Raw genomic sequence first — 130,959 nt, 5'->3', positions numbered from 1 at the left:
CCCCTCAGTTTCAGCCCCTCTGAATTTGCCCCTCTGATTCAGCCCCTCTGTTTCAGCTCCTCTGAATCAGCCCCTCTGATTCAGCCCCTCTGTTTCAGCCCCTTTGTTTCAGCCCCTCTGTTTCTCGCCCTCTGTTTCAGCCCCTCTGATTCAGCCCCACTGTTTCTCGCCCTCTGTTTCAGCCCCTCTGTTTCTCGCCCTCTGTTTCAGCACCTCTGTTTCAGCCCCTCTGTTTCAGCCCCTCTGTTTCTCGCCCTCTGTTTCAGCCCTTCTGTTTCTCGCACTCTGTTTCAGCCCATCTATTTCTCGCCCTCTGTTTCAGCCCCTCTGTTTCAGCCCCTCTGTTTCAGCCCCTCTGTTTCAGCACCTCTGTTTCTAGCCCTCTGTTTCAGCCCCTCTGTTTCAGCCCCTCTATTTCAGCCCCTCTGATTCTGCCCCTCTGATTCAGCCCCTCTGTTTCTCGCCCTCTGTTTCAGCCCCACTTTTTCAGCCCTTCTGTTTCAGCCCCTCTGTTTCAGCCCCTCTGTTTCTCGCCCTCTGTTTCAGCCCCTCTGTTTCTCGCCCTCTGTTTCTGCCCCTCTGTTTCTCGCCCTCTGTTTCAGCCCCTTTGTTTCAGCCCCTCTGTTTCAGCCCCTCTGTTTCTCGCCCTCTGTTTCAGCCCCTCTGATTCAGCCCCACTGTTTCTCGCCCTCTGTTTCAGCCCCTCTGTTTCTCACCCTCTGTTTCAGTCCTATGTTTCAGCCCCTCTGTTTCAGCCCCTCTGTTTCTCGCCCTCTGTTTCTGCCCTTCTGTTTCTCGCCCTCTGTTTCAGCCCATCTATTTCTCGCCCTCTGTTTCAGCCCCTCTGTTTCATCCCCTCTGTTTCAGCCCCTCTGTTTCAGCCCCTCTGTTTCTCGCCCTCTGTTTCAGCCCCTCTGTTTCAGCCCCTCTGTTTAAGCCCCTCTGTTTCAGTCCCTCTGTTTCTCGCCCTCTGTTTCTCCCCCTCTGTTTCAGCCCCTCTGTTTCTCGCCCTCTGTTTCATCCCCTCAGTTTCTCGCCCTCTGTTTCAGCCCCTCTGATTCAGCCCCTCAGTTTCAGCCCCTCTGAATTTGCCCCTCTGATTCAGCCCCTCTGTTTCAGCTCCTCTGAATCAGCCCCTCTGATTCAGCCCCTCTGTTTCAGCCCCTTTGTTTCAGCCCCTCTGTTTCTCGCCCTCTGTTTCAGCCCCTCTGATTCAGCCCCACTGTTTCTCGCCCTCTGTTTCAGCCCCTCTGTTTCTCGCCCTCTGTTTCAGCACCTCTGTTTCAGCCCCTCTGTTTCAGCCCCTCTGTTTCTCGCCCTCTGTTTCAGCCCTTCTGTTTCTCGCACTCTGTTTCAGCCCATCTATTTCTCGCCCTCTGTTTCAGCCCCTCTGTTTCAGCCCCTCTGTTTCAGCCCCTCTGTTTCAGCACCTCTGTTTCTAGCCCTCTGTTTCAGCCCCTCTGTTTCAGCCCCTCTATTTCAGCCCCTCTGATTCTGCCCCTCTGATTCAGCCCCTCTGTTTCTCGCCCTCTGTTTCAGCCCCACTTTTTCAGCCCTTCTGTTTCAGCCCCTCTGTTTCAGCCCCTCTGTTTCTCGCCCTCTGTTTCAGCCCCTCTGTTTCTCGCCCTCTGTTTCTGCCCCTCTGTTTCTCGCCCTCTGTTTCAGCCCCTTTGTTTCAGCCCCTCTGTTTCAGCCCCTCTGTTTCTCGCCTCTGTTCCAGCCCCTCTGTTTCACGCCCTCTGTTTCTGCCACTCTGATTTAGCCCCTCTGTTTCAGCCCCTCTGTTTCGCGCTCTCTGTTTCAGCCCCTCTGTTTCAGCCACTCTGTTTCTCGCCCTCTGTTTCTGCCCCTCTGTTTCTCACCCTCTGTTTCAGCCCCTCTGATTCAGCCCCTCAGTTTCAGCCCCTCTGAATCTGCCCCTCTGATTCAGCCGCTCTGTTTCAGCTCCTCTGAATCAGCCCCTCTGATTCAGCCCCTCTGTTTCAGCCCCTCTGTTTCAGCCCCTCTGTTTCTCGCCCTCTGTTTCATCCCCTCAGTTTCTCACCCTCTGTTTCAGCCCCTCTGATTCAGCCCCTCAGTTTCAGCCCCTCTGAATTTACCCCTCTGATTCAGCCCCTCTGTTTCAGCTCCTCTGAATCAGCCCCTCTGATTCAGCCCCTCTGTTTCAGCCCCTTTGTTTCAGCCCCTCTGTTTCTCGCCCTCTGTTTCAGCCCCTCTGATTCAGCCCCACTGTTTCTCGCCCTCTGTTTCAGCCCCTCTGTTTCTCGCCCTCTGTTTCAGCACCTCTGTTTCAGCCCCTCTGTTTCAGCCCCTCTGTTTCTCGCCCTCTGTTTCAGCCCTTCTGTTTCTCGCACTCTGTTTCAGCCCATCTATTTCTCGCCCTCTGTTTCAGCCCCTCTGTTTCAGCCCCTCTGTTTCAGCCCCTCTGTTTCAGCACCTCTGTTTCTAGCCCTCTGTTTCAGCCCCTCTGTTTCAGCCCCTCTATTTCAGCCCCTCTGATTCTGCCCCTCTGATTCAGCCCCTCTGTTTCTCGCCCTCTGTTTCAGCCCCACTTTTTCAGCCCTTCTGTTTCAGCCCCTCTGTTTCAGCACCTCTGTTTCTCGCCCTCTGTTTCAGCCCCTCTGTTTCTCGCCCTCTGTTTCAGCCCCTCTGTTTCTCGCCCTCTGTTTCTGCCACTCTGATTTAGCCCCTCTCTTTCAGCCCCTCTGTTTCAGCCCCTCTGTTTCGCGCTCTCTGTTTCAGCCCCTCTGTTTCAGCCACTCTGTTTCTCGCCCTCTGTTTCTGCCCCTCTGTTTCTCACCCTCTGTTTCAGCCCCTCTGATTCAGCCCCTCAGTTTCAGCCCCTCTGAATCTGCCCCTCTGATTCAGCCGCTCTGTTTCAGCTCCTCTGAATCAGCCCCTCTGATTCAGCCCCTCTGTTTCAGCCCCTCTGTTTCAGCCCCTCTGTTTCTCGCCCTCTGTTTCAGCCCCTCTGATCAGCCCCTCTGTTTCTCGCCCTCTGTTTCAGCCCCTCTGTTTCTCACCCTCTGTTTCAGTCCTCTGTTTCAGCCCCTCTGTTTCAGCCCCTCTGTTTCTCGCCCTCTGTTTCTGCCCTTCTGTTTCTCGCCCTCTGTTTCTGCCCATCTATTTCTCGCCCTCTGTTTCAGCCCCTCTGTTTCATCCCCTCTGTTTCAGCCCCTCTGTTTCAGCCCCTGTTTCTCGCCCTCTGTTTCAGCCCCTCTGTTTCAGCCCCTCTGTTTAAGCCCCTCTGTTTCAGTCCCTCTGTTTCTCGCCCTCTTTTTCTCCCCCTCTGTTTCAGCCCCTCTGTTTCTCGCCCTCTGTTTCATCCCCTCAGTTTCTCGCCCTCTGTTTCAGCCCCTCTGTTTCAGCCCCTCTGTTTCAGCCCCTCTGTTTCTCGCCCTCTGTTTCAGCCCCTCTGATTCAGCCCCACTGTTTCTCGCCCTCTGTTTCAGCCCCTCTGTTTCTCACCCTCTGTTTCAGTCCTATGTTTCAGCCCCTCTGTTTCAGCCCCTCTGTTTCTCGCCCTCTGTTTCTGCCCTTCTGTTTCTCGCCCTCTGTTTCAGCCCATCTATTTCTCGCCCTCTGTTTCAGCCCCTCTGTTTCATCCCCTCTGTTTCAGCCCCTCTGTTTCAGCCCCTCTGTTTCTCGCCCTCTGTTTCAGCCCCTCTGTTTCAGCCCCTCTGTTTAAGCCCCTCTGTTTCAGTCCCTCTGTTTCTCGCCCTCTGTTTCTCCCCCTCTGTTTCAGCCCCTCTGTTTCTCGCCCTCTGTTTCATCCCCTCAGTTTCTCGCCCTCTGTTTCAGCCCCTCTGATTCAGCCCCTCAGTTTCAGCCCCTCTGAATTTGCCCCTCTGATTCAGCCCCTCTGTTTCAGCTCCTCTGAATCAGCCCCTCTGATTCAGCCCCTCTGTTTCAGCCCCTTTGTTTCAGCCCCTCTGTTTCTCGCCCTCTGTTTCAGCCCCTCTGATTCAGCCCCACTGTTTCTCGCCCTCTGTTTCAGCCCCTCTGTTTCTCGCCCTCTGTTTCAGCACCTCTGTTTCAGCCCCTCTGTTTCAGCCCCTCTGTTTCTCGCCCTCTGTTTCAGCCCTTCTGTTTCTCGCACTCTGTTTCAGCCCATCTATTTCTCGCCCTCTGTTTCAGCCCCTCTGTTTCAGCCCCTCTGTTTCAGCCCCTCTGTTTCAGCACCTCTGTTTCTAGCCCTCTGTTTCAGCCCCTCTGTTTCAGCCCCTCTATTTCAGCCCCTCTGATTCTGCCCCTCTGATTCAGCCCCTCTGTTTCTCGCCCTCTGTTTCAGCCCCACTTTTTCAGCCCTTCTGTTTCAGCCCCTCTGTTTCAGCCCCTCTGTTTCTCGCCCTCTGTTTCAGCCCCTCTGTTTCTCGCCCTCTGTTTCTGCCCCTCTGTTTCTCGCCCTCTGTTTCAGCCCCTTTGTTTCAGCCCCTCTGTTTCAGCCCCTCTGTTTCTCGCCTCTGTTCCAGCCCCTCTGTTTCACGCCCTCTGTTTCTGCCACTCTGATTTAGCCCCTCTGTTTCAGCCCCTCTGTTTCGCGCTCTCTGTTTCAGCCCCTCTGTTTCAGCCACTCTGTTTCTCGCCCTCTGTTTCTGCCCCTCTGTTTCTCACCCTCTGTTTCAGCCCCTCTGATTCAGCCCCTCAGTTTCAGCCCCTCTGAATCTGCCCCTCTGATTCAGCCGCTCTGTTTCAGCTCCTCTGAATCAGCCCCTCTGATTCAGCCCCTCTGTTTCAGCCCCTCTGTTTCAGCCCCTCTGTTTCTCGCCCTCTGTTTCAGCCCCTCTGATCAGCCCCTCTGTTTCTCGCCCTCTGTTTCAGCCCCTCTGTTTCTCACCCTCTGTTTCAGTCCTCTGTTTCAGCCCCTCTGTTTCAGCCCCTCTGTTTCTCGCCCTCTGTTTCTGCCCTTCTGTTTCTCGCCCTCTGTTTCTGCCCATCTATTTCTCGCCCTCTGTTTCAGCCCCTCTGTTTCATCCCCTCTGTTTCAGCCCCTCTGTTTCAGCCCCTCTGTTTCTCGCCCTCTGTTTCAGCCCCTCTGTTTCAGCCCCTCTGTTTAAGCCCCTCTGTTTCAGTCCCTCTGTTTCTCGCCCTCTGTTTCTCCCCCTCTGTTTCAGCCCCTCTGTTTCTCGCCCTCTGTTTCATCCCCTCAGTTTCTCGCCCTCTGTTTCAGCCCCTCTGTTTCAGCCCCTCTGTTTCAGCCCCTCAGTTTCTCGCACTCTGTTTCAGCTCCTCTGTTTCTCGCCCTCTGTTTCTGCCCCTCTGATTTAGCCCCTCTGTTTCAGCTCCTCTGTTTCAGCCCCTCTGCTTCTCGCCCTCTGTTTCTGCCCCTCTGTTTCTCGCCCTCTGTTTCAGCCCCTCTGATTCAGCACCTCTGTTTCACCCCTCTGAATCAGCCCCTCTGATTCAGCCCCTCTGTTTCTCGCCCTCTGTTTCAGCCCCTCTGTTTCTCGCCCTCTGTTTCAACCCCTCTGTTTCTCACCGTCTGTTTCAGCCCCTCTGTTTCTCACCCTCTGTTTCTCGCCCTCTGTTTCAGCCCCTCTGTTTCTCGCCCTCTGTTTCAGCCCCTCTGTTTCAGTACCTCTGTTTCTCGCCCTCTGTTTCAGCTCCTCTGTTTCTCGCCCTCTGTTTCAGCCACTCTGTTTCAGCTCCTCTGTTTCTCGCCCTCTGTTTCAGGCCCTCTGTTTCTCGCCCACTGTTTCAGCCCCTCTGATTCAGCCCCTCTGTTTCTCGCCCTCTGTTTCAGAGCCTCTGTTTCTCGCCCTCTGTTTCAGCCCCTCTGTTTCAGCCCCTCTGTTTCAGCCCTTCTGTTTCAGCCCCTCTGTTTCAGCCCCTCTGTTTCTCGCTCTCTCTTTCATCCCCTCTGTTTCTCGCCCTCTGATTCTGCCCCTCTGTTTCTCGCCCTCTGTTTCAGCCCCTCTGTTTCAGCCCCTCTGTTTCAGCCCCTCTGTTTCTCGCCCTCTGTTTCAGCCCCTCTGTTTCTCGCCCACTGTTTCAGCCCCTCTGATTCAGCCCCTCTGTTTCTCGCCCTCTGTTTCAGCCCCTCTGTTTCTCGCCCTCTGTTTCAGCCCCTCTGTTTCAGCCCCTCTGTTTCTCGCCCTCTGTTTCAGCCCCTCTGTTTCTCACCCTCTGTTTCAGCGCCTCTGCTTCTCGCCCTCTGTTAGAGCCCATCTATTTCGCGCCCTCTGTTTCAGCCCCTCTGTTTCAGCCCCTCTTTTTCAGCCCCTCTGTTTCTCGCCCTCTGTTTCAGCCCCTCTGTTTCTCGCCCTCTGTTTCAGCCCCTCTGTTTCTCGCCCTCTGTTTCAGCCCCTCTGTTTCAGCCCCTCTGTTTCAGTCCCTCTGTTTCTCGCCCTCTGTTTCTCGCCCTCTGTTTCTGCCCCTCTGATTTAGCCCCTCTGTTTCAGCCCCTCTGTTTCAGCCCCACTGTTTCTCGCCCTCTGTTTCAGCCCCTCTGTTTCGCGCTCTCTATTTCAGCCCCTCTGTTTCAGCCACTCTGTTTCTCGCCCTCTGTTTCTGCCCCTCTGTTTCTCGCCCTCTGTTTCAGCCCCTCTGTTTCTCGCCCTCTGTTTCAGCCCCTCTGATTCAGCCCCTCTGTTTCAGCCCCTGTGAATCAGCCCCTCAGTTTCAGCCCCTCTGTTTCTCGCCCTCTGTTTCTGCCCCTCTGATTTAGCCCCTCTGTTTCAGCCCCTCTGTTTCAGCCCCTCTGTTTCTCGCCCTCTGTTTCAGCCCCTCTGTTTCTCGACCTGTGTTTCAGCCCCTCTGTTTCTCGCCCACTGTTTTAGCCCCTCTGATTCAGCCCCTCTGTTTCTCGCCCTCTGTTTCAGCCCCTCTGTTTCTCGCCCTATGTTTCAGCCCCTCTGTTTCAGCCCCTCTGTTTCAGACCCTCTGTTTCTCGCCCTCTGTTTCAGCCCCTCTGTTTCTCGCCCTCTGTTTCAGCGCCTCTGTTTCTCGCTCTCTGTTTCAGCCCAACTATTTCTCGCCCTCTGTTTCAGCCCCTCTGTTTCAGCCCCTCAGTTTCAGCCCCTCTGTTTCAGCCCCTCTGTTTCATCCCTTCTGTTTCAGCCCCTCTGTTTCTCGCCCTCTGTTTCAGCCCCTCTGTTTCTCGCCCTCTGTTTCAGCCCCTCTGTTTCAGCCCCTCTGTTTCTCGCCCTCTGTTTCTGCTCTTCTGTTTCTCGCCCTCTGTTTCAGCCCATCTATTTCTCGCCCTCTGTTTCAGCCCCTCTGTTTCATCCCCTCTGTTTCAGCCCCTCTGTTTCAGCCCCTCTGTTTCTCGCCCTCTGTTTCAGCCCCTCTGTTTCAGCCCCTCTGTTTAAGCCCCTCTGTTTCAGTCCCTCTGTTTCTCGCCCTCTGTTTCTCCCCCTCTGTTTCAGCCCCTCTGTTTCTCGCCCTCTGTTTCATCCCCTCAGTTTCTCACCCTCTGTTTCAGCCCCTCTGATTCAGCCCCTCAGTTTCAGCCCCTCTGAATTTGCCCCTCTGATTCAGCCCCTCTGTTTCAGCTCCTCTGAATCAGCCCCTCTGATTCAGCCACTCTGTTTCAGCCCCTTTGTTTCAGCCCCTCTGTTTCTCGCCCTCTGTTTCAGCCCCTCTGATTCAGCCCCACTGTTTCTCGCCCTCTGTTTCAGCCCCTCTGTTTCTCGCCCTCTGTTTCAGCACCTCTGTTTCAGCCCCTCTGTTTCAGCCCCTCTGTTTCTCGCCCTCTGTTTCAGCCCTTCTGTTTCTCGCACTCTGTTTCAGCCCATCTATTTCTCGCCCTCTGTTTCAGCCCCTCTGTTTCAGCCCCTCTGTTTCAGCCCCTCTGTTTCAGCACCTCTGTTTCTAGCCCTCTGTTTCAGCCCCTCTGTTTCAGCCCCTCTATTTCAGCCCCTCTGATTCTGCCCCTCTGATTCAGCCCCTCTGTTTCTCGCCCTCTGTTTCAGCCCCACTTTTTCAGCCCTTCTGTTTCAGCCCCTCTGTTTCAGCCCCTCTGTTTCTCGCCCTCTGTTTCAGCCCCTCTGTTTCTCGCCCTCTGTTTCAGCCCCTCTGTTTCTCGCCCTCTGTTTCTGCCACTCTGATTTAGCCCCTCTCTTTCAGCCCCTCTGTTTCAGCCCCTCTGTTTCGCGCTCTCTGTTTCAGCCCCTCTGTTTCAGCCACTCTGTTTCTCGCCCTCTGTTTCTGCCCCTCTGTTTCTCACCCTCTGTTTCAGCCCCTCTGATTCAGCCCCTCAGTTTCAGCCCCTCTGAATCTGCCCCTCTGATTCAGCCGCTCTGTTTCAGCTCCTCTGAATCAGCCCCTCTGATTCAGCCCCTCTGTTTCAGCCCCTCTGTTTCAGCCCCTCTGTTTCTCGCCCTCTGTTTCAGCCCCTCTGATCAGCCCCTCTGTTTCTCGCCCTCTGTTTCAGCCCCTCTGTTTCTCACCCTCTGTTTCAGTCCTCTGTTTCAGCCCCTCTGTTTCAGCCCCTCTGTTTCTCGCCCTCTGTTTCTGCCCTTCTGTTTCTCGCCCTCTGTTTCTGCCCATCTATTTCTCGCCCTCTGTTTCAGCCCCTCTGTTTCATCCCCTCTGTTTCAGCCCCTCTGTTTCAGCCCCTCTGTTTCTCGCCCTCTGTTTCAGCCCCTCTGTTTCAGCCCCTCTGTTTAAGCCCCTCTGTTTCAGTCCCTCTGTTTCTCGCCCTCTTTTTCTCCCCCTCTGTTTCAGCCCCTCTGTTTCTCGCCCTCTGTTTCATCCCCTCAGTTTCTCGCCCTCTGTTTCAGCCCCTCTGTTTCAGCCCCTCTGTTTCAGCCCCTCTGTTTCTCGCCCTCTGTTTCAGCCCCTCTGATTCAGCCCCACTGTTTCTCGCCCTCTGTTTCAGCCCCACTGTTTCTCACCCTCTGTTTCAGTCCTATGTTTCAGCCCCTCTGTTTCAGCCCCTCTGTTTCTCGCCCTCTGTTTCTGCCCTTCTGTTTCTCGCCCTCTGTTTCAGCCCATCTATTTCTCGCCCTCTGTTTCAGCCCCTCTGTTTCATCCCCTCTGTTTCAGCCCCTCTGTTTCAGCCCCTCTGTTTCTCGCCCTCTGTTTCAGCCCCTCTGTTTCAGCCCCTCTGTTTAAGCCCCTCTGTTTCAGTCCCTCTGTTTCTCGCCCTCTGTTTCTCCCCCTCTGTTTCAGCCCCTCTGTTTCTCGCCCTCTGTTTCATCCCCTCAGTTTCTCGCCCTCTGTTTCAGCCCCTCTGATTCAGCCCCTCAGTTTCAGCCCCTCTGAATTTGCCCCTCTGATTCAGCCCCTCTGTTTCAGCTCCTCTGAATCAGCCCCTCTGATTCAGCCCCTCTGTTTCAGCCCCTTTGTTTCAGCCCCTCTGTTTCTCGCCCTCTGTTTCAGCCCCTCTGATTCAGCCCCACTGTTTCTCGCCCTCTGTTTCAGCCCCTCTGTTTCTCGCCCTCTGTTTCAGCACCTCTGTTTCAGCCCCTCTGTTTCAGCCCCTCTGTTTCTCGCCCTCTGTTTCAGCCCTTCTGTTTCTCGCACTCTGTTTCAGCCCATCTATTTCTCGCCCTCTGTTTCAGCCCCTCTGTTTCAGCCCCTCTGTTTCAGCCCCTCTGTTTCAGCACCTCTGTTTCTAGCCCTCTGTTTCAGCCCCTCTGTTTCAGCCCCTCTATTTCAGCCCCTCTGATTCTGCCCCTCTGATTCAGCCCCTCTGTTTCTCGCCCTCTGTTTCAGCCCCACTTTTTCAGCCCTTCTGTTTCAGCCCCTCTGTTTCAGCCCCTCTGTTTCTCGCCCTCTGTTTCAGCCCCTCTGTTTCTCGCCCTCTGTTTCTGCCCCTCTGTTTCTCGCCCTCTGTTTCAGCCCCTTTGTTTCAGCCCCTCTGTTTCAGCCCCTCTGTTTCTCGCCTCTGTTCCAGCCCCTCTGTTTCACGCCCTCTGTTTCTGCCACTCTGATTTAGCCCCTCTGTTTCAGCCCCTCTGTTTCGCGCTCTCTGTTTCAGCCCCTCTGTTTCAGCCACTCTGTTTCTCGCCCTCTGTTTCTGCCCCTCTGTTTCTCACCCTCTGTTTCAGCCCCTCTGATTCAGCCCCTCAGTTTCAGCCCCTCTGAATCTGCCCCTCTGATTCAGCCGCTCTGTTTCAGCTCCTCTGAATCAGCCCCTCTGATTCAGCCCCTCTGTTTCAGCCCCTCTGTTTCAGCCCCTCTGTTTCTCGCCCTCTGTTTCAGCCCCTCTGATCAGCCCCTCTGTTTCTCGCCCTCTGTTTCAGCCCCTCTGTTTCTCACCCTCTGTTTCAGTCCTCTGTTTCAGCCCCTCTGTTTCAGCCCCTCTGTTTCTCGCCCTCTGTTTCTGCCCTTCTGTTTCTCGCCCTCTGTTTCTGCCCATCTATTTCTCGCCCTCTGTTTCAGCCCCTCTGTTTCATCCCCTCTGTTTCAGCCCCTCTGTTTCAGCCCCTCTGTTTCTCGCCCTCTGTTTCAGCCCCTCTGTTTCAGCCCCTCTGTTTAAGCCCCTCTGTTTCAGTCCCTCTGTTTCTCGCCCTCTGTTTCTCCCCCTCTGTTTCAGCCCCTCTGTTTCTCGCCCTCTGTTTCATCCCCTCAGTTTCTCGCCCTCTGTTTCAGCCCCTCTGTTTCAGCCCCTCTGTTTCAGCCCCTCAGTTTCTCGCACTCTGTTTCAGCTCCTCTGTTTCTCGCCCTCTGTTTCTGCCCCTCTGATTTAGCCCCTCTGTTTCAGCTCCTCTGTTTCAGCCCCTCTGTTTCTCGCCCTCTGTTTCTGCCCCTCTGTTTCTCGCCCTCTGTTTCAGCCCCTCTGTTTCAGCCCCTGTTTCTCGCCCTCTGTTTCAGCCCCTCTGTTTCAGCCCCTCTGTTTCAGCCCCACTGTTTCTCGCCCTCTGTTTCAGCCCCTCTGTTTCGCGCTCTCTATTTCAGCCCCTCTGTTTCAGCCCCTCTGTTTCTCGCCCTCTGTTTCAGCCCCTCTGTTTCTCGCCCTCTGTTTCAGCCCCTCTGATTCAGCCCCTCTGTTTCAGCCCCTGTGAATCAGCCCCTCAGTTTCAGCCCCTCTGTTTCTCGCCCTCTGTTTCTGCCCCTCTGATTTAGCCCCTCTGTTTCAGCCCCTCTGTTTCAGCCCCTCTGTTTCTCGCCCTCTGTTTCAGCCCCTCTGTTTCTCGACCTGTGTTTCAGCCCCTCTGTTTCTCGCCCACTGTTTTAGCCCCTCTGATTCAGCCCCTCTGTTTCTCGCCCTCTGTTTCAGCCCCTCTGTTTCTCGCCCTATGTTTCAGCCCCTCTGTTTCAGCCCCTCTGTTTCAGACCCTCTGTTTCTCGCCCTCTGTTTCAGCCCCTCTGTTTCTCGCCCTCTGTTTCAGCCCCTCTGTTTCTCGCCCTCTGTTTCAACCCCTCTGTTTCTCACCATCTGTTTCAGCCCCTCTGTTTCTCACCCTCTGTTTCTCGCCCTCTGTTTCAGCCCCTCTGTTTCTCGCCCTCTGTTTCAGCCCCTCTGTTTCAGTACCTCTGTTTCTCGCCCTCTGTTTCAGCTCCTCTGTTTCTCGCCCTCTGTTTCAGCCACTCTGTTTCAGCCCCTCTGTTTCTCGCCCTCTGTTTCAGGCCCTCTGTTTCTCGCCCTCTGTTTCAGCCCCTCTGTTTCTCGCCCACTGTTTCAGCCCCTCTGATTCAGCCCCTCTGTTTCTCGCCCTCTGTTTCAGAGCCTCTGTTTCTCGCCCTCTGTTTCAGCCCCTCTGTTTCAGCCCCTCTGTTTCAGCCCTTCTGTTTCAGCCCCTCTGTTTCAGCCCCTCTGTTTCTCGCTCTCTCTTTCATCCCCTCTGTTTCTCGCCCTCTGATTCTGCCCCTCTGTTTCTCGCCCTCTGTTTCAGCCCCTCTGTTTCAGCCCCTCTGTTTCAGCCCCTCTGTTTCTCGCCCTCTGTTTCAGCCCCTCTGTTTCTCGCCCACTGTTTCAGCCCCTCTGATTCAGCCCCTCTGTTTCTCGCCCTCTGTTTCAGCCCCTCTGTTTCTCGCCCTCTGTTTCAGCCCCTCTGTTTTAGCCCCTCTGTTTCTCGCCCTCTGTTTCAGCCCCTCTGTTTCTCACCCTCTGTTTCAGCGCCTCTGTTTCTCGCCCTCTGTTAGAGCCCATCTATTTCGCGCCCTCTGTTTCAGCCCCTCTGTTTCAGCCCCTCTTTTTCAGCCCCTCTGTTTCTCGCCCTCTGTTTCAGCCCCTCTGTTTCTCGCCCTCTGTTTCAGCCCCTCTGTTTCTCGCCCTCTGTTTCAGCCCCTCTGTTTCAGCCCCTCTGTTTCAGTCCCTCTGTTTCTCGCCCTCTGTTTCTCGCCCTCTGTTTCTGCCCCTCTGATTTAGCCCCTCTGTTTCAGCCCCTCTGTTTCAGCCCCACTGTTTCTCGCCCTCTGTTTCAGCCCCTCTGTTTCGCGCTCTCTATTTCAGCCCCTCTGTTTCAGCCACTCTGTTTCTCGCCCTCTGTTTCTGCCCCTCTGTTTCTCGCCCTCTGTTTCAGCCCCTCTGTTTCTCGCCCTCTGTTTCAGCCCCTATGATTCAGCCCCTCTGTTTCAGCCCCTGTGAATCAGCCCCTCAGTTTCAGCCCCTCTGTTTCTCGCCCTCTGTTTCTGCCCCTCTGATTTAGCCCCTCTGTTTCAGCCCCTCTGTTTCAGCCCCTCTGTTCCTCGCCCTCTGTTTCAGCCCCTCTGTTTCGCGCTCTCTGTTTCAGCCCCTCTGATTCAGCCCCTCTGTTTCAGCCCCTCTGAATCAGCCCCTCTGTTTCTCGCCCTCTGTTTCAGCCCCTCTATTTCAGCCCCTCTGATTCAGCCCCTCTGATTCAGCCCCTCTGTTTCTCGCCCTCTGTTTCAGCCCCTCTGTTTCAGCACTTCTGTTTCAGCCACTCTGTTTCTCGCCCTCTGTTTCTCGCCCTCTGTTTCATCCCCTCTGTTTCTCGTCCTCTGTTTCTGCCCCTCTGTTTCTCGCCCTCTGTTTCAGCCCCTCTGTTTCAGCCACTCTGTTTCAGCCCCTCTGTTTCAGCCCCTCTGTTTCTCGCCCTCTGTTTCAGCCCCTCTGTTTCTCGACCTGTGTTTCAGCCCCTCTGTTTCTCGCCCACTGTTTTAGCCCCTCTGATTCAGCCCCTCTGTTTCTCGCCCTCTGTTTCAGCCCCTCTGTTTCTCGCCCTCTGTTTCAGTCCCTCTGTTTCAGCCCCTCTGTTTCTCGCCCTCTGTTTCAGCGCCTCTGTTTCTCGCTCTCTGTTTCAGCCCAACTATTTCTCGCCCTCTGTTTCAGCCCCTCTGTTTCAGCCCCTCAGTTTCAGCCCCTCTGTTTCAGCCCCTCTGTTTCATCCCTTCTGTTTCAGCCCCTCTGTTTCTCGCCCTCTGTTTCAGCCCCTCTGTTTCTCGCCCTCTGTTTCAGCCCCTCTGTTTCAGCCCCTCTGTTTCTCGCCCTCTGTTTCTGCCCTTCTGTTTCTCGCCCTCTGTTTCAGCCCATCTATTTCTCGCCCTCTGTTTCAGCCCCTCTGTTTCATCCCCTCTGTTTCAGCCCCTCTGTTTCAGCCCCTCTGTTTCTCGCCCTCTGTTTCAGCCCCTCTGTTTCAGCCCCTCTGTTTAAGCCCCTCTGTTTCAGTCCCTCTGTTTCTCGCCCTCTGTTTCTCCCCCTCTGTTTCAGCCCCTCTGTTTCTCGCCCTCTGTTTCATCCCCTCAGTTTCTCGCCCTCTGTTTCAGCCCCTCTGATTCAGCCCCTCAGTTTCAGCCCCTCTGAATTTGCCCCTCTGATTCAGCCCCTCTGTTTCAGCTCCTCTGAATCAGCCCCTCTGATTCAGCCCCTCTGTTTTAGCCCCTTTGTTTCAGCCCCTCTGTTTCTCGCCCTCTGTTTCAGCCCCTCTGATTCAGCCCCACTGTTTCTCGCCCTCTGTTTCAGCCCCTCTGTTTCTCGCCCTCTGTTTCAGCCCCTCTGATTCAGCCCCACTGTTTCTCGCCCTCTGTTTCTCGCCCTCTGTTTCAGCCCCTCTATTTCAGCCCCTCTGTTTCAGCCCCTCTGTTTCAGCACCTCTGTTTCTAGCCCTCTGTTTCAGCCCCTCTGTTTCAGCCCCTCTATTTCAGCCCCTCTGATTCTGCCCCTCTGATTCAGCCCCTCTGTTTCTCGCCCTCTGTTTCAGCCCCACTTTTTCAGCCCTTCTGTTTCAGCCCCTCTGTTTCAGCCCCTCTGTTTCTCGCCCTCTGTTTCAGCCCCTCTGTTTCTCGCCCTCTGTTTCTGCCCCTCTGTTTCTCGCCCTCTGTTTCAGCCCCTTTGTTTCAGCCCCTCTGTTTCAGCCCCTCTGTTTCTCGCCTCTGTTCCAGCCCCTCTGTTTCACGCCCTCTGTTTCTTCCACTCTGATTTAGCCCCTCTGTTTCAGCCCCTCTGTTTCGCGCTCTCTGTTTCAGCCCCTCTGTTTCAGCCACTCTGTTTCTCGCCCTCTGTTTCTGCCCCTCTGTTTCTCACCCTCTGTTTCAGCCCCTCTGATTCAGCCCCTCAGTTTCAGCCCCTCTGAATCTGCCCCTCTGATTCAGCCGCTCTGTTTCAGCATCTCTGAATCAGCCCCTCTGATTCAGCCCCTCTGTTTCAGCCCCTCTGTTTCAGCCCCTCTGTTTCTCGCCCTCTGTTTCAGCCCCTCTGATCAGCCCCTCTGTTTCTCGCCCTCTGTTTCAGCCCCTCTGTTTCTCACCCTCTGTTTCAGTCCTCTGTTTCAGCCCCTCTGTTTCAGCCCCTCTGTTTCTCGCCCTCTGTTTCTGCCCTTCTGTTTCTCGCCCTCTGTTTCTGCCCATCTATTTCTCGCCCTCTGTTTCAGCCCCTCTGTTTCATCCCCTCTGTTTCAGCCCCTCTGTTTCAGCCCCTCTGTTTCTCGCCCTCTGTTTCAGCCCCTCTGTTTCAGCCCCTCTGTTTAAGCCCCTCTGTTTCAGTCCCTCTGTTTCTCGCCCTCTGTTTCTCCCCCTATGTTTCAGCCCCTCTGTTTCTCGCCCTCTGTTTCATCCCCTCAGTTTCTCGCCCTCTGTTTCAGCCCCTCTGTTTCAGCCCCTCTGTTTCAGCCCCTCAGTTTCTCGCACTCTGTTTCAGCTCCTCTGTTTCTCGCCCTCTGTTTCTGCCCCTCTGATTTAGCCCCTCTGTTTCAGCTCCTCTGTTTCAGCCCCTCTGTTTCTCACCCTCTGTTTCTGCCCCTCTGTTTCTCGCCCTCTGTTTCAGCCCCTCTGATTCAGCACCTCTGTTTCACCCCTCTGAATCAGCCCCTCTGATTCAGCCCCTCTGTTTCTCGCCCTCTGTTTCAGCCCCTCTGTTTCTCGCCCTCTGTTTCAACCCCTCTGTTTCTCACCGTCTCTTTCAGCCCCTCTGTTTCTCACCCTCTGTTTCAGTACCTCTGTTTCTCGCCCTCTGTTTCAGCTCCTCTGTTTCTCGCCCTCTGTTTCAGCCACTCTGTTTCAGCCCCTCTGTTTCTCGCCCTCTGTTTCAGGCCCTCTGTTTCTCGCCCTCTGTTTCAGCCCCTCTGTTTCTCGCCCTCTGTTTCAGGCCCTCTTTTTCAGCCCTTCTGTTTCAGCCCCTCTGTTTCAGCCCCTCTGTTTCTCGCTCTCTCTTTCATCCCCTCTGTTTCTCGCCCTCTGATTCTGCCCCTCTGTTTCTCGCCCTCTGTTTCAGCCCCTCTGTTTCAGCCCCTCTGTTTCAGCCCCACTGTTTCTCGCCCTCTGTTTCAGCCCCTCTGTTTCGCGCTCTCTATTTCAGCCCCTCTGTTTCAGCCACTCTGTTTCTCGCCCTCTGTTTCTGCCCCTCTGTTTCTCGCCCTCTGTTTCAGCCCCTCTGTTTCTCGCCCTCTGTTTCAGCCCCTATGATTCAGCCCCTCTGTTTCAGCCCCTGTGAATCAGCCCCTCAGTTTCAGCCCCTCTGTTTCTCGCCCTCTGTTTCTGCCCCTCTGATTTAGCCCCTCTGTTTCAGCCCCTCTGTTTCAGCCCCTCTGTTCCTCGCCCTCTGTTTCAGCCCCTCTGTTTCGCGCTCTCTGTTTCAGCCCCTCTGATTCAGCCCCTCTGTTTCAGCCCCTCTGAATCAGCCCCTCTGTTTCTCGCCCTCTGTTTCAGCCCCTCTATTTCAGCCCCTCTGATTCAGCCCCTCTGATTCAGCCCCTCTGTTTCTCGCCCTCTGTTTCAGCCCCTCTGTTTCAGCACTTCTGTTTCAGCCACTCTGTTTCTCGCCCTCTGTTTCTCGCCCTCTGTTTCATCCCCTCTGTTTCTCGTCCTCTGTTTCTGCCCCTCTGTTTCTCGCCCTCTGTTTCAGCCCCTCTGTTTCAGCCACTCTGTTTCAGCCCCTCTGTTTCAGCCCCTCTGTTTCTCGCCCTCTGTTTCAGCCCCTCTGTTTCTCGACCTGTGTTTCAGCCCCTCTGTTTCTCGCCCACTGTTTTAGCCCCTCTGATTCAGCCCCTCTGTTTCTCGCCCTCTGTTTCAGCCCCTCTGTTTCTCGCCCTCTGTTTCAGTCCCTCTGTTTCAGCCCCTCTGTTTCTCGCCCTCTGTTTCAGCGCCTCTGTTTCTCGCTCTCTGTTTCAGCCCAACTATTTCTCGCCCTCTGTTTCAGCCCCTCTGTTTCAGCCCCTCAGTTTCAGCCCCTCTGTTTCAGCCCCTCTGTTTCATCCCTTCTGTTTCAGCCCCTCTGTTTCTCGCCCTCTGTTTCAGCCCCTCTGTTTCTCGCCCTCTGTTTCAGCCCCTCTGTTTCAGCCCCTCTGTTTCTCGCCCTCTGTTTCTGCCCTTCTGTTTCTCGCCCTCTGTTTCAGCCCATCTATTTCTCGCCCTCTGTTTCAGCCCCTCTGTTTCATCCCCTCTGTTTCAGCCCCTCTGTTTCAGCCCCTCTGTTTCTCGCCCTCTGTTTCAGCCCCTCTGTTTCAGCCCCTCTGTTTAAGCCCCTCTGTTTCAGTCCCTCTGTTTCTCGCCCTCTGTTTCTCCCCCTCTGTTTCAGCCCCTCTGTTTCTCGCCCTCTGTTTCATCCCCTCAGTTTCTCGCCCTCTGTTTCAGCCCCTCTGATTCAGCCCCTCAGTTTCAGCCCCTCTGAATTTGCCCCTCTGATTCAGCCCCTCTGTTTCAGCTCCTCTGAATCAGCCCCTCTGATTCAGCCCCTCTGTTTTAGCCCCTTTGTTTCAGCCCCTCTGTTTCTCGCCCTCTGTTTCAGCCCCTCTGATTCAGCCCCACTGTTTCTCGCCCTCTGTTTCAGCCCCTCTGTTTCTCGCCCTCTGTTTCAGCCCCTCTGATTCAGCCCCACTGTTTCTCGCCCTCTGTTTCTCGCCCTCTGTTTCAGCCCCTCTATTTCAGCCCCTCTGTTTCAGCCCCTCTGTTTCAGCACCTCTGTTTCTAGCCCTCTGTTTCAGCCCCTCTGTTTCAGCCCCTCTATTTCAGCCCCTCTGATTCTGCCCCTCTGATTCAGCCCCTCTGTTTCTCGCCCTCTGTTTCAGCCCCACTTTTTCAGCCCTTCTGTTTCAGCCCCTCTGTTTCAGCCCCTCTGTTTCTCGCCCTCTGTTTCAGCCCCTCTGTTTCTCGCCCTCTGTTTCTGCCCCTCTGTTTCTCGCCCTCTGTTTCAGCCCCTTTGTTTCAGCCCCTCTGTTTCAGCCCCTCTGTTTCTCGCCTCTGTTCCAGCCCCTCTGTTTCACGCCCTCTGTTTCTTCCACTCTGATTTAGCCCCTCTGTTTCAGCCCCTCTGTTTCGCGCTCTCTGTTTCAGCCCCTCTGTTTCAGCCACTCTGTTTCTCGCCCTCTGTTTCTGCCCCTCTGTTTCTCACCCTCTGTTTCAGCCCCTCTGATTCAGCCCCTCAGTTTCAGCCCCTCTGAATCTGCCCCTCTGATTCAGCCGCTCTGTTTCAGCATCTCTGAATCAGCCCCTCTGATTCAGCCCCTCTGTTTCAGCCCCTCTGTTTCAGCCCCTCTGTTTCTCGCCCTCTGTTTCAGCCCCTCTGATCAGCCCCTCTGTTTCTCGCCCTCTGTTTCAGCCCCTCTGTTTCTCACCCTCTGTTTCAGTCCTCTGTTTCAGCCCCTCTGTTTCAGCCCCTCTGTTTCTCGCCCTCTGTTTCTGCCCTTCTGTTTCTCGCCCTCTGTTTCTGCCCATCTATTTCTCGCCCTCTGTTTCAGCCCCTCTGTTTCATCCCCTCTGTTTCAGCCCCTCTGTTTCAGCCCCTCTGTTTCTCGCCCTCTGTTTCAGCCCCTCTGTTTCAGCCCCTCTGTTTAAGCCCCTCTGTTTCAGTCCCTCTGTTTCTCGCCCTCTGTTTCTCCCCCTATGTTTCAGCCCCTCTGTTTCTCGCCCTCTGTTTCATCCCCTCAGTTTCTCGCCCTCTGTTTCAGCCCCTCTGTTTCAGCCCCTCTGTTTCAGCCCCTCAGTTTCTCGCACTCTGTTTCAGCTCCTCTGTTTCTCGCCCTCTGTTTCTGCCCCTCTGATTTAGCCCCTCTGTTTCAGCTCCTCTGTTTCAGCCCCTCTGTTTCTCACCCTCTGTTTCTGCCCCTCTGTTTCTCGCCCTCTGTTTCAGCCCCTCTGATTCAGCACCTCTGTTTCACCCCTCTGAATCAGCCCCTCTGATTCAGCCCCTCTGTTTCTCGCCCTCTGTTTCAGCCCCTCTGTTTCTCGCCCTCTGTTTCAACCCCTCTGTTTCTCACCGTCTCTTTCAGCCCCTCTGTTTCTCACCCTCTGTTTCAGTACCTCTGTTTCTCGCCCTCTGTTTCAGCTCCTCTGTTTCTCGCCCTCTGTTTCAGCCACTCTGTTTCAGCCCCTCTGTTTCTCGCCCTCTGTTTCAGGCCCTCTGTTTCTCGCCCTCTGTTTCAGCCCCTCTGTTTCTCGCCCTCTGTTTCAGGCCCTCTTTTTCAGCCCTTCTGTTTCAGCCCCTCTGTTTCAGCCCCTCTGTTTCTCGCTCTCTCTTTCATCCCCTCTGTTTCTCGCCCTCTGATTCTGCCCCTCTGTTTCTCGCCCTCTGTTTCAGCCCCTCTGTTTCAGCCCCTCTGTTTCAGCCCCTCTGTTTCTCGCCCTCTGTTTCAGCCCCTCTGTTTCTCGCCCACTGTTTCAGCCCCTCTGATTCAGCCCCTCTGTTTCTCGCCCTCTGTTTCAGCCCCTCTGTTTCTCGCCCTCTGTTTCAGCCCCTCTGTTTCAGCCCCTCTGTTTCTCGCCCTCTGTTTCAGCCCCTCTGTTTCAGCCCCTCTGTTTCTCGCCCTCTGTTTCAGCCCCTCTGTTTCTCACCCTCTGTTTCAGCGCCTCTGTTTCTCGCCCTCTGTTAGAGCCCATCTATTTCGCGCCCTCTGTTTCAGCCCCTCTGTTTCAGCCCCTCTTTTTCAGCCCCTCTGTTTCTCGCCCTCTGTTTCAGCCCCTCTGTTTCTCGCCCTCTGTTTCAGCCCCTCTGTTTCTCGCCCTCTGTTTCAGCCCCTCTGTTTCAGCCCCTCTGTTTCAGTCCCTCTGTTTCTCGCCCTCTGTTTCTCGCCCTCTGTTTCTGCCCCTCTGATTTAGCCCCTCTGTTTCAGCCCCTCTGTTTCAGCCCCACTGTTTCTCGCCCTCTGTTTCAGCCCCTCTGTTTCGCGCTCTCTATTTCAGCCCCTCTGTTTCAGCCACTCTGTTTCTCGCCCTCTGTTTCTGCCCCTCTGTTTCTCGCCCTCTGTTTCAGCCCCTCTGTTTCTCGCCCTCTGTTTCAGCCCCTCTGATTCAGCCCCACTGTTTCAGCCCCTGTGAATCAGCCCCTCAGTTTCAGCCCCTCTGTTTCTCGCCCTCTGTTTCTGCCCCTCTGATTTAGCCCCTCTGTTTCAGCCCCTCTGTTTCAGCCCCTCAGTTTCTCGCACTCTGTTTCAGCTCCTCTGTTTCTCGCCCTCTGTTTCTGCCCCTCTGATTTAGCCCCTCTGTTTCAGCTCCTCTGTTTCAGCCCCTCTGTTTCTCGCCCTCTGTTTCTGCCCCTCTGTTTCTCGCCCGCTGTTTCAGCCCCTCTGATTCAGCACCTCTGTTTCACCCCTCTGAATCAGCCCCTCTGATTCAGCCCCTCTGTTTCTCGCCCTCTGTTTCAGCCCCTCTGTTTCTCGCCCTCTGTTTCAACCCCTCTGTTTCTCACCGTCTCTTTCAGCCCCTCTGTTTCTCACCCTCTGTTTCAGTACCTCTGTTTCTCGCCCTCTGTTTCAGCTCCTCTGTTTCTCGCCCTCTGTTTCAGCCACTCTGTTTCAGCCCCTCTGTTTCTCGCCCTCTGTTTCAGGCCCTCTGTTTCTCGCCCTCTGTTTCAGCCCCTCTGTTTCTCGCCCTCTGTTTCAGGCCCTCTGTTTCTCGCCCTCTGTTTCAGCCCCTCTGTTTCTCGCCCTCTGTTTCAGCCCCTCTTTTTCAGCCCTTCTGTTTCAGCCCCTCTGTTTCAGCCCCTCTGTTTCTCGCTCTCTCTTTCATCCCCTCTGTTTCTCGCCCTCTGATTCTGCCCCTCTGTTTCTCGCCCTCTGTTTCAGCCCCTCTGTTTCAGCCCCTCTGTTTCAGCCCCTCTGTTTCTCGCCCTCTGTTTCAGCCCCTCTGTTTCTCGCCCACTGTTTCAGCCCCTCTGATTCAGCCCCTCTGTTTCTCGCCCTCTGTTTCAGCCCCTCTGTTTCTCGCCCTCTGTTTCAGCCCCTCTATTTCAGCCCCTCTGTTTCAGCCCCTCTGTTTCAGCACCTCTGTTTCTAGCCCTCTGTTTCAGCCCCTCTGTTTCAGCCCCTCTATTTCAGCCCCTCTGATTCTGCCCCTCTGATTCAGCCCCTCTGTTTCTCGCCCTCTGTTTCAGCCCCACTTTTTCAGCCCTTCTGTTTCAGCCCCTCTGTTTCAGCCCCTCTGTTTCTCGCCCTCTGTTTCAGCCCCTCTGTTTCTCGCCCTCTGTTTCTGCCCCTCTGTTTCTCGCCCTCTGTTTCAGCCCCTTTGTTTCAGCCCCTCTGTTTCAGCCCCTCTGTTTCTCGCCTCTGTTCCAGCCCCTCTGTTTCACGCCCTCTGTTTCTTCCACTCTGATTTAGCCCCTCTGTTTCAGCCCCTCTGTTTCGCGCTCTCTGTTTCAGCCCCTCTGTTTCAGCCACTCTGTTTCTCGCCCTCTGTTTCTGCCCCTCTGTTTCTCACCCTCTGTTTCAGCCCCTCTGATTCAGCCCCTCAGTTTCAGCCCCTCTGAATCTGCCCCTCTGATTCAGCCGCTCTGTTTCAGCTCCTCTGAATCAGCCCCTCTGATTCAGCCCCTCTGTTTCAGCCCCTCTGTTTCAGCCCCTCTGTTTCTCGCCCTCTGTTTCAGCCCCTCTGATCAGCCCCTCTGTTTCTCGCCCTCTGTTTCAGCCCCTCTGTTTCTCACCCTCTGTTTCAGTCCTCTGTTTCAGCCCCTCTGTTTCAGCCCCTCTGTTTCTCGCCCTCTGTTTCTGCCCTTCTGTTTCTCGCCCTCTGTTTCTGCCCATCTATTTCTCGCCCTCTGTTTCAGCCCCTCTGTTTCATCCCCTCTGTTTCAGCCCCTCTGTTTCAGCCCCTCTGTTTCTCGACCTCTGTTTCAGCCCCTCTGTTTCAGCCCCTCTGTTTAAGCCCCTCTGTTTCAGTCCCTCTGTTTCTCGCCCTCTGTTTCTCCCCCTATGTTTCAGCCCCTCTGTTTCTCGCCCTCTGTTTCATCCCCTCAGTTTCTCGCCCTCTGTTTCAGCCCCTCTGTTTCAGCCCCTCTGTTTCAGCCCCTCAGTTTCTCGCACTCTGTTTCAGCTCCTCTGTTTCTCGCCCTCTGTTTCTGCCCCTCTGATTTAGCCCCTCTGTTTCAGCTCCTCTGTTTCAGCCCCTCTGTTTCTCACCCTCTGTTTCTGCCCCTCTGTTTCTCGCCCTCTGTTTCAGCCCCTCTGATTCAGCACCTCTGTTTCACCCCTCTGAATCAGCCCCTCTGATTCAGCCCCTCTGTTTCTCGCCCTCTGTTTCAGCCCCTCTGTTTCTCGCCCTCTGTTTCAACCCCTCTGTTTCTCACCGTCTCTTTCAGCCCCTCTGTTTCTCACCCTCTGTTTCAGTACCTCTGTTTCTCGCCCTCTGTTTCAGCTCCTCTGTTTCTCGCCCTCTGTTTCAGCCACTCTGTTTCAGCCCCTCTGTTTCTCGCCCTCTGTTTCAGGCCCTCTGTTTCTCGCCCTCTGTTTCAGCCCCTCTGTTTCTCGCCCTCTGTTTCAGGCCCTCTTTTTCAGCCCTTCTGTTTCAGCCCCTCTGTTTCAGCCCCTCTGTTTCTCGCTCTCTCTTTCATCCCCTCTGTTTCTCGCCCTCTGATTCTGCCCCTCTGTTTCTCGCCCTCTGTTTCAGCCCCTCTGTTTCAGCCCCTCTGTTTCAGCCCCTCTGTTTCTCGCCCTCTGTTTCAGCCCCTCTGTTTCTCGCCCACTGTTTCAGCCCCTCTGATTCAGCCCCTCTGTTTCTCGCCCTCTGTTTCAGCCCCTCTGTTTCTCGCCCTCTGTTTCAGCCCCTCTGTTTCAGCCCCTCTGTTTCTCGCCCTCTGTTTCAGCCCCTCTGTTTCAGCCCCTCTGTTTCTCGCCCTCTGTTTCAGCCCCTCTGTTTCTCACCCTCTGTTTCAGCGCCTCTGTTTCTCGCCCTCTGTTAGAGCCCATCTATTTCGCGCCCTCTGTTTCAGCCCCTCTGTTTCAGCCCCTCTTTTTCAGCCCCTCTGTTTCTCGCCCTCTGTTTCAGCCCCTCTGTTTCTCGCCCTCTGTTTCAGCCCCTCTGTTTCTCGCCCTCTGTTTCAGCCCCTCTGTTTCAGCCCCTCTGTTTCAGTCCCTCTGTTTCTCGCCCTCTGTTTCTCGCCCTCTGTTTCTGCCCCTCTGATTTAGCCCCTCTGTTTCAGCCCCTCTGTTTCAGCCCCACTGTTTCTCGCCCTCTGTTTCAGCCCCTCTGTTTCGCGCTCTCTATTTCAGCCCCTCTGTTTCAGCCACTCTGTTTCTCGCCCTCTGTTTCTGCCCCTCTGTTTCTCGCCCTCTGTTTCAGCCCCTCTGTTTCTCGCCCTCTGTTTCAGCCCCTCTGATTCAGCCCCACTGTTTCAGCCCCTGTGAATCAGCCCCTCAGTTTCAGCCCCTCTGTTTCTCGCCCTCTGTTTCTGCCCCTCTGATTTAGCCCCTCTGTTTCAGCCCCTCTGTTTCAGCCCCTCAGTTTCTCGCACTCTGTTTCAGCTCCTCTGTTTCTCGCCCTCTGTTTCTGCCCCTCTGATTTAGCCCCTCTGTTTCAGCTCCTCTGTTTCAGCCCCTCTGTTTCTCGCCCTCTGTTTCTGCCCCTCTGTTTCTCGCCCGCTGTTTCAGCCCCTCTGATTCAGCACCTCTGTTTCACCCCTCTGAATCAGCCCCTCTGATTCAGCCCCTCTGTTTCTCGCCCTCTGTTTCAGCCCCTCTGTTTCTCGCCCTCTGTTTCAACCCCTCTGTTTCTCACCGTCTCTTTCAGCCCCTCTGTTTCTCACCCTCTGTTTCAGTACCTCTGTTTCTCGCCCTCTGTTTCAGCTCCTCTGTTTCTCGCCCTCTGTTTCAGCCACTCTGTTTCAGCCCCTCTGTTTCTCGCCCTCTGTTTCAGGCCCTCTGTTTCTCGCCCTCTGTTTCAGCCCCTCTGTTTCTCGCCCTCTGTTTCAGGCCCTCTGTTTCTCGCCCTCTGTTTCAGCCCCTCTGTTTCTCGCCCTCTGTTTCAGCCCCTCTTTTTCAGCCCTTCTGTTTCAGCCCCTCTGTTTCAGCCCCTCTGTTTCTCGCTCTCTCTTTCATCCCCTCTGTTTCTCGCCCTCTGATTCTGCCCCTCTGTTTCTCGCCCTCTGTTTCAGCCCCTCTGTTTCAGCCCCTCTGTTTCAGCCCCTCTGTTTCTCGCCCTCTGTTTCAGCCCCTCTGTTTCTCGCCCACTGTTTCAGCCCCTCTGATTCAGCCCCTCTGTTTCTCGCCCTCTGTTTCAGCCCCTCTGTTTCTCGCCCTCTGTTTCAGCCCCTCTGTTTCAGCCCCTCTGTTTCTCGCCCTCTGTTTCAGCCCCTCTGTTTCTCACCCTCTGTTTCAGCGCCTCTGTTTCTCGCCCTCTGTTAGAGCCCATCTATTTCGCGCCCTCTGTTTCAGCCCCTCTGTTTCAGCCCCTCTTTTTCAGCCCCTCTGTTTCTCGCCCTCTGTTTCAGCCCCTCTGTTTCTCGCCCTCTGTTTCAGCCCCTCTGTTTCTCGCCCTCTGTTTCAGCCCCTCTGTTTCAGCCCCTCTGTTTCAGTCCCTCTGTTTCTCGCCCTCTGTTTCTCGCCCTCTGTTTCTGCCCCTCTGATTTAGCCCCTCTGTTTCAGCCCCTCTGTTTCAGCCCCACTGTTTCTCGCCCTCTGTTTCAGCCCCTCTGTTTCGCGCTCTCTATTTCAGCCCCACTGTTTCAGCCACTCTGTTTCTCGCCCTCTGTTTCTGCCCCTCTGTTTCTCGCCCTCTGTTTCAGCCCCTCTGTTTCTCGCCCTCTGTTTCAGCCCCTCTGAATCAGCCCCACTGTTTCAGCCCCTGTGAATCAGCCCCTCAGTTTCAGCCCCTCTGTTTCTCGCCCTCTGTTTCTGCCCCTCTGATTTAGCCCCTCTGTTTCAGCCCCTCTGTTTCAGCCCCTCTGTTCCTCGCCCTCTGTTTCAGCCCCTCTGTTTCGCGCTCACTGTTTCAGCCCCTCTGATTCAGCCCCTCTGTTTCAGCCCCTCTGAATCAGCCCCTCTGTTTCTCGCCCTCTGTTTCAGCCCCTCTATTTCAGCCCCTCTGATTCAGCCCCTCTGATTCAGCCCCTCTGTTTCTCGCCCTCTGTTTCAGCCCCTCTGTTTCAGCACTTCTGTTTCAGCCACTCTGTTTCTCGCCCTCTGTTTCTCGCCCTCTGTTTCATCCCCTCTGTTTCTCGCCCTCTGTTTCTGCCCCTCTGTTTCTCGCCCTCTGTTTCAGCCCCTCTGTTTCAGCCACTCTGTTTCAGCCCCTCTGTTTCAGCCCCTCTGTTTCTCGCCCTCTGTTTCAGCCCCTCTGTTTCTCGACCTGTGTTTCAGCCCCTCTGTTTCTCGCCCACTGTTTTAGCCCCTCTGATTCAGCCCCTCTGTTTCTCGCCCTCTGTTTCAGCCCCTCTGTTTCTCGCCCTCTGTTTCAGTCCCTCTGTTTCAGCCCCTCTGTTTCTCGCCCTCTGTTTCAGCGCCTCTGTTTCTCGCTCTCTGTTTCAGCCCAACTATTTCTCGCCCTCTGTTTCAGCCCCTCTGTTTCAGCCCCTCAGTTTCAGCCCCTCTGTTTCAGCCCCTCTGTTTCAGCCCCTCAGTTTCAGCCCCTCTGTTTCAGCCCCTCTGTTTCATCCCTTCTGTTTCAGCCCCTCTGTTTCTCGCCCTCTGTTTCAGCCCCTCTGTTTCTCGCCCTCTGTTTCGGCCCCTCTGTTTCAGCCCCTCTGTTTCAGTCCCTCTGTTTCTCGCCCTCTGTTTCTCGCCCTCTATTTCTCGCCCTCTGTTTCTGCCCCTCTGATTTAGCCCCTCTGTTTCAGCCCCTCTGTTTCAGCCCCACTGTTTCTCGCCCACTGTTTCAGCCCCTCTGTTTCGTGCTCTCTATTTCAGCCCATCTGTTTCAGCCACTCTGTTTCTCGCCCTCTGTTTCTGCCTCTCTGTTTCTCGCCCTCTGTTTCAGCGCCTCTGTTTCTCGCCCTCTGTTTCAGCGCCTCTGTTTCTCGCTCTCTGTTTCAGCCCAACTATTTTGCGCCCTCTGTTTCAGCCCCTCTGTTTTAGCCCCTCTGTTTCATCCCCTCTGTTTCAGCCCCTCTGTTTCTCGCCCTCTGTTTCAGCCCCTCTGTTTCTCGCCCTCTGTTTCAGCCCCTCTGTTTCAGCCCCTCTGTTTCAGTCCCTCTGTTTCTCGCCCTCTGTTTCAGCCCCTCTGTTTCAGCCCCTCTGTTTCAGACCCTCTGTTTCTCGCCCTCTGTTTCAGCCCCTCTGTTTCTCGCCCTCTGTTTCAGCGCCTCTGTTTCTCGCTCTCTGTTTCAGCCCAACTATTTCTCGCCCTCTGTTTCAGCCCCTCTGTTTCAGCCCCTCAGTTTCAGCCCCTCTGTTTCAGCCCCTCTGTTTCATCCCTTCTGTTTCAGCCCCTCTGTTTCTCGCCCTCTGTTTCAGCCCCTCTGTTTCTCGCCCTCTGTTTCAGCCCCTCTGTTTCAGCCCCTCTGTTTCAGTCCCTCTGTTTCTCGCCCTCTGTTTCTCGCCCTCTATTTCTCGCCCTCTGTTTCTGCCCCTCTGATTTAGCCCCTCTGTTTCAGCCCCTCTGTTTCAGCCCCACTGTTTCTCGCCCACTGTTTCAGCCCCTCTGTTTCGTGCTCTCTATTTCAGCCCATCTGTTTCAGCCACTCTGTTTCTCGCCCTCTGTTTCTGCCTCTCTGTTTCTCGCCCTCTGTTTCAGCGCCTCTGTTTCTCGCCCTCTGTTTCAGCGCCTCTGTTTCTCGCTCTCTGTTTCAGCCCAACTATTTCGCGCCCTCTGTTTCAGCCCCTCTGTTTTAGCCCCTCTGTTTCATCCCCTCTGTTTCAGCCCCTCTGTTTCTCGCCCTCTGTTTCAGCCCCTCTGTTTCTCGCCCTCTGTTTCAGCCCCTCTGTTTCAGCCCCTCTGTTTCAGTCCCTCTGTTTCTCGCCCTCTGTTTCAGCCCCTCTGTTTCAGCCACTCTGTTTCAGCCCCTCTGTTTCTCGCCCTCTGTTTCAGCCCCTCTGTTTCAGCCCCTCTGTTTCAGTCCCTCTGTTTCTCGCCCTCTGTTTCAGCCCCTCTGTTTCAGCCCCTCTGTTTCAGCCCCTCTGTTTCAGCCCCTCTGTTTCAGACCCTCTGTTTCTCGCCCTCTGTTTCAGCCCCTCTGTTTCTCGCCCTCTTTTTCAGCCCCTCTGTTTCTCGCCCTCTGTTTCAGCCCCTCTGTTTCTCGCCCTCTGTTTCAGCCCCTCTGTTTCTCGCCCTCTGTTTCAGCCCACTGATTCAGCCCCTCTGTTTCAGCCCCTCTGTTTCAGACCCTCTGTTTCAGCCCCTCTGTTTCATCCCCTCTGTTTCTCGCCCTCTGTTTCTCACCCTCTGTTTCTCGCCCACTGTTTCAGCCCCTCTGTTTTTCGCCCTCTGTTTCAGCCCCTCTGTTTCTTGCCCTCTGTTTCAGGCTCTCTGTTTCAGCCCGTCTGTTTCAGCCCCTCTTTTTCAGCCCCTCTGTTTCCGCCCCTCTGTTTGAGCCCCTGTGTTTCAGCCCCTCTGTTTCAGCCCCTCTGTTTCAGCCACTCTGTTTCTCGCCCTCTGTTTCTGCCCCTCTGTTTCTCACCCTCTGTTTCAGCCCCTCTGTTTTTCGCCCTCTGTTTCTGCCCCTCTGATTCAGCCCCTCAGTTTCAGCCCCTCTGAATTTGCCCGTCTGATTCAGCCCCTCTGTTTCAGCTCCTCTGATTCAGCCCCTCTGATTCAGCCCCTCTGTTTCAGCCCCTTTGTTTCAGCCCCTCTGTTTCTCGCCCTCTGTTTCAGCCCCTCTGATTCAGCCCCTCTGTTTCTCGCCCTCTGTTTCAGCCCCTCTGTTTCTCGCCCTCTGTTTCAGCACCTCTGTTTCAGCCCCTTTGTTTCAGCCCCTCTCTTTCTCGCCCTCTGTTTCAGCCCTTCTGTTTCTCGCCCTCTGTTTCAGCCCATCTATTTCTCGCCCTCTGTTTCAGCCCCTCAGTTTCAGCCCCTCTGAATCTGCCCCTCTGATTCAGCCGCTCTGTTTCAGCTCCTCTGAATCAGCCCCTCTGATTCAGCCCCTCTGTTTCAGCCCCTCTGTTTCAGCCCCTCTGTTTCTCGCCCTCTGTTTCAGCCCCTCTGATTCAGCCCCACTGTTTCTCGCCCTCTGTTTCAGCCCCTCTGTTTCTCACCCTCTGTTTCAGTCCTATGTTTCAGCCCCTCTGTTTCAGCCCCTCTGTTTCTCGCCCTCTGTTTCTGCCCTTCTGTTTCTCGCCCTCTGTTTCAGCCCATCTATTTCTCGCCCTCTGTTTCAGCCCCTCTGTTTCATCCCCTCTGTTTCAGCCCCTCTGTTTCAGCCCCTCTGTTTCTCGCCCTCTGTTTCAGCCCCTCTGTTTCAGCCCCTCTGTTTAAGCCCCTCTGTTTCAGTCCCTCTGTTTCTCGCCCTCTGTTTCTCCCCCTCTGTTTCAGCCCCTCTGTTTCTCGCCCTCTGTTTCATCCCCTCAGTTTCTCGCCCTCTGTTTCAGCCCCTCTGATTCAGCCCCTCAGTTTCAGCCCCTCTGAATTTGCCCCTCTGATTCAGCCCCTCTGTTTCAGCTCCTCTGAATCAGCCCCTCTGATTCAGCCCCTCTGTTTCAGCCCCTTTGTTTCAGCCCCTCTGTTTCTCGCCCTCTGTTTCAGCCCCTCTGATTCAGCCCTTCTGTTTCTCGCACTCTGTTTCAGCCCATCTATTTCTCGCCCTCTGTTTCAGCCCCTCTGTTTCAGCCCCTCTGTTTCAGCCCCTCTGTTTCAGCACCTCTGTTTCTCGCCCTCTGTTTCAGCCCCTCTGTTTCAGCCCCTCTATTTCAGCCCCTCTGATTCTGCCCCTCTGATTCAGCCCCTCTGTTTCTCGCCCTCTGTTTCAGCCCCACTTTTTCAGCCGTTCTGTTGCAGCCCCTCTGTTTCAGCCCCTCTGTTTCTCGCCCTCTGTTTCAGCCCCTCTGTTTCTCGCCCTCTGTTTCTGCCCCTCTGTTTCTCGCCCTCTGTTTCAGCCCCTCTGTTTCAGCCCCTCTGTTTCAGCCCCTCTGTTTCTCGCCTCTGTTTCAGCCCCTCTGTTTCTCGCTCTCTGTTTCTGCCACTCTGATTTAGCCCCTCTCTTTCAGCCCCTCTGTTTCAGCCCCTCTGTTTCGCGCTCTCTGTTTCAGCCCCTCTGTTTCAGCCACTCTGTTTCTCGCCCTCTGTTTCTGCCCCTCTGTTTCTCGCCCTCTGTTTCAGCCCCTCTGATTCAGCCCCTCAGTTTCAGCCCCTCTGAATCTGCCCCTCTGATTCAGCCGCTCTGTTTCAGCTCCTCTGAATCAGCCCCTCTGATTCAGCCCCTCTGTTTCAGCCCCTCTGTTTCAGCCCCTCTGTTTCTCGCCCTCTGTTTCAGCCCCTCTGATCAGCCCCTCTGTTTCTCGCCCTCTGTTTCAGCCCCTCTGTTTCTCACCCTCTGTTTCAGTCCTCTGTTTCAGCCCCTCTGATTTAGCCCCTCTGTTTCATCTCCTCTGTTTCAGCCCCTCTGTTTCTCGCCCTCTGTTTCTGCCCCTCTGTTTCTCGCCCTCTGTTTCAGCCCCTCTGATTCAGCACCTCTGTTTCACCCCTCTGAACCAGACCCCTCTGATTCAGCCCCTCTGTTTCTCGCCCTCTGTTTCAGCCCCTCTGTTTCTCGCCCTCTGTTTCAGCCCCTCTGTTTCTCGCCACTCTGTTTCAGCCCCTCTGTTTCAGTACCTCTGTTTCTCGCCCTCTGTTTCAGCTCCTCTGTTTCTCGCCCTCTGTTTCAGGCCCTCTGTTTCTCGCCCTCTGTTTCAGCCCCTCTGTTTCTCGCCCACTGTTTCAGCCCCTCTGATTCAGCCCCTCTGTTTCTCGCCCTCTGTTTCAGCCCCTCTGTTTCTCGCCCTCTGTTTCAGCCCCTCTGTTTCAGCCCCTCTGTTTCAGCCCTTCTGTTTCAGCCCCTCTGTTTCAGCCCCTCTGTTTCTCGCTCTCTCTTTCATCCCCTCTGTTTCTCGCCCTCTGATTCTGCCCCTCTGTTTCTCGCCCTCTGTTTCAGCCCCTCTGTTTCAGCCCCTCTGTTTCAGCCCCTCTGTTTCTCGCCCTCTGTTTCTCGCCCACTGTTTCAGCCCCTCTGATTCAGCCCCTCTGTTTCAGCCCCTCTGTTTCAGCCCCTCTGTTTCTCGCCCTCTGTTTCAGCCCCTCTGTTTCAGCCCCTCTATTTCAGCCCCTCTGATTCTGCCCCTCTGATTCAGCCCCTCTGTTTCTCGCCCGCTGTTTCAGCCCCTCTTTTTCAGCCCTTCTGTTTCAGCCCCTCTGTTTCAGCCCCTCTGTTTCTCGCCCTCTGTTTCAGCCCCTCTGTTTCTCGCCCTCTGTTTCTGCCCCTCTGTTTCTCGCCCTCTGTTTCAGCCCCTCTGTTTCAGCCCCTCTGTTTCAGCCCCTCTGTTTCTCGCCTCTGTTTCAGCCCCTCTGTTTCTCGCCCTCTGTTTCTGCCACTCTGATTTAGCCCCTCTGTTTCAGCCCCTCTGTTTCGCGCTCTCTGTCTCAGCCCCTCTGTTTCAGCCACTCTGTTTCTCGCCCTCTGTTTCTGCCCCTCTGTTTCTCGCCCTCTGTTTCAGCCCCTCTGATTCAGCCCCTCAGTTTCAGCCCCTCTGAATCTGCCCCTCTGATTCAGCCGCTCTGTTTCAGCTCCTCTGAATCAGCCCCTCTGATTCAGCCCCTCTGTTTCAGCCCCTCTGTTTCAGCCCCTCTGTTTCTCGCCCTCTGTTTCAGCCCCTCTGATTCAGCCCCACTGTTTCTCGCCCTCTGTTTCAGCCCCTCTGTTTCTCACCCTCTGTTTCAGTCCTATGTTTCAGCCCCTCTGTTTCAGCCCCTCTGTTTCTCGCCCTCTGTTTCTGCCCTTCTGTTTCTCGCCCTCTGTTTCAGCCCATCTATTTCTCGCCCTCTGTTTCAGCCCCTCTGTTTCATCCCCTCTGTTTCAGCCCCTCTGTTTCAGCCCCTCTGTTTCTCGCCCTCTGTTTCAGCCCCTCTGTTTCAGCCCCTCTGTTTAAGCCCCTCTGTTTCAGTCCCTCTGTTTCTCGCCCTCTGTTTCTCCCCCTCTGTTTCAGCCCCTCTGTTTCTCGCCCTCTGTTTCATCCCCTCAGTTTCTCGCCCTCTGTTTCAGCCCCTCTGATTCAGCCCCTCAGTTTCAGCCCCTCTGAATTTGCCCCTCTGATTCAGCCCCTCTGTTTCAGCTCCTCTGAATCAGCCCCTCTGATTCAGCCCCTCTGTTTCAGCCCCTTTGTTTCAGCCCCTCTGTTTCTCGCCCTCTGTTTCAGCCCCTCTGATTCAGCCCTTCTGTTTCTCGCACTCTGTTTCAGCCCATCTATTTCTCGCCCTCTGTTTCAGCCCCTCTGTTTCAGCCCCTCTGTTTCAGCCCCTCTGTTTCAGCACCTCTGTTTCTCGCCCTCTGTTTCAGCCCCTCTGTTTCAGCCCCTCTATTTCAGCCCCTCTGATTCTGCCCCTCTGATTCAGCCCCTCTGTTTCTCGCCCTCTGTTTCAGCCCCACTTTTTCAGCCGTTCTGTTGCAGCCCCTCTGTTTCAGCCCCTCTGTTTCTCGCCCTCTGTTTCAGCCCCTCTGTTTCTCGCCCTCTGTTTCTGCCCCTCTGTTTCTCGCCCTCTGTTTCAGCCCCTCTGTTTCAGCCCCTCTGTTTCAGCCCCTCTGTTTCTCGCCTCTGTTTCAGCCCCTCTGTTTCTCGCTCTCTGTTTCTGCCACTCTGATTTAGCCCCTCTCTTTCAGCCCCTCTGTTTCAGCCCCTCTGTTTCGCGCTCTCTGTTTCAGCCCCTCTGTTTCAGCCACTCTGTTTCTCGCCCTCTGTTTCTGCCCCTCTGTTTCTCGCCCTCTGTTTCAGCCCCTCTGATTCAGCCCCTCAGTTTCAGCCCCTCTGAATCTGCCCCTCTGATTCAGCCGCTCTGTTTCAGCTCCTCTGAATCAGCCCCTCTGATTCAGCCCCTCTGTTTCAGCCCCTCTGTTTCAGCCCCTCTGTTTCTCGCCCTCTGTTTCAGCCCCTCTGATCAGCCCCTCTGTTTCTCGCCCTCTGTTTCAGCCCCTCTGTTTCTCACCCTCTGTTTCAGTCCTCTGTTTCAGCCCCTCTGATTTAGCCCCTCTGTTTCATCTCCTCTGTTTCAGCCCCTCTGTTTCTCGCCCTCTGTTTCTGCCCCTCTGTTTCTCGCCCTCTGTTTCAGCCCCTCTGATTCAGCACCTCTGTTTCACCCCTCTGAACCAGACCCCTCTGATTCAGCCCCTCTGTTTCTCGCCCTCTGTTTCAGCCCCTCTGTTTCTCGCCCTCTGTTTCAGCCCCTCTGTTTCTCGCCACTCTGTTTCAGCCCCTCTGTTTCAGTACCTCTGTTTCTCGCCCTCTGTTTCAGCTCCTCTGTTTCTCGCCCTCTGTTTCAGGCCCTCTGTTTCTCGCCCTCTGTTTCAGCCCCTCTGTTTCTCGCCCACTGTTTCAGCCCCTCTGATTCAGCCCCTCTGTTTCTCGCCCTCTGTTTCAGCCCCTCTGTTTCTCGCCCTCTGTTTCAGCCCCTCTGTTTCAGCCCCTCTGTTTCAGCCCTTCTGTTTCAGCCCCTCTGTTTCAGCCCCTCTGTTTCTCGCTCTCTCTTTCATCCCCTCTGTTTCTCGCCCTCTGATTCTGCCCCTCTGTTTCTCGCCCTCTGTTTCAGCCCCTCTGTTTCAGCCCCTCTGTTTCAGCCCCTCTGTTTCTCGCCCTCTGTTTCTCGCCCACTGTTTCAGCCCCTCTGATTCAGCCCCTCTGTTTCTCGCCCTCTGTTTCAGCCCCTCTGTTTCTCGCCCTCTGTTTCAGCCCCTCTGTTTCAGCCCCTCTGTTTCTCGCCCTCTGTTTCAGCCCCTCTGTTTCTCACCCTCTGTTTCAGCGCCTCTGTTTCTCACCCTCTGTTAGAGCCCATCTATTTCTCGCCCTCTGTTTCAGCCCCTCTGTTTCAGCCCCTCTTTTTCAGCCCCTCTGTTTCTCGCCCTCTGTTTCAGCCCCTCTGTTTCTCGCCCTCTGTTTCAGCCCCTCTGTTTCTCGCCCTCTGTTTCAGCCCCTCTGTTTCAGCCCCTCTGTTTCAGTGCCTCTGTTTCTCGCACTCTGTTTCTCGCCCTCTGTTTCTGCCCCTCTGATTTAGCCCCTCTGTTTCAGCCCCTCTGTTTCAGCCCCACTGTTTCTCGCCCTCTGTTTCAGCCCCTCTGTTTCGCGCTCTCTATTTCAGCCCCTCTGTTTCAGCCACTCTGTTTCTCGCCCTCAGTTTCTGCCCCTCTGTTTCTCGCCCTCTGTTTCAGCCCCTCTGTTTCTCGCCCTCTGTTTCAGCCCCTCTGATTCAGCCCCTCTGTTTCAGCCCCTGTGAATCAGCCCCTCAGTTTCAGCCCCTCTGTTTCTCGCCCTCTTTATCTGCCCCTCTGATTTAGCCCCTCTGTTTCAGCCCCTCTGTTTCAGCCCCTCTGTTCCTCGCCCTCTGTTTCAGCCCCTCTGTTTCGCGCTCTCTGTTTCAGGCCCTCTGATTCAGCCCCTCTGTTTCAGCCCCTCTGAATCAGCCCCTCTGTTTCTCGCCCTCTGTTTCAGCCCCTCTATTTCAGCCCCTCTGATTCAGCCCCTCTGATTCAGCCCCTCTGTTTCTCGCCCTCTGTTTCAGCCCCTCTGTTTCAGCCCTTCTGTTTCAGCCACTCTGTTTCTCGCCCTCTGTTTCTCGCCCTCTGTTTCATCCCCTCTGTTTCTCGCACTCTGTTTCAGCCCTTCTGTTTCTCGCCCTCTGTTTCAGCCCCTCTGTTTCAGCCCCTCTGTTTCAGTCCCTCTGTTTCTCGCCCTCTGTTTCTCGCCCTCTGTTTCAGCCCCTCTGATTTAGCCCCTCTGTTTCAGCCCCTCTGTTTCAGCCCCACTGTTTCTCGCCCTCTGTTTCAGCCCCTCTGTTTCGCGCTCTCTATTTCAGCCCCTCTGTTTCAGCCACTCTGTTTCTCGCCCTCTGTTTCTGCCCCTCTGTTTCTCGCCCTCTGTTTCAGCCCCTCTGTATCTCGCCCTCTGTTTCAGCCCCTCTGATTCAGCCCCTCTGTTTCAGCCCCTGTGAATCAGCCCCTCAGTTTCAGCCCCTCTGTTTCTCGCCCTCTGTTTCAGCCCCGCTGATTTAGCCCCTCTGTTTCAGCCCCTCTGTTTCAGCCCCTCTGTTCCTCGCCCTCTGTTTCAGCCCCTCTGTTTCGCGCTCTCTGTTTCAGCCCCTCTGATTCAGCCCCTCTGTTTCAGCCCCTCTGAATCAGCCCCTCTGTTTCTCGCCCTCTGTTTCAGCCCCTCTATTTCAGCCCCTCTGATTCAGCCCCTCTGATTCAGCCCCTCTGTTTCTCGCCCTCTGTTTCAGCCCCTCTGTTTCAGCCCTTCTGTTTCAGCCACTCTGTTTCAGCCCCTCTGTTTCTCGCCCTCTGTTTCAGCCCCTCTGTTTCTCGACCTGTGTTTCAGCCCCTCTGTTTCTCGCCCACTGTTTTAGCCCCTCTAATTCAGCCCCTCTGTTTCAGCCCCTCTGTTTCTTGACCTGTGTTTCAGCCCCTCTGTTTCTCGCCCTCTGTTTCAGCCCCTCTGTTTCTCGCCCTCTGTTTCAGCCCCTCTGTTTCAGCCCCTCTGTTTCAGACCCTCTGTTTCTCGCCCTCTGTTTCAGCCCCTCTGTTTCTCGCCCTCTGTTTCAGCGCCTCTGTTTCTCGCTCTCTGTTTCAGCCCAACTATTTCTCGCCCTCTGTTTCAGCCCCTCTGTTTCAGCCCCTCAGTTTCAGCCCCTCTGTTTCAGCCCCTCTGTTTCATCCCCTCTGTTTCAGCCCCTCTGTTTCTCGCCCTCTGTTTCAGCCCCTCTGTTTCTCGCCCTCTGTTTCAGCCCCTCTGTTTCAGCCCCTCTGTTTCAGTCCCTCTGTTTCTCGCCCTCTGTTTCTCGCCCTCTGTTTCGGCCCCTCTGTTTCTCGCCCTCTGTTTCATCCCCTCTGTTTCTCGCCCTCTGTTTCAGCCCCTCTGTTTCAGCCCCTCTGTTTCAGCCCCTCTGTTTCAGACCCTCTGTTTCTCGCCCTCTGTTTCAGCCCCTCTGTTTCTCGCCCTCTTTTTCAGCCCCTCTGTTTCTCGCCCTCTGTTTCAGCCCCTCTGTTTCTCGCCCTCTGTTTCAGCCCCTCTCTTTCTCGCCCTCTGTTTCAGCCCATCTGATTCAGCCCCTCTGTTTCAGACCCTCTGTTTCAGACCCTCTGTTTCAGCCCCTCTGTTTCATCCCCTCTGTTTCTCGCCCTCTGTTTCTCACCCCCTGTTTCTCGCCCTCTGTTTCAGCCCCTCTGTTTTTCGCCCTCTGTTTCAGCCCCTCTGTTTCTCGCCCTCTGTTTCAGGCTCTCTGTTTCATCCCGTCTGTTTCAGCCCCTCTTTTTCAGCCCCTCTGTTTCCGCCCCTCTGTTTCAGCCCCTCTGTTTCAGCCCCTCTGTTTCTCGACCACTGTTTCAGCCCCTCTGTTTCTCGCCCTCTGTTTCAGCCCCTGTGTTCCACCCCCTGATTCAGCCCATCTGATTCAGCCCCTCTGTTTCAGCCCCTCTGATTCAGCCCCTCTGTTTCAGCCCCTCTGTTTCAGCCCCTCTGTTTCAGCCCCTCTGTTTCATCCCCTCTGTTTCTCGCCCTCTGTTTCTCACCCTCTGTTTCTCGCCCTCTGTTTCAGCCCCTCTGTTTTTCGCCCTCTGTTTCAGCACCACTGTTTCTCGCCCTCTGTTTCAGGCTCTCTGTTTCAGTCCGTCTGTTTCAGGCCCTCTGTTTCTCGCACTCTGTTTCTCGCCCGCTGTTTCAGCCCCTTTGTTTCTCGCCCTCTGTTTCAGCCCCTCTGTTTCAGCCCCTCTGTTTCTCGCCTTTTGTTTCTCGATCTGTTTCAGCCCCTCTGTTTCTCGCCCTCTGTTTCAGCCCCACTGTTTCTCGCCCTCTGTTTCAGGCTCTCTGTTTCAGCCCGTCTGTTTCAGCCCCTCTGTTTCTCGCACTCTGTTTCTCGCCCGCTGTTTCAACCCCTTTGTTTCTCGCCCTCTGTTTCAGCCCCTCTGTTTCAGCCCCTCTGTTTCAGCCCCTCTGTTTCTCGCCTTCTGTTTCTCGATCTGTTTCAACCCCTCTGTTTCTCGCCCTCTGTTTCAGCCCCTCTATTTCAGCCCCTCTCATTCTGCCGCTCTGATTCAGCCCCTCTGTTTCTCGCCCTCTGTTTCAGCCCCTCTTTTTCAGCCCTTCTGTTTCAGCCCCTCTGTTTCAGCCCCTCTGTTTCTCGCCCTCTGTTTCAGCCCCTCTGTTTCTCGCCCTCTGTTTCTGCCCCTCTGTTTCTCGCCCTCTGTTTCAGCCCCTCTGTTTCTCGCCCTCTGTTTCTGCCCCTCTGTTTCTCGCCTCTGTTTCAGCCCCTCTGTTTCTCGCCCTCTGTTTCTGCCCCTCTGATTTAGCCCCTCTGTTTCAGCCCCTCTGTTTCAGCCCCTCTGTTTCGCGCTCTCTGTTTCAGCCCCTCTGTTTCAGCCACTCTGTTTCTCGTCCTCTGTTTCTGCCCCTCTGTTTCTCGCCCTCTGTTTCAGCCCCTCTGTTTCTCGCCCTCTGTTTCAGCCCCTCTGATTCAGCCCCTCAGTTTCAGGCTCTCTGTTTCAGCCCGTCTGTTTCAGCCCCTCTGTTTCAGCCCCTCTGTTTCTCGCACTCTGTTTCTCACCCTCTGTTTCAGCCCCTCTGTTTCTCGCCCCTGTTTCAGCCCATCTGATTCAGCCCCTCTGTTTCAGCACCTCTGATTCAGCCCCTCTGTTTCAGCCCCTCTGTTTCAGCCCCTCTGTTTCATCCCCTCTGTTTCTCGCCCTCTGTTTCTCACCCTCTGTTTCTCGCCCTCTCTTTCAGCCCCTCTGTTGTTCGCCCTCTGTTTCAGCCCCTCTGTTTCTTGCCCTCTGTTTCAGGCTCTCTGTTTCAGCCCCTCTGTTTCAGCCCCTCTGTTTCAGCCCCTCTATTTCAGCCTCTCTGATTGTGCCCCTCTGATTCAGCCCCGCTGTTTCTCGCCGTCTGTTTCAGCCGCTCTTTTTCAGCCCTTCTGTTTCAGCCCCTCTGTTTCAGCCCCTCTGTTTCTCGCCCTCTGTTTCAGCCCCTCTGTTTCTCGCCCTCTGTTTCTGCCCCTCTGTTTCTCGCCCTCTGTTTCAGCCCCTCTGTTTCAGCCTCTCTGTTTCAGCCCCTCTGATTCAGCCCCTCTGTTTCTCGCCCTCTGTTTCAGCCCCTCTGTTTCTCGCCCTCTGTTTCTGCCCCTCTGATTTAGCCCCTCTGTTTCAGCCCCTCTGTTACAGCCCCACTGTTTCTCGCCCTCTGTTTCAGCCCCTCTGTTTCGCATTCTCTGTTTCAGCCCATCTGTTTCAGCCACTCTGTTTCTCGCCCTCTGTTTCTGCCCCTCTGTTTCTCCCCTCTGTTTCAACCCCTCTGTTTCTCGACCTCTGTTTCTGCCCCTCTGATTCAGCCCCTCTGTTTCAGCCCCTCTGAATCAGCCCCTCTGATTCAGCCCCTCTGTTTCTCGCCCTCTGTTTCTGCCCCTCTGATTTAGCCCCTCTGTTTCAGCCCCTCTGTTTCAGCCCCTCTGTTCCTCGCCCTCTGTTTCAGCCCCTCTGTTTCGCGCCCTCTGTTTCAGCCCCTCTGTTTCGCGCTCTCTGTTTCAGCCCCACTGTTTCAGCCCCTCTGTTTCAGCCCCTCTGATTCTCGCCCTCTGTTTCAGCCCCTCTTTTTCTCGCCCTCTGTTTCAGCGCCTCTGTTTCTCGCTCTCTGTTTCAGCCCATCTATTTCTCACCCTCTGTTTCAGCCCCTCTGTTTCAGCCCCTCTGTTTCAGCCCCTCTGTTTCGCGCTCTCTGTTTCAGCCCCTCTGTTTCAGCCACTCTGTTTCTCGCCCTCTGTTTCTGCCCCTCTGTTTCTCGCCCTCTGTTTCAGCCCCTCTGTTTCTCGCCCTCTGTTTCAGCCCCTCTGATTCAGCCCCTCAGTTTCAGCCCCTCTGAATCTGCCCCTCTGATTCAGCCCCTCTGTTTCAGCCCCTCTGTTTCAGCCCCTCTGTTTCTCGCCCTCTGTTTCAGCCCCTCTTTTTCAGCCCTTCTGTTTCAGCCCCTCTGTTTCAGCCCCTCTGTTTCTTGCCCTCTGTTTCAGGCTCTCTGTTTCAGCCCCTCTGTTTCAGCCCCTCTGTTTCAGCCCCTCTATTTCAGCCTCTCTGATTCTGCCCCTCTGATTCAGCCCCGCTGTTTCTCGCCCTCTGTTTCAGCCGCTCTTTTTCAGCCCTTCTGTTCCAGCCCCTCTGTTTCAGCCCCTCTGTTTCTCGCCCTCTGTTTCAGCCCCTCTGTTTCTCGCCCTCTGTTTCTGCCCCTCTGTTTCTCGCCCTCTGTTTCAGCCCCTCTGTTTCAGCCTCTCTGTTTCAGCCCCTCTGATTCAGCCCCTCTGTTTCTCGCTCTCTGTTTCAGCCCCTCTGTTTCTCGCCCTCTGTTTCTGCCCCTCTGATTTAGCCCCTCTGTTTCAGCCCCTCTGTTACAGCCCCACTGTTTCTCGCCCTCTGTTTCAGCCCCTCTGTTTCGCATTCTCTGTTTCAGCCCATCTGTTTCAGCCACTCTGTTTCTCGCCCTCTGTTTCTGCCCCTCTGTTTCTCCCCTCTGTTTCAACCCCTCTGTTTCTCGACCTCTGTTTCTGCCCCTCTGATTCAGCCCCTCTGTTTCAGCCCCTCTGAATCAGCCCCTCTGATTCAGCCCCTCTGTTTCTCGCCCTCTGTTTCTGCCCCTCTGATTTAGCCCCTCTGTTTCACCCCCTCTGTTTCAGCCCCTCTGTTCCTCGCCCTCTGTTTCAGCCCCTCTGTTTCGCGCCCTCTGTTTCAGCCCCTCTGTTTCGCGCTTTCTGTTTCAGCCCCACTGTTTCAGCCCCTCTGTTTCAGCCCCTCTGATTCTCGCCCTCTGTTTCAGCCCCTCTTTTTCTCGCCCTCTGTTTCAGCGCCTCTGTTTCTCGCTCTCTGTTTCAGCCCATCTATTTCTCGCCCTCTGTTTCAGCCCCTCTGTTTCAGCCCCTCTGTTTCAGCCCCTCTGTTTCGCGCTCTCTGTTTCAGCCCCTCTGTTTCAGCCACTCTGTTTCTCGCCCTCTGTTTCTGCCCCTCTGTTTCTCGCCCTCTGTTTCAGCCCCTCTGTTTCTCGCCCTCTGTTTCAGCCTCTCTGATTCAGCCCCTCAGTTTCAGCCCCTCTGAATCTGCCCCTCTGATTCAGCCCCTCTGTTTCAGCCCCTCTGTTTCAGCCCCTCTGTTTCTCGCCCTCTGTTTCAGCCCCTCTTTTTCAGCCCTTCTGTTTCAGCCCCTCTGTTTCAGCCCCTCTGTTTCTCACCCTCTGTTTCAGCCCCTCTGTTTCTCGCCCTCTGTTTCTGCCCCTCTGTTTCTCGCCCTCTGTTTCAGGCTCTCTGTTTCAGCCCGTCTGTTTCAGCCCCTCTGTTTCAGCCCCTCTGTTTCTCGCCCCTGTTTCAGCCCATCTGATTCAGCCCCTCTGTTTCAGCACCTCTGATTCAACCCCTCTGTTTCAGCCCCTCTGTTTCAGCCCCTCTGTTTCATCCCCTCTGTTTCTCGCCCTCTGTTTCTCACCCTCTGTTTCTCGCCCTCTCTTTCAGCCCCTCTGTTTTTCGCCCTCTGTTTCAGCCCCTCTGTTTCTTGCCCTCTGTTTCAGGCTCTCTGTTTCAGCCCCTCTGTTTCAGCCCCTCTGTTTCAGCCCCTCTGTTTCTCGCCTTCTGTTTCTCGCCCTCTGTTTCAGTCCCTCTGTTTCTCGCCCTCTGTTTCAGCCCCTCTATTTCAGCCCCTCTGATTCTGCCCCTCTGATTCAGCCCCTCTGTTTCTCGCCCTCTGTTTCAGCCCCTCTTTTTCAGCCCTTCTGTTTCAGCCCCTCTGTTTCAGCCCCTCTGTTTCTCGCCCTCTGTTTCAGCCCCTCTGTTTCTCGCCCTCTGTTTCTGCCCCTCTGTTTCTCGCCCTCTGTTTCAGCCCCTCTGTTTCAGCCTCTCTGTTTCAGCCCCTCTGTTTCTCGCCCTCTGTTTCAGCCCCTCTGTTTCTCGCCCTCTGTTTCTGCACCTCTGATTTAGCCCCTCTGTTTCAGCCCCTCTGTTTCAGCCCCACTGTTTCTCGCCCTCTGTTTCAGCCCCTCTGTTTCGCATTCTCTGTTTCAGCCCCTCTGTTTCAGCCACTCTGTTTCTCGCCCTCTGTTTCTGCCCCTCTGTTTCTCGCCCTCTGTTTCAGCCCCTCTGTTTCTCGCCCTCTGTTTCAGCCCCTCTGATTCAGCCCCTCTGTTTCAGCCCCTCTGAATCAGCCTCTCTGATTCAGCCCCTCTGTTTCTCGCCCTCTGTTTCTGCCCCTCTGATTTAGCCCCTCTGTTTCAGCCCCTCTGTTTCAGCCCCTCTGTTCCTCGCCCTCTGTTTCAGCCCCTCTGTTTCGCGCTCTCTGTTTCAGCCCCTCTGTTTCAGCCACTCTGTTTCTCGCCCTCCGTTTCTGCCCCTCTGTTTCTCGCCCTCTGTTTCAGCCCCTCTGATTCAGCCCCTCTGTTTCAGCCCCTCTGAATCAGCCCCTCTGTTTCTCGCCCTCTGTTTCAGCCCCTCTATTTCAGCCCCTCTGATTCAGCCCCTCTGATTCAGCCCCTCTGTTTCTCGCCCTCTGTTTCAGCCCCTCTGTTTCAGCCCTTCTGTTTCAGCCCCTCTGTTTCAGACCCTCTGTTTCTCGCCCTCTGTTTCATCCCCTCTGTTTCTCGCCCTCTGTTTCTGCCCCTGTGTTTCTCGCCCTCTGTTTCAGCCCCTCTGTTTCAGCCCCTCTGTTTCAGCCCCTCTGTTTCTCGCCCTCTGTTTCAGCCCCTCTGATTCTCGACCTCTGTTTCTGCCCCTGTGTTTCTCGCCCTCTGTTTCAGCCCCTCTGTTTCTGCCCCTCTGATTTAGCCCCTCTGTTTCAGCCCCTCTGTTTCAGCCCCTCTGTTTCTCGCCCTCTGTTTCAGCCCCTCTGTTGCGCGCTCTCTGTTTCAGCCCCTCTGTTTCAGCCACTCAGTTTCTCGCCCTCTGTTTCTGCCCCTTTGTTTCTCGCCCTCTGTTTCAGCCCCTCTGTTTCAGCACCTCTGTTTCAGCCCCTCTTATTCAGCCCCTCTGTTTCAGATCCTCTGAATCAGCCCCTCTGATTCAGCCCCTCTGTTTCAGCCCCTCTGTTTCAGCCCCTCTGTTTCTCGCCCTCTGTTTCAGCCCCTCTGATTCAGCCCCTCTGTTTCTCGCCCTCTGTTTCAGCCCCTCTGTTTCTCGCCCTCTGTTTCAGCCCCTCTGATTCAGCCCCTCTGTTTCAGCCCCTCTGTTTCAGACCCTCTGTTTCAGCCCCTCTGTTTCATCTCCTCTGTTTCTCGCCCTCTGTATCTCAACCTTTGTTGCTCGCCCTCTGTTTCAGCCCCTCTGTTTTTCGCCCTCTGTTTCAGCCCCTCTGTTTCTCGGCCTCTGTTTCAGGCTCTCTGTTTCAGCCCGTCTGTTTCAGCCCCTCTGTTTCAGCCCCTCTGTTTCTCGCCCTCTGTATCTCGCCCGCTGTTTCAGCCCCTTTGTTTCTCGCCCTCTGTTTCCGCCCCTCTGTTTCAGCCCCTCTGTTTCAGTCCCTCTGTTTCTCGCCCTCTGTTTCTCGCCCTCTGATACAGCCCCTCTGTTTCTCGCCCTCAGTTGCATCCCCTCTGTTTCTCGCCCTCTGTTTCAGCCCCTCTGTTTCAGCCCCTCTGTTTCAGCCCCTCTGTTTCAGTCCCTCTGTTTCTCGCCCTCTGTTTCAGTCCCTCTGTTTCTCGCCCTCTTTTTCAGCCCCTCTGTTTCTCGCCCTCTGTTTCAACCTCTCTGTTTCTCGCCCTCTGTTTCAGCCCCTCTATTTCCGCCCCTCTGTTTCAGCCCCTCTGTTTCAGCCCCTCTGTTTCTCGCCCTCTGTTTCAGCCCCTCTGTTTCTCGCCCTCTGTTTCAGCCCCTCTGTTTGTCCCCCCTGTTTCAGCCCATCTATTTCAGCCCCTCTGATTCTGCCCCTCTGATTCAGCCCCTCTGTTTCTCGCCCTCTGTTTCAGCCCCTCTTTTTCAGCCCTTCTGTTTCAGCACCTCTGCTTCAGCCCCTCTGTTTCTCGCCCTCTGTTTCAGCCCCTCTGTTTCTCGCCCTCTGTTTCTGCCCCTCTGTTTCTCGCCCTCTGTTTCAGCCCCTCTGTTTCAGCCCCTCTGATTTAGCCCCTCTGATTCAGCCCCTCTGTTTCAGCTCCTCTGTTTCAGCCCCTCTGTTTCATCCCCTCTGTTTCTCGCCCTCTGTTTCTCACCCTCTGTTTCTCGCCCTCTGTTTCTGCCCCTCTGTTTCTCGCCCTCTGTTTCAGCCCCTCTGTTTCAGCCCCTCTGATTTAGCCCCTCTGATTCAGCCCCTCTGTTTCAGCCCCTCTGTTTCAGCCCCTCTGTTTCTCGCCTTCTGTTTCTCGCCCTCTGTTTCAGTCCCTCTGTTTCTCGCCCTCTGTTTCAGCCCCTCTATTTCAGCCCCTCTGATTCTGCCCCTCTGATTCAGCCCCTCTGTTTCTCGCCCTCTGTTTCAGCCCCTCTTTTTCAGCCCTTCTGTTTCAGCCCCTCTGTTTCAGCCCCTCTGTTTCTCGCCCTCTGTTTCAGCCCCTCTGTTTCTCGCCCTCTGTTTCTGCCCCTCTGTTTCTCGCCCTCTGTTTCAGCCCCTCTGTTTCAGCCTCTCTGTTTCAGCCCCTCTGTTTCTCGCCCTCTGTTTCAGCCCCTCTGTTTCTCGCCCTCTGTTTCTGCACCTCTGATTTAGCCCCTCTGTTTCAGCCCCTCTGTTTCAGCCCCACTGTTTCTCGCCCTCTGTTTCAGCCCCTCTGTTTCGCATTCTCTGTTTCAGCCCCTCTGTTTCAGCCACTCTGTTTCTCGCCCTCTGTTTCTGCCCCTCTGTTTCTCGCCCTCTGTTTCAGCCCCTCTGTTTCTCGCCCTCTGTTTCAGCCCCTCTGATTCAGCCCCTCTGTTTCAGCCCCTCTGAATCAGCCTCTCTGATTCAGCCCCTCTGTTTCTCGCCCTCTGTTTCTGCCCCTCTGATTTAGCCCCTCTGTTTCAGCCCCTCTGTTTCAGCCCCTCTGTTCCTCGCCCTCTGTTTCAGCCCCTCTGTTTCGCGCTCTCTGTTTCAGCCCCTCTGTTTCAGCCACTCTGTTTCTCGCCCTCCGTTTCTGCCCCTCTGTTTCTCGCCCTCTGTTTCAGCCCCTCTGATTCAGCCCCTCTGTTTCAGCCCCTCTGAATCAGCCCCTCTGTTTCTCGCCCTCTGTTTCAGCCCCTCTATTTCAGCCCCTCTGATTCAGCCCCTCTGATTCAGCCCCTCTGTTTCTCGCCCTCTGTTTCAGCCCCTCTGTTTCAGCCCTTCTGTTTCAGCCCCTCTGTTTCAGACCCTCTGTTTCTCGCCCTCTGTTTCATCCCCTCTGTTTCTCGCCCTCTGTTTCTGCCCCTGTGTTTCTCGCCCTCTGTTTCAGCCCCTCTGTTTCAGCCCCTCTGTTTCAGCCCCTCTGTTTCTCGCCCTCTGTTTCAGCCCCTCTGATTCTCGACCTCTGTTTCTGCCCCTGTGTTTCTCGCCCTCTGTTTCAGCCCCTCTGTTTCTGCCCCTCTGATTTAGCCCCTCTGTTTCAGCCCCTCTGTTTCAGCCCCTCTGTTTCTCGCCCTCTGTTTCAGCCCCTCTGTTGCGCGCTCTCTGTTTCAGCCCCTCTGTTTCAGCCACTCAGTTTCTCGCCCTCTGTTTCTGCCCCTTTGTTTCTCGCCCTCTGTTTCAGCCCCTCTGTTTCAGCACCTCTGTTTCAGCCCCTCTTATTCAGCCCCTCTGTTTCAGATCCTCTGAATCAGCCCCTCTGATTCAGCCCCTCTGTTTCAGCCCCTCTGTTTCAGCCCCTCTGTTTCTCGCCCTCTGTTTCAGCCCCTCTGATTCAGCCCCTCTGTTTCTCGCCCTCTGTTTCAGCCCCTCTGTTTCTCGCCCTCTGTTTCAGCCCCTCTGATTCAGCCCCTCTGTTTCAGCCCCTCTGTTTCAGACCCTCTGTTTCAGCCCCTCTGTTTCATCTCCTCTGTTTCTCGCCCTCTGTATCTCAACCTTTGTTGCTCGCCCTCTGTTTCAGCCCCTCTGTTTTTCGCCCTCTGTTTCAGCCCCTCTGTTTCTCGGCCTCTGTTTCAGGCTCTCTGTTTCAGCCCGTCTGTTTCAGCCCCTCTGTTTCAGCCCCTCTGTTTCTCGCCCTCTGTATCTCGCCCGCTGTTTCAGCCCCTTTGTTTCTCGCCCTCTGTTTCCGCCCCTCTGTTTCAGCCCCTCTGTTTCAGTCCCTCTGTTTCTCGCCCTCTGTTTCTCGCCCTCTGATACAGCCCCTCTGTTTCTCGCCCTCAGTTGCATCCCCTCTGTTTCTCGCCCTCTGTTTCAGCCCCTCTGTTTCAGCCCCTCTGTTTCAGCCCCTCTGTTTCAGTCCCTCTGTTTCTCGCCCTCTGTTTCAGTCCCTCTGTTTCTCGCCCTCTTTTTCAGCCCCTCTGTTTCTCGCCCTCTGTTTCAACCTCTCTGTTTCTCGCCCTCTGTTTCAGCCCCTCTATTTCCGCCCCTCTGTTTCAGCCCCTCTGTTTCAGCCCCTCTGTTTCTCGCCCTCTGTTTCAGCCCCTCTGTTTCTCGCCCTCTGTTTCAGCCCCTCTGTTTGTCCCCCCTGTTTCAGCCCATCTATTTCAGCCCCTCTGATTCTGCCCCTCTGATTCAGCCCCTCTGTTTCTCGCCCTCTGTTTCAGCCCCTCTTTTTCAGCCCTTCTGTTTCAGCACCTCTGCTTCAGCCCCTCTGTTTCTCGCCCTCTGTTTCAGCCCCTCTGTTTCTCGCCCTCTGTTTCTGCCCCTCTGTTTCTCGCCCTCTGTTTCAGCCCCTCTGTTTCAGCCCCTCTGATTTAGCCCCTCTGATTCAGCCCCTCTGTTTCAGCTCCTCTGTTTCGCGCTCTCTGTTTCAGCCCCTCTGTTTCTGCCACTCTGTTTCTCGCCCTCTGTTTCAGCCCCTCTGTTTCTGCCCCTCTGTTTCAGCCCCTCTGTTTCTCGCCCTCTGTTTCAGACCCTCTGTTTCTCGCCCTTTGTTTCAGCGCCTCTGTTTCTCGCTCTCTGTTTCAGCCCATCTATTTCTCGCCCTCTGTTTCTCGCCCTCTGTTTCAGCCCCTCTATTTCAGCCCCTCTGATTCTGCCCCTCTGATTCAGCCCCTCTGTTTCTCGCCCTCTTTTTCAGCCCCTCTTTTTCAGCCCTTCTGTTTCAGCCCCTCTGTTTCAGCCCCTCTGTTTCTCGCCCTCTGTTTCAGCCCCTCTGTTTCTCGCCCTCTGTTTCTGCCCCTCTGTTTCTCGCCCTCTGTTTCAGCCCCTCTGTTTCAGCCCCTCTGTTTCAGCCCCTCTGTTTCAGCCCCTCTGTTTCTCGCCTCTGTTTCAGCCCCTCTGTTTCTCGCCCTCTGTTTCTGCCCCTCTGATTTAGCCCCTCTGTTTCAGCCCCTCTGTTTCAGCCACTCTGTTTCTCACCCTCTGTTTCTGCCCCTCTGTTTCTCGCCCTCTGTTTCAGCCCCTCTGTTTCTCGCCCTCTGTTTCAGCCCCTCTGGTTCAGCCCCTCAGTTTCAGCCCCTCTGAATCTGCCCCTCTGATTCAGCCCCTCTGTTTCTCGCCCTCTGTTTCTGCCCCTCTGATTTAGCCCCTCTGTTTCAGCCCCTCTGTTTCAGCCCCTCTGTTTCTCGCCCTCTGTTTCAGCCCCTCTTTTTCAGCCCTTCTGTGTCAGCCCCTCTGTTTCAGCCCCTCTGTTTCTCGCCCTTTGTTTCAGCCCCTCTGTTTCTCGCCCTCTGTTTCTGCCCCTCTGTTTCTCGCCCTCTGTTTCAGGCTCTCTGTTTCAGCCCGTCTGTTTCAGCCCCTCTGTTTCAGCCCCTCTGATTCTCGCACTCTGTTTCTCGCCCTCTGTTTCAGCCCCTCTGTTTCTCGCCCCTGTTTCTGCCCATCTGATTCAGCCCCTCTGTTTCATCACCTCTGATTCAGCCCCGCTGTTTCAGCCCCTCTGTTTCAGCCCCTCTGTTTCATCCCCTCTGTTTCTCGCCCTCTGTTTCTCACCCTCTGTTTCTGGCCCTCTCTTTCAGCCCCTCTGTTTTTCGCCCTCTGTTTCAGCCCCTCTGTTTCTTGCCCTCTGTTTCAGGCTCTCTGTTTCAGCCCCTCTGTTTCAGCCCCTCTGTTTCAGCCCCTCTGTTTCTCGCCTTCTGTTTCTCGCCCTCTGTTTCAGCCCCTCTGTTTCTCGCCCTCTGTTTCAGCCCCTCTATTTCAGCCCCTCTGATTCTGCCCCTCTGATTCAGCCCCTCTGTTTCTCGCCCTCTGTTTCAGCCCCTCTTTTTCAGCCCTTCTGTTTCAGCCCCGCTGTTTCAGCCCCTTTGTTTCTCGCCCTCTGTTTCAGCCCCTCTGTTTCTCGCCCTCTGTTTCTGCCCCTCTGTTTCTCGCCCTCTGTTTCAGCCCCTCTGTTTCAGCCTCTCTGTTTCAGCCCCTCTGTTTCAGCCCCTCTATTTCTCGCCCTCTGTTTCAGCCCCTCTGTTTCTCGCCCTCTGTTTCTGCCCCTCTGATTTAGCCCCTCTGTTTCAGCCCCTCTGATTTAGCCCCTCTGATTCAGCCCCTCTGTTTCAGCTCCTCTGTTTCGCGCTCTCTGTTTCAGCCCCTCTGTTTCTGCCACTCTGTTTCTCGCCCTCTGTTTCAGCCCCTCTGTTTCTGCCCCTCTGTTTCAGCCCCTCTGTTTCTCGCCCTCTGTTTCAGACCCTCTGTTTCTCGCCCTTTGTTTCAGCGCCTCTGTTTCTCGCTCTCTGTTTCAGCCCATCTATTTCTCGCCCTCTGTTTCTCGCCCTCTGTTTCAGCCCCTCTATTTCAGCCCCTCTGATTCTGCCCCTCTGATTCAGCCCCTCTGTTTCTCGCCCTCTTTTTCAGCCCCTCTTTTTCAGCCCTTCTGTTTCAGCCCCTCTGTTTCAGCCCCTCTGTTTCTCGCCCTCTGTTTCAGCCCCTCTGTTTCTCGCCCTCTGTTTCTGCCCCTCTGTTTCTCGCCCTCTGTTTCAGCCCCTCTGTTTCAGCCCCTCTGTTTCAGCCCCTCTGTTTCAGCCCCTCTGTTTCTCGCCTCTGTTTCAGCCCCTCTGTTTCTCGCCCTCTGTTTCTGCCCCTCTGATTTAGCCCCTCTGTTTCAGCCCCTCTGTTTCAGCCACTCTGTTTCTCACCCTCTGTTTCTGCCCCTCTGTTTCTCGCCCTCTGTTTCAGCCCCTCTGTTTCTCGCCCTCTGTTTCAGCCCCTCTGGTTCAGCCCCTCAGTTTCAGCCCCTCTGAATCTGCCCCTCTGATTCAGCCCCTCTGTTTCTCGCCCTCTGTTTCTGCCCCTCTGATTTAGCCCCTCTGTTTCAGCCCCTCTGTTTCAGCCCCTCTGTTTCTCGCCCTCTGTTTCAGCCCCTCTTTTTCAGCCCTTCTGTGTCAGCCCCTCTGTTTCAGCCCCTCTGTTTCTCGCCCTTTGTTTCAGCCCCTCTGTTTCTCGCCCTCTGTTTCTGCCCCTCTGTTTCTCGCCCTCTGTTTCAGGCTCTCTGTTTCAGCCCGTCTGTTTCAGCCCCTCTGTTTCAGCCCCTCTGATTCTCGCACTCTGTTTCTCGCCCTCTGTTTCAGCCCCTCTGTTTCTCGCCCCTGTTTCTGCCCATCTGATTCAGCCCCTCTGTTTCATCACCTCTGATTCAGCCCCGCTGTTTCAGCCCCTCTGTTTCAGCCCCTCTGTTTCATCCCCTCTGTTTCTCGCCCTCTGTTTCTCACCCTCTGTTTCTGGCCCTCTCTTTCAGCCCCTCTGTTTTTCGCCCTCTGTTTCAGCCCCTCTGTTTCTTGCCCTCTGTTTCAGGCTCTCTGTTTCAGCCCCTCTGTTTCAGCCCCTCTGTTTCAGCCCCTCTGTTTCTCGCCTTCTGTTTCTCGCCCTCTGTTTCAGCCCCTCTGTTTCTCGCCCTCTGTTTCAGCCCCTCTATTTCAGCCCCTCTGATTCTGCCCCTCTGATTCAGCCCCTCTGTTTCTCGCCCTCTGTTTCAGCCCCTCTTTTTCAGCCCTTCTGTTTCAGCCCCGCTGTTTCAGCCCCTTTGTTTCTCGCCCTCTGTTTCAGCCCCTCTGTTTCTCGCCCTCTGTTTCTGCCCCTCTGTTTCTCGCCCTCTGTTTCAGCCCCTCTGTTTCAGCCTCTCTGTTTCAGCCCCTCTGTTTCAGCCCCTCTATTTCTCGCCCTCTGTTTCAGCCCCTCTGTTTCTCGCCCTCTGTTTCTGCCCCTCTGATTTAGCCCCTCTGTTTCAGCCCCTCTGTTTCAGCCCCACTGTTTCTCGCCCTCTGTTTCAGCCCCTCTGTTTCGCATTCTCTGTTTCAGCCCCTCTGTTTCAGCCACTCTGTTTCTCGCCCTCTGTTTCTGCCCCTCTGTTTCTCGCCCTCTGTTTCAGCCCCTCTGTTTCTCGCCCTCTGTTTCAGCCCCTCTGATTCAGCCCCTCTGTTTCAGCCCCTCTGTTTCAGCCCCTCTGTTTCAGCCCCTCTGTTTCTCGCCTCTGTTTCAGCCCCTCTGTTTCTCGCCCTCTGTTTCTGCCCCTCTGATTTAGCCCCTCTGTTTCAGCCCCTCTGTTTCAGCCCCTCTGTTTCGCGCTCTCTGTTTCAGCCCCTCTGTTTCAGCCACTCTGTTTCTCGCCCTCTGTTTCAGCCCCTCTGTTTCTGCCCCTCTGTTTCAGCCCCTCTGTTTCTCGCCCTCTGTTTCAGACCCTCTGTTTCTCGCCCTTTGTTTCAGCGCCTCTGTTTCTCGCTCTCTGTTTCAGCCCATCTATTTCTCGCCCTCTGTTTCTCGCCCTCTGTTTCAGCCCCTCTATTTCAGCCCCTCTGATTCTGCCCCTCTGATTCAGCCCCTCTGTTTCTCGCCCTCTTTTTCAGCCCCTCTTTTTCAGCCCTTCTGTTTCAGCCCCTCTGTTTCAGCCCCTCTGTTTCAGCCCCTCTGTTTCTCGCCCTCTGTTTCAGACCCTCTGTTTCTCGCCCTTTGTTTCAGCGCCTCTGTTTCTCGCTCTCTGTTTCAGCCCATCTATTTCTCGCCCTCTGTTTCTCGCCCTCTGTTTCAGCCCCTCTATTTCAGCCCCTCTGTTTTTCGCCCTCTGTTTCAGACCCTCTGTTTCTCGCCCTTTGTTTCAGCGCCTCTGTTTCTCGCTCTCTGTTTCAGCCCATCTATTTCTCGCCCTCTGTTTCTCGCCCTCTGTTTCAGCCCCTCTATTTCAGCCCCTCTGATTCTGCCCCTCTGATTCAGCCCCTCTGTTTCTCGCCCTCTGTTTCAGCCCCTCTGTTTCTCGCCCTCTGTTTCTGCCCCTCTGTTTCTCGCCCTCTGTTTCAGCCCCTCTGTTTCAGCCCCTCTGTTTCAGCCCCTCTGTTTCAGCCCCTCTGTTTCTCGCCTCTGTTTCAGCCCCTCTGATTTAGCCCCTCTGTTTCAGCCCCTCTGTTTCTCGCCCTCTTTTTCAGCCCCTCTTTTTCAGCCCTTCTGTTTCAGCCCCTCTGTTTCAGCCCCTCTGTTTCTCGCCCTCTGTTTCAGCCCCTCTGTTTCTCGCCCTCTGTTTCTGCCCCTCTGTTTCTCGCCCTCTGTTTCAGCCCCTCTGTTTCAGCCCCTCTGTTTCAGCCCCTCTGTTTCAGCCCCTCTGTTTCTCGCCTCTGTTTCAGCCCCTCTGTTTCTCGCCCTCTGTTTCTGCCCCTCTGATTTAACCCCTCTGTTTCAGCCCCTCTGTTTCAGCCCCTCTGTTTCGCGCTCTCTGTTTCAGCCCCTCTGTTTCAGCCACTCTGTTTCTCGCCCTCTGTTTCAGCCCCTCTGTTTCTGCCCCTCTGTTTCAGCCCCTCTGTTTCTCGCCCTCTGTTTCAGACCCTCTGTTTCTCGCCCTTTGTTTCAGCGCCTCTGTTTCTCGCTCTCTGTTTCAGCCCATCTATTTCTCGCCCTCTGTTTCTCGCCCTCTGTTTCAGCCCCTCTATTTCAGCCCCTCTGATTCTGCCCCTCTGATTCAGCCCCTCTGTTTCTCGCCCTCTGTTTCAGCCCCTCTGTTTCTCGCCCTCTGTTTCTGCCCCTCTGTTTCTCGCCCTCTGTTTCAGCCCCTCTGTTTCAGCCCCTCTGTTTCAGCCCCTCTGTTTCAGCCCCTCTGTTTCTCGCCTCTGTTTCAGCCCCTCTGTTTCTCGCCCTCTGTTTCTGCCCCTCTGATTTAGCCCCTCTGTTTCAGCCCCTCTGTTTCAGCCCCTCTGTTTCGCGCTCTCTGTTTCAGCCCCTCTGTTTCTGCCACTCTGTTTCTCGCCCTCTGTTTCAGCCCCTCTGTTTCTGCCCCTCTGTTTCAGCCCCTCTGTTTCTCGCCCTCTGTTTCAGACCCTCTGTTTCTCGCCCTTTGTTTCAGCGCCTCTGTTTCTCGCTCTCTGTTTCAGCCCATCTATTTCTCGCCCTCTGTTTCTCGCCCTCTGTTTCAGCCCCTCTATTTCAGCCCCTCTGATTCTGCCCCTCTGATTCAGCCCCTCTGTTTCTCGCCCTCTTTTTCAGCCCCTCTTTTTCAGCCCTTCTGTTTCAGCCCCTCTGTTTCAGCCCCTCTGTTTCTCGCCCTCTGTTTCAGCCCCTCTGTTTCTCGCCCTCTGTTTCTGCCCCTCTGTTTCTCGCCCTCTGTTTCAGCCCCTCTGTTTCAGCCCCTCTGTTTCAGCCCCTCTGTTTCAGCCCCTCTGTTTCTCGCCTCTGTTTCAGCCCCTCTGTTTCTCGCCCTCTGTTTCTGCCCCTCTGATTTAGCCCCTCTGTTTCAGCCCCTCTGTTTCAGCCCATCTGTTTCGCGCTCTCTGTTTCAGCCCCTCTGTTTCAGCGACTCTGTTTCTCGCCCTCTGTTTCTGCCCCTCTGTTTCTCGCCCTCTGTTTCAGCCCCTCTGTTTCTCGCCCTCTGTTTCAGCCCCTCTGGTTCAGCCCCTCAGTTTCAGCCCCTCTGAATCTGCCCCTCTGATTCAGCCCCTCTGTTTCTCGCCCTCTGTTTCTGCCCCTCTGATTTAGCCCCTCTGTTTCAGCCCCTCTGTTTCAGCCCCTCTGTTTCTCGCCCTCTGTTTCAGCCCCTCTTTTTCAGCCCTTCTGTGTCAGCCCCTCTGTTTCAGCCCCTCTGTTTCTCGCCCTCTGTTTCAGCCCCTCTGTTTCTCGCCCTCTGTTTCTGCCCCTCTGTTTCTCGCCCTCTGTTTCAGGCTCTCTGTTTCAGCCCGTCTGTTTCAGCCCCTCTGTTTCAGCCCCTCTGATTCTCGCACTCTGTTTCTCGCCCTCTGTTTCAGCCCCTCTGTTTCTCGCCCCTGTTTCTGCCCATCTGATTCAGCCCCTCTGTTTCATCACCTCTGATTCAGCCCCTCTGTTTCAGCCCCTCTGTTTCAGCCCCTCTGTTTCATCCCCTCTGTTTCTCGCCCTCTGTTTCTCACCCTCTGTTTCTGGCCCTCTCTTTCAGCCCCTCTGTTTTTCGCCCTCTGTTTCAGCCCCTCTGTTTCTTGCCCTCTGTTTCAGGCTCTCTGTTTCAGCCCCTCTGTTTCAGCCCCTCTGTTTCAGCCCCTCTGTTTCTCGCCTTCTGTTTCTCGCCCTCTGTTTCAGCCCCTCTGTTTCTCGCCCTCTGTTTCAGCCCCTCTATTTCAGCCCCTCTGATTCTGCCCCTCTGATTCAGCCCCTCTGTTTCTCGCCCTCTGTTTCAGCCCCTCTTTTTCAGCCCTTCTGTTTCAGCCCCGCTGTTTCAGCCCCTTTGTTTCTCGCCCTCTGTTTCAGCCCCTCTGTTTCTCGCCCTCTGTTTCTGCCCCTCTGTTTCTCGCCCTCTGTTTCAGCCCCTCTGTTTCAGCCTCTCTGTTTCAGCCCCTCTGTTTCAGCCCCTCTATTTCTCGCCCTCTGTTTCAGCCCCTCTGTTTCTCGCCCTCTGTTTCTGCCCCTCTGATTTAGCCCCTCTGTTTCAGCCCCTCTGTTTCAGCCCCACTGTTTCTCGCCCTCTGTTTCAGCCCCTCTGTTTCGCATTCTCTGTTTCAGCCCCTCTGTTTCAGCCCCTCTGTTTCTCGCCCTCTGTTTCTGCCCCTCTGTTTCTCGCCCTCTGTTTCAGCCCCTCTGTTTCTCGCCCTCTGTTTCAGCCCCTCTGATTCAGCCCCTCTGTTTCAGCCCCTCTGAATCAGCCCCTCTGATTCAGCCCCTCTGTTTCTTGCCCTCTGTTTCTGCCCCCCTGATTTAGCCCCTCTGTTTCAGCCCCTCTGTTTCAGCCCCTCTGTTCCTCGCCCTCTGTTTCAGCCCCTCTGTTTCGCGCTCTCTGTTTCAGCCCCTCTGTTTCAGCCACTCTGTTTCTCGCCCTCTGTTTCTGCCCCTCTGTTTCTCGCCCTCTGTTTCAGCCCCTCTGATTCAGCCCCTCTGTTTCAGCCCCTCTGAATCAGCCCCTCTGTTTCTCGGCCTCTGTTTCAGCCCCTCTATTTCAGCCCTTCTGTTTCAGGCCCTCTGTTTCATCCCCGCTGTTTCTCGCCCTCTGTTTCATCCCCTTTGTTTCTCGCCCTCTGTTTCTGCCCCTCTGTTTCTCGCCCTCTGTTTCAGCCCCTCTGTTTCAGCCCCTCTGTTTCAGCCCCTCTGTTTCTCGCCCTCTGTTTCAGCCTCTCTGTTTCTCGACCTCTGTTTCAGCCCCTCTGTTTCTCGCCCACTGTTTCAGCCCCTCTGATTCAGCCCCTCTGTTTCTCGGCCTCTGTTTCAGCCCCTCTGTTTCTCGCCCTCTGTTTCTGCCCCTCTGTTTCTCGCTCTCTGTTTCAGCCCATCAATTTCTCGCCCTCTGTTTCAGCCCCTCTGTTTCAGCCACTCTGTTTCTCGCCTCTGTTTCAGCCCCTCTGTTTCTCGCCCTCTGTTTCTGCCCCTCTGATTTAGCCCATCTGTTTCAGCCCCTCTGTTTCAGCCCCTCTGTTTCGCGCTCTCTGTTTCAGCCCCTCTGTTTCAGCCACTCTGTTTCTCGCCCTCTGTTTCTGCCCCTCTGTTTCTCACCCTCTGTTTCAGCCCCTCTGTTTCTCGCCCTCTGTTTCAGCACCTCTGATTCAGCCCCTCAGTTTCAGCCCCTCTGAATCTGCCCCTCTGATTCAGCCCCTTTGTTTCTCGCCCTCTGTTTCTGCCCCTCTGATTTAGCCCCTCTGTTTCAGCCCCTCTGTTTCAGCCCCTCTGTTTCTCGCCCTCTGTTTCAGCCCCTCTTTTTCAGCCCTTCTGTTTCAGCCCCTCTGTTTCAGCCCCTCTGTTTCTCGCCCTCTGTTTCTGCCCCTCTGTTTCTCGCCCTCTGTTTCAGGCTCTCTGTTTCAGCCCGTCTGTTTCAGCCCCTCTGTTTCAGCCCCTCTGATTCTCGCACTCTGTTTCTCGCCCTCTGTTTCAGCCCCTCTGTTTCTCGCCCCTGTTTCTGCCCATCTGATTCAGCCCCTCTGTTTCATCACCTCTGATTCAGCCCCTCTGTTTCAGCCCCTCTGTTTCAGCCCCTCTGTTTCATCCCCTCTGTTTCTCGCCCTCTGTTTCTCACCCTCTGTTTCTGGCCCTCTCTTTCAGCCCCTCTGTTTTTCGCCCTCTGTTTCAGCCCCTCTGTTTCTTGCCCTCTGTTTCAGGCTCTCTGTTTCAGCCCCTCTGTTTCAGCCCCTCTGTTTCAGCCCCTCTGTTTCTCGCCTTCTGTTTCTCGCCCTCTGTTTCAGCCCCTCTGTTTCTCGCCCTCTGTTTCAGCCCCTCTATTTCAGCCCCTCTGATTCTGCCCCTCTGATTCAGCCCCTCTGTTTCTCGCCCTCTGTTTCAGCCCCTCTTTTTCAGCCCTTCTGTTTCAGCCCCGCTGTTTCAGCCCCTTTGTTTCTCGCCCTCTGTTTCAGCCCCTCTGTTTCTCGCCCTCTGTTTCTGCCCCTCTGTTTCTCGCCCTCTGTTTCAGCCCCTCTGTTTCAGCCTCTCTGTTTCAGCCCCTCTGTTTCAGCCCCTCTATTTCTCGCCCTCTGTTTCAGCCCCTCTGTTTCTCGCCCTCTGTTTCTGCCCCTCTGATTTAGCCCCTCTGTTTCAGCCCCTCTGTTTCAGCCCCACTGTTTCTCGCCCTCTGTTTCAGCCCCTCTGTTTCGCATTCTCTGTTTCAGCCCCTCTGTTTCAGCCCCTCTGTTTCTCGCCCTCTGTTTCTGCCCCTCTGTTTCTCGCCCTCTGTTTCAGCCCCTCTGTTTCTCGCCCTCTGTTTCAGCCCCTCTGATTCAGCCCCTCTGTTTCAGCCCCTCTGAATCAGCCCCTCTGATTCAGCCCCTCTGTTTCTTGCCCTCTGTTTCTGCCCCCCTGATTTAGCCCCTCTGTTTCAGCCCCTCTGTTTCAGCCCCTCTGTTCCTCGCCCTCTGTTTCAGCCCCTCTGTTTCGCGCTCTCTGTTTCAGCCCCTCTGTTTCAGCCACTCTGTTTCTCGCCCTCTGTTTCTGCCCCTCTGTTTCTCGCCCTCTGTTTCAGCCCCTCTGATTCAGCCCCTCTGTTTCAGCCCCTCTGAATCAGCCCCTCTGTTTCTCGGCCTCTGTTTCAGCCCCTCTATTTCAGCCCTTCTGTTTCAGGCCCTCTGTTTCATCCCCGCTGTTTCTCGCCCTCTGTTTCATCCCCTTTGTTTCTCGCCCTCTGTTTCTGCCCCTCTGTTTCTCGCCCTCTGTTTCAGCCCCTCTGTTTCAGCCCCTCTGTTTCAGCCCCTCTGTTTCTCGCCCTCTGTTTCAGCCTCTCTGTTTCTCGACCTCTGTTTCAGCCCCTCTGTTTCTCGCCCACTGTTTCAGCCCCTCTGATTCAGCCCCTCTGTTTCTCGGCCTCTGTTTCAGCCCCTCTGTTTCTCGCCCTCTGTTTCTGCCCCTCTGTTTCTCGCTCTCTGTTTCAGCCCATCAATTTCTCGCCCTCTGTTTCAGCCCCTCTGTTTCAGCCACTCTGTTTCTCGCCTCTGTTTCAGCCCCTCTGTTTCTCGCCCTCTGTTTCTGCCCCTCTGATTTAGCCCATCTGTTTCAGCCCCTCTGTTTCAGCCCCTCTGTTTCGCGCTCTCTGTTTCAGCCCCTCTGTTTCAGCCACTCTGTTTCTCGCCCTCTGTTTCTGCCCCTCTGTTTCTCACCCTCTGTTTCAGCCCCTCTGTTTCTCGCCCTCTGTTTCAGCACCTCTGATTCAGCCCCTCAGTTTCAGCCCCTCTGAATCTGCCCCTCTGATTCAGCCCCTTTGTTTCTCGCCCTCTGTTTCTGCCCCTCTGATTTAGCCCCTCTGTTTCAGCCCCTCTGTTTCAGCCCCTCTGTTTCTCGCCCTCTGTTTCAGCCCCTCTTTTTCAGCCCTTCTGTTTCAGCCCCTCTGTTTCAGCCCCTCTGTTTCTCGCCCTCTGTTTCTGCCCCTCTGTTTCTCGCCCTCTGTTTCAGGCTCTCTGTTTCAGCCCGTCTGTTTCAGCCCCTCTGTTTCAGCCCCTCTGATTCTCGCACTCTGTTTCTCGCCCTCTGTTTCAGCCCCTCTGTTTCTCGCCCCTGTTTCTGCCCATCTGATTCAGCCCCTCTGTTTCATCACCTCTGATTCAGCCCCTCTGTTTCAGCCCCTCTGTTTCAGCCCCTCTGTTTCATCCCCTCTGTTTCTCGCCCTCTGTTTCTCAGCCTCTGTTTCTGGCCCTCTCTTTCAGCCCCTCTGTTTTTCGCCCTCTGTTTCAGCCCCTCTGTTTCTTGCCCTCTGTTTCAGGCTCTCTGTTTCAGCCCCTCTGTTTCAGCCCCTCTGTTTCAGCCCCTCTGTTTCTCGCCTTCTGTTTCTCGCCCTCTGTTTCAGCCCCTCTGTTTCTCGCCCTCTGTTTCAGCCCCTCTATTTCAGCCCCTCTGATTCTGCCCCTCTGATTCAGCCCCTCTGTTTCTCGCCCTCTGTTTCAGCCCCTCTTTTTCAGCCCTTCTGTTTCAGCCCCTCTGTTTCAGCCCCTCTGTTTCTCGCCCTCTGTTTCAGCCCCTCTGTTTCTCGCCCTCTGTTTCTGCCCCTCTGTTTCTCGCCCTCTGTTTCAGCCCCTCTGTTTCAGCCTCTCTGTTTCAGCCCCTCTGTTTCAGCCCCTCTATTTCTCGCCCTCTGTTTCAGCCCCTCTGTTTCTCGCCCTCTGTTGCTGCCCCTCTGATTTAGCCCCTCTGTTTCAGCCCCTCTGTTTCAGCCCCACTGTTTCTCGCCCTCTGTTTCTGCCCCTCTGTTTCGCATTCTCTGTTTCAGCCCCTCTGTTTCAGCCACTCTGTTTCTCGCCCTCTGTTTCTGCCCCTCTGTTTCTCGCCCTCTTTTTCAGCCCCTCTGTTTCTCTCCCTCTGTTTCAGACCCTCTGATTCAGCCCCTCTGTTTCAGCCCCTCTGAATCAGCCCCTCTGATTCAGCCCCTCTGTTTCTTGCCCTCTGTTTCTGCCCCCCTGATTTAGCCCCTCTGTTTCAGCCCCTCTGTTTCAGCCCCTCTGTTCCTCGCCCTCCGTTTCAGCCCTTCTGTTTCGCGCTCTCTGTTTCAGCCCCTCTGTTTCAGCCACTCTGTTTATTGCCCTCTGTTTCTGCCCCTCTGTTTCTCGCCCTCTGTTTCAGCCCCTCTGATTCAGCCCCTCTGTTTCAGCCCCTCTGAATCAGCCCCTCTGTTTCTCGCCCTCTATTTCAGCCCCTCTATTTCAGCCCCTCTGATTCAGCTCCTCTGATTCAGCCCCTCTGTTTCTCGCCCTCTGTTTCAGTCCCTCTCTTTCAGCCCTTCTGTTTCAGCCCCTCTGTTTCATCCCCGCTGTTCCTCGCCCTCTGTTTCATCCCCTCTGTTTCTCGCCCTCTGTTTCTGCCCCTCTGTTTCTGCCCCCCTGATTTAGCCCCTCTGTTTCAGCCCCTCTGTTTCAGCCCCTCTGTTCCTCGCCCTCTGTTTCAGCCCCTCTGTTTCGCGCTCTCTGTTTCAGCCCCTCTGTTTCAGCCACTCTGTTTCTCGCCCTCTGTTTCTGCCCCTCTGTTTCTCGCCCTCTGTTTCAGCCCCTCTGTTTCTCGCCCTCTGTTTCAGCCCCTCTGAATCAGCCACTCTGTTTCTCGCCCTCTGTTTCAGCCCCTCTATTTCAGCCCCTCTGATTCAGCCCCTCTGATTCAGCCCCTCTGTTTCTCGCCCTCTGTTTCAGCCCCTCTGTTACAGCCCTTCTGTTTCAGCCCCTCTGTTTCATCCCCGCTGTTTCTCGCCCTCTGTTTCATCCCCTCTGTTTCTCGCCCTCTGTTTCTTCCCCTCTGTTTCTCGCCCTCTGTTTCAGCCCCTCTGTTTCAGCCCCTCTGTTTCAGCCCCTCTGTTTCTCGCCCTCTGTTTCAGCCCCTCTGTTTCTCGACCTCTGTTTCAGCCCCTCTGTTCCTCGCCCACTGTTTCAGCCCCTCTGATTCAGCCCCTCTGTTTCTCGCCCTCTGTTTCAGCCCCTCTGTTTCTCGCCCTCTGTTTCAGCCCCTCTGTTTCTGCCCCTCTGTTTCAGCCCCTCTGTTTCTCGCCCTCTGTTTCAGACCCTCTGTTTCTCGCCCTTTGTTTCAGCGCCTCTGTTTCTCGCTCTCTGTTTCAGCCCATCTATTTCTCGCACTCTGTTTCTCGCCCTCTGTTTCAGCCCCTCTATTTCAGCCCCTCTGATTCTGCCCCTCTGATTCAGCCCCTCTGTTTCTCGCCCTCTTTTTCAGCCCCTCTTTTTCAGCCCTTCTGTTTCAGCCCCTCTGTTTCAGCCCCTCTGTTTCTCGCCCTCTGTTTCAGCCCCTCTGTTTCTCGCCCTCTGTTTCTGCCCCTCTGTTTCTCGCCCTCTGTTGCAGCCCCTCTGTTTCAGCCCCTCTGTTTCAGCCCCTCTGTTTCAGCCCCTCTGTTTCTCGCCTCTGTTTCAGCCCCTCTGTTTCTCGCCCTCTGTTTCTGCCCCTCTGATTTAGCCCCTCTGTTTCAGCCCCTCTGTTTCAGCCCCTCTGTTTCGCGCTCTCTGTTTCAGCCCCTCTGTTTCAGCCACTCTGTTTCTCGCCCTCTGTTTCAGCCCCTCTGTTTCTGCCCCTCTGTTTCAGCCCCTCTGTTTCTCGCCCTCTGTTTCAGACCCTCTGTTTCTCGCCCTTTGTTTCAGCGCCTCTGTTTCTCGCTCTCTGTTTCAGCCCATCTATTTCTCGCCCTCTGTTTCTCGCCCTCTGTTTCAGCCCCTCTATTTCAGCCCCTCTGATTCTGCCCCTCTGATTCAGCCCCTCTGTTTCTCGCCCTCTTTTTCAGCCCCTCTTTTTCAGCCCTTCTGTTTCAGCCCCTCTGTTTCAGCCCCTCTGTTTCAGCCCCTCTGTTTCTCGCCCTCTGTTTCAGACCCTCTGTTTCTCGCCCTTTGTTTCAGCGCCTCTGTTTCTCGCTCTCTGTTTCAGCCCATCTATTTCTCGCCCTCTGTTTCTCGCCCTCTGTTTCAGCCCCTCTATTTCAGCCCCTCTGATTCTGCCCCTCTGATTCAGCCCCTCTGTTTCTCGCCCTCTGTTTCAGCCCCTCTGTTTCTCGCCCTCTGTTTCTGCCCCTCTGTTTCTCGCCCTCTGTTTCAGCCCCTCTGTTTCAGCCCCTCTGTTTCAGCCCCTCTGTTTCAGCCCCTCTGTTTCTCGCCTCTGTTTCAGCCCCTCTGATTTAGCCCCTCTGTTTCAGCCCCTCTGTTTCTCGCCCTCTTTTTCAGCCCCTCTTTTTCAGCCCTTCTGTTTCAGCCCCTCTGTTTCAGCCCCTCTGTTTCTCGCCCTCTGTTTCAGCCCCTCTGTTTCTCGCCCTCTGTTTCTGCCCCTCTGTTTCTCGCCCTCTGTTTCAGCCCCTCTGTTTCAGCCCCTCTGTTTCAGCCCCTCTGTTTCAGCCCCTCTGTTTCTCGCCTCTGTTTCAGCCCCTCTGTTTCTCGCCCTCTGTTTCTGCCCCTCTGATTTAACCCCTCTGTTTCAGCCCCACTGTTTCAGCCCCTCTGTTTCGCGCTCTCTGTTTCAGCCCCTCTGTTTCAGCCACTCTGTTTCTCGCCCTCTGTTTCAGCCCCTCTGTTTCTGCCCCTTTGTTTCAGCCCCTCTGTTTCTCGCCCTCTGTTTCAGACCCTCTGTTTCTCGCCCTTTGTTTCAGCGCCTCTGTTTCTCGCTCTCTGTTTCAGCCCATCTATTTCTCGCCCTCTGTTTCTCGCCCTCTGTTTCAGCCCCTCTATTTCAGCCCCTCTGATTCTGCCCCTCTGATTCAGCCCCTCTGTTTCTCGCCCTCTGTTTCAGCCCCTCTGTTTCTCGCCCTCTGTTTCTGCCCCTCTGTTTCTCGCTCTCTGTTTCAGCCCCTCTGTTTCAGCCCCTCTGTTTCAGCCCCTCTGTTTCAGCCCCTCTGTTTCTCGCCTCTGTTTCAGCCCCTCTGTTTCTCGCCCTCTGTTTCTGCCCCTCTGATTTAGCCCCTCTGTTTCAGCCCCTCTGTTTCAGCCCCTCTGTTTCGCGCTCTCTGTTTCAGCCCCTCTGTTTCTGCCACTCTGTTTCTCGCCCTCTGTTTCAGCCCCTCTGTTTCTGCCCCTCTGTTTCAGCCCCTCTGTTTCTCGCCCTCTGTTTCAGACCCTCTGTTTCTCGCCCTTTGTTTCAGCGCCTCTGTTTCTCGCTCTCTGTTTCAGCCCATCTATTTCTCGCCCTCTGTTTCTCGCCCTCTGTTTCAGCCCCTCTATTTCAGCCCCTCTGATTCTGCCCCTCTGATTCAGCCCCTCTGTTTCTCGCCCTCTTTTTCAGCCCCTCTTTTTCAGCCCTTCTGTTTCAGCCCCTCTGTTTCAGCCCCTCTGTTTCTCGCCCTCTGTTTCAGCCCCTCTGTTTCTCGCCCTCTGTTTCTGCCCCTCTGTTTCTCGCCCTCTGTTTCAGCCCCTCTGTTTCAGCCCCTCTGTTTCAGCCCCTCTGTTTCTCGCCTCTGTTTCAGCCCCTCTGTTTCTCGCCCTCTGTTTCTGCCCCTCTGATTTAGCCCCTCTGTTTCAGCCCCTCTGTTTCAGCCCATCTGTTTCGCGCTCTCTGTTTCAGCCCCTCTGTTTCAGCCACTCTGTTTCTCGCCCTCTGTTTCTGCCCCTCTGTTTCTCGCCCTCTGTTTCAGCCCCTCTGTTTCTCGCCCTCTGTTTCAGCCCCTCTGGTTCAGCCCCTCAGTTTCAGCCCCTCTGAATCTGCCCCTCTGATTCAGCCCCTCTGTTTCTCGCCCTCTGTTTCTGCCCCTCTGATTTAGCCCCTCTGTTTCAGCCCCTCTGTTTCAGCCCCTCTGTTTCTCGCCCTCTGTTTCAGCCCCTCTTTTTCAGCCCTTCTGTTTCAGCCCCTCTGTTTCAGCCCCTCTGTTTCTCGCCCTCTGTTTCAGCCCCTCTGTTTCTCGCCCTCTGTTTCTGCCCCTCTGTTTCTCGCCCTCTGTTTCAGGCTCTCTGTTTCAGCCCGTCTGTTTCAGCCCCTCTGTTTCAGCCCCTCTGATTCTCGCACTCTGTTTCTCGCCCTCTGTTTCAGCCCCTCTGTTTCTCGCCCCTGTTTCTGCCCATCTGATTCAGCCCCTCTGTTTCATCACCTCTGATTCAGCCCCTCTGTTTCAGCCCCTCTGTTTCAGCCCCTCTGTTTCATCCCCTCTGTTTCTCGCCCTCTGTTTCTCACCCTCTGTTTCTGGCCCTCTCTTTCAGCCCCTCTGTTTTTCGCCCTCTGTTTCAGCCCCTCTGTTTCTTGCCCTCTGTTTCAGGCTCTCTGTTTCAGCCCCTCTGTTTCAGCCCCTCTGTTTCAGCCCCTCTGTTTCTCGCCTTCTGTTTCTCGCCCTCTGTTTCAGCCCCTCTGTTTCTCGCCCTGTGTTTCAGCCCCTCTATTTCAGCCCCTCTGATTCTGCCCCTCTGATTCAGCCCCTCTGTTTCTCGCCCTCTGTTTCAGCCCCTCTTTTTCAGCCCTTCTGTTTCAGCCCCGCTGTTTCAGCCCCTTTGTTTCTCGCCCTCTGTTTCAGCCCCTCTGTTTCTCGCCCTCTGTTTCTGCCCCTCTGTTTCTCGCCCTCTGTTTCAGCCCCTCTGTTTCAGCGTCTCTGTTTCAGCCCCTCTGTTTCAGCCCCTCTGTTTCTCGCCCTCTGTTTCAGCCCCTCTGTTTCTCGCCCTCTGTTTCTGCCCCTCTGATTTAGCCCCTCTGTTTCAGCCCCTCTGTTTCAGCCCCACTGTTTCTCGCCCTCTGTTTCAGCTCCTCTGTTTCGCATTCTCTGTTTCAGCCCCTCTGTTTCAGCCACTCTGTTTCTCACCCTCTGTTTCTGCCCCTCTGTTTCTCGCCCTCTGTTTCAGCCCCTCTGTTTCTCGCCCTCTGTTTCAGCCCCTCTGATTCAGCCCCTCTGTTTCAGCCCCTCTGAATCAGCCCCTCTGATTCAGCCCCTCTGTTTCTTGCCCTCTGTTTCTGCCCCCCTGATTTAGCCCCTCTGTTTCAGCCCCTCTGTTTCAGCCCCTCTGTTCCTCGCCCTCTGTTTCAGCCCCTCTGTTTCGCGCTCTCTGTTTCAGCCCCTCTGTTTCAGCCACTCTGTTTCTCGCCCTCTGTTTCTGCCCCTCTGTTTCTCGCCCTCTGTTTCAGCCCCTCTGATTCAGCCCCTCTGTTTCAGCCCCTCTGAATCAGCCCCTCTGTTTCTCGACCTCTGTTTCAGCCCCTCTATTTCAGCCCTTCTGTTTCAGGCCCTCTGTTTCATCCCCGCTGTTTCTCGCCCTCTGTTTCATCCCCTCTGTTTCTCGCCCTCTGTTTCAGCCCCTCTGTTTCAGCCCCTCTGTTTCAGCCCCTCTGTTTCTCGCCCTCTGTTTCAGCCCCTCTGTTTCTCGACCTCTGTTTCAGCCCCTCTGTTTCTCGCCCACTGTTTCAGCCCCTCTGATTCAGCCCCTCTGTTTCTCGGCCTCTGTTTCAGCCCCTCTGTTTCTCGCCCTCTGTTTCAGCGCCTCTGTTTCTCGCTCTCTGTTTCAGCCCATCTATTTCTCGCCCTCTGTTTCAGCCCCTCTGTTTCAGCCCCTCTGTTTCTCGCCTCTGTTTCAGCCCCTCTGTTTCTCGCCCTCTGTTTCTGCCCCTCTGATTTAGCCCATCTGTTTCAGCCCCTCTGTTTCAGCCCCTCTGTTTCTCGCCCTCTGTTTCTGCCCCTCTGTTTCTCGCCCTCTGTTTCAGCCCCTCTGTTTCTCGCCCTCTGTTTCAGCACCTCTGATTCAGCCCCTCTGTTTCAGCCCCTCTATTTCAGCCCTTCTGTTTCAGGCCCTCTGTTTCATCCCCGCTGTTTCTCGCCCTCTGTTTCATCCCCTCTGTTTCTCGCCCTCTGTTTCAGCCCCTCTGTTTCAGCCCCTCTGTTTCAGCCCCTCTGTTTCTCGCCCTCTGTTTCAGCCCCTCTGTTTCTCGACCTCTGTTTCAGCCCCTCTGTTTCTCGCCCACTGTTTCAGCCCCTCTGATTCAGCCCCTCTGTTTCTCGGCCTCTGTTTCAGCCCCTCTGTTTCTCGCCCTCTGTTTCAGCGCCTCTGTTTCTCGCTCTCTGTTTCAGCCCATCTATTTCTCGCCCTCTGTTTCAGCCCCTCTGTTTCAGCCCCTCTGTTTCTCGCCTCTGTTTCAGCCCCTCTGTTTCTCGCCCTCTGTTTCTGCCCCTCTGATTTAGCCCATCTGTTTCAGCCCCTCTGTTTCAGCCCCTCTGTTTCTCGCCCTCTGTTTCTGCCCCTCTGTTTCTCGCCCTCTGTTTCAGCCCCTCTGTTTCTCGCCCTCTGTTTCAGCACCTCTGATTCAGCCCCTCAGTTTCAGCCCCTCTGAATCTGCCCCTCTGATTCAGCCCCTCTGTTTCTCGCCCTCTGTTTCTGCCCCTCTGATTTAGCCCCTCTGTTTCAGCCCCTCTGTTTCAGCCCCTCTGTTTCTCGCCCTCTGTTTCAGCCCCTCTTTTTCAGCCCTTCTGTTTCAGCCCCTCTGTTTCAGCCCCTCTGTTTCTCGCCCTCTGTTTCAGCCCCTCTGTTTCTCGCCCTCTGTTTCTGCCCCTCTGTTTCTCACCCTCTGTTTCAGGCTCTCTGTTTCAGCCCGTCTGTTTCAGCCCCTCTGTTTCAGCCCCTCTGATTCTCGCACTCTGTTTCTCGCCCTCTGTTTCAGCCCCTCTGTTTCTCGCCCCTGTTTCTGCCCATCTGATTCAGCCCCTCTGATTCATCACCTCTGATTCAGCCCCTCTGTTTCAGCCCCTCTGTTTCAGCCCCTCTGTTTCATCCCCTCTGTTTCTCGCCCTCTGTTTCTCAGCCTCTGTTTCTGGCCCTCTCTTTCAGCCCCTCTGTTTTTCGCCCTCTGTTTCAGCCCCTCTGTTTCTTGCCCTCTGTTTCAGGCTCTCTGTTTCAGCCCCTCTGTTTCAGCCCCTCTGTTTCAGCCCCTCTGTTTCTCGCCTTCTGTTTCTCGCCCTCTGTTTCAGCCCCTCTGTTTCTCGCCCTCTGTTTCAGCCCCTCTATTTCAGCCCCTCTGATTCTGCCCCTCTGATTCAGCCCCTCTGTTTCTCGCCCTCTGTTTCAGCCCCTCTTTTTCAGCCCTTCTGTTTCAGCCCCTCTGTTTCAGCCCCTCTGTTTCTCGCCCTCTGTTTCAGCCCCTCTGTTTCTCGCCCTCTGTTTCTGCCCCTCTGTTTCTCGCCCTCTGTTTCAGCCCCTCTGTTTCAGCCTCTCTGTTTCAGCCCCTCTGTTTCAGCCCCTCTGTTTCTCGCCCTCTGTTTCTGCCCCTCTGATTTAGCCCCTCTGTTTCAGCCCCTCTGTTTCAGCCCCTCTGTTTCGCGCTCTCTGTTTCAGCCCCTCTGTTTCTGCCACTCTGTTTCTCGCCCTCTGTTTCAGCCCCTCTGTTTCTGCCCCTCTGTTTCAGCCCCTCTGTTTCTCGCCCTCTGTTTCAGACCCTCTGTTTCTCGCCCTTTGTTTCAGCGCCTCTGTTTCTCGCTCTCTGTTTCAGCCCATCTATTTCTCGCCCTCTGTTTCTCGCCCTCTGTTTCAGCCCCTCTATTTCAGCCCCTCTGATTCTGCCCCTCTGATTCAGCCCCTCTGTTTCTCGCCCTCTTTTTCAGCCCCTCTTTTTCAGCCCTTCTGTTTCAGCCCCTCTGTTTCAGCCCCTCTGTTTCTCGCCCTCTGTTTCAGCCCCTCTGTTTCTCGCCCTCTGTTTCTGCCCCTCTGTTTCTCGCCCTCTGTTTCAGCCCCTCTGTTTCAGCCCCTCTGTTTCAGCCCCTCTGTTTGTCGCCTCTGTTTCAGCCCCTCTGTTTCTCGCCCTCTGTTTCTGCCCCTCTGATTTAGCCCCTCTGTTTCAGCCCCTCTGTTTCAGCCCATCTGTTTCGCGCTCTCTGTTTCAGCCCCTCTGTTTCAGCCACTCTGTTTCTCGCCCTCTGTTTCTGCCCCTCTGTTTCTCGCCCTCTGTTTCAGCCCCTCTGTTTCTCGCCCTCTGTTTCAGCCCCTCTGGTTCAGCCCCTCAGTTTCAGCCCCTCTGAATCTGCCCCTCTGATTCAGCCCCTCTGTTTCTCGCCCTCTGTTTCTGCCCCTCTGATTTAGCCCCTCTGTTTCAGCCCCTCTGTTTCAGCCCCTCTGTTTCTCGCCCTCTGTTTCAGCCCCTCTTTTTCAGCCCTTCTGTTTCAGCCCCTCTGTTTCAGCCCCTCTGTTTCTCGCCCTCTGTTTCAGCCCCTCTGTTTCTCGCCCTCTGTTTCTGCCCCTCTGTTTCTCGCCCTCTGTTTCAGGCTCTCTGTTTCAGCCCGTCTGCTTCAGCCCCTCTGTTTCAGCCCCTCTGATTCTCGCACTCTGTTTCTCGCCCTCTGTTTCAGCCCCTCTGTTTCTCGCCCCTGTTTCTGCCCATCTGATTCAGCCCCTCTGTTTCATCACCTCTGATTCAGCCCCTCTGTTTCAGCCCCTCTGTTTCAGCCCCTCTGTTTCATCCCCTCTGTTTCTCGCCCTCTGTTTCTCACCCTCTGTTTCTGGCCCTCTCTTTCAGCCCCTCTGTTTTTCGCCCTCTGTTTCAGCCCCTCTGTTTCTTGCCCTCTGTTTCAGGCTCTCTGTTTCAGCCCCTCTGTTTCAGCCCCTCTGTTTCAGCCCCTCTGTTTCTCGCCTTCTGTTTCTCGCCCTCTGTTTCAGCCCCTCTGTTTCTCGCCCTGTGTTTCAGCCCCTCTATTTCAGCCCCTCTGATTCTGCCCCTCTGATTCAGCCCCTCTGTTTCTCGCCCTCTGTTTCAGCCCCTCTTTTTCAGCCCTTCTGTTTCAGCCCCGCTGTTTCAGCCCCTTTGTTTCTCGCCCTCTGTTTCAGCCCCTCTGTTTCTCGCCCTCTGTTTCTGCCCCTCTGTTTCTCGCCCTCTGTTTCAGCCCCTCTGTTTCAGCCTCTCTGTTTCAGCCCCTCTGTTTCAGCCCCTCTGTTTCTCGCCCTCTGTTTCAGCCCCTCTGTTTCTCGCCCTCTGTTTCTGCCCCTCTGATTTAGCCCCTCTGTTTCAGCCCCTCTGTTTCAGCCCCACTGTTTCTCGCCCTCTGTTTCAGCTCCTCTGTTTCGCATTCTCTGTTTCAGCCCCTCTGTTTCAGCCACTCTGTTTCTCACCCTCTGTTTCTGCCCCTCTGTTTCTCGCCCTCTGTTTCAGCCCCTCTGTTTCTCGCCCTCTGTTTCAGCCCCTCTGATTCAGCCCCTCTGTTTCAGCCCCTCTGAATCAGCCCCTCTGATTCAGCCCCTCTGTTTCTTGCCCTCTGTTTCTGCCCCCCTGATTTAGCCCCTCTGTTTCAGCCCCTCTGTTTCAGCCCCTCTGTTCCTCGCCCTCTGTTTCAGCCCCTCTGTTTCGCGCTCTCTGTTTCAGCCCCTCTGTTTCAGCCACTCTGTTTCTCGCCCTCTGTTTCTGCCCCTCTGTTTCTCGCCCTCTGTTTCAGCCCCTCTGATTCAGCCCCTCTGTTTCAGCCCCTCTGAATCAGCCCCTCTGTTTCTCGACCTCTGTTTCAGCCCCTCTATTTCAGCCCTTCTGTTTCAGGCCCTCTGTTTCATCCCCGCTGTTTCTCGCCCTCTGTTTCATCCCCTCTGTTTCTCGCCCTCTGTTTCAGCCCCTCTGTTTCAGCCCCTCTGTTTCAGCCCCTCTGTTTCTCGCCCTCTGTTTCAGCCCCTCTGTTTCTCGACCTCTGTTTCAGCCCCTCTGTTTCTCGCCCACTGTTTCAGCCCCTCTGATTCAGCCCCTCTGTTTCTCGGCCTCTGTTTCAGCCCCTCTGTTTCTCGCCCTCTGTTTCAGCGCCTCTGTTTCTCGCTCTCTGTTTCAGCCCATCTATTTCTCGCCCTCTGTTTCAGCCCCTCTGTTTCAGCCCCTCTGTTTCTCGCCTCTGTTTCAGCCCCTCTGTTTCTCGCCCTCTGTTTCTGCCCCTCTGATTTAGCCCATCTGTTTCAGCCCCTCTGTTTCAGCCCCTCTGTTTCTCGCCCTCTGTTTCTGCCCCTCTGTTTCTCGCCCTCTGTTTCAGCCCCTCTGTTTCTCGCCCTCTGTTTCAGCACCTCTGATTCAGCCCCTCAGTTTCAGCCCCTCTGAATCTGCCCCTCTGATTCAGCCCCTCTGTTTCTCGCCCTCTGTTTCTGCCCCTCTGATTTAGCCCCTCTGTTTCAGCCCCTCTGTTTCAGCCCCTCTGTTTCTCGCCCTCTGTTTCAGCCCCTCTTTTTCAGCCCTTCTGTTTCAGCCCCTCTGTTTCTCGCCCTCTGTTTCAGCCCCTCTGTTTCTCGCCCTCTGTTTCTGCCCCTCTGTTTCTCACCCTCTGTTTCAGGCTCTCTGTTTCAGCCCGTCTGTTTCAGCCCCTCTGTTTCAGCCCCTCTGATTCTCGCACTCTGTTTCTCGCCCTCTGTTTCAGCCCCTCTGTTTCTCGCCCCTGTTTCTGCCCATCTGATTCAGCCCCTCTGATTCATCACCTCTGATTCAGCCCCTCTGTTTCAGCCCCTCTGTTTCAGCCCCTCTGTTTCATCCCCTCTGTTTCTCGCCCTCTGTTTCTCAGCCTCTGTTTCTGGCCCTCTCTTTCAGCCCCTCTGTTTTTCGCCCTCTGTTTCAGCCCCTCTGTTTCTTGCCCTCTGTTTCAGGCTCTCTGTTTCAGCCCCTCTGTTTCAGCCCCTCTGTTTCAGCCCCTCTGTTTCTCGCCTTCTGTTTCTCGCCCTCTGTTTCAGCCCCTCTGTTTCTCGCCCTCTGTTTCAGCCCCTCTATTTCAGCCCCTCTGATTCTGCCCCTCTGATTCAGCCCCTCTGTTTCTCGCCCTCTGTTTCAGCCCCTCTTTTTCAGCCCTTCTGTTTCAGCCCCTCTGTTTCAGCCCCTCTGTTTCTCGCCCTCTGTTTCAGCCCCTCTGTTTCTCGCCCTCTGTTTCTGCCCCTCTGTTTCTCGCCCTCTGTTTCAGCCCCTCTGTTTCAGCCTCTCTGTTTCAGCCCCTCTGTTTCAGCCCCTCTATTTCTCGCCCTCTGTTTCAGCCCCTCTGTTTCTCGCCCTCTGTTTCTGCCCCTCTGATTTAGCCCCTCTGTTTCAGCCCCTCTGTTTCAGCCCCACTGTTTCTCGCCCTCTGTTTCAGCCCCTCTGTTTCGCATTCTCTGTTTCAGCCCCTCTGTTTCAGCCACTCTGTTTCTCGCCCTCTGTTTCAGCCCCTCTGTTTCGCATTCTCTGTTTCAGCCCCTCTGTTTCAGCCACTCTGTTTCTCGCCCTCTGTTTCTGCCCCTCTGTTTCTCGCCCTCTGTTTCAGCCCCTCTGTTTCTCGCCCTCTGTTTCAGACCCTCTGATTCAGCCCCTCTGTTTCAGCCCCTCTGAATCAGCCCCTCTTATTCAGCCCCTCTGTTTCTTGCCCTCTGTTTCTGCCCCCCTGATTTAGCCCCTCTGTTTCAGCCCCTCTGTTTCAGCCCCTCTGTTCCTCGCCCTCTGTTTCAGCCCCTCTGTTTCTCGCCCTCTGTTTCAGACCCTCTGATTCAGCCCCTCTGTTTCAGCCACTCTGAATCAGCCCCTCTTATTCAGCCCCTCTGTTTCTTGCCCTCTGTTTCAGCCCCTCTGATTCAGCCCCTCTGTTTCAGCCCCTCTGAATCAGCCCCTCTGTTTCTCGCCCTCTATTTCAGCCCCTCTATTTCAGCCCCTCTGATTCAGCTCCTCTGATTCAGCCCCTCTGTTTCTCGCCCTCTGTTTCAGCCCCTCTGTTTCAGCCTCTCTGTTTCAGCCCCTCTGTTTCAGCCCCTCTGTTTCTCGCCCTCTGTTTCAGCCCCTCTGTTTCTCGCCCTCTGTTTCTGCCCCTCTGATTTAGCCCCTCTGTTTCAGCCCCTCTGTTTCAGCCCCACTGTTTCTCGCCCTCTGTTTCAGCTCCTCTGTTTCGCATTCTCTGTTTCAGCCCCTCTGTTTCAGCCACTCTGTTTCTCACCCTCTGTTTCTGCCCCTCTGTTTCTCGCCCTCTGTTTCAGCCCCTCTGTTTCTCGCCCTCTGTTTCAGCCCCTCTGATTCAGCCCCTCTGTTTCAGCCCCTCTGAATCAGCCCCTCTGATTCAGCCCCTCTGTTTCTTGCCCTCTGTTTCTGCCCCCCTGATTTAGCCCCTCTGTTTCAGCCCCTCTGTTTCAGCCCCTCTGTTCCTCGCCCTCTGTTTCAGCCCCTCTGTTTCGCGCTCTCTGTTTCAGCCCCTCTGTTTCAGCCACTCTGTTTCTCGCCCTCTGTTTCTGCCCCTCTGTTTCTCGCCCTCTGTTTCAGCCCCTCTGATTCAGCCCCTCTGTTTCAGCCCCTCTGAATCAGCCCCTCTGTTTCTCGACCTCTGTTTCAGCCCCTCTATTTCAGCCCTTCTGTTTCAGGCCCTCTGTTTCATCCCCGCTGTTTCTCGCCCTCTGTTTCATCCCCTCTGTTTCTCGCCCTCTGTTTCAGCCCCTCTGTTTCAGCCCCTCTGTTTCAGCCCCTCTGTTTCTCGCCCTCTGTTTCAGCCCCTCTGTTTCTCGACCTCTGTTTCAGCCCCTCTGTTTCTCGCCCACTGTTTCAGCCCCTCTGATTCAGCCCCTCTGTTTCTCGGCCTCTGTTTCAGCCCCTCTGTTTCTCGCCCTCTGTTTCAGCGCCTCTGTTTCTCGCTCTCTGTTTCAGCCCATCTATTTCTCGCCCTCTGTTTCAGCCCCTCTGTTTCAGCCCCTCTGTTTCTCGCCTCTGTTTCAGCCCCTCTGTTTCTCGCCCTCTGTTTCTGCCCCTCTGATTTAGCCCATCTGTTTCAGCCCCTCTGTTTCAGCCCCTCTGTTTCTCGCCCTCTGTTTCAGCCCCTCTGTTTCTCGCCCTCTGTTTCAGCCCCTCTGTTTCTCGCCCTCTGTTTCAGCACCTCTGATTCAGCCCCTCAGTTTCAGCCCCTCTGAATCTGCCCCTCTGATTCAGCCCCTCTGTTTCTCGCCCTCTGTTTCTGCCCCTCTGATTTAGCCCCTCTGTTTCAGCCCCTCTGTTTCAGCCCCTCTGTTTCTCGCCCTGTGTTTCAGCCCCTCTTTTTCAGCCCTTCTGTTTCAGCCCCTCTGTTTCAGCCCCTCTGTTTCTCGCCCTCTGTTTCAGCCCCTCTGTTTCTCGCCCTCTGTTTCTGCCCCTCTGTTTCTCACCCTCTGTTTCAGGCTCTCTGTTTCAGCCCGTCTGTTTCAGCCCCTCTGTTTCAGCCCCTCTGATTCTCGCACTCTGTTTCTCGCCCTCTGTTTCAGCCACTCTGTTTCTCGCCCCTGTTTCTGCCCATCTGATTCAGCCCCTCTGATTCATCACCTCTGATTCAGCCCCTCTGTTTCAGCCCCTCTGTTTCAGCCCCTCTGTTTCATCCCCTCTGTTTCTCGCCCTCTGTTTCTCAGCCTCTGTTTCTGGCCCTCTCTTTCAGCCCCTCTGTTTTTCGCCCTCTGTTTCAGCCCCTCTGTTTCTTGCCCTCTGTTTCAGGCTCTCTGTTTCAGCCCCTCTGTTTCAGCCCCTCTGTTTCAGCCCCTCTGTTTCTCGCCTTCTGTTTCTCGCCCTCTGTTTCAGCCCCTCTGTTTCTCGCCCTCTGTTTCAGCCCCTCTATTTCAGCCCCTCTGATTCTGCCCCTCTGATTCAGCCCCTCTGTTTCTCGCCCTCTGTTTCAGCCCCTCTTTTTCAGCCCTTCTGTTTCAGCCCCTCTGTTTCAGCCCCTCTGTTTCTCGCCCTCTGTTTCAGCCCCTCTGTTTCTCGCCCTCTGTTTCTGCCCCTCTGTTTCTCGCCCTCTGTTTCAGCCCCTCTGTTTCAGCCTCTCTGTTTCAGCCCCTCTGTTTCAGCCCCTCTATTTCTCGCCCTCTGTTTCAGCCCCTCTGTTTCTCGCCCTCTGTTTCTGCCCCTCTGATTTAGCCCCTCTGTTTCAGCCCCTCTGTTTCAGCCCCACTGTTTCTCGCCCTCTGTTTCAGCCCCTCTGTTTCGCATTCTCTGTTTCAGCCCCTCTGTTTCAGCCACTCTGTTTCTCGCCCTCTGTTTCAGCCCCTCTGTTTCGCATTCTCTGTTTCAGCCCCTCTGTTTCAGCCACTCTGTTTCTCGCCCTCTGTTTCTGCCCCTCTGTTTCTCGCCCTCTGTTTCAGCCCCTCTGTTTCTCGCCCTCTGTTTCAGACCCTCTGATTCAGCCCCTCTGTTTCAGCCCCTCTGAATCAGCCCCTCTTATTCAGCCCCTCTGTTTCTTGCCCTCTGTTTCTGCCCCCCTGATTTAGCCCCTCTGTTTCAGCCCCTCTGTTTCAGCCCCTCTGTTCCTCGCCCTCTGTTTCAGCCCCTCTGTTTCTCGCCCTCTGTTTCAGACCCTCTGATTCAGCCCCTCTGTTTCAGCCACTCTGAATCAGCCCCTCTTATTCAGCCCCTCTGTTTCTTGCCCTCTGTTTCAGCCCCTCTGATTCAGCCCCTCTGTTTCAGCCCCTCTGAATCAGCCCCTCTGTTTCTCGCCCTCTATTTCAGCCCCTCTATTTCAGCCCCTCTGATTCAGCTCCTCTGATTCAGCCCCTCTGTTTCTCGCCCTCTGTTTCAGTCCCTCTCTTTCAGCCCTTCTGTTTCAGCCCCTCTGTTTCATCCCCGCTGTTCCTCGCCCTCTGTTTCATCCCCTCTGTTTCTCGCCCTCTGTTTCTGCCCCTTTGTTTCTCGCCCTCTGTTTCAGCCCCTCTGTTTCAGCCCCTCTGTTTCAGCCCCTCTGTTTCTCGCCCTCTGTTTCAGCCCCTCTGTTTCTCGACCTCTGTTTCAGCCCCTCTGTTTCTCGCCCACTGTTTCAGCCCCTCTGATTCAGCCCCTCTGTTTCTCGGCCTCTGTTTCAGCCCCTCTGTTTCTCGCCCTCTGTTTCAGCCCCTCTGTTTCAGCCCCTATGTTTCAGCCCCTCTGTTTTTCGCCCTCTGTTTCTCGCACTCTGTTTCAGCGCCTCTGTTTCTCGCTCTCTGTTTCAGCCCATCTATTTCTCGCCCTCTGTTTCAGCCCCTCTGTTTCAGCCCCTCTGTTTCATCCCCTCTGTTTCTCGCCCTCTGTTTCAGCCCCTCTGTTTCTCGCCCTCTGTTTCAGCCCCTCTGTTTCAGCCCCTCTGTTTCAGTCCCTCTGTTTCTCGCCCTCTGTTTCTCGCCCTCTGTTTCAGCCCCTCTGTTTCAGCCCCTCTGTTTCAGTCCCTCTGTTTCTCGCCCTCTGTTTCTCGCCCTCTGTTTCAGCCCCTCTGTTTCTCGCCCTCTGTTTCATCCCCTCTGTTTCTCGCCCTCTGTTTCAGCCCCTCTGTTTCAGCCCCTCTGTTTCAGCCCCTCTGTTTCAGCCCCTCTGTTTCAGCCCCTCTGTTTCAGCCCCTCTGTTTCAGTCCCTCTGTTTCTCGCCCTCTGTTTCTCGCCCTCTGTTTCAGCCCCTCTGTTTCTCGCCCTCTGTTTCATCCCCTCTGTTTCTCGCCCTCTGTTTCAGCCCCTCTGTTTCAGCCCCTCTGTTTCTCGCCCTCTTTTTCAGCCCCTCTGTTTCTCGCCCTCTGTTTCAGCCCCTCTGTTTCTCGCCCTCTGTTTCAGCCCCTCTGTTTTTTGCCCACTGTTTCAGCCCCTCTGATTCAGCCCCTCTGTTTCAGCCCCTCTGTTTCAGACCCTCTGTTTCAGCCCCTCTGTTTCTCGCCCTCTTTTTCAGCCCCTCTGTTTCTCACCCTCTGTTTCTCGCTCTCTGTTTCAGCCCCTCTGTTTTTCGCCCTCTGTTTCAGCCCCTCTGTTTCTCGCCCTCTGTTTCAGGCTCTCTGTTTCAGCCCCTCTGTTTCAGCCCCTCTGTTTCAGCCCCTCTGTTTCTCGCCCTCTGTTTCTCGCACGCTGTTTCAGCCCCTTTGTTTCTCGCCCTCTGATTCAGCCCCTCTGTTTCAGCCCCACTGTTTCAGCCCCTCTGTTTCAGCCCCTCTGTTTCTCGCCCTCTGTTTCAGCCCCTCTGTTTCTCGCCCTCTGTTTCAGCCCCTCTGATTCAGCCCCTCTGTTTCAGCCCCTCTGTTTCAGCCCCTCTGTTTCAGCCCCTCTGTTTCAGCCCCTCTGTTTCTGCCCCCCTGATTTAGCCCCTCTGTTTCAGCCCCTCTGTTTCAGCCCCTCTGTTCCTCGCCCTCTCTTTCAGCCCCTCTGTTTCGCGCTCTCTGTTTCAGCCCCTCTGTTTCAGCCACTCTGTTTCTCGCCCTCTGTTTCTGCCCCTCTGTTTCTCGCCCTCTGTTTCAGCCCCTCTGATTCAGCCCCTCTGTTTCAGCCCCTCTGAATCAGCCCCTCTGTTTCTCGCCCTCTGTTTCAGCCCCTCTATTTCAGCCCCTCTGATTCAGCCCCTCTGATTCAGCCCCTCTGTTTCTCGCCCTCTGTTTCAGCCCCTCTGTTTCAGCCCTTCTGTTTCAGCCCCTCTGTTTCATCCCCGCTGTTTCTCGCCCTCTGTTTCATCCCCTCTGTTTCTCGCCCTCTGTTTCTCCCCCTGTGTTTCTCGCCCTCTGTTTCAGCCCCTCTGTTTCAGCCCCTCTGTTTCTCACCTTCTGTTTCAGCCCCTCTGTTTCTCGACCTCTGTTTCAGCCCCTCTGTTTCAGCCCCTCTGTTTCAGCCCCTCTGTTTCTCGCCCTCTGTTTCAGCCCCTCTGTTTCTCGACCTCTGTTTCAGCCCCTCTGTTTCTCGCCCACTGTTTCAGCCCCACTGATTCAGCCCCTCTGTTTCTCGGCCTCTGTTTCAGCCCCTCTGTTTCTCGCCCTCTGTTTCAGCCCCCCTGTTTCAGCCCCTATGTTTCAGCCCCTCTGTTTATCGCCCTCTGTTTCTCGCCCTCTGTTTGAGCGCCTCTGTTTCAGCCCTTCTGTTTCAGCCCCTCTGTTTCATCCCCGCTGTTTCTCGCCCTCTGTTTCATCCCCTCTGTTTCTCGCCCTCTGTTTCTCCCCCTGTGTTTCTCGCCCTCTGTTTCAGCCCCTCTGTTTCAGCCCCTCTGTTTCTCGCCTTCTGTTTCAGCCCCTCTGTTTCTCGACCTCTGTTTCAGCCCCTCTGTTTCAGCCCCTCTGTTTCAGCCCCTCTGTTTCTCACCCTCTGTTTCAGCCCCTCTGTTTCTCGACCTCTGTTTCAGCCCCTCTGTTTCTCGCCCACTGTTTCAGCCCCTCTGATTCAGCCCCTCTGTTTCTCGGCCTCTGTTTCAGCCCCTCTGTTTCTCGCCCTCTGTTTCAGCCCCCCTGTTTCAGCCCCTATGTTTCAGCCCCTCTGTTTCTCGCCCTCTGTTTCTCGCCCTCTGTTTCAGCGCCTCTGTTTCTCGCTCTCTGTTTCAGCCCATCTATTTCTCGCCCTCTGTTTCAGCCCCTCTGTTTCAGCCCCTCTGTTTCTCGCCTCTGTTTCAGCCCCTCTGTTTCTCGCCCTCTGTTTCTGCCCCTCTGATTTAGCCCATCTGTTTCAGCCCCTCTGTTTCAGCCCCTCTGTTTCGCGCTCTCTGTTTCAGCCCCTCTGTTTCAGCCACTCTGTTTCTCGCCCTCTGTTTCTGCCCCTCTGTTTCTCGCCCTCTGTTTCAGCCCCTCTGTTTCTCGCCCTCTGTTTCAGCACCTCTGATTCAGCCCCTCAGTTTCAGCCCCTCTGAATCTGCCCCTCTGATTCAGCCCCTCTGTTTCTCGCCCTCTGTTTCTGCCCCTCTGATTTAGCCCCTCTGTTTCAGCCCCTCTGTTTCAGCCCCTCTGTTTCTCGCCCTCTGTTTCAGCCCCTCTTTTTCAGCCCTTCTGTTTCAGCCCCTCTGTTTCTCACCCTCTGTTTCAGCCCCTCTGTTTCTCGACCTCTGTTTCAGCCCCTCTGTTTCAGCCCCTCTGTTTAAGCCCCTCTGTTTCAGGCTCTCTGTTTCAGCCCGTCTGTTTCAGCCCCTCTGTTTCAGCCCCTCTGATTCTCGCACTCTGTTTCTCGCCCTCTGTTTCAGCCCCTCTGTTTCTCGCCCCTGTTTCTGCCCATCTGATTCAGCCCCTCTGTTTCATCACCTCTGATTCAGCCCCTCTGTTTCAGCCCCTCTGTTTCAGCCCCTCTGTTTCATCCCCTCTGTTTCTCGCCCTCTGTTTCTCAGCCTCTGTTTCTGGCCCTCTCTTTCAGCCCCTCTGTTTTTCGCCCTCTGTTTCAGCCCCTCTGTTTCTTGCCCTCTGTTTCAGGCTCTCTGTTTCAGCCCCTCTGTTTCAGCCCCTCTGTTTCAGCCCCTCTGTTTCTCGCCTTCTGTTTCTCGCCCTCTGTTTCAGCCCCTCTGTTTCTCGCCCTCTGTTTCAGCCCCTCTATTTCAGCCCCTCTGATTCTGCCCCTCTGATTCAGCCCCTCTGTTTCTCGCCCTCTGTTTCAGCCCCTCTTTTTCAGCCCTTCTGTTTCAGCCCCTCTGTTTCAGCCCCTCTGTTTCTCGCCCTCTGTTTCAGCCCCTCTGTTTCTCGCCCTCTGTTTCTGCCCCTCTGTTTCTCGCCCTCTGTTTCAGCCCCTCTCTTTCAGCCTCTCTGTTTCAGCCCCTCTGTTTCAGCCCCTCTATTTCTCGCCCTCTGTTTCAGCCCCTCTGTTTCTCGCCCTCTGTTTCTGCCCCTCTGATTTAGCCCCTCTGTTTCAGCCCCTCTGTTTCAGCCCCACTGTTTCTCGCCCTCTGTTTCAGCGCCTCTGTTTCGCATTCTCTGTTTCAGCCCCTCTGTTTCAGCCACTCTGTTTCTCGCCCTCTGTTTCTGCCCCTCTGTTTCTCGCCCTCTGTTTCAGCCCCTCTGTTTCTCGCCCTCTGTTTCAGACCCTCTGATTCAGCCCCTCTGTTTCAGCCCCTCTGAATCAGCCCCTCTGATTCAGCCCCTCTGTTTCTTGCCCTCTGTTTCTGCCCCCCTGATTTAGCCCCTCTGTTTCAGCCCCTCTGTTTCAGCCCCTCTGTTCCTCGCCCTCTCTTTCAGCCCCTCTGTTTCGCGCTCTCTGTTTCAGCCCCTCTGTTTCTCGACCTCTGTTTCAGCCCCTCTGTTTCTCGCCCTCTGTTTCAGCCCCCCTGTTTCAGCCCCTATGTTTCAGCCCCTCTGTTTATCGCCCTCTGTTTCTCGCCCTCTGTTTGAGCGCCTCTGTTTCAGCCCTTCTGTTTCAGCCCCTCTGTTTCATCCCCGCTGTTTCTCGCCCTCTGTTTCATCCCCTCTGTTTCTCGCCCTCTGTTTCTCCCCCTGTGTTTCTCGCCCTCTGTTTCAGCCCCTCTGTTTCAGCCCCTCTGTTTCTCGCCTTCTGTTTCAGCCCCTCTGTTTCTCGACCTCTGTTTCAGCCCCTCTGTTTCAGCCCCTCTGTTTCAGCCCCTCTGTTTCTCACCCTCTGTTTCAGCCCCTCTGTTTCTCGACCTCTGTTTCAGCCCCTCTGTTTCTCGCCCACTGTTTCAGCCCCTCTGATTCAGCCCCTCTGTTTCTCGGCCTCTGTTTCAGCCCCTCTGTTTCTCGCCCTCTGTTTCAGCCCCCCTGTTTCAGCCCCTCTGTTTCTCGCCCTCTGTTTCTCGCCCTCTGTTTCAGCGCCTCTGTTTCTCGCTCTCTGTTTCAGCCCATCTATTTCTCGCCCTCTGTTTCAGCCCCTCTGTTTCAGCCCCTCTGTTTCTCGCCTCTGTTTCAGCCCCTCTGTTTCTCGCCCTCTGTTTCTGCCCCTCTGATTTAGCCCATCTGTTTCAGCCCCTCTGTTTCAGCCCCTCTGTTTCGCGCTCTCTGTTTCAGCCCCTCTGTTTCAGCCACTCTGTTTCTCGCCCTCTGTTTCTGCCCCTCTGTTTCTCGCCCTCTGTTTCAGCCCCTCTGTTTCTCGCCCTCTGTTTCAGCACCTCTGATTCAGCCCCTCAGTTTCAGCCCCTCTGAATCTGCCCCTCTGATTCAGCCCCTCTGTTTCTCGCCCTCTGTTTCTGCCCCTCTGATTTAGCCCCTCTGTTTCAGCCCCTCTGTTTCAGCCCCTCTGTTTCTCGCCCTCTGTTTCAGCCCCTCTTTTTCAGCCCTTCTGTTTCAGCCCCTCTGTTTCTCACCCTCTGTTTCAGCCCCTCTGTTTCTCGACCTCTGTTTCAGCCCCTCTGTTTCAGCCCCTCTGTTTCAGCCCCTCTGTTTCAGGCTCTCTGTTTCAGCCCGTCTGTTTCAGCCCCTCTGTTTCAGCCCCTCTGATTCTCGCACTCTGTTTCTCGCCCTCTGTTTCAGCCCCTCTGTTTCTCGCCCCTGTTTCTGCCCATCTGATTCAGCCCCTCTGTTTCATCACCTCTGATTCAGCCCCTCTGTTTCAGCCCCTCTGTTTCAGCCCCTCTGTTTCATCCCCTCTGTTTCTCGCCCTCTGTTTCTCAGCCTCTGTTTCTGGCCCTCTCTTTCAGCCCCTCTGTTTTTCGCCCTCTGTTTCAGCCCCTCTGTTTCTTGCCCTCTGTTTCAGGCTCTCTGTTTCAGCCCCTCTGTTTCAGCCCCTCTGTTTCAGCCCCTCTGTTTCTCGCCTTCTGTTTCTCGCCCTCTGTTTCAGCCCCTCTGTTTCTCGCCCTCTGTTTCAGCCCCTCTATTTCAGCCCCTCTGATTCTGCCCCTCTGATTCAGCCCCTCTGTTTCTCGCCCTCTGTTTCAGCCCCTCTTTTTCAGCCCTTCTGTTTCAGCCCCTCTGTTTCAGCCCCTCTGTTTCTCGCCCTCTGTTTCAGCCCCTCTGTTTCTCGCCCTCTGTTTCTGCCCCTCTGTTTCTCGCCCTCTGTTTCAGCCCCTCTCTTTCAGCCTCTCTGTTTCAGCCCCTCTGTTTCAGCCCCTCTATTTCTCGCCCTCTGTTTCAGCCCCTCTGTTTCTCGCCCTCTGTTTCTGCCCCTCTGATTTAGCCCCTCTGTTTCAGCCCCTCTGTTTCAGCCCCACTGTTTCTCGCCCTCTGTTTCAGCGCCTCTGTTTCGCATTCTCTGTTTCAGCCCCTCTGTTTCAGCCACTCTGTTTCTCGCCCTCTGTTTCTGCCCCTCTGTTTCTCGCCCTCTGTTTCAGCCCCTCTGTTTCTCGCCCTCTGTTTCAGACCCTCTGATTCAGCCCCTCTGTTTCAGCCCCTCTGAATCAGCCCCTCTGATTCAGCCCCTCTGTTTCTTGCCCTCTGTTTCTGCCCCCCTGATTTAGCCCCTCTGTTTCAGCCCCTCTGTTTCAGCCCCTCTGTTCCTCGCCCTCTGTTTCAGCCCCTCTGTTTCGCGCTCTCTGTTTCAGCCCCTCTGTTTCAGCCACTCTGTTTATTGCCCTCTGTTTCTGCCCCTCTGTTTCTCGCCCTCTGTTTCAGCCCCTCTGATTCAGCCCCTCTGTTTCAGCCCCTCTGAATCAGCCCCTCTGTTTCTCGCCCTCTATTTCAGCCCCTCTATTTCAGCCCCTCTGATTCAGCTCCTCTGATTCAGCCCCTCTGTTTCTCGCCCTCTGTTTCAGTCCCTCTCTTTCAGCCCTTCTGTTTCAGCCCCTCTGTTTCATCCCCGCTGTTCCTCGCCCTCTGTTTCATCCCCTCTGTTTCTCGCCCTCTGTTTCTGCCCCTCTGTTTCTCGCCCTCTGTTTCAGCCCCTCTATTTCATCCCCTCTGTTTCAGCCCCTCTGTTTCTCGCCCTCTGTTTCAGCCCCTCTGTTTCTCGACCTCTGTTTCAGCCCCTCTGTTTCTCGCCCACTGTTTCAGCCCCTCTGATTCAGCCCCTCTGTTTCTCGGCCTCTGTTTCAGCCCCTCTGTTTCTCGCCCTCTGTTTCAGCACCTCTGTTTCAGCCCCTATGTTTCAGCCCCTCTGTTTCTCGCCCTCTGTTTCTCGGCCTCTGTTTCAGCGCCTCTGTTTCTCGCTCTCTGTTTCAGCCCATCTATTTCTCGCCCTCTGTTTCAGCCCCTCTGTTTCAGCCCCTCTGTTTCATCCCCTCTGTTTCTCGCCCTCTGTTTCAGCCCCTCTGTTTCTCGCCCTCTGTTTCAGCCCCTCTGTTTCAGCCCCTCTGTTTCAGTCCCTCTGTTTCTCGCCCTCTGTTTCTCGCCCTCTGTTTCAGCCCCTCTGTTTCAGCCCCTCTGTTTCAGTCCCTCTGTTTCTCGCCCTCTGTTTCTCGCCCTCTGTTTCAGCCCCTCTGTTTCTCGCCCTCTGTTTCATCCCCTCTGTTTCTCGCCCTCTGTTTCAGCCCCTCTGTTTCAGCCCCTCTGTTTCAGCCCCTCTGTTTCAGACCCTCTGTTTCTCGCACTCTGTTTCAGCCCCTCTGTTTCTCGCCCTCTTTTTCAGCCCCTCTGTTTCTCGCCCTCTGTTTCAGCCCCTCTGTTTCTCGCCCTCTGTTTCAGCCCCTCTGTTTTTTGCCCTCTGTTTCAGCCCCTCTGATTCAGCCCCTCTGTTTCAGCCCCTCTGTTTCAGACCCTCTGTTTCAGCCCCTCTGTTTCATCCCCTCTGTTTCTCGCCCTCTGTTTCTCACCCTCTGTTTCTCGCCCTCTGTTTCAGCCCCTCTGTTTTTCGCCCTCTGTTTCAGCCCCTCTGTTTCTCGCCCTCTGTTTCAGGCTCTCTGTTTCAGCCCCTCTGTTTCAGCCCCTCTGTTTCAGCCCCTCTGTTTCTCGCCCTCTGTTTCTCGCACGCTGTTTCAGCCCCTCTGTTTTTCGCACTCTGTTTCAGCCCCTCTGTTTCTCGCCCTCTGTTTCAGGCTCTCTGTTTCAGCCCCTCTGTTTCTCGCCCTCTGTTTCAGCCCCTCTGTTTCTCGACCTCTGTTTCAGCCCCTCTGTTTCTCGCCCACTGTTTCAGCCCCTCTGATTCAGCCCCTCTGTTTCTCGCCCTCTGTTTCAGCCCCTCTGTTTCAGCCCCTATGTTTCAGCCCCTCTGTTTCTCGCCCTCTGTTTCTCGCCCTCTGTTTCAGCGCCTCTGTTTCTCGCTCTCTGTTTCAGCCCATCTATTTCTCGCCCTCTGTTTCAGCCCCTCTGTTTCAGCCCCTCTGTTTCTCGCCCTCTGTTTCAGCCCCTCTGTTTCAGCCCCTATGTTTCAGCCCCTCTGTTTCTCGCCCTCTGTTTCTCGCCCTCTGTTTCAGCGCCTCTGTTTCTCGCTCTCTGTTTCAGCCCATCTATTTCTCGCCCTCTGTTTCAGCCCCTCTGTTTCAGCCCCTCTGTTTCATCCCCTCTGTTTCTCGCCCTCTGTTTCAGCCCCTCTGTTTCTCGCCCTCTGTTTCAGCCCCTCTGTTTCAGCCCCTCTGTTTCAGTCCCTCTGTTTCTCGCCCTCTGTTTCTCGCACTCTGTTTCAGCCCCTCTGTTTCAGCCCCTCTGTTTTAGTCCCTCTGTTTCTCGCCCTCTGTTTCTCGCCCTCTGTTTCAGCCCCTCTGTTTCTCGCCCTCTGTTTCATCCCCTCTGTTTCTCGCCCTCTGTTTCAGCCCCTCTGTTTCAGCCCCTCTGTTTCAGCCCCTCTGTTTCAGACCCTCTGTTTCTCGCACTCTGTTTCAGCCCCTCTGTTTCTCGCCCTCTTTTTCAGCCCCTCTGTTTCTCGCCCTCTGTTTCAGCCCCTCTGTTTCTCGCCCTCTGTTTCAGCCCCTCTGTTTTTTGCCCTCTCTTTCAGCCCCTCTGATTCAGCCCCTCTGTTTCAGCCCCTCTGTTTCAGACCCTCTGTTTCAGCCCCTCTGTTTCATCCCCTCTGTTTCTCGCCCTCTGTTTCTCACCCTCTGTTTCTCGCCCACTGTTTCAGCCCCTCTGATTCAGCCCCTCTGTTTCTCGGCCTCTGTTTCAGCCCCTCTGTTTCTCGCCCTCTGTTTCAGCCCCCCTGTTTCAGCCCCTATGTTTCAGCCCCTCTGTTTCTCGCCCTCTGTTTCTCGCCCTCTGTTTCAGCGCCTCTGTTTCTCGCTCTCTGTTTCAGCCCATCTATTTCTCGCCCTCTGTTTCAGCCCCTCTGTTTCAGCCCCTCTGTTTCTCGCCTCTGTTTCAGCCCCTCTGTTTCTCGCCCTCTGTTTCTGCCCCTCTGATTTAGCCCATCTGTTTCAGCCCCTCTGTTTCAGCCCCTCTGTTTCGCGCTCTCTGTTTCAGCCCCTCTGTTTCAGCCACTCTGTTTCTCGCCCTCTGTTTCTGCCCCTCTGTTTCTCGCCCTCTGTTTCAGCCCCTCTGTTTCTCGCCCTCTGTTTCAGCACCTCTGATTCAGCCCCTCAGTTTCAGCCCCTCTGAATCTGCCCCTCTGATTCAGCCCCTCTGTTTCTCGCCCTCTGTTTCTGCCCCTCTGATTTAGCCCCTCTGTTTCAGCCCCTCTGTTTCAGCCCCTCTGTTTCTCGCCCTCTGTTTCAGCCCCTCTTTTTCAGCCCTTCTGTTTCAGCCCCTCTGTTTCTCACCCTCTGTTTCAGCCCCTCTGTTTCTCGACCTCTGTTTCAGCCCCTCTGTTTCAGCCCCTCTGTTTCAGCCCCTCTGTTTCAGGCTCTCTGTTTCAGCCCGTCTGTTTCAGCCCCTCTGTTTCAGCCCCTCTGATTCTCGCACTCTGTTTCTCGCCCTCTGTTTCAGCCCCTCTGTTTCTCGCCCCTGTTTCTGCCCATCTGATTCAGCCCCTCTGTTTCATCACCTCTGATTCAGCCCCTCTGTTTCAGCCCCTCTGTTTCAGCCCCTCTGTTTCATCCCCTCTGTTTCTCGCCCTCTGTTTCTCAGCCTCTGTTTCTGGCCCTCTCTTTCAGCCCCTCTGTTTTTCGCCCTCTGTTTCAGCCCCTCTGTTTCTTGCCCTCTGTTTCAGGCTCTCTGTTTCAGCCCCTCTGTTTCAGCCCCTCTGTTTCAGCCCCTCTGTTTCTCGCCTTCTGTTTCTCGCCCTCTGTTTCAGCCCCTCTGTTTCTCGCCCTCTGTTTCAGCCCCTCTATTTCAGCCCCTCTGATTCTGCCCCTCTGATTCAGCCCCTCTGTTTCTCGCCCTCTGTTTCAGCCCCTCTTTTTCAGCCCTTCTGTTTCAGCCCCTCTGTTTCAGCCCCTCTGTTTCTCGCCCTCTGTTTCAGCCCCTCTGTTTCTCGCCCTCTGTTTCTGCCCCTCTGTTTCTCGCCCTCTGTTTCAGCCCCTCTCTTTCAGCCTCTCTGTTTCAGCCCCTCTGTTTCAGCCCCTCTATTTCTCGCCCTCTGTTTCAGCCCCTCTGTTTCTCGCCCTCTGTTTCTGCCCCTCTGATTTAGCCCCTCTGTTTCAGCCCCTCTGTTTCAGCCCCACTGTTTCTCGCCCTCTGTTTCAGCGCCTCTGTTTCGCATTCTCTGTTTCAGCCCCTCTGTTTCAGCCACTCTGTTTCTCGCCCTCTGTTTCTGCCCCTCTGTTTCTCGCCCTCTGTTTCAGCCCCTCTGTTTCTCGCCCTCTGTTTCAGACCCTCTGATTCAGCCCCTCTGTTTCAGCCCCTCTGAATCAGCCCCTCTGATTCAGCCCCTCTGTTTCTTGCCCTCTGTTTCTGCCCCCCTGATTTAGCCCCTCTGTTTCAGCCCCTCTGTTTCAGCCCCTCTGTTCCTCGCCCTCTGTTTCAGCCCCTCTGTTTCGCGCTCTCTGTTTCAGCCCCTCTGTTTCAGCCACTCTGTTTATTGCCCTCTGTTTCTGCCCCTCTGTTTCTCGCCCTCTGTTTCAGCCCCTCTGATTCAGCCCCTCTGTTTCAGCCCCTCTGAATCAGCCCCTCTGTTTCTCGCCCTCTATTTCAGCCCCTCTATTTCAGCCCCTCTGATTCAGCTCCTCTGATTCAGCCCCTCTGTTTCTCGCCCTCTGTTTCAGTCCCTCTCTTTCAGCCCTTCTGTTTCAGCCCCTCTGTTTCATCCCCGCTGTTCCTCGCCCTCTGTTTCATCCCCTCTGTTTCTCGCCCTCTGTTTCTGCCCCTCTGTTTCTCGCCCTCTGTTTCAGCCCCTCTATTTCATCCCCTCTGTTTCAGCCCCTCTGTTTCTCGCCCTCTGTTTCAGCCCCTCTGTTTCTCGACCTCTGTTTCAGCCCCTCTGTTTCTCGCCCACTGTTTCAGCCCCTCTGATTCAGCCCCTCTGTTTCTCGGCCTCTGTTTCAGCCCCTCTGTTTCTCGCCCTCTGTTTCAGCACCTCTGTTTCAGCCCCTATGTTTCAGCCCCTCTGTTTCTCGCCCTCTGTTTCTCGGCCTCTGTTTCAGCGCCTCTGTTTCTCGCTCTCTGTTTCAGCCCATCTATTTCTCGCCCTCTGTTTCAGCCCCTCTGTTTCAGCCCCTCTGTTTCATCCCCTCTGTTTCTCGCCCTCTGTTTCAGCCCCTCTGTTTCTCGCCCTCTGTTTCAGCCCCTCTGTTTCAGCCCCTCTGTTTCAGTCCCTCTGTTTCTCGCCCTCTGTTTCTCGCCCTCTGTTTCAGCCCCTCTGTTTCAGCCCCTCTGTTTCAGTCCCTCTGTTTCTCGCCCTCTGTTTCTCGCCCTCTGTTTCAGCCCCTCTGTTTCTCGCCCTCTGTTTCATCCCCTCTGTTTCTCGCCCTCTGTTTCAGCCCCTCTGTTTCAGCCCCTCTGTTTCAGCCCCTCTGTTTCAGACCCTCTGTTTCTCGCACTCTGTTTCAGCCCCTCTGTTTCTCGCCCTCTTTTTCAGCCCCTCTGTTTCTCGCCCTCTGTTTCAGCCCCTCTGTTTCTCGCCCTCTGTTTCAGCCCCTCTGTTTTTTGCCCTCTGTTTCAGCCCCTCTGATTCAGCCCCTCTGTTTCAGCCCCTCTGTTTCAGACCCTCTGTTTCAGCCCCTCTGTTTCATCCCCTCTGTTTCTCGCCCTCTGTTTCTCACCCTCTGTTTCTCGCCCTCTGTTTCAGCCCCTCTGTTTTTCGCCCTCTGTTTCAGCCCCTCTGTTTCTCGCCCTCTGTTTCAGGCTCTCTGTTTCAGCCCCTCTGTTTCAGCCCCTCTGTTTCAGCCCCTCTGTTTCTCGCCCTCTGTTTCTCGCACGCTGTTTCAGCCCCTCTGTTTTTCGCCCTCTGTTTCAGCCCCTCTGTTTCTCGCCCTCTGTTTCAGGCTCTCTGTTTCAGCCCCTCTGTTTCTCGCCCTCTGTTTCAGCCCCTCTGTTTCTCGACCTCTGTTTCAGCCCCTCTGTTTCTCGCCCACTGTTTCAGCCCCTCTGATTCAGCCCCTCTGTTTCTCGCCCTCTGTTTCAGCCCCTCTGTTTCAGCCCCTATGTTTCAGCCCCTCTGTTTCTCGCCCTCTGTTTCTCGCCCTCTGTTTCAGCGCCTCTGTTTCTCGCTCTCTGTTTCAGCCCATCTATTTCTCGCCCTCTGTTTCAGCCCCTCTGTTTCAGCCCCTCTGTTTCTCGCCCTCTGTTTCAGCCCCTCTGTTTCAGCCCCTATGTTTCAGCCCCTCTGTTTCTCGCCCTCTGTTTCTCGCCCTCTGTTTCAGCGCCTCTGTTTCTCGCTCTCTGTTTCAGCCCATCTATTTCTCGCCCTCTGTTTCAGCCCCTCTGTTTCAGCCCCTCTGTTTCATCCCCTCTGTTTCTCGCCCTCTGTTTCAGCCCCTCTGTTTCTCGCCCTCTGTTTCAGCCCCTCTGTTTCAGCCCCTCTGTTTCAGTCCCTCTGTTTCTCGCCCTCTGTTTCTCGCACTCTGTTTCAGCCCCTCTGTTTCAGCCCCTCTGTTTTAGTCCCTCTGTTTCTCGCCCTCTGTTTCTCGCCCTCTGTTTCAGCCCCTCTGTTTCTCGCCCTCTGTTTCATCCCCTCTGTTTCTCGCCCTCTGTTTCAGCCCCTCTGTTTCAGCCCCTCTGTTTCAGCCCCTCTGTTTCAGACCCTCTGTTTCTCGCACTCTGTTTCAGCCCCTCTGTTTCTCGCCCTCTTTTTCAGCCCCTCTGTTTCTCGCCCTCTGTTTCAGCCCCTCTGTTTCTCGCCCTCTGTTTCAGCCCCTCTGTTTTTTGCCCTCTCTTTCAGCCCCTCTGATTCAGCCCCTCTGTTTCAGCCCCTCTGTTTCAGACCCTCTGTTTCAGCCCCTCTGTTTCATCCCCTCTGTTTCTCGCCCTCTGTTTCTCACCCTCTGTTTCTCGCCCTCTGTTTCAACCCCTCTGTTTTTCGCCCTCTGTTTCAGCCCCTCTGTTTCTCGCACTCTGTTTCAGGCTCTCTGTTTCAGCCCCTCTGTTTCAGCCCCTCTGTTTCACCCCCTCTGTTTCTCGCCCTCTGTTTCTCGCACGCTGTTTCAGCCCCTTTGTTTCTCGCCCTCTGATTCAGCCCCTCTGTTTCAGCCCCACTGTTTCAGCCCCTCTGTTTCAGCCCCTCTGTTTCTCGCCCTCTGTTTCAGCCCCTCTGTTTCTCGCCCTCTGTTTCAGCCCCTCTGATTCAGCCCCTCTGTTTCAGCCCCTCTGTTTCAGCCCCTCTGTTTCAGCCCCTCTGTTTCAGCCCCTCTGTTTCTGCCCCCCTGATTTAGCCCCTCTGTTTCAGCCCCTCTGTTTCAGCCCCTCTGTTCCTCGCCCTCTCTTTCAGCCCCTCTGTTTCGCGCTCTCTGTTTCAGCCCCTCTGTTTCAGCCACTCTGTTTCTCGCCCTCTGTTTCTGCCCCTCTGTTTCTCGCCCTCTGTTTCAGCCCCTCTGATTCAGCCCCTCTGTTTCAGCCCCTCTGAATCAGCCCCTCTGTTTCTCGCCCTCTGTTTCAGCCCCTCTATTTCAGCCCCTCTGATTCAGCCCCTCTGATTCAGCCCCTCTGTTTCTCGCCCTCTGTTTCAGCCCCTCTGTTTCAGCCCTTCTGTTTCAGCCCCTCGGTTTCATCCCCGCTGTTTCTCGCCCTCTGTTTCATCCCCTGTGTTTCTCGCCCTCTGTTTCTCCCCCTGTGTTTCTCGCCCTCTGTTTCAGCCCCTCTGTTTCAGCCCCTCTGTTTCTCGCCTTCTGTTTCAGCCCCTCTGTTTCTCGACCTCTGTTTCATCCCCTCTGTTTCTCGCCCACTGTTTCAGCCCCTCTGATTCAGCCCCTCTGTTTCTCGCCCTCTGTTTCAGCCTCTCTGTTTCTCGCCCTCTTTTTCAGCCCCTCTGTTTCAGCCCCTCTGTTTCAGCCCCTCTGTTTCTCGCCCTCTGTTTCAGCCCCTCTGTTTCTCGCCCTCTGTTTCAGCGCCTCTGTTTCTCGCTCTCTGTTTCAGCCCATCTATTTCTCGCCCTCTGTTTCTCGCCCTCTGTTTCAGCCCCTCTATTTCAGCCCCTCTGATTCTGCCCCTCTGATTCAGCCCCTCTGTTTCTCGCCCTCTGTTTCAGCCCCTCTGTTTCTCGCCCTCTGTTTCAGCCCCTCTGATTCAGCCCCTCTGTTTCAGCCCCTCTGTTTCAGCCCCTCTGTTTCAGCCCCTCTGTTTCAGCCCCTCTGTTTCTGCCCCCCTGATTTAGCCCCTCTGTTTCAGCCCCTCTGTTTCAGCCCCTCTGTTCCTCGCCCTCTCTTTCAGCCCCTCTGTTTCGCGCTCTCTGTTTCAGCCCCTCTGTTTCAGCCACTCTGTTTCTCGCCCTCTGTTTCTGCCCCTCTGTTTCTCGCCCTCTGTTTCAGCCCCTCTGATTCAGCCCCTCTGTTTCAGCCCCTCTGAATCAGCCCCTCTGTTTCTCGCCCTCTGTTTCAGCCCCTCTATTTCAGCCCCTCTGATTCAGCCCCTCTGATTCAGCCCCTCTGTTTCTCGCCCTCTGTTTCAGCCCCTCTGTTTCAGCCCTTCTGTTTCAGCCCCTCGGTTTCATCCCCGCTGTTTCTCGCCCTCTGTTTCATCCCCTGTGTTTCTCGCCCTCTGTTTCTCCCCCTGTGTTTCTCGCCCTCTGTTTCAGCCCCTCTGTTTCAGCCCCTCTGTTTCTCGCCTTCTGTTTCAGCCCCTCTGTTTCTCGACCTCTGTTTCATCCCCTCTGTTTCTCGCCCACTGTTTCAGCCCCTCTGATTCAGCCCCTCTGTTTCTCGCCCTCTGTTTCAGCCTCTCTGTTTCTCGCCCTCTTTTTCAGCCCCTCTGTTTCAGCCCCTCTGTTTCAGCCCCTCTGTTTCTCGCCCTCTGTTTCAGCCCCTCTGTTTCTCGCCCTCTGTTTCAGCGCCTCTGTTTCTCGCTCTCTGTTTCAGCCCATCTATTTCTCGCCCTCTGTTTCTCGCCCTCTGTTTCAGCCCCTCTATTTCAGCCCCTCTGATTCTGCCCCTCTGATTCAGCCCCTCTGTTTCTCGCCCTCTGTTTCAGCCCCTCTTTTTCAGCCCTTCTGTTTCACCCTCTCTGTTTCAGCCCCTCTGTTTCTCGCCCTCTGTTTCAGCCCCTCTGTTTCTCGCCCTCTGTTTCTGCCCCTCTGTTTCTCGCCCTCTGTTTCAGCCCCTCTGTTTCAGCCCCACTGTTTCAGCCCCTCTGTTTCTCGCCTCTGTTTCAGCCCCTCTGTTTCTGCCCCTCTGATTTAGCCCCTCTGTTTCAGCCCCTCTGTTTCAGCCCCTCTGTTTCGCGCTCTCTGTTTCAGCCCCTCTGTTTCAGCCACTCTGTTTCTCGCCCTCTGTTTCTGCCCCTCTGTTTCTCGCCCTCTGTTTCAGCCCCTCTGTTTCTCGCCCTCTGTTTCAGCCCCTCTGATTCAGCCCCTCAGTTTCAGCCCCTCTGAATCTGCCCCTCTGATTCAGCCCCTCTGTTTCTCGCCCTCTGTTTCTGCCCCTCTGATTTAGCCCCTCTGTTTCAGCCCCTCTGTGTCAGCCCCTCTGTTTCTCGCCCTCTGTTTCAGCCCCTCTTTTTCAGCCCTTCTGTTTCAGCCCCTCTGTTTCAGCCCCTCTGTTTCTCGCCCTCTGTTTCAGCCCCTCTGTTTCTCGCCCTCTGTTTCAGCCCCTCTGTTTCTCGACCTCTGTTTCAGCCCCTCTGTTTCTCGCCCACTGTTTCAGCCCCTCTGATTCAGCCCCTCTGTTTCTCGGCCTCTGTTTCAGCCCCTCTGTTTCTCGCCCTCTGTTTCAGCACCTCTGTTTCAGCCCCTATGTTTCAGCCCCTCTGTTTCTCGTCCTCTGTTTCTCGCCCTCTGTTTCAGCGCCTCTGTTTCTCGCTCTCTGTTTCAGCCCATCTATTTCTCGCCCTCTGTTTCAGCCCCTCTGTTTCAGCCCCTCTGTTTCATCCCCTCTGTTTCTCGCCCTCTGTTTCAGCCCCTCTGTTTCTCGCCCTCTGTTTCAGCCCCTCTGTTTCAGCCCCTCTGTTTCAGTCCCTCTGTTTCTCGCCCTCTGTTTCTCGCCCTCTGTTTCAGCCCCTCTGTTTCAGCCCCTCTGTTTCAGTCCCTCTGTTTCTCGCCCTCTGTTTCTCGCCCTCTGTTTCAGCCCCTCTGTTTCTCGCCCTCTGTTTCATCACCTCTGTTTCTCGCCCTCTGTTTCAGCCCCTCTGTTTCAGCCCCTCTGTTTCAGCCCCTCTGTTTCAGACCCTCTGTTTCTCGCACTCTGTTTCAGCCCCTCTGTTTCTCGCCCTCTTTTTCAGCCCCTCTGTTTCTCGCCCTCTGTTTCAGCCCCTCTGTTTCTCGCCCTCTGTTTCAGCCCCTCTGTTTTTTGCCCTCTGTTTCAGCCCCTCTGATTCAGCCCCTCTTTTTCAGCCCCTCTGTTTCAGACCCTCTGTTTCAGCCCCTCTGTTTCATCCCCTCTGTTTCTCGCCCTCTGTTTCTCACCCTCTGTTTCTCGCCCTCTGTTTCAGCCCCTCTGTTTTTCGCCCTCTGTTTCAGCCCCTCTGTTTCTCGCCCTCTGTTTCAGGCTCTCTGTTTCAGCCCCTCTGTTTCAGCCCCTCTGTTTCAGCCCCTCTGTTTCTCGCCCTCTGTTTCTCGCACGCTGTTTCAGCCCCTCTGTTTTTCGCCCTCTGTTTCAGCCCCACTGTTTCTCGCCCTCTGTTTCAGGCTCTCTGTTTCAGCCCCTCTGTTTCAGCCCCTCTGTTTCAGCCCCTCTGTTTCTCGCCCTCTGTTTCAGCCCCTCTGTTTCTCGACCTCTGTTTCAGCCCCTCTGTTTCTCGCCCACTGTTTCAGCCCCTCTGATTCAGCCCCTCTGTTTCTCGCCCTCTGTTTCAGCCCCTCTGTTTCAGCCCCTATGTTTAAGCCCCTCTGTTTCTCGCCCTCTGTTTCTCGCCCTCTGATTCAGCGCCTCTGTTTCTCGCTCTCTGTTTCAGCCCATCTATTTCTCGCCCTCTGTTTCAGCCCCTCTGTTTCAGCCCCTCTGTTTCTCGCCCTCTGTTTCAGCCCCTCTGTTTCAGCCCCTATGTTTCAGCCCCTCTGTTTCTCGCCCTCTGTTTCTCGCCCTCTGTTTCAGCGCCTCTGTTTCTCGCTCTCTGTTTCAGCCCATCTATTTCTCGCCCTCTGTTTCAGCCCCTCTGTTTCAGCCCCTCTGTTTCATCCCCTCTGTTTCTCGCCCTCTGTTTCAGCCCCTCTGTTTCTCGCCCTCTGTTTCAGCCCCTCTGTTTCAGCCCCTCTGTTTCAGTCCCTCTGTTTCTCGCCCTCTGTTTCTCGCACTCTGTTTCAGCCCCTCTGTTTCAGCCCCTCTGTTTTAGTCCCTCTGTTTCTCGCCCTCTGTTTCTCGCCCTCTGTTTCAGCCCCTCTGTTTCTCGCCCTCTGTTTCAGCCCCTCTGTTTCAGCCCCTCTGTTTCAGCCCCTCTGTTTCAGACCCTCTGTTTCTCGCACTCTGTTTCAGCCCCTCTGTTTCTCGCCCTCTTTTTCAGCCCCTCTGTTTCTCGCCCTCTGTTTCAGCCCCTCTGTTTCTGCCCTCTGTTTCAGCCCCTCTGTTTTTTGCCCTCTGTTTCAGCCCCTCTGATTCAGCCCCTCTGTTTCAGCCCCTCTGTTTCAGACCCTCTGTTTCAGCCCCTCTGTTTCATCCCCTCTGTTTCTCGCCCTCTGTTTCTCACCCTCTGTTTCTCGCCCTCTGTTTCAGCCCATCTGTTTTTCGCCCTCTGTTTCAGCCCCTCTGTTTCTCGCACTCTGTTTCAGGCTCTCTGTTTCAACCCCTCGGTTTCAGCCCCTCTGTTTCAGCCCCTCTGTTTCTCGCCCTCTGTTTCTCGCACGCTGTTTCAGCCCCTTTGTTTCTCGCCCTCTGATTCAGCCCCTCTGTTTCAGCCCCACTGTTTCAGCCCCTCTGTTTCAGCCCCTCTGTTTCTCGCCCTCTGTTTCAGCCCCTCTGTTTCTCGCCCTCTGTTTCAGCCCCTCTGATTCAGCCCCTCTGTTTCAGCCCCTCTGTTTCAGCCCCTCTGTTTCAGCCCCTCTGTTTCAGCCCCTCTGTTTCTGCCCCCCTGATTTAGCCCCTCTGTTTCAGCCCCTCTGTTTCAGCCCCTCTGTTCCTCGCCCTCTCTTTCAGCCCCTCTGTTTCGCGCTCTCTGTTTCAGCCCCTCTGTTTCAGCCACTCTGTTTCTCGCCCTCTGTTTCTGCCCCTCTGTTTCTCGCCCTCTGTTTCAGCCCCTCTGATTCAGCCCCTCTGTTTCAGCCCCTCTGAATCAGCCCCTCTGTTTCTCGCCCTCTGTTTCAGCCCCTCTATTTCAGCCCCTCTGATTCAGCCCCTCTGATTCAGCCCCTCTGTTTCTCGCCCTCTGTTTCAGCCCCTCTGTTTCAGCCCTTCTGTTTCAGCCCCTCGGTTTCATCCCCGCTGTTTCTCGCCCTCTGTTTCATCCCCTGTGTTTCTCGCCCTCTGTTTCTCCCCCTGTGTTTCTCGCCCTCTGTTTCAGCCCCTCTGTTTCAGCCCCTCTGTTTCTCGCCTTCTGTTTCAGCCCCTCTGTTTCTCGACCTCTGTTTCATCCCCTCTGTTTCTCGCCCACTGTTTCAGCCCCTCTGATTCAGCCCCTCTGTTTCTCGCCCTCTGTTTCAGCCTCTCTGTTTCTCGCCCTCTTTTTCAGCCCCTCTGTTTCAGCCCCTCTGTTTCAGCCCCTCTGTTTCTCGCCCTCTGTTTCAGCCCCTCTGTTTCTCGCCCTCTGTTTCAGCGCCTCTGTTTCTCGCTCTCTGTTTCAGCCCATCTATTTCTCGCCCTCTGTTTCTCGCCCTCTGTTTCAGCCCCTCTATTTCAGCCCCTCTGATTCTGCCCCTCTGATTCAGCCCCTCTGTTTCTCGCCCTCTGTTTCAGCCCCTCTGTTTCTCGCCCTCTGTTTCAGCCCCTCTGATTCAGCCCCTCTGTTTCAGCCCCTCTGTTTCAGCCCCTCTGTTTCAGCCCCTCTGTTTCAGCCCCTCTGTTTCTGCCCCCCTGATTTAGCCCCTCTGTTTCAGCCCCTCTGTTTCAGCCCCTCTGTTCCTCGCCCTCTCTTTCAGCCCCTCTGTTTCGCGCTCTCTGTTTCAGCCCCTCTGTTTCAGCCACTCTGTTTCTCGCCCTCTGTTTCTGCCCCTCTGTTTCTCGCCCTCTGTTTCAGACCCTCTGATTCAGCCCCTCTGTTTCAGCCCCTCTGAATCAGCCCCTCTGTTTCTCGCCCTCTGTTTCAGCCCCTCTATTTCAGCCCCTCTGATTCAGCCCCTCTGATTCAGCCCCTCTGTTTCTCGCCCTCTGTTTCAGCCCCTCTGTTTCAGCCCTTCTGTTTCAGCCCCTCGGTTTCATCCCCGCTGTTTCTCGCCCTCTGTTTCATCCCCTGTGTTTCTCGCCCTCTGTTTCTCCCCCTGTGTTTCTCGCCCTCTGTTTCAGCCCCTCTGTTTCAGCCCCTCTGTTTCTCGCCTTCTGTTTCAGCCCCTCTGTTTCTCGACCTCTGTTTCATCCCCTCTGTTTCTCGCCCACTGTTTCAGCCCCTCTGATTCAGCCCCTCTGTTTCTCGCCCTCTGTTTCAGCCTCTCTGTTTCTCGCCCTCTTTTTCAGCCCCTCTGTTTCAGCCCCTCTGTTTCAGCCCCTCTGTTTCTCGCCCTCTGTTTCAGCCCCTCTGTTTCTCGCCCTCTGTTTCAGCGCCTCTGTTTCTCGCTCTCTGTTTCAGCCCATCTATTTCTCGCCCTCTGTTTCTCGCCCTCTGTTTCAGCCCCTCTATTTCAGCCCCTCTGATTCTGCCCCTCTGATTCAGCCCCTCTGTTTCTCGCCCTCTGTTTCAGCCCCTCTTTTTCAGCCCTTCTGTTTCACCCTCTCTGTTTCAGCCCCTCTGTTTCTCGCCCTCTGTTTCAGCCCCTCTGTTTCTCGCCCTCTGTTTCTGCCCCTCTGTTTCTCGCCCTCTGTTTCAGCCCCTCTGTTTCAGCCCCACTGTTTCAGCCCCTCTGTTTCTCGCCTCTGTTTCAGCCCCTCTGCTTCTGCCCCTCTGATTTAGCCCCTCTGTTTCAGCCCCTCTGTTTCAGCCCCTCTGTTTCGCGCTCTCTGTTTCAGCCCCTCTGTTTCAGCCACTCTGTTTCTCGCCCTCTGTTTCTGCCCCTCTGTTTCTCGCCCTCTGTTTCAGCCCCTCTGTTTCTCGCCCTCTGTTTCAGCCCCTCTGATTCAGCCCCTCAGTTTCAGCCCCTCTGAATCTGCCCCTCTGATTCAGCCCCTCTGTTTCTCGCCCTCTGTTTCTGCCCCTCTGATTTAGCCCCTCTGTTTCAGCCCCTCTGTGTCAGCCCCTCTGTTTCTCGCCCTCTGTTTCAGCCCCTCTTTTTCAGCCCTTCTGTTTCAGCCCCTCTGTTTCAGCCCCTCTGTTTCTCGCCCTCTGTTTCAGCCCCTCTGTTTCTCGCCCTCTGTTTCAGCCCCTCTGTTTCTCGACCTCTGTTTCAGCCCCTCTGTTTCTCGCCCACTGTTTCAGCCCCTCTGATTCAGCCCCTCTGTTTCTCGGCCTCTGTTTCAGCCCCTCTGTTTCTCGCCCTCTGTTTCAGCACCTCTGTTTCAGCCCCTATGTTTCAGCCCCTCTGTTTCTCGTCCTCTGTTTCTCGCCCTCTGTTTCAGCGCCTCTGTTTCTCGCTCTCTGTTTCAGCCCATCTATTTCTCGCCCTCTGTTTCAGCCCCTCTGTTTCAGCCCCTCTGTTTCATCCCCTCTGTTTCTCGCCCTCTGTTTCAGCCCCTCTGTTTCTCGCCCTCTGTTTCAGCCCCTCTGTTTCAGCCCCTCTGTTTCAGTCCCTCTGTTTCTCGCCCTCTGTTTCTCGCCCTCTGTTTCAGCCCCTCTGTTTCAGCCCCTCTGTTTCAGTCCCTCTGTTTCTCGCCCTCTGTTTCTCGCCCTCTGTTTCAGCCCCTCTGTTTCTCGCCCTCTGTTTCATCACCTCTGTTTCTCGCCCTCTGTTTCAGCCCCTCTGTTTCAGCCCCTCTGTTTCAGACCCTCTGTTTCAGACCCTCTGTTTCTCGCACTCTGTTTCAGCCCCTCTGTTTCTCGCCCTCTTTTTCAGCCCCTCTGTTTCTCGCCCTCTGTTTCAGCCCCTCTGTTTCTCGCCCTCTGTTTCAGCCCCTCTGTTTTTTGCCCTCTGTTTAAGCCCCTCTGATTCAGCCCCTCTTTTTCAGCCCCTCTGTTTCAGACCCTCTGTTTCAGCCCCTCTGTTTCATCCCCTCTGTTTCTCGCCCTCTGTTTCTCACCCTCTGTTTCTCGCCCTCTGTTTCAGCCCCTCTGTTTTTCGCCCTCTGTTTCAGCCCCTCTGTTTCTCGCCCTCTGTTTCAGGCTCTCTGTTTCAGCCCCTCTGTTTCAGCCCCTCTGTTTCAGCCCCTCTGTTTCTCGCCCTCTGTTTCTCGCACGCTGTTTCAGCCCCTCTGTTTTTCGCCCTCTGTTTCAGCCCCACTGTTTCTCGCCCTCTGTTTCAGGCTCTCTGTTTCAGCCCCTCTGTTTCAGCCCCTCTGTTTCAGCCCCTCTGTTTCTCGCCCTCTGTTTCAGCCCCTCTGTTTCTCGACCTCTGTTTCAGCCCCTCTGTTTCTCGCCCACTGTTTCAGCCCCTCTGATTCAGCCCCTCTGTTTCTCGCCCTCTGTTTCAGCCCCTCTGTTTCAGCCCCTATGTTTAAGCCCCTCTGTTTCTCGCCCTCTGTTTCTCGCCCTCTGTTTCAGCGCCTCTGTTTCTCGCTCTCTGTTTCAGCCCATCTATTTCTCGCCCTCTGTTTCAGCCCCTCTGTTTCAGCCCCTCTGTTTCTCGCCCTCTGTTTCAGCCCCTCTGTTTCAGCCCCTATGTTTCAGCCCCTCTGTTTCTCGCCCTCTGTTTCTCGCCCTCTGTTTCAGCGCCTCTGTTTCTCGCTCTCTGTTTCAGCCCATCTATTTCTCGCCCTCTGTTTCAGCCCCTCTGTTTCAGCCCCTCTGTTTCATCCCCTCTGTTTCTCGCCCTCTGTTTCAGCCCCTCTGTTTCTCGCCCTCTGTTTCAGCCCCTCTGTTTCAGCCCCTCTGTTTCAGTCCCTCTGTTTCTCGCCCTCTGTTTCTCGCACTCTGTTTCAGCCCCTCTGTTTCAGCCCCTCTGTTTTAGTCCCTCTGTTTCTCGCCCTCTGTTTCTCGCCCTCTGTTTCAGCCCCTCTGTTTCTCGCCCTCTGTTTCAGCCCCTCTGTTTCAGCCCCTCTGTTTCAGCCCCTCTGTTTCAGACCCTCTGTTTCTCGCACTCTGTTTCAGCCCCTCTGTTTCTCGCCCTCTTTTTCAGCCCCTCTGTTTCTCGCCCTCTGTTTCAGCCCCTCTGTTTCTCGCCCTCTGTTTCAGCCCCTCTGTTTTTTGCCCTCTGTTTCAGCCCCTCTGATTCAGCCCCTCTGTTTCAGCCCCTCTGTTTCAGACCCTCTGTTTCAGCCCCTCTGTTTCATCCCCTCTGTTTCTCGCCCTCTGTTTCTCACCCTCTGTTTCTCGCCCTCTGTTTCAGCCCCTCTGTTTTTCGCCCTCTGTTTCAGCCCCTCTGTTTCTCGCACTCTGTTTCAGGCTCTCTGTTTCAACCCCTCGGTTTCAGCCCCTCTGTTTCAGCCCCTCTGTTTCTCGCCCTCTGTTTCTCGCACGCTGTTTCAGCCCCTTTGTTTCTCGCCCTCTGATTCAGCCCCTCTGTTTCAGCCCCACTGTTTCAGCCCCTCTGTTTCAGCCCCTCTGTTTCTCGCCCTCTGTTTCAGCCCCTCTGTTTCTCGCCCTCTGTTTCAGCCCCTCTGATTCAGCCCCTCTGTTTCAGCCCCTCTGTTTCAGCCCCTCTGTTTCAGCCCCTCTGTTTCAGCCCCTCTGTTTCTGCCCCCCTGATTTAGCCCCTCTGTTTCAGCCCCTCTGTTTCAGCCCCTCTGTTCCTCGCCCTCTCTTTCAGCCCCTCTGTTTCGCGCTCTCTGTTTCAGCCCCTCTGTTTCAGCCACTCTGTTTCTCGCCCTCTGTTTCTGCCCCTCTGTTTCTCGCCCTCTGTTTCAGCCCCTCTGATTCAGCCCCTCTGTTTCAGCCCCTCTGAATCAGCCCCTCTGTTTCTCACCCTCTGTTTCAGCCCCTCTATTTCAGCCCCTCTGATTCAGCCCCTCTGATTCAGCCCCTCTGTTTCTCGCCCTCTGTTTCAGCCCCTCTGTTTCAGCCCTTCTGTTTCAGCCCCTCTGTTTCATCCCCGCTGTTTCTCGCCCTCTGTTTCATCCCCTCTGTTCCTCGCCCTCTGTTTCTCCACCTGTGTTTCTCGCCCTCTGTTTCAGCCCCTCTGTTTCAGCCCCTCTGTTTCTCGCCTTCTGTTTCAGCCCCTCTGTTTCTCGACCTCTGTTTCAGCCCCTCTGTTTCTCGCCCACTGTTTCAGCCCCTCTGATTCAGCCCCTCTGTTTCTCGCCCTCTGTTTCAGCCTCTCTGTTTCTCGCCCTCTTTTTCAGCCCCTCTGTTTCAGCCCCTCTGTTTCAGCCCCTCTGTTTCTCGCCCTCTGTTTCAGCCCCTCTGTTTCTCGCCCTCTGTTTCAGCGCCTCTGTTTCTCGCTCTCTGTTTCAGCCCATCTATTTCTCGCCCTCTGTTTCTCGCCCTCTGTTTCAGCCCCTCTATTTCAGCCCCTCTGATTCTGCCCCTCTGATTCAGCCCCTCTGTTTCTCGCCCTCTGTTTCAGCCCCTCTTTTTCAGCCCTTCTGTTTCACCCTCTCTGTTTCAGCCCCTCTGTTTCTCGCCCTCTGTTTCAGCCCCTCTGTTTCTCGCCCTCTGTTTCTGCCCCTCTGTTTCTCGCCCTCTGTTTCAGCCCCTCTGTTTCAGCCCCACTGTTTCAGCCCCTCTGTTTCTCGCCTCTGTTTCAGCCCCTCTGTTTCTGCCCCTCTGATTTAGCCCCTCTGTTTCAGCCCCTCTGTTTCAGCCCCTCTGTTTCGCGCTCTCTGTTTCAGCCCCTCTGTTTCAGCCACTCTGTTTCTCGCCCTCTGTTTCTGCTCCTCTGTTTCTCGCCCTCTGTTTCAGCCCCTCTGTTTCTCGCCCTCTGTTTCAGCCCCTCTGATTCAGCCCCTCAGTTTCAGCCCCTCTGAATCTGCCCCTCTGATTCAGCCCCTCTGTTTCTCGCCCTCTGTTTCTGCCCCTCTGATTTAGCCCCTCTGTTTCAGCCCCTCTGTGTCAGCCCCTCTGTTTCTCGCCCTCTGTTTCAGCCCCTCTTTTTCAGCCCTTCTGTTTCAGCCCCTCTGTTTCAGCCCCTCTGTTTCTCGCCCTCTGTTTCAGCCCCTCTGTTTCTCGCCCTCTGTTTCTGCCCCTCTGTTTCTCGCCCTCTGTTTCAGGCTCTCTGTTTCAGCCCGTCTGTTTCAGCCCCTCTGTTTCAGCCCCTCTGTTTCTCGCACTCTGTTTCTCGCCCTCTGTTTCAGCCCCTCTGTTTCTGGCCCCTGTTTCTGCCCATCTGATTCAGCCCCTCTGTTTCGGCACCTCTGATTCAGCCCCTCTGTTTCAGCCCCTCTGTTTCAGCCCCTCTGTTTCATCCCCTCTGTTTCTCGCCCTCTGTTTCTCACCCTCTGTTTCTGGCCCTCTCTTTCAGCCCCTCTGTTTTTCGCCCTCTGTTTCAGCCCCTCTGTTTCTTGCCCTCTGTTTCAGGCTCTCTGTTTCAGCCCCTCTGTTTCAGCCCCTCTGTTTCAGCCCCTCTGTTTCTCGCCTTCTGTTTCTCGCCCTCTGTTTCAGCCCCTCTGTTTCTCGTCCTCTGTTTCAGCCCCTCTATTTCAGCCCCTCTGATTCTGCCCCTCTGATTCAGCCCCTCTGTTTCTCGCCCTCTGTTTCAGCCCCTCTTTTTCAGCCCTTCTGTTTCAGCCCCTCTGTTTCAGCCCCTCTGTTTCTCGCCCTCTGTTTCAGCCCCTCTGTTTCTCACCCTCTGTTTCTGCCCCTCTGTTTCTCGCCCTCTGTTTCTGCTCCTCTGTTTCAGCCTCTCTGTTTCAGCCCCTCTGTTTCAGCCCCTCTATTTCTCGCCCTCTGTTTCAGCCCCTCTGTTTCTCGCCCTCTGTTTCTGCCCCTCTGATTTAGCCCCTCTGTTTCAGCCCCTCTGTTTCAGCCCCACTGTTTCTCGCCCTCTGTTTCAGCCCCTCTGTTTCGCATTCTCTGTTTCAGCCCCTCTGTTTCAGCCACTCTGTTTCTCGCCCTCTGTTTCTGCCCCTCTGTTTCTCGCCCACTGTTTCAGCCCCTCTGTTTCTCGCCCTCTGTTTCAGCCCCTCTGATTCAGCACCTCTGTTTCAGCCCCTCTGAATCAGCCCCTCTGATTCAGCCCCTATGTTTCTCGCCCACTGTTTCTGCCCCCCTGATTTAGCCCCTCTGTTTCAGCCCCTCTGTTTCAGCCCCTCTGTTCCTCGCCCTCTGTTTCAGCCCCTCTGTTTCGCGCTCTCTGTTTCAGCCCCTCTGTTTGAGCCACTCTGTTTCTCGCCCTCTGTTTCTGCCCCTCTGTTTCTCGCCCTCTGTTTCAGCCCCTCTGATTCAGCCCCTCTGTTTCAGCCCCTCTGAATCAGCCCCTCTGTTTCTCGCCCTCTGTTTCTCGCCCTCTGTTTCAGCCCCTCTGTTTCAGCCCTTCTGTTTCAGCCCCTCTGTTTCATCCCCGCTGTTTCTCGCCCTCTGTTTCATCCCCTCTGTTTCTCGCCCTCTGTTTCTGCCCCTCTGTTTCTCGCCCTCTGTTTCAGCCCCTCTGTTTCAGCCCCTCTGTTACAGCCCCTCTGTTTCTCGCCCTCTGTTTCAGCCCCTCTGTTTCTCGACCTCTGTTTCAGCCCCTCTGTTTCTTGCCCACTGTTTCAGCCCCTCTGTTTCTCGCCCTCTGTTTCAGCCCCTCTGTTTCTCGCCCTCTGTTTCAGCCCCTCTGTTTCAGCCCCTATGTTTCAGCCCCTCTGTTTCTCGCCCTCTGTTTCAGACCCTCTGGTTCTCGCCCTCTGTTTCAGCGCCTCTGTTTCTCGCTCTCTGTTTCAGCCCATCTATTTCTCGCCCTCTGTTTCAGCCCCTCTGTTTCAGCCCTTCTGTTTCATCCCCTCTGTTTCTCGCCCTCTGTTTCAGCCCCTCTGTTTCTCGCCCTCTGTTTCAGCCCCTCTGTTTCAGCCCCTCTGTTTCAGTCCCTCTGTTTCTCGACCTCTGTTTCTCGCCCTCTGTTTCAGCCCCTCTGTTTCAGCCCCTCTGTTTCAGTCCCTCTGTTTCTCGCCCTCTGTTTCAGCCCCTCTGTTTCTCGCCCTCTGTTTCAGCCCCTCTGTTTTTCGCCCTCTGTTTCAGCCCATCTGATTCAGCGCCTCTGTTTCAGCCCCTCTGATTCAGCCCCTCTGTTTCAGCCCCTCTGTTTCAGACCCTCTGTTTCAGCCCCTCTGTTTCATCCCCTCTGTTTCTCGCCCTCTGTTTCTCTCCCTCTGTTTCTCGCCCTCTGTTTCAGCCCCTCTGTTTTTCGCCCTCTGTTTCAGCCCCTCTGTTTCAGGCTCTCTGTTTCAGCCCGTCTGTTTCAGCCCCTCTGTTTCAGCCCCTCTGTTTCTCGCCCTCTGTATCTCGCCCGCTGTTTCAGCCCCTTTGTTTCTCGCCCTCTGTTTCAGCCCCTCTGTTTCAGCCCCACTGTTTCAGCCCCTCTGTTTCAGCCCCTCTGTTTCTCGCCTTCTGTTTCTCGCCCTCTGTTTCAGCCCCTCTGTTTCTCGCCCTCTGTTTCAGCCCCCCTATTTCAGCCCCTCTGATTCTGCCCCTCTGATTCAGCCCCTCTGTTTCTCGCCCTCTGTTTCAGCCCCTCTTTTTCAGCCCTTCTGTTTCAGCACCTCTGCTTCAGCCCCTCTGTTTCTCGCCCTCTGTTTCAGCCCCTCTGTCTCTCGCCCTCTTTTTCTGCCCCTCTGTTTCTCGCCCTCTGTTTCAGCCCCTCTGTTTCAGCCCCTCTCTTTCAGCCCCTCTGATTCAGCCCGTCTGTTTCAGCTCCTCTGAAAAAGACCCTCTGATTCAGCCCCTCTGTTTCAGCCCCTCTGTTTCAGCCCCTCTGTTTCTCGCCCTCTGTTTCTGCCCCTCTGATTTAGCCCCTCTGTTTCAGCCCCTCTGTTTCAGCCCCTCTGTTTCTCGCCCTCTGTTTCAGCCCCTCTGTTGCGCGCTCTCTGTTTCAGCCCCTCTTTTTCAGCCACTCTGTTTCTCGCCCTCTGTTTCTGCCCCTCTGTTTCTCGCCCTCTGTTTCAGCCCCTCTGTTTCAGCACGTCCGTTTCAGCCCCTCTGATTCAGCTGCTCCGGTTCAGCTCCTCTGAAAAAGCCCCTCTGATTCAGCCCCTCTGTTTCAGCCCCTCTGTTTCAGCCCCTCTGTTTCTCGCCCTCTGTTTCAGCCCCTCTGATTCAGCCCCTCTGTTTCTCGCCCTCTGTTTCAGCCCCTCTGTTTCTCACCGTCTGTATCAGCCCCTCTGTTTCTCACCCACTGTTTCTCGCCCTCTGTTTCAGCCCCTCTGTTTCTCGCCCTCTGTTTCAGCCCCTCTGTTTCAGCACCTCTGTTTCTCGCCCTCTGTTTCAGCTCCTCTGTTTCTCGACCTCTGTTTCAGCCCCTCTGTTTCAGCCCCTCTGTTTCTCGCCTTCTGTTTCAGGCCCTCTGTTTCTCTCCCTCTGTTTCAGCCCCTCTGTTTCTCGCCCACTGTTTCAGCCCCTCTGTTTCTCGCCCTCTGTTTCAGGCCCTCTGTTTCTCGCCCTCTGTTTCAGCCCCTCTGTTTCTCGCCCTCTGTTTCAGCCCCTCTGTTTCTCGCCCTCTGTTTCAGCCCCTCTGTTTCAGCCCCTCTGTTTCTCGCCCTCTGTTTCAGCCCCTCTGATTCAGCCCCTCTGTTTCACCCGTCTGAATCAGCCCCTCTGATTCAGCCCCTCTGTTTCTCGCCCTCTGTTTCAGCCCCTCTGTTTCTCGCCCTCTGTTTCAGGCCCTCTGTTTCTCACCCTCGGTTTCAGCCCCTCTGTTTCTCGCCCTCTGTTTCAGCCCCTCTGTTTCTCGCCCTCTGTTTCAGCCCCTCTGTTTCAGCCCCTCTGTTTCAGCCCTTCTGTTTCAGCCCCTCTGTTTCAGCCCCTCTGTTTCTCGCCCTCTCTTTCATCCCCTCTGTTTCTCGCCCTCTGATTCTGCACCTCTGTTTCTCGCCCTCTGTTTCAGCCCCTCTGTTTGAGCCCCTCTGTTTCAGCCCCTCTGTTTCTCGCCCTCTGTTTCAGCCCCTCTGTTTCTCGCCCACTATTTCAGCCCCTCTGATTCAGCCCCTCTGTTTCTCGCCCTCTGTTTCAGCCCCTCTGTTTCTCGCCCTCTGTTTCAGCCCCTCTGTTTCAGACCCTCTGTTTCTCGCCCTCTGTTTCAGCCCCTCTGTTTCTCACCCTCTGTTTCAGTGCCTCTGTTTCTTGCCCTCTGTTAGATCCCATCCATTTCTCGCCCTCTGTTTCAGCCCCTCTGTTTCAGCCCCTCTGTTTCAGCCCCTCTTTTTCAGCCCCTCTGTTTCTCGCCCTCTGTTTCAGCCCCTCTGTTTCTCGCCCTCTGTTTCAGCCCCTCTGTTTCTCGCCCTCTGTTTCAGCCCCTCTGTTTCATCCCCTCTGTTTCAGTCCCTCTGTTTCTCGCCCTCTTTTTCTCGCCCTCTGTTTCCGCCCCTCTGTTTCAGCCCCTCTGTTTCAGTCCCTCTGTTTCTCGCCCACTGTTTCTCGCCCTCTGATACAGCCCCTCTGTTTCTCGCCCTCTGTTTCATCCCCTCTGTTTCTCGCCCTCTGTTTCAGCCCCTCTGATTCAGCCCCTCTGTTTCAGCCCCTCTGAATCAGCCCGTCTGTTTCTCGCCCTCTGTTTCTCGCCCTCTGTTTCAGCCCCTCTGTTTCAGCCCTTCTGTTTCAGCCCCTCTGTTTCATCCCCGCTGTTTCTCGCCCTCTGTTTCATCCCCTCTGTTTCTCGCCCTCTGTTTCTGCCCCTCTGTTTCTCGCCCTCTGTTTCAGCCCCTCTGTTTCAGCCCCTCTGTTACAGCCCCTCTGTTTCTCGCCCTCTGTTTCAGCCCCTCTGTTTCTCGACCTCTGTTTCAGCCCCTCTGTTTCTCGCCCACTGTTTCAGCCCCTCTGTTTCTCGCCCTCTGTTTCAGCCCCTCTGCTTCTCGCCCTCTGTTTCAGCCCCTCTGTTTCAGCCCCTATGTTTCAGCCCCTCTGTTTCTCGCCCTCTGTTTCAGACCCTCTGGTTCTCGCCCTCTGTTTCAGCGCCTCTGTTTCTCGCTCTCTGTTTCAGCCCATCTATTTCTCGCCCTCTGTTTCAGCCCCTCTGTTTCAGCCCTTCTGTTTCATCCCCTCTGTTTCTCGCCCTCTGTTTCAGCCCCTCTGTTTCTCGCCCTCTGTTTCAGCCCCTCTGTTTCAGCCCCTCTGTTTCAGTCCCTCTGTTTCTCGACCTCTGTTTCTCGCCCTCTGTTTCAGCCCCTCTGTTTCAGCCCCTCTGTTTCAGTCCCTCTGTTTCTCGCCCTCTGTTTCAGCCCCTCTGTTTCTCGCCCTCTGTTTCAGCCCCTCTGTTTTTCGCCCTCTGTTTCAGCCCATCTGATTCAGCGCCTCTGTTTCATCCCCTCTGATTCAGCCCCTCTGTTTCAGCCCCTCTGTTTCAGACCCTCTGTTTCAGCCCCTCTGTTTCATCCCCTCTGTTTCTCGCCCTCTGTTTCTCTCCCTCTGTTTCTCGCCCTCTGTTTCAGCCCCTCTGTTTTTCGCCCTCTGTTTCAGCCCCTCTGTTTCTCGCCCTCTGTTTCAGGCTCTCTGTTTCAGCCCGTCTGTTTCAGCCCCTCTGTTTCAGCCCCTCTGTTTCTCGCCCTCTGTATCTCGCCCGCTGTTTCAGCCCCTTTGTTTCTCGCCCTCTGTTTCAGCCCCTCTGTTTCAGCCCCACTGTTTCAGCCCCTCTGTTTCAGCCCCTCTGTTTCTCGCCTTCTGTTTCTCGCCCTCTGTTTCAGCCCCTCTGTTTCTCGCCCTCTGTTTCAGCCCCCCTATTTCAGCCCCTCTGATTCTGCCCCTCTGATTCAGCCCCTCTGTTTCTCGCCCTCTGTTTCAGCCCCTCTTTTTCAGCCCTTCTGTTTCAGCACCTCTGCTTCAGCCCCTCTGTTTCTCGCCCTCTGTTTCAGCCCCTCTGTCTCTCGCCCTCTTTTTCTGCCCCTCTGTTTCTCGCCCTCTGTTTCAGCCCCTCTGTTTCAGCCCCTCTGTTTCAGCCCCTCTGATTCAGCCCCTCTGTTTCAGCTCCTCTGAAAAAGCCCCTCTGATTCAGCCCCTCTGTTTCAGCCCCTCTGTTTCAGCCCCTCTCTTTCTCGCCCTCTGTTTCTGCCCCTCTGATTTAGCCCCTCTGTTTCAGCCCCTCTGTTTCAGCCCCTCTGTTTCTCGCCCTCTGTTTCAGCCCCTCTGTTGCGCGCTCTCTGTTTCAGCCCCTCTTTTTCAGCCACTCTGTTTCTCGCCCTCTGTTTCTGCCCCTCTGTTTCTCGCCCTCTGTTTCAGCCCCTCTGTTTCAGCACGTCCGTTTCAGCCCCTCTGATTCAGCTGCTCCGGTTCAGCTCCTCTGAAAAAGCCCCTCTGATTCAGCCCCTCTGTTTCAGCCCCTCTGTTTCAGCCCCTCTGTTTCTCGCCCTCTGTTTCAGCCCCTCTGATTCAGCCCCTCTGTTTCTCGCCCTCTGTTTCAGCCCCTCTGTTTCTCACCGTCTGTTTCAGCCCCTCTGTTTCTCACCCACTGTTTCTCGCCCTCTGTTTCAGCCCCTCTGTTTCTCGCCCTCTGTTTCAGCCCCTCTGTTTCAGCACCTCTGTTTCTCGCCCTCTGTTTCAGCTCCTCTGTTTCTCGACCTCTGTTTCAGCCCCTCTGTTTCAGCCCCTCTGTTTCTCGCCTTCTGTTTCAGGCCCTCTGTTTCTCTCCCTCTGTTTCAGCCCCTCTGTTTCTCGCCCACTGTTTCAGCCCCTCTGTTTCTCGCCCTCTGTTTCAGGCCCTCTGTTTCTCGCCCTCTGTTTCAGCCCCTCTGTTTCTCGCCCTCTGTTTCAGCCCCTCTGTTTCTCGCCCTCTGTTTCAGCCCCTCTGTTTCAGCCCCTCTGTTTCTCGCCCTCTGTTTCAGCCCCTCTGATTCAGCCCCTCTGTTTCACCCGTCTGAACCAGCCCCTCTGATTCAGCCCCTCTGTTTCTCGCCCTCTGTTTCAGCCCCTCTGTTTCTCGCCCTCTGTTTCAGGCCCTCTGTTTCTCACCCTCGGTTTCAGCCCCTCTGTTTCTCGCCCTCTGTTTCAGCCCCTCTGTTTCTCGCCCTCTGTTTAAGCCCCTCTGTTTCAGCCCCTCTGTTTCAGCCCTTCTGTTTCAACCCCTCTGTTTCAGCCCCTCTGTTTCTCGCCCTCTCTTTCATCCCCTCTGTTTCTCGCCCTCTGATTCTGCACCTCTGTTTCTCGCCCTCTGTTTCAGCCCCTCTGTTTGAGCCCCTCTGTTTCAGCCCCTCTGTTTCTCGCCCTCTGTTTCAGCCCCTCTGTTTCTCGCCCACTGTTTCAGCCCCTCTGATTCAGCCCCTCTGTTTCTCGCCCTCTGTTTCAGCCCCTCTGTTTCTCGCCCTCTGTTTCAGCCCCTCTGTTTCAGACCCTCTGTTTCTCGCCCTCTGTTTCAGCCCCTCTGTTTCTCACCCTCTGTTTCAGTGCCTCTGTTTCTCGCCCTCTGTTAGATCCCATCCATTTCTCGCCCTCTGTTTCAGCCCCTCTGTTTCAGCCCCTCTGTTTCAGCCCCTCTTTTTCAGCCCCTCTGTTTCTCGCCCTCTGTTTCAGCCCCTCTGTTTCTCGCCCTCTGTTTCAGCCCCTCTGTTTCTCGCCCTCTGTTTCAGCCCCTCTGTTTCATCCCCTCTGTTTCAGTCCCTCTGTTTCTCGCCCTCTTTTTCTCGCCCTCTGTTTCCGCCCCTCTGTTTCAGCCCCTCTGTTTCAGTCCCTCTGTTTCTCGCCCAATGTTTCTCGCCCTCTGATACAGCCCCTCTGTTTCTCGCCCTCTGTTTCATCCCCTCTGTTTCTCGCCCTCTGTTTCAGCCCCTCTGATTCAGCCCCTCTGTTTCAGCCCCTCTGAATCAGCCCCTCTGTTTCTCGCCCTCTGTTTCTCGCCCTCTGTTTCAGCCCCTCTGTTTCAGCCCTTCTGTTTCAGCCCCTCTGTTTCATCCCCGCTGTTTCTCGCCCTCTGTTTCATCCCCTCTGTTTCTCGCCCTCTGTTTCTGCCCCTCTGTTTCTCGCCCTCTGTTTCAGCCCCTCTGTTTCAGCCCCTCTGTTACAGCCCCTCTGTTTCTCGCCCTCTGTTTCAGCCCCTCTGTTTCTCGACCTCTGTTTCAGCCCCTCTGTTTCTCGCCCACTGTTTCAGCCCCTCTGTTTCTCGCCCTCTGTTTCAGCCCCTCTGTTTCTCGCCCTCTGTTTCAGCCCCTCTGTTTCAGCCCCTATGTTTCAGCCCCTCTGTTTCTCGCCCTCTGTTTCAGACCCTCTGGTTCTCGCCCTCTGTTTCAGCGCCTCTGTTTCTCGCTCTCTGTTTCAGCCCATCTATTTCTCGCCCTCTGTTTCAGCCCCTCTGTTTCAGCCCTTCTGTTTCATCCCCTCTGTTTCTCGCCCTCTGTTTCAGCCCCTCTGTTTCTCGCCCTCTGTTTCAGCCCCTCTGTTTCAGCCCCTCTGTTTCAGTCCCTCTGTTTCTCGACCTCTGTTTCTCGCCCTCTGTTTCAGCCCCTCTGTTTCAGCCCCTCTGTTTCAGTCCCTCTGTTTCTCGCCCTCTGTTTCAGCCCCTCTGTTTCTCGCCCTCTGTTTCAGCCCCTCTGTTTTTCGCCCTCTGTTTCAGCCCATCTGATTCAGCGCCTCTGTTTCAGCCCCTCTGATTCAGCCCCTCTGTTTCAGCCCCTCTGTTTCAGACCCTCTGTTTCAGCCCCTCTGTTTCATCCCCTCTGTTTCTCGCCCTCTGTTTCTCTCCCTCTGTTTCTCGCCCTCTGTTTCAGCCCCTCTGTTTTTCGCCCTCTGTTTCAGCCCCTCTGTTTCTCGCCCTCTGTTTCAGGCTCTCTGTTTCAGCCCGTCTGTTTCAGCCCCTCTGTTTCAGCCCCTCTGTTTCTCGCCCTCTGTATCTCGCCCGCTGTTTCAGCCCCTTTGTTTCTCGCCCTCTGTTTCAGCCCCTCTGTTTCAGCCCCACTGTTTCAGCCCCTCTGTTTCAGCCCCTCTGTTTCTCGCCTTCTGTTTCTCGCCCTCTGTTTCAGCCCCTCTGTTTCTCGCCCTCTGTTTCAGCCCCCCTATTTCAGCCCCTCTGATTCTGCCCCTCTGATTCAGCCCCTCTGTTTCTCGCCCTCTGTTTCAGCCCCTCTTTTTCAGCCCTTCTGTTTCAGCACCTCTGCTTCAGCCCCTCTGTTTCTCGCCCTCTGTTTCAGCCCCTCTGTCTCTCGCCCTCTTTTTCTGCCCCTCTGTTTCTCGCCCTCTGTTTCAGCCCCTCTGTTTCAGCCCCTCTGTTTCAGCCCCTCTGATTCAGCCCCTCTGTTTCAGCTCCTCTGAAAAAGCCCCTCTGATTCAGCCCCTCTGTTTCAGCCCCTCTGTTTCAGCCCCTCTGTTTCTCCCCCTCTGTTTCTGCCCCTCTGATTTAGCCCCTCTGTTTCAGCCCCTCTGTTTCAGCCCCTCTGTTTCTCGCCCTCTGTTTCAGCCCCTCTGTTGCGCGCTCTCTGTTTCAGCCCCTCTTTTTCAGCCACTCTGTTTCTCGCCCTCTGTTTCTGCCCCTCTGTTTCTCGCCCTCTGTTTCAGCCCCTCTGTTTCAGCACGTCCGTTTCAGCCCCTCTGATTCAGCTGCTCCGGTTCAGCTCCTCTGAAAAAGCCCCTCTGATTCAGCCCCTCTGTTTCAGCCCCTCTGTTTCAGCCCCTCTGTTTCTCGCCCTCTGTTTCAGCCCCTCTGATTCAGCCCCTCTGTTTCTCGCCCTCTGTTTCAGCCCCTCTGTTTCTCACCGTCTGTTTCAGCCCCTCTGTTTCTCACCCACTGTTTCTCGCCCTCTGTTTCAGCCCCTCTATTTCTCGCCCTCTGTTTCAGCCCCTCTGTTTCAGCACCTCTGTTTCTCGCCCTCTGTTTCAGCTCCTCTGTTTCTCGACCTCTGTTTCAGCCCCTCTGTTTCAGCCCCTCTGTTTCTCGCCTTCTGTTTCAGGCCCTCTGTTTCTCTCCCTCTGTTTCAGCCCCTCTGTTTCTCGCCCACTGTTTCAGCCCCTCTGTTTCTCGCCCTCTGTTTCAGGCCCTCTGTTTCTCGCCCTCTGTTTCAGCCCCTCTGTTTCTCGCCCTCTGTTTCAGCCCCTCTGTTTCTCGCCCTCTGTTTCAGCCCCTCTGTTTCAGCCCCTCTGTTTCTCGCCCTCTGTTTCAGCCCCTCTGATTCAGCCCCTCTGTTTCACCCGTCTGAATCAGCCCCTCTGATTCAGCCCCTCTGTTTCTCGCCCTCTGTTTCAGCCCCTCTGTTTCTCGCCCTCTGTTTCAGGCCCTCTGTTTCTCACCCTCGGTTTCAGCCCCTCTGTTTCTCGCCCTCTGTTTCAGCCCCTCTGTTTCTCGCCCTCTGTTTCAGCCCCTCTGTTTCAGCCCCTCTGTTTCAGCCCTTCTGTTTCAGCCCCTCTGTTTCAGCCCCTCTGTTTCTCGCCCTCTCTTTCATCCCCTCTGTTTCTCGCCCTCTGATTCTGCACCTCTGTTTCTCGCCCTCTGTTTCAGCCCCTCTGTTTCAGCCCCTCTGTTTCAGCCCCTCTGTTTCTCGCCCTCTGTTTCAGCCCCTCTGTTTCTCGCCACTGTTTCAGCCCCTCTGATTCAGCCCCTCTGTTTCTCGCCCTCTGTTTCAGCCCCTCTGTTTCTCGCCCTCTGTTTCAGCCCCTCTGTTTCAGACCCTCTGTTTCTCGCCCTCTGTTTCAGCCCCTCTGTTTCTCACCCTCTGTTTCAGTGCCTCTGTTTCTCGCCCTCTGTTAGATCCCATCCATTTCTCGCCCTCTGTTTCAGCCCCTCTGTTTCAGCCCCTCTGTTTCAGCCCCTCTGTTTCATCCCCTCTGTTTCAGTCCCTCTGTTTCTCGCCCTCTTTTTCTCGCCCTCTGTTTCCGCCCCACTGTTTCAGCCCCTCTGTTTCAGTCCCTCTGTTTCTCGCCCACTATTTCTCGCCCTCTGATACAGCCCCTCTGTTTCTCGCCCTCTGTTTCATCCCCTCTGTTTCTCGCCCTCTGTTTCAGCCCCTCTGTTTCAGCCCCTCTGTTTCAGACCCTCTGTTTCAGACCCTCTGTTTCTCGCCCTCTGTTTCAGTCCCTCTGTTTCTCGCCCTCTTTTTCAGCCCCTCTGTTTCTCGCCCTCTGTTTCAACCTCTCTGTTTCTCGCCCTCTGTTTCAGCCCCTCTATTTCCGCCCCTCTGTTTCAGCCCCTCTGTTTCAGCCCCTCTGTTTCTCGCCCTCTGTTTCAGCCCCTCTGTTTCTAGCCCTCTGTTTCAGCCCCTCTGTTTCTCCCCCCTGTTTCAGCCCATCTAATTCAGCCCCTCTGTTTCAGCCCCTCTGATTCAGCCCCTCTGTTTCAGCCCCTCTGTTTCAGCCCCTCTGTTTCAGCCCCTCTGTTTCATCCCCTCTGTTTCTCGCCCTCCGTTTCTCACCCTCTGTTTCTCGCCCTCAGTTTCAGCCCCTCTGTTTTTCGCCCTCTGTTTCAGCCCCTCTGTTTCTCGCCCTCTGTTTCAGGCTCTCTGTTTCAGCCCGTCTGTTTCAGCCCCTCTGTTTCAGCCCCTCTGTTTCTCGCCCTCTGTTTCTCGCCCGCTGTTTCAGCCCCTTTGTTTCTCGCCCTCTGTTTCAGCCCCTCTGTTTCAGCCCCTCTGTTTCTCGCTGTCTGTTTCTCGCCCTCTGTTTCAGCCCCTCTGTTTCTCGCCCTCTGTTTCAGCCCCTCTATTACAGCCCCTCTGATTCTGCCCCTCTGATTCAGCCCCTCTGTTTCTCACCCTCTGTTTCAGCCCCTCTTTTTCAGCCCTTCTGTTTCAGCCCCTCTGTTTCAGCCCCTCTGATTCTCGCCCTCTGTTACAGCCCCTCTGTTTCTCGCCCTCTGTTTCTGCCCTTCTGTTTCTCGCCCTCTGTTTCAGCCCCTCTGTTTCAGCCCCTCTGTTTCTCGCCCTCTGTTTCAGCCCCTCTGTTTCTCGCCCTCTGTTTCTGCCCCTCTGATTTAGCCCCTCTGTTTCAGCCCCTCTGTTTCTCGCCCTCTGTTTCAGCCCCTCTGTTTCTCGCCCTCTGTTTCAGCCCCTCTGTTTCTCGCCCTCTGTTTCTGCCCCTCTGATTTAGCCCCTCTGTAGCGCGCTCTCTGTTTCAGCCCCTCTTTTTCAGCCACTCTGTTTCTCGCCCTCTGTTTCTGCCCCTCTGTTTCTCGCCCTCTGTTTCAGCCCCTCTGTTTCAGCCCCTCTGTTTCTCGCCCTCTGTTTCAGCCCCTCTGATTCAGCCCTCTGTTTCTCGCCCTCTGTTTCAGCCCCTCTGTTTCTCACCGTCTGTTTCAGCCCCTCTGTTTCTCACCCACTGTTTCTCGCCCTCTGTTTCAGCCCCTCTGTTTCTCGCCCTCTGTTTCAGCCCCTCTGTTTCAGCACCTCTGATTCTCGCCCTCTGTTTCAGCTCCTCTGTTTCTCGACCTCTGTTTCAGCCCCTCTGTTTCAGCCCCTCTGTTTCTCGCCCTCTGTTTCAGGCCCTCTGTTTCTCTCCCTCTGTTTCAGCCCCTCTGTTTCTCGCCCACTGTTTCAGCCCCTCTGTTTCTCGCCCTCTGTTTCAGGCCCTCTGTTTCTCGCCCTCTGTTTCAGCCCCTCTGTTTCTCGCCCTCTGTTTCAGCCCCTCTGTTTCAGCCCCTCTGTTTCTCGCCCTCTGTTTCAGCCCCTCTGATTCAGCCCCTCTGTTTCACCCGTCTGAATCAGCCCCTCTGATTCAGCCCCTCTGTTTCTCGCCCTCAGTTTCAGCCCCTCTGTTTCTCGCCCTCTGTTTCAGCCCCTCTGTTTCTCACCGTCTGTTGCATCCCCTCTGTTTCTCAACCTATGTTTCTCGCCCTCTGTTTTAGCCCCTCTGTTTCTCGCCCTCTGTTTCAGCCCCTCTGTTTCAGCACCTCTGTTTCTCGCCCTCTGTTTCAGCTCCTCTGTTTCTCGCCCTCTGTTTCAGCCCCTCTGTTTCAGCCCCTCTGTTTCTCGCCCTCTGTTTCAGGCCCTCTGTTTCTCGCCCTCTGTTTCAGCCCCTCTGTTTCTCGCCCACTGTTTCAGCCCCTCTGTTTCTCGCCCTCTGTTTCAGGCCCTCTGTTTATCGCCCTCTGTTTCAGCCCCTCTGTTTCTCGCCCTCTGTTTCATCCCCTCTGTTTCTCGCCCTCTGTTTCAGCCCCTCTGTTTCAGCCCCTCTGTTTCAGCCCTTCTGTTTCAGCCCCTCTGTTTCAGCCCCTCTGTTTCTCGCCCTCTCTTTCATCCCCTCTGTTTCTCGCCCTCTGATTCTGCACCTCTGTTTCTCGCCCTCTGTTTCAGCCCCTCTGTTTCAGCCCCTCTGTTTCTCGCCCTCTGTTTCAGCCCCCCTATTTCAGCCCCTCTGATTCTGCCCCTCTGATTCAGCCCCTCTGTTTCTCGCCCTCTTTTTCAGCCCCTCTTTTTCAGCCCTTCTGTTTCAGCCCCTCTGTTTCAGCCCCTCTGTTTCTCGCCCTCTGTTTCAGCCCCTCTGTTTCTCGCCCTCTGTTTCTGCCCCTCTGTTTCTCGCCCTCTGTTTCAGCCCCTCTGTTTCAGCCCCTCTGTTTCAGCCCCTCTGATTCAGCCCCTCTGTTTCAGCTCCTCTGAAAAAGCCCCTCTGATTCAGCCCCTCTGTTTCAGCCCCTCTGTTTCAGCCCCTCTGTTTCTCGCCCTCTGTTTCTGCCCCTCTGATTTAGCCCCTCTGTTTCAGCCCCTCTGTTTCAGCCCCTCTGTTTTTGGCCCTCTGTTTCAGCCCCTCTGTTGCGCGCTCTCTGTTTCAGCCCCTCTTTTTCAGCCAATCTGTTTCTCGCCCTCTGTTTCTGCCCCTCTGTTTCTCGCCCTCTGTTTCAGCCCCTCTGTTTCAGCACGTCCGTTTCAGCCCCTCTGATTCAGCTGCTCCGGTTCAGCTCCTCTGAAAAAGCCCCTCTGATTCAGCCCCTCTGTTTCAGCCCCTCTGTTTCAGCCCCTCTGTTATTCGCCCTCTGTTTCAGCCCCTCTGATTCAGCCCCTCTGTTTCTCGCCCTCTGTTTCAGCCCCTCTGTATCTCACCGTCTGTTTCAGCCCCTCTGTTTCTCACCCACTGTTTCTCGCCCTCTGTTTCAGCCCCTCTGTTTCTCGCCCTCTGTTTCAGCCCATCTGTTTCAGCACCTCTGTTTCTCGCCCTCTGTTTCAGCTCCTCTGTTTCTCGACCTCTGTTTCAGCCCCTCTGTTTCAGCCCCTCTGTTTCTCGCCTTCTGTTTCAGGCCCTCTGTTTCTCTCCCTCTGTTTCAGCCCCTCTGTTTCTCGCCCACTGTTTCAGCCTCTCTGTTTCTCGCCCTCTGTTTCAGGCCCTCTGTTTCTCGCCCTCTGTTTCAGCCCCTCTGTTTCTCGCCCTCTGTTTCAGCCCCTCTGTTTCTCGCCCTCTGTTTCAGCCCCTCTGTTTCAGCCCCTCTGTTTCTCGCCCTCTGTTTCAGCCCCTCTGATTCAGCCCCTCTGTTTCACCCGTCTGAATCAGCCCCTCTGATTCAGCCCCTCTGTTTCTCGCCCTCTGTTTCAGCCCCTCTGTTTCTCGCCCTCTGCTTCAGGCCCTCTGTTTCTCACCCTCTGTTTCAGCCCCTCTGTTTCTCGCCCTCTGTTTCAGCCCCTCTGTTTCTCGCCCTCTGTTTCAGCCCCTCTGTTTCAGCCCCTCTGTTTCAGCCCTTCTGTTTCAGCCCCTCTGTTTCAGCCCCTCTGTTTCTCGCCCTCTCTTTCATCCCCTCTGTTTCTCGCCCTCTGATTCTGCACCTCTGTTTCTCGCCCTCTGTTTCAGCGCCTCTGTTTGAGCCCCTCTGTTTCAGCCCCTCTGTTTCTCGCCCTCTGTTTCAGCCCCTCTGTTTCTCGCCCACTGTTTCAGCCCCTCTGATTCAGCCCCTCTGTTTCTCGCCCTCTGTTTCAGCCCCTCTGTTTCTCACCCTCTGTTTCAGCCCCTCTGTTTCAGACCCTCTGTTTCTCGCCCTCTGTTTCAGCCCCTCTGTTTCTCACCCTCTGTTTCAGCGCCTCTGTTTCACGCCCTCTGTTAGAGCCCATCCATTTCTCGCCCTCTGTTTCAGCCCCTCTGTTTCAGCCCCTCTGTTTCAGCCCCTCTTTTTCAGCCCCTCTGTTTCTCGCCCTCTGTTTCAGCCCCTCTGTTTCTCGCCCTCTGTTTCAGCCCCTCTGTTTCTCGCCCTCTGTTTCAGCCCCTCTGTTTCAGCCCCTCTGTTTCAGTCCCTCTGTTTCTCGCCCTCTTTTTCTCGCCCTCTGTTTCTCGCCCTCTGTTTCAGCCCCTCTGTTTCAGTCCCTCTGTTTCTCGCCCTCTGTTTCTCGCACTCTGATACAGCCCCTCTGTTTCTCGCCCTCTGTTTCATCCCCTCTGTTTCTCGCCCTCTGTTTCAGCCCCTCTGTTTCAGCCCCTCTGTTTCAGCCCCTCTGTTTCAGACCCTCTGTTTCTCGCCCTCTGTTTCAGTCCCTCTGTTTCTCGCCCTCTTTTTCAGCCCCTCTGTTTCTCGCCCTCTGTTTCAACCTCTCTGTTTCTCGCCCTCTGTTTCAGCCCCTCTATTTCCGCCCCTCTGTTTCAGCCCCTCTGTTTCAGCCCCTCTGTTTCTCGCCCTCTGTTTCAGACCCTCTGTTTCTCGCCCTCTGTTTCAGCCCCTCTGTTTCTCCCCCCTGTTTCAGCCCATCTAATTCAGCCCCTCTGTTTCAGCCCCTCTGATTCAGCCCCTCTGTTTCAGCCCCTCTGTTTCAGCCCCTCTGTTTCAGCCCCTCTGTTTCATCCCCTCTGTTTCTCGCCCTCCGTTTCTCACCCTCTGTTTCTCGCCCTCAGTTTCAGCCCCTCTGTTTTTCTCCCTCTGTTTCAGCCGCTCTGTTTCTCGCCCTCTGTTTCAGGCTCTCTGTTTCAGCCCGTCTGTTTCAGCCCCTCTGTTTCAGCCCCTCTGTTTCTCGCCCTCTGTTTCTCGCCCGCTGTTTCAGCCCCTTTGTTTCTCGCCCTCTGTTTCAGCCCCTCTGTTTCAGCCCCTCTGTTTCTCGCTGTCTGTTTCAGCCCCTCTGTTTCTCGCCCTCTGTTTCTCGCCCGCTGTTTCAGCCCCTTTGTTTCTCGCCCTCTGTTTCAGCCCCTCTGATTCAGCCCCTCTGTTTCTCGCTGTCTGTTTCTCGCCCTCTGTTTCAGCCCCTCTGTTTCTCGCCCTCTGTTTCAGCCCCTCTATTACAGCCCCTCTGATTCTGCCCCTCTGATTCAGCCCCTCTGTTTCTCACCCTCTGTTTCAGCCCCTCTTTTTCAGCCCTTCTGTTTCAGCCCCTCTGTTTCAGCCCCTCTGATTCTCGCCCTCTGTTACAGCCCCTCTGTTTCTCGCCCTCTGTTTCTGCCCCTCTGATTTAGCCCCTCTGTTTCAGCCCCTCTGTTTCAGCCCCTGTGTTTCTCGCCCTCTGTTTCAGCCCCTCTGTTTCTCGCCCTCTGTTTCAGCCCCTCTGTTTCTCGCCCTCTGTTTCTGCCCCTCTGATTTAGCCCCTCTGTTTCAGCCCCTCTGTTTCAGCCCCTCTGTTTCTCATCCTCTGTTTCAGCCCCTCTGTTGCGCGCTCTCTGTTTCAGCCCCTCTTTTTCAGCCACTCTGTTTCTCGCCCTCTGTTTCTGCCCCTCTGTTTCTCGCCCTCTGTTTCAGCCCCTCTGTTTCAGCACGTCAGTTTCAGACCCTCTGATTCAGCTGCTCCGGTTCAGCTCCTCTGAAAAAGCCCCTCTGATTCAGCCCCTCTGTTTCAGCCCCTCTGTTTCAGCCCCTCTGTTTCTCGCCCTCTGTTTCAGCCCCTCTGATTCAGCCCTCTGTTTCTCGCCCTCTGTTTCAGCCCCTCTGTTTCTCACCGTCTGTTTCAGCCCCTCTGTTTCTCACCCACTGTTTCTCGCCCTCTGTTTCAGCCCCTCTGTTTCTCGCCCTCTGTTTCAGCCCCTCTGTTTCAGCACCTCTGTTTCTCGCCCTCTGTTTCAGCTCCTCTGTTTCTCGACCTCTGTTTCAGCCCCTCTGTTTCAGCCCCTCTGTTTCTCGCCCTCTGTTTCAGGCCCTCTGTTTCTCTCCCTCTGTTTCAGCCCCTCTGTTTCTCGCCCACTGTTTCAGCCCCTCTGTTTCTCGCCCTCTGTTTCAGGCCCTCTGTTTCTCGCCCTCTGTTTCAGCCCCTCTGTTTCTCGCCCTCTGTTTCAGCCCCTCTGTTTCAGCCCCTCTGTTTCTCGCCCTCTGTTTCAGCCCCTCTGATTCAGCCCCTCTGTTTCACCCGTCTGAATCAGCCCCTCTGATTCAGCCCCTCTGTTTCTCGCCCTCTGTTTCAGCCCCTCTGGTTCTCGCCCTCTGTTTCAGCCCCTCTGTTTCTCACCGTCTGTTGCAGCCCCTCTGTTTCTCACCCTCTGTTTCTCGCCCTCTGTTTTAGCCCCTCTGTTTCTCGCCCTCTGTTTCAGCACCTCTGTTTCTCGCCCTCTGTTTCAGCTCCTCTGTTTCTCGCCCTCTGTTTCAGCCCCTCTGTTTCAGCCCCTCTGTTTCTCGCCCTCTGTTTCAGCCCCTCTGTTTCAGCCCCTCTGTTTCAGCCCTTCTGTTTCAGCCCCTCTGTTTCAGCCCCTCTGTTTCTCGCCCTCTCTTTCATCCCCTCTGTTTCTCGCCCTCTGATTCTGCACCTCTGTTTCTCGCCCTCTGTTTCAGCCACTCTGTTTCAGCCCCTCTGTTTCAGCCCCTCTGTTTCTCGCCCTCTGTTTCAGCCCCTCTTTTTCTCGCCCACTGTTTCAGCCCCTCTGATTCAGCCCCTCTGTTTATCGCCCTCTGTTTCAGCCCCTCTGTTTCTCGCCCTCTGTTTCAGCCCCTCTGTTTCAGACCCTCTGTTTCTCGCCCTCTGTTTCTGCCCCCTGTTTCTCACCCTCTGTTTCAGCGCCTCTGTTTCTCGCCCTCTGTTAGAGCCCATCCATTTCTCGCCCTCTGTTTCAGCCCCTCTGTTTCAGCCCCTCTGTTTCAGCCCCTCTTTTTCAGCCCCTCTGTTTCTCGCCCTCTGTTTCAGCCCCTCTGTTTCTCGCCCTCTGTTTCAGCCCCTCTGTTTCTCGCCCTCTGTTTCAGCCCCTCTGTTTCAGCCCCTCTGTTTCAGTCCCTCTGTTGCTCGCCCTCTGTTTCTCGCCCTCTGTTTCCGCCCCTCTGTTTCAGCCCCTCTGTTTCAGTCCCTCTGTTTCTCGCCCTCTGTTTCTCGCCCTCTGATACAGCCCCACTGTTCCTCGCCCTCTGTTTCATCCCCTCTGTTTCTCGCCCTCTGTTTCAGCCCCTCTGTTTCAGCCCCTCTGTTTCAGCCCCTCTGTTTCAGACCCTCTGTTTCTCGCCCTCTGTTTCAGTCCCACTGTTTCTCCCCCTCTTTTTCAGCCCCTCTGTTACTCGCCCTCTGTTTCAACCTCTCTGTTTCTCGCCCTCTGTTTCAGCCCCTCTATTTCCGCCCCTCTGTTTCAGCCCCTCTGTTTCAGCCCCTCTGTTTCTCGCCCTCTGTTTCAGCCCCTCTGTTTCTCGCCCTCTGTTTCAGCCCCTCTGTTTCTCCCCCCTGTTTCAGCCCATCTAATTCAGCCCCTCTGTTTCAGCCGTTTTGATTCAGCCCCTCTGTTTCAGCCCCTCTGTTTCAGCCCCTCTGTTTCAGCCCCTCTGTTTCATCCCCTCTGTTTCTCGCCCTCTGTTTCAGGCTCTCTGTTTCAGCCCGTCTGTTTCAGCCCCTCTGTTTCAGCCCCTCTGTTTCTCGCCCTCTGTTTCTCGCCCGCTGTTTCAGCCCCTCTGTTTCTCGCCCTCTGTTTCAGCCCCTCTGTTTCAGCCCCTCTGTTTCTCGCCGTCTGTTTCTCGCCCTCTGTTTCAGCCCCTCTGTTTCTCGCCCTCTGTTTCAGCCCCTCTATTACAGCCCCTCTGATTCTGCCCCTCTGATTCAGCCCCTCTGTTTCTCACCCTCTGTTTCAGCCCCTCTTTTTCAGCCCTTCTGTTTCAGCCCCTCTGTTTCAGCCCCTCTGATTCTCGCCCTCTGTTACAGCCCCTCTGTTTCTCGCCCTCTGTTTCTGCCCCTCTGTTTCTCGCCCTCTGTTTCAGCCCCTCTGTTTCAGCCCCTCTGTTTCTCGCCCTCTGTTTCAGCCCCTCTGTTTCTCGCCCTCTGTTTCTGCCCCTCTGATTTAGCCCCTCTGTTTCAGCCCCTCTGTTTCAGCCCCTCTGTTTCTCGCCCTCTGTTTCAGCCCCTCTGTTTCGCGCTCTCTGTTTCAGCCCCTCTGTTTCAGCCACTCTGTTTCTCGCCCTCTGTTTCTGCCCCTCTGTTTCTCGCCCTCTGTTTCAGCCCCTCTGTTTCTCGCCCTATGTTTCAGCCCCTCTGAATCAGCCCCTCTGATTCAGCCCCTCTGTTTCTCGCCCTCTGTTTCTGCCCCTCTGACTTAGCCCCTCTGTTTCAGCCCCTCTGTTTCAGCCCCTCTGTTTCTCGCCCTCTTTTTCAGCCCCTCTGTTTCGCGCTCTCTGTTTCAGCCCCTCTGTTTCAGCCCCTCTGTTTCAGCCCCTCTGAATCAGACCCTCTGTTTCTCGCCCTCTGTTTCAGCCCCTGTATTTCAGCCCCTCTGTTTCAGCCCTTCTGTTTCAGCCCCTCTGTTTCAGCCCCTCTGTTTCTCGCCCTCTGTTTCATCCCCTCTGTTTCTCGCCCTCTGTTTCTGCCCCTCTGTTTCTCGCCCTCTGTTTCAGCCCCTCTGTTTCAGCCACTCTGTTTCAGCCCCTCTGTTTCAGCCCCTCTGTTTCACACCCTCTGTTTCAGCCCCTATGTTTCTCGCCCTCTGTTTCAGCCCCTCTGTTTCTCGCCCACTGTTTCATCCCCTCTGATTCAGCCCCTCTGTTTCTCGCTCTCTGTTTCTGACCCTCTGTTTCTCGCCCTCTGTTTCAGCCCCTCTGTTTCAGCCCCTCTGTTTCAGACCCTCTGTTTCAGACCCTCTGTTTCTCGCCCTCTGTTTCAGTTCCTCTGTTTCTCGCCCTCTTTTTCAGCCCCTCTGTTTCTCGCCCTCTGTTTCAGCCCTTCTGTTTCTCGCCCTCTGTTTCAGCCCCTCTATTTCCGCCCCTCTGTTTCAGCCCCTCTGTTTCAGCCCCTCTGTTTCTCGCCCTCTGTTTCAGCCCCTCTGTTTCTCGCCCTCTGTTTCAGCCCCTCTGTTTCTCCCCCCTGTTTCAGCCCATCTAATTCAGCCCCTCTGTTTCAGCCCCTCTGATTCAGCCCCTCTGTTTCAGCCCCTCTGTTTCAGCCCCTCTGTTTCAGCCCCTCTGTTTCATCCCCTCTTTTTCTCGCCCTCCGTTTCTCACCCTCTGTTTCTCGCCCTCAGTTTCAGCTCTCTGTTTTTCGCCCTCTGTTTCAGCCCCTCTGTTTCTCGCCCTCTGTTTCAGGCTCTCTGTTTCAGCCCGTCTGTTTCAGCCTCTCTGTTTCAGCCCCTCTGTTTCTCGCCCTCAGTTTCTCGCCCACTGTTTCAGCCCCTCTGTTTCTCGCCCTCTGTTTCAGGCCCTCTGTTTCTCGCCCTCTGTTTCAGCCCCTCTGTTTCTCGCCCTCTGTTTCAGCCCCTCTGTTTCTCGCCCTCTGTTTCAGCCCCTCTGTTTCAGCCCCTCTGTTTCAGCCCTTCTGTTTCAGCCCCTCTGTTTCAGCCCCTCTGTTTCTCGCCCTCTGATTCTGCCCCTCTGTTTCTCGCCCTCTGTTTCAGCCCCTCTGTTTCAGCCCCTCTGTTTCAGCCCCTCTGTTTCTCGCCCTCTGTTTCAGCCCCTCTGTTTCTCGCCCACTGTTTCAGCCCCTCTGATTCAGCCCCTCTGTTTATCGCCCTCTGTTTCAGCCCCTCTGTTTCTCGCCCTCTGTTTCAGCCCCTCTGTTTCAGACCCTCTGTTTCTCGCCCTCTGTTTCAGCCCCTCTGTTTCTCACCCTCTGTTTCAGCGCCTCTGTTTCTCGCCCTCTGTTAGAGCCCATCTATTTCTCGCCCTCTGTTTCAGCCCCTCTGTTTCAGCCCCTCTGTTTCAGCCCCTCTGTTTCAGCCCCTCTGTTTCTCGCCCTCTGTTTCAGCCCCTCTGTTTCTCGCCCTCTGTTTCAGCCCCTCTGTTTCAGCCCCTCTGTTTCAGTCCCTCTGTTTCTCCCCCTCTGTTTCTCGCCCTCTGTTTCCGCCCCTCTGTTTCAGCCCCTCTGTTTCAGTCCCTCTGTTTCTCGTCCTCTGTTTCTCGCCCTCTGTTTCAGCCCCTCTGTTTCTCGCCCTCTGTTTCATCCCCTCTGTTTCTCGCCCTCTGTTTCAGCCCCTCTGTTTCAGCCCCTCTGTTTCAGACCCTCTGTTTCAGACCCTCTGTTTCTCGCCCTCTGTTTCAGTCCCTCTGTTTCTCGCCCTCTTTTTCAGCCCCTCTGTTTCAACCTCTCTGTTTCTCGCCCTCTGTTTCAGCCCCTCTATTTCCGCCCCTCTGTTTCAGCCCCTCTGTTTCAGCCCCTCTGTTTCTCGCCCTCTGTTTCAGCCCCTCTGTTTCTCGCCCTCTGTTTCAGCCCCTCTGTTTCTCCCCCCTGTTTCAGCCCATCTAATTCAGCCCCTCTGTTTCAGCCCCTCTGTTTCAGCCCCTCTGTTTCATCCCCTCTGTTTCTCGCCCTCCGTTTCTCACCCTCTGTTTCTCGCCCTCAGTTTAAGCCCCTCTGTTTCTCGCCCTCTGTTTCAGGCTCTCTGTTTCAGCCCGTCTGTTTCAGCCCCTCTGTTTCAGCCCCTCTGTTTCTCGCCCTCTGTTTCTCGCCCGCTGTTTCAGCCCCTTTGTTTCTCGCCCTCTGTTTCAGCCCCTCTGTTTCAGCCCCTATGTTTCTCGCCGTCTGTTTGTCGCCCTCTGTTTCAGCCCCTCTGTTTCTCGCCCTCTGTTTCAGCCCCTCTATTACAGCCCCTCTGATTCTGCCCCTCTGCTTCAGCCCCTCCGATTCTCGCCCTCTGTTACAGCCCCTCTGTTTCTCGCCCTCTGTTTCTGCCCCTCTGTTTCTCGCCCTCTGTTTCAGCCCCTCTGTTTCAGCCCCTCTGTTTCTCGCCCTCTGTTTCAGCCCCTCTGTTTCTCGCCCTCTGTTTCTGCCCCTCTGTTTCAGCCCCTCTGTTTCGCGCTCTCTGTTTCAGCCCCTCTGTTTCAGCCACTCTGTTTCTCGCCCTCTGTTTCTGCCCCTCTGTTTCTCGCCCTCTGTTTCAGCCCCTCTGTTTCTCGCCCTCTGTTTCAGCCCCTCTGAAACAGCCCCTCTGATTCAGCCTCTCTGTTTCTCGCCCTCTGTTTCTGCCCCTCTGACTTAGCCCCTCTGTTTCAGCCCCTCTGTTTCAGCCCCTCTGTTTCTCGCCCTCTTTTTCAGCCCCTCTGTTTCGCGCTCTCTGTTTCAGCCCCTCTGTTTCAGCCACTCTGTTTCTCGCCCTCTGTTTCTGCCCCTCTGATTCTCGCCCTCTGTTTCAGCCCCTCTGATTCAGCCCCTCTGTTTCAGCCCCTCTGAATCAGCCCCTCTGTTTCTCGCCCTCTGTTTCAGCCCCTCTGTTTCAGCCCGTCTGATTCAGTCCCTCTGATTCAGCTCCTCTGTTTCTCGCCCTCTGTTTCAGCCCCTCTATTTCAGCCCCTCTGTGTCAGCCCTTCTGTTTCAGCCCCTCTGTTTCAGCCCCTCTGTTTCTCGCCCTCTGTTTCATCCCCTCTGTTTCTCGCCCTCTGTTTCTGCCCCTCTGTTTCTCGCCCTCTGTTTCAGCCCCTCTGTTTCAGCCCCTCTGTTTCAGCCCCTCTGTTTCTCACCCTCTGTTTCAGCCCCTATGTTTCTCGCCCTCTGTTTCAGGCCCTCTGTTTCTCGCCCACTGTTTCATCCCCTCTGATTCAGCCCCTCTGTTTCTCGCCCTCTGTTTCAGCCCCTCTGTTTCTCGCCCTTTGTTTCAGCCCCTCTGTTTCAGCCCCTCTGTTTCAGCCCCTCTGTTTCAGAACCTCTGTTTCTCGCCCTCTGTTTCAGTCCCTCTGTTTCTCGCCCTCTTTTTCAGCCCCTCTGTTTCTCGCCCTCTGTTTCAACCTCTCTGTTTCTCGCCCTCTGTTTAAGCCCCTCTATTTCCGCCCCTCTGTTTCAGCCCCTCTGTTTCAGCCCCTCTGTTTCTCGCCCTCTGTTTCAGCCCCTCTGTTTCTCGCCGTCTGTTTCAGCCCCTCTGTTTCTCCCCCCTGTTTCAGCCCATCTAATTCAGCCCCTCTGTTTCAGCCCCTCTGATTCAGCCCCTCTGTTTCAGCCCCTCTGTTTCAGCCCCTCTGTTTCAGCCCCTCTGTTTCATCCCCTCTGTTTCTCGCCCTCCGTTTCTCACCCTCTGTTTCTCGCCCTCAGTTTCAGCCCCTCTGTTTTTCGCCCTCTGTTTCAGCCCCTCTGTTTCTCGCCCTCTGTTTCAGGCTCTCTGTTTCAGCCCGTCTGTTTCAGCCCCTCTGTTTCAGCCCCTCTATTTCTCGCCCTCTGTTTCTCGCCCGCTGTTTCAGCCCCTTTGTTTCTCGCCCTCTGTTTCAGCCCCTCTGTTTCAGCCCCTCTGTTTCTCGCCGTCTGTTTCTCGCCCTCTGTTTCAGCCCCTCTGTTTCTCGCCCTCTGTTTCAGCCCCTCTATTACAGCCCCTCTGATTCTGCCCCTCTGATTCAGCCCCTCTGTTTCTCGCCCTCTGTTTCAGCCCCTCTTTTTCAGCCCTTCTGTTTCAGCCCCTCTGTTTCAGCCCCTCTGATTCTCGCACCCTGTTACAGCCCCTCTGTTTCAGCCCCTCTGTTTCTCGCCCTCTGTTTCAGCCCCTCTGTTTCTCGCCCTCTTTTTCAGCCCCTCTGTTTCGCGCTCTCTGTTTCAGCCCCTCTGTTTCAGCCACTCTGTTTCTCGCCCTCTGTTTCTGCCCCTCTGATTCTCGCCCTCTGTTTCAGCCCCTCTGATTCAGCCCCTCTGTTTCAGCCCCTCTGAATCAGCCCCTCTGTTTCTCGCCCTCTGTTTCAGCCCCTCTGTTTCAGCCCGTCTGATTCAGTCCCTCTGATTCAGCTCCTCTGTTTCTCGCCCTCTGTTTCAGCCCCTCTATTTCAGCCCCTCTGTGTCAGCCCTTCTGTTTCAGCCCCTCTGTTTCAGCCCCTCTGTTTCTCGCCCTCTGTTTCATCCCCTCTGTTTCTCGCCCTCTGTTTCTGCCCCTCTGTTTCTCGCCCTCTGTTTCAGCCCCTCTGTTTCAGCCCCTCTGTTTCAGCCCCTCTGTTTCTCACCCTCTGTTTCAGCCCCTATGTTTCTCGCCCTCTGTTTCAGGCCCTCTGTTTCTCGCCCACTGTTTCATCCCCTCTGATTCAGCCCCTCTGTTTCTCGCCCTCTGTTTCAGCCCCTCTGTTTCTCGCCCTTTGTTTCAGCCCCTCTGTTTCAGCCCCTCTGTTTCAGCCCCTCTGTTTCAGAACCTCTGTTTCTCGCCCTCTGTTTCAGTCCCTCTGTTTCTCGCCCTCTTTTTCAGCCCCTCTGTTTCTCGCCCTCTGTTTCAACCTCTCTGTTTCTCGCCCTCTGTTTAAGCCCCTCTATTTCCGCCCCTCTGTTTCAGCCCCTCTGTTTCAGCCCCTCTGTTTCTCGCCCTCTGTTTCAGCCCCTCTGTTTCTCGCCGTCTGTTTCAGCCCCTCTGTTTCTCCCCCCTGTTTCAGCCCATCTAATTCAGCCCCTCTGTTTCAGCCCCTCTGATTCAGCCCCTCTGTTTCAGCCCCTCTGTTTCAGCCCCTCTGTTTCAGCCCCTCTGTTTCATCCCCTCTGTTTCTCGCCCTCCGTTTCTCACCCTCTGTTTCTCGCCCTCAGTTTCAGCCCCTCTGTTTTTCGCCCTCTGTTTCAGCCCCTCTGTTTCTCGCCCTCTGTTTCAGGCTCTCTGTTTCAGCCCGTCTGTTTCAGCCCCTCTGTTTCAGCCCCTCTATTTCTCGCCCTCTGTTTCTCGCCCGCTGTTTCAGCCCCTTTGTTTCTCGCCCTCTGTTTCAGCCCCTCTGTTTCAGCCCCTCTGTTTCTCGCCGTCTGTTTCTCGCCCTCTGTTTCAGCCCCTCTGTTTCTCGCCCTCTGTTTCAGCCCCTCTATTACAGCCCCTCTGATTCTGCCCCTCTGATTCAGCCCCTCTGTTTCTCGCCCTCTGTTTCAGCCCCTCTTTTTCAGCCCTTCTGTTTCAGCCCCTCTGTTTCAGCCCCTCTGATTCTCGCACCCTGTTACAGCCCCTCTGTTTCAGCCCCTCTGTTTCTCGCCCTCTGTTTCAGCCCCTCTGTTTCTCGCCCTCTGTTTCTGCCCCTCTGATTTAGCCCCTCTGTTTCAGCCCCTCTGTTTCAGCCCCTCTGTTTCTCGCCCTCTGTTTCAGCCCCTCTGTTTCGCGCTCTCTGTTTCAGCCCCTCTGTGTCAGCCACTCTGTTTCTCGCCCTCTGTTTCAGCCCCTCTGTTTCTCGCCCTCTGTTTCAGCCCCTCTGAATCAGCCCCTCTGATTCAGCCCCTCTGTTTCTCGCCATCTGTTTCTGCCCCTCTGACTTAGCCCCTCTGTTTCAGCCCCTCCGTTTCAGCCCCTCTGTTTCTCGCCCTCTTTTTCAGCCCCTCTGTTTCTCGCCCTCTGTTTCAGCCCCTCTGATTCAGCCCCTCTGTTTCAGCCCCTCTGAATCAGACCCTCTGTTTCTCGCAATCTGTTTCAGCCCCTCTATTTCAGCCCCTCTGTTTCATCCCTTCTGTTTCAGCCCCTCTGTTTCAGCCCCTCTGTTTCTCGCCCTCTGTTTCATCCCCTCTGTTTCTCGCCCTCTGTTTCTGCCCCTCTGTTTCTCGCCCTCTGTTTCAGCCCCTCTGTTTCAGCCCCTCTGTTTCAGCCCCTCTGTTTCAGCCCCTCTGTTTCTCACCCTCTGTTTCAGCCCCTATGTTTCTCGCCCTCTGTTTCAGCCCCTCTGTTTCTCGCCAACTGTTTCATCCCCTCTGATTCAGCCCCTCTGTTTCTCGCCCTCTGTTTCAGCCCCTCTGTTTCTCGCCCTCTGTTTCAGCCCCTCTGTTTTAGCCCCTCTGTTTCAGCCCCTCTGTTTCAGACCCTCTCTTTCTCGCCCTCTGTTTCAGTTCCTCTGTTTCTCGCCCTCTTTTTCAGCCCCTCTGTTTCTCGCCCTCTGTTTCAACCTCTCTGTTTCTCGCCCTCTGTTTCAGCCCCTCTATTTCCGCCCCTCTGTTTCAGCCCCTCTGATTCTCGCCCTCTGTTTCAGCCCCTCTGTTTCTCGCCCTCTGTTTCAGCCCCTCTGTTTCTCCCCCCTGTTTCAGCCCATCTAATTCAGCCCCTCTGTTTCAGCCCCTCTGATTCAGCCCCTCTGTTTCATCCCCTCTGTTTCTCGCCCTCCGTTTCTCACCCTCTGTTTCTCGCCCTCGGTTTCAGCCCCTCTGTTTCTCGCCCTCTGTTTCAGGCTCTCTGTTTCAGCCCGTCTGTTTCAGCCTCTCTGTTTCAGCCCCTCTGTTTCTCGCCCTCTGTTTCTCGCCCACTGTTTCAGCCCCTCTGTTTCTCGCCCTCTGTTTCAGGCCCACTGTTTCTCGCCCTCTGTTTCAGCCCCTCTGTTTCTCGTCCTCTGTTTCAGCCCCTGTGTTTCTCGCCCTCTGTTTCAGCCCCTCTGTTTCAGCCCCTCTGTTTCAGCCCTTCTGTTTCAGCCCCTCTGTTTCAGCCCCTCTGTTTCTCGCCCTCTGATTCTGCCCCTCTGTTTCTCGCCCTTTGTTTCAGCCCCTCTGTTTCAGCCCCTCTGTATCAGCCCCTCTGTTTCTCGCCCTCTGTTTCAGCCCCTCTGTTTCTCGCCCACTGTTTCAGCCCCTCTGATTCAGCCCCTCTGTTTATCGCCCTCTGTTTCAGCCCCTCTGTTTCTCGCCCTCTGTTTCAGCCCCTCTGTTTCAGACCCTCTGTTTCTCGCCCTCTGTTTCAGCCCCACTGTTTCTCACCCTCTGTTTCAGCGCCTCTGTTTGTCGCCCTCTGTTAGAGCCCATCTATTTCTCGCCCTCTGTTTCAGCCCCTCTGTTTCAGCCCCTCTGTTTCAGCCCCTCTGTTTCTCGCCCTCTGTTTCAGCCCCTCTGTTTCTCGCCCTCTGTTTCAGCCCCTCTGTTTCAGCCCCTCTGTTTCAGTCCCTCTGTTTCTCCCCCTCTGTTTCTCGCCCTCTGTTTCCGCCCCTCTGTTTCAGCCCCTCTGTTTCAGTCCCTCTGTTTCTCGTCCTCTGTTTCTATCCCTCTGTTTCAGCCCCTCTGTTTCTAGCCCTCTGTTTCATCCCCTCTGTTTCTCGCCCTCTGTTTCAGCCCGTCTGTTTCAGCCCCTCTGTTTCAGCCCCTCTGTTTCAGACCCTCTGTTTCTCGCCCTCTGTTTCAGTCCCTCTGTTTCTCGCCCTCTTTTTCAGCCCCTCTGTTTCAACCTCTCTGTTTCTCGCACTCTGTTTCAGCCCCTCTATTTCCGCCCCTCTGTTTCAGCCCCTCTGTTTCAGCCCCTCTGTTTCTCGCCCTCTGTTTCAGCCCCTCTGTTTCTCGCCCTCTGTTTCAGCCCCTCTGTTTCTCCCCCCTGTTTCAGCCCATCTAATTCAGCCCCTCTGTTTCAGCCCCTCCGTTTCAGCCCCTCTGTTTCTCGCCCTCTTTTTCAGCCCCTCTGTTTCGCGCTCTCTGTTTCAGCCCCTCTGTTTCAGCCCCTTTGTTTCTCGCCCTCTGTTTCATCCCCTCTGTTTCTCGCCCTCTGTTTCAGCCCCTCTGATTCAGCCCCTCTGTTTCAGCCCCTCTGAATCAGCCCCTCTGTTTCTCGCCCTCTGTTTCAGCCCCTCTATTTCAGCCCTTCTGATTCAGCCCCTCTGATTCATCCCCTCTGTTTCTCGCCCTCTGTTTCAGCCACTCTATTTCAGCCCCTCTGTTTCAGCCCTTCTGTTTCAGCCCCTCTGTTTCAGCCCCTCTGTTTCTCGCCCTCTGTTTCATCCCCTCTGTTTCTCCCCCTCTGTTTCTGCCCCTCTGTTTCTCGCCCTCTGTTTCAGCCCCTCTGTTTCAGCCCCTCTGTTTCAGCCCCTCTGTTTCAGCCCCTCTGTTTCTCACCATCTGTTTCAGCCCCTCTGTTTCTCGCCCTCTGTTTCTCGCCCACTGTTTCATCCCCTCTGATTCAGCCACTCTGTTTCTCGCCCTCTGTTTCAGCCCCTCTGTTTCTCGCCCTCTGTTTTAGCCCCTCTGTTTCACCCCCTCTGTTTCAACCCCTATGTTTCTCGCCCTCTGTTTCAGCCCCTCTGTTTCTCGCCCTCTGTTTCAGCGACTCTGTTTCCCCCCCCTGATTCAGCCCATCTGATTCAGCCCCTCTGTTTCAGCCCCTCTGATTCAGCCCCTCTGTTTCAGCCCCTCTGTTTCAGCCCCTCTGTTTCAGCCCCTCTGTTTCATCCCCTCTGTTTCTCGCCCTCTGTTTCAGCCCATCTGTTTTTCACCCTCTGTTTCAGCCCCACTGTTTCTCGCCCTCTGTTTCAGGCTCTCTGTTTCAGCCCGTCTGTTTCAGCCACTCTGTTTCTCGCCCTCTGTTTCAGCCCATATGTTTCTCGCCCACTGTTTCATCCCCTCTGATTCAGCCCCTCTGTTTCTCGCCCTCTGTTTCAGCCCCTCTGTTTCTCGCCCTCTCTTTCCGCCCCTCTGTTTCAGCCCCTCTGTTTCAGCCCATCTATTTCTCGCCCTCTGTTTCAGCCAATCTGTTTCAGGCCCTCTGTTTCATCCCCTCTGTTTCAGCCCCTCTGTTTCTCGCCCTCTGTTTCAGCCCTTCTGTTTCTCGCCCTCTGTTTCAGCCCCTCTGTTCCTCGCCCTCTGTTTCAGCCCCTCTATTTCAGCCCCTCTGTTTCAGTCCCTCTGTTTCTCGCCCACTGTTTCTCGCCCTCTGTTTCAGCCCCTCTGTTTCAGCCCCTCTGTTTCAGCCCCTCTGTTTCTCGCCCTCTGTTTCTCGCCCTCTGTTTCAGCCCCTCTGTTTCTCGCCCTCTGTTTCATCCCCTCTGTTTCTCGCCCTCTGTTTCAGCCCCTCTGTTTCAGCCCCTCTTTTTCAGCCCCTCTGTTTCAGACCCTCTGTTTCTCACCCTCTGTTTCAGCCCCTCTGTTTCTCGCCCTCTTTTTCAGCCCCTCTGTTTCTCGCCCTCTGTTTCAGCCTCTCTGTTTGTCGCCCTCTTTTTCAGCCCCTCTGTTTCCGCCCCTCTGTTTCAGCCCCTCTGTTTCAGCCCCTCTGTTTCTCGCCCTCTGTTTCAGCCCCTCTGTTTCTCGCCCTCTGTTTCAGCCCCTCTGTTTCCCCCCACTGATTCAGCCCATCTGATTCAGCCCCTCTGTTTCAGCCCCTCTGATTCAGCCCCTCTGTTTCACCCCCTCTGTTTCAGCCCCTCTGTTTCAGCCCCTCTGTTTCATCCCCTCTGTTTCTCGCCCTCTGTTTCAGCCCCTCTGTTTTTCGCCCTCTGTTTCTGCCCCACTGTTTCTCGCCCTCTGTTTCAGGCTCTCTGTTTCAGCCCGTCTGTTTCAGCCCCTCTGTTTCTCGCACTCTGTTTCTCGACCGCTGTTTCAGCCCTTTTGTTTCTCGCCCTCTGTTTCAGCCCCTCTGTTTCAGCCCCTCTGTTTCAGCCCCTCTATTTCAGCCCCTCTGTTTCTCTCCTTCTGTTTCTCGCCCTCTGTTTCAGCCCCTCTGTTTCTCGCCCTCTGTTTCAGCCCCTCTAATTCAGCCCCTCTGATTCTGCCCCTCTGTTTCTGCCCCTCTGTTTCTCGCCCTCTGTTTCAGCCCCTCTGTTTCTCGCCCTCTGTTTCAGCCCCTCTGATTCAGCCCCTCAGTTTCAGCCCCTCTGAATCAGCCCCTCTGATTCAGCCCCTCTGTTTCTCGCCCTCTGTTTCTGCCCCTCTGATTTAGCCCCTCTGTTTCAGCCCCTCTGTTTCAGTCCCTCTGTTTCTCGCCCTCTGTTTCAGCCCCTCGTTTTCAGCCCTTCTGTTTCAGCCCCTCTGTTTCAGCCCCTCTGTTTCTCGCCCTCTGTTTCAGCCCCTCTGTTTCTCGCCCTCTGTTTCTGCCCCTCTGTTTCTCGCCCTCTGTTTCAGCCCCTCTGTTTCAGCCCCTCTGTTTCAGCCCCTCTGTTTCAGCCCCTCTGTTTCTCGCCTCTGTTTCAGCCACTCTGTTTCTCGCCCTCTGTTTCAGCGACTCTGTTCCCCCCCCCTGATTCAGCCCATCTGATTCAGCCCCTCTGTTTCAGCCCCTCTGATTCAGCCCCTCTGTTTCAGCCCCTCTGTTTCAGCCCCTCTGTTTCAGCCCCTCTATTTCATCCCCTCTGTTTCTCGCCCTCTGTTTCAGCCCCTCTGTTTTTCGCCCTCTGTTTCAGCCCCACTGTTTCTCGCCCTCTGTTTCAGGCTCTCTGTTTCAGCCCGTCTGTTTCAGCCACTCTCTTTCTCGCCCTCTGTTTCAGCCCCTCTGTTTCTCGCCCACTGTTTCATCCCCTCTGATTCAGCCCCTCTGCTTCTCGCCCTCTGTTTCAGCCCCTCTGTTTCTCGCCCTCTGTTTCAGCCCCTCTGTTTCAGCCCCTCTGTTTCAGCCCATCTATTTCTCGCCCTCTGTTTCAGCCAATCTGTTTCAGCCCCTCTATTTCAGCCCCTCTGTTTCAGCCCCTCTGTTTCTCGCCCTCTGTTTCAGCCCTTCTGTTTCTCGCCCTCTGTTTCAGCCCCTCTGTTTCTCGCCCTCTGTTTCAGCCCCTCTATTTCAGCCCCTCTGTTTCAGTCCCTCTGTTTCTCGCCCACTGTTTCTCGCCCTCTGTTTCAGCCCCTCTGTTTCAGCCCCTCTGTTTCAGCCCCTCTGTTTCTCGCCCTCTGTTTCTCGCCCTCTCTTTCAGCCCCTCTGTTTCTCGCCCTCTGTTTCATCCCCTCTGTTTCTCGCCCTCTGTTTCAGCCCCTCTGTTTCAGCCCCTCTGTTTCAGCCCCTCTGTTTCAGAACCTCTGTTTCTCACCCTCTGTTTCAGCCCCTCTGTTTCTCGCCCTCTTTTTCAGCCCCTCTGTTTCTCGCCCTCTGTTTCAGCCTCTCTGTTTGTCGCCCTCTTTTTCAGCCCCTCTGTTTCCGCCCCTCTGTTTCAGCCCCTCTGTTTCAGCCCCTCTGTTTCTCGCCCTCTGTTTCAGCCCCTCTGTTTCTCGCCCTCTGTTTCAGCCCCTCTGTTTCCCCCCCCTGATTCAGCCCATCTGATTCAGCCCCTCTGTTTCAGCCCCTCTGATTCAGCCTCTCTGTTTCAGCCCCTCTGTTTCAGCCCCTCTGTTTCAGCCCCTCTGTTTCATCCCCTCTGTTTCTCGCCCTCTGTTTCAGCCCCTCTGTTTTTCGCCCTCTGTTTCAGCCCCTCTGTTTCTCGCCCTCTGTTTCAGCCCCTCTGTTTCTCGCCCTCTGTTTCAGCCCCTCTGTTTCCCCCCCCTGATTCAGCCCATCTGATTCAGCCCCTCTGTTTCAGCCCCTCTGATTCAGCCCCTCTGATTCAGCCCCTCTGTTTCAGCCCCTCTGAATCAGACCCTCTTGTTCTCGCCCTCTGTTTCAGCCCCTCTATTTCAGCCCCTCTGTTTCAGCCCTTCTGTTTCAGCCCCTCTGTTTCAGCCCCTCTGTTTCTCGCCCTCTGTTTCATCCCCTCTGTTTCTCGCCCTCTGTTTCTGCCCCTCTGTTTCTCGCCCTCTGTTTCAGCCCCTCTGTTTCAGCCCCTCTGTTTCAGCCCCTCTGTTTCAGCCCCTCTGTTTCTCACCCTCTGTTTCAGCCCCTATGTTTCTCGCCCTCTGTTTCAGCCCCTCTGTTTCTCGCCCACTGTTTCATCCCCTCTGATTCAGCCCCTCTGTTTCTCGCCCTCTGTTTCTGCCCCTCTGTTTCTCGCCCTCTGTTTCAGCCCCTCTGTTTCAGCCCCTCTGTTTCAGCCCCTCTGTTTCAGACCCTCTGTTTCTCGCCCTCTGTTTCAGTTCCTCTGTTTCTCGCCCTCTTTTTCAGCCCCTCTGTTTCTCGCCCTCTGTTTCAACCTCTCTGTTTCTCGCCCTCTGTTTCAGCCCCTCTATTTCCGCCCCTCTGTTTCAGCCCCTCTGTTTCAGCCCCTCTGTTTCTCGCCCTCTGTTTCAGCCCCTCTGTTTCTCGCCCTCTGTTTCAGCCCCTCTGTTTCTCCCCCCTGTTTCAGCCCATCTAATTCAGCCCCTCTGTTTCTGCCCCTCTGATTCAGCCCCTCTGTTTCAGCCCCTCTGTTTCAGACCCTCTGTTTCAGCCCCTCTGTTTCATCCCCTCTTTTTCTCGCCCTCCGTTTCTCACCCTCTGTTTCTCGCCCTCAGTTTCAGCTCTCTGTTTTTCGCCCTCTGTTTCAGCCCCTCTGTTTCTCGCCCTCTGTTTCAGGCTCTCTGTTTCAGCCCGTCTGTTTCAGCCTCTCTGTTTCAGCCCCTCTGTTTCTCGCCCTCAGTTTCTCGCCCACTGTTTCAGCCCCTCTGTTTCTCGCCCTCTGTTTCAGGCCCTCTGTTTCTCGCCCTCTGTTTCAGCCCCTCTGTTTCTCGCCCTCTGTTTCAGCCCCTCTGTTTCTCGCCCTCTGTTTCAGCCCCTCTGTTTCAGCCCCTCTGTTTCAGCCCTTCTGTTTCAGCCCCTCTGTTTCAGCCCCTCTGTTTCTCGCCCTCTCTTTCATCCCCTCTGTTTCTCGCCCTCTGATTCTGCCCCTCTGTTTCTCGCCCTCTGTTTCAGCCCCTCTGTTTCAGCCCCTCTGTTTCAGCCCCTCTGTTTCTCGCCCTCTGTTTCAGCCCCTCTGTTTCTCGCCCACTGTTTCAGCCCCTCTGATTCAGCCCCTCTGTTTATCGCCCTCTGTTTCAGCCCCTCTGTTTCTCGCCCTCTGTTTCAGCCCCTCTGTTTCAGACCCTCTGTTTCTCGCCCTCTGTTTCAACCCCTCTGATTCAGCCCCTCTGTTTCAGCCCCTCTGTTTCTCGCCCTCTGTTTCTGCCCCTCTGTTTCTCGCCCTCTGTTTCAGCCCCTCTGTTTCAGCCCCTCTGTTTCAGCCCCTCTGTTTCAGCCCCTCTGTTTCTCGCCTCTGTTTCAGCCACTCTGTTTCTCGCCCTCTGTTTCAGCGACTCTGTTCCCCCCCCCTGATTCAGCCCATCTGATTCAGCCCCTCTGTTTCAGCCCCTCTGATTCAGCCCCTCTGTTTCAGCCCCTCTGTTTCAGCCCCTCTGTTTCAGCCCCTCTATTTCATTCCCTCTGTTTCTCGCCCTCTGTTTCAGCCCCTCTGTTTTTCGCCCTCTGTTTCAGCCCCACTGTTTCTCGCCCTCTGTTTCAGGCTCTCTGTTTCAGCCCGTCTGTTTCAGCCACTCTCTTTCTCGCCCTCTGTTTCAGCCCCTCTGTTTCTCGCCCACTGTTTCATCCCCTCTGATTCAGCCCCTCTGCTTCTCGCCCTCTGTTTCAGCCCCTCTGTTTCTCGCCCTCTGTTTCAGCCCCTCTGTTTCAGCCCCTCTGTTTCAGCCCATCTATTTCTCGCCCTCTGTTTCAGCCAATCTGTTTCAGCCCCTCTGTTTCAGCCCCTCTGTTTCAGACCCTCTGTTTCTCGCCCTCTGTTTCAGCCCTTCTGTTTCTCGCCCTCTGTTTCAGCCCCTCTGTTTCTCGCCCTCTGTTTCAGCCCCTCTATTTCAGCCCCTCTGTTTCAGTCCCTCTGTTTCTCGCCCACTGTTTCTCGCCCTCTGTTTCAGCCCCTCTGTTTCAGCCCCTCTGTTTCAGCCCCTCTGTTTCTCGCCCTCTGTTTCTCGCCCTCTCTTTCAGCCCCTCTGTTTCTCGCCCTCTGTTTCATCCCCTCTGTTTCTCGCCCTCTGTTTCAGCCCCTCTGTTTCAGCCCCTCTGTTTCAGCCCCTCTGTTTCAGAACCTCTGTTTCTCACCCTCTGTTTCAGCCCCTCTGTTTCTCGCCCTCTTTTTCAGCCCCTCTGTTTCTCGCCCTCTGTTTCAGCCTCTCTGTTTGTCGCCCTCTTTTTCAGCCCCTATGTTTCCGCCCCTCTGTTTCAGCCCCTCTGTTTCAGCCCCTCTGTTTCTCGCCCTCTGTTTCAGCCCCTCTGTTTCTCGCCCTCTGTTTCAGCCCCTCTGTTTCCCCCCCCTGATTCAGCCCATCTGATTCAGCCCCTCTGTTTCAGCCCCTCTGATTCAGCCCCTCTGTTTCAGCCCCTCTGTTTCAGCCCCTCTGTTTCAGCCCCTCTGTTTCATCCCCTCTGTTTCTCGCCCTCTGTTTCAGCCCCTCTGTTTTTCGCCCTCTGTTTCAGCCCCTCTGTTTCTCGCCCTCTGTTTCAGCCCCTCTGTTTCTCGCCCTCTGTTTCAGCCCCTCTGTTTCCCCCCCCTGATTCAGCCCATCTGATTCAGCCCCTCTGTTTCAGCCCCTCTGATTCAGCCCCTCTGATTCAGCCCCTCTGTTTCAGCCCCTCTGAATCAGACCCTCTGTTTCTCGCCCTCTGTTTCAGCCCCTCTATTTCAGCCCCTCTGTTTCAGCCCATCTGTTTCAGCCCCTCTGTTTCAGCCCCTCTGTTTCTCGCCCTCTGTTTCATCCCCTCTGTTTCTCGCCCTCTGTTTCTGCCCCTCTGTTTCTCGCCCTCTGTTTCAGCCCCTCTGTTTCAGCCCCTCTGTTTCAGCCCCTCTGTTTCAGCCCCTCTCTTTCAGCCCCTCTGTTTCAGCCCCTATGTTTCTCGCCCTCTGTTTCAGCCCCTCTGTTTCTCGCCCACTGTTTCATCCCCTCTGATTCAGCCCCTCTGTTTCTCGCCCTCTGTTTCTGCCCCTCTGTTTCTCGCCCTCTGTTTCAGCCCCTCTGTTTCAGCCCCTCTGTTTCAGCCCCTCTGTTTCAGCCCCTCTGTTTCTCGCCCTCTGTTTCAGTTCCTCTGTTTCTCGCCCTCTTTTTCAGCCCCTCTGTTTCTCGCCCTCTGTTTCAACCTCTCTGTTTCTCGCCCTCTGTTTCAGCCCCTCTATTTCCGCCCCTCTGTTTCAGCCCCTCTGTTTCAGCCCCTCTGTTTCTCGCCCTCTGTTTCAGCCCCTCTGTTTCTCGCCCTCTGTTTCAGCCCCTCTGTTTCTCCCCCCTGTTTCAGCCCATCTAATTCAGCCCCTCTGTTTCTGCCCCTCTGATTCAGCCCCTCTGTTTCAGCCCCTCTGTTTCAGCCCCTCTGTTTCAGCCCCTCTGTTTCATCCCCTCTTTTTCTCGCCCTCCGTTTCTCACCCTCTGTTTCTCGCCCTCAGTTTCAGCTCTCTGTTTTTCGCCCTCTGTTTCAGCCCCTCTGTTTCTCGCCCTCTGTTTCAGGCTCTCTGTTTCAGCCCGTCTGTTTCAGCCTCTCTGTTTCAGCCCCTCTGTTTCTCGCCCTCAGTTTCTCGCCCACTGTTTCAGCCCCTCTGTTTCTCGCCCTCTGTTTCAGGCCCTCTGTTTCTCGCCCTCTGTTTCAGCCCCTCTGTTTCTCGCCCTCTGTTTCAGCCCCTCTGTTTCTCGCCCTCTGTTTCAGCCCCTCTGTTTCAGCCCCTCTGTTTCAGCCCTTCTGTTTCAGCCCCTCTGTTTCAGCCCCTCTGTTTCTCGCCCTCTCTTTCATCCCCTCTGTTTCTCGCCCTCTGATTCTGCCCCTCTGTTTCTCGCCCTCTGTTTCAGCCCCTCTGTTTCAGCCCCTCTGTTTCAGCCCCTCTGTTTCTCGCCCTCTGTTTCAGCCCCTCTGTTTCTCGCCCACTGTTTCAGCCCCTCTGATTCAGCCCCTCTGTTTATCGCCCTCTGTTTCAGCCCCTCTGTTTCTCGCCCTCTGTTTCAGCCCCTCTGTTTCAGACCCTCTGTTTCTCGCCCTCTGTTTCAGCCCCTCTGTTTCTCACCCTCTGTTTCAGCGCCTCTGTTTCTCGCCCTCTGTTAGAGCCCATCTATTTCTCGCCCTCTGTTTCAGCCCCTCTGTTTCAGCCCCTCTGTTTCAGCCCCTCTGTTTCAGCCCCTCTGTTTCTCGCCCTCTGTTTCAGCCCCTCTGTTTCTCGCCCTCTGTTTCAGCCCCTCTGTTTCAGTCCCTCTGTTTCTCCCCCTCTGTTTCTCCCCCTCTGTTTCTCGCCCTCTGTTTCCGCCCCTCTGTTTCAGCCCCTCTGTTTCAGTCCCTCTGTTTCTCGCCCTCTGTTTCATCCCCTCTGTTTCTCGCCCTCTGTTTCAGCCCCTCTGTTTCAGCCCCTCTGTTTCAGCCCCTCTGTTTCAGTCCCTCTGTTTCTCGCCCT

Source organism: Chiloscyllium punctatum, chromosome 22 (genome assembly GCF_047496795.1).
Source record: "Chiloscyllium punctatum isolate Juve2018m chromosome 22, sChiPun1.3, whole genome shotgun sequence".
In the NCBI taxonomy this organism is placed as follows: domain Eukaryota; kingdom Metazoa; phylum Chordata; class Chondrichthyes; order Orectolobiformes; family Hemiscylliidae; genus Chiloscyllium; species Chiloscyllium punctatum.
This window is presented reverse-complemented; position numbering follows the sequence as displayed.